Source organism: Neoarius graeffei, chromosome 7 (assembly GCF_027579695.1).
Source record: "Neoarius graeffei isolate fNeoGra1 chromosome 7, fNeoGra1.pri, whole genome shotgun sequence".
Lineage (NCBI taxonomy): Eukaryota > Metazoa > Chordata > Actinopteri > Siluriformes > Ariidae > Neoarius > Neoarius graeffei.
In genome coordinates, this window is record NC_083575.1 from 7,185,294 (window position 1) to 7,329,472 (window position 144,179).

General features: G+C 42.8%; 1 protein-coding gene and 1 pseudogene across 1 annotated transcript; both read right to left on the minus strand.

Annotated features, from left to right (window-relative positions):
- Positions 1 to 34,669: 34,669 nt before the first annotated feature.
- LOC132889082 (interferon alpha-inducible protein 27-like protein 2A) lies at positions 34,670 to 86,136 on the minus strand (annotated as a pseudogene).
- An 18,758-nt stretch (positions 86,137 to 104,894) lies between these two features.
- On the minus strand, positions 104,895 to 108,514 carry marcksl1a (MARCKS-like 1a). The gene is made up of 2 exons (XM_060925246.1): positions 108,245 to 108,514; positions 104,895 to 106,235 (listed from the first exon to the last, which is right to left on the minus strand). Exons 1-2 carry the CDS (start codon positions 108,311 to 108,313, stop codon positions 105,663 to 105,665), a joined length of 642 nt encoding a protein of 213 aa, XP_060781229.1. The 5' UTR covers positions 108,314 to 108,514; the 3' UTR covers positions 104,895 to 105,662.
- Positions 108,515 to 144,179: the final 35,665 nt, after the last annotated feature.

Consider the following 144,179-nt stretch of genomic DNA (forward strand, 5'->3'; position numbering starts at 1 on the left):
TGCAGCGTGCATTGCCAGATGGTAGTAGGTACCATTTTTATGATGGTCTTTGGTATGACCCGACCGTGAATGAACATTCCATCAGAACAGTGATGTAATTAAAATGTGACCTGCTCTCACACACACACATAGATACAGATATCAAAATGATGTCACTTACTCACACCCTCCCATAGACACACACACACACCCCTCTCTGAGGTCACATACAAACACACACACACACACACACACTCGACAGACACAATAGCCGTTTAGAGAGATTTGTTATAAATTTGTTATAAAAGGTGTTTGTAATCTTTCATCTTTGGCGAGAATACTGATTAAACAGCAGTGAAACTGATCTCTGGTTCTCTGTGTTTTTGCGGTGTTCCGTCCCAGAATTCTGCAGGTGGTATGAGGGCGGGGGTCCCGAGAAGTAAGTTGACCGTTTCCGACTGGGTGAACCCCAACAGTGTTTTTTGTACCACACACTGTTGTGTGTGAAAACCCCAGGAGATCAGCAGGTTCTGAAATACTCAAACCAGTCCATCTGGTTCAAACCAACACCCATGCCACAGTGAAAGAAAATCACACTCCACTGTGACATCACAGTTTTTCCTGTTCTGATGTTTGAACATTGTGAACGTTAACTAAAGCTCTTGATTTGCATCTGCATGATTTGATTCACCTGGACCCTGCTGATGTGTGGAGGACCCAACTCATCAACTGGTGTGACATCAACAATCTACACATCAATGTCAATAAAACAAAGGAAATAACTGTGGACTTCAAGAAAAATCACGTCACACACACCCCTCACCATCAATGGCAGTGCTGTGGAATGAGTGAAAAGCACCAAGTTCCTGGGGGTGCACATCACAGATGACCTGACATGGACAACTAACACCACCTCCCTTGTCAAGAAAGCACAGCAACGCTTCCACTTCCTACACAGGATGAGGAGAGCCGACCTCCCCCCTTCTGCACTCACCACCTTCTACAGGGGTGCCATTGAGAGCATCCTCACCAGCAGTCTCTCAGTCTGGTACAGCAGCTGCCCTGTTGCTGACCAGAAGGCCCTACAGAGGTTGGTGAGGACAGCAGAGAAGATCACTAGATCAGCCCAACCATTCATCCAGGACCTATACTCATCCCACTGCCGCAAAAGAGCCATCAATATCATCAAAGACCCCACCCACCCCGCACACGAACTGTTTACCCTCCTACCATCTGGCAAGCGCTACAGCAGCATGCGTTGCAGGACTACCAGACTCAGCAACAGCTTTTTTCCCACAGGCCATCAGACTGCTCAACTCACTCATGAAAACTCCAAGAACATACCCCCCCCCCCCCCCCCCCCACACACACACACACAAAAGATCAGCAAACTGTCAAAACAGTAAACTCAATGTCTATACAATGCTCTTTATATGCACATATGCCTATATTCTTTTTTGCACAAGAACATACAGTACAAGTTTACAATACTTATTTATCTCCATGCTGCTATTCTGCACTTTACCATACTGCACCTTGTATTATTGTACCCTTGTACTAATGCACCCCAGTAACATACTTCAAACTTGACTACATTTCTGGACTACATTTCTGGGACTACAATTCTGGACTACATTACCTCAAACTTGACTACATTTCTGGATCACTGTGAATATTCTGGGGACTGTATGCCCACTGTCTGTCTATATGTTGTGTTAATTTGCTTATCTGTTGATGTCTGTGTGCACTTTTATGTTTAGTTGTGTGTCAATTTTTTAATACTGCACATTTGGAGTTTGGGGAAACGCAATTTCAATCCTCTGTGTAATTCTGTAACATGGTCTGATTGACAAAGTTCACTTTGACTTTGATGCATTGTGCTGCTGTCGAGGGATCGGCTGATTAGAGAACTGCATCAAACAGAACAGCAGGTGGATGGGGGGTGTTCCTAATAAAGTGGCCAGTGAGAGAATTTGTATGAAGAACTGATAGGGAAACACTAAACTGTAGGATTCTGCAAGGGTTCTCTCAGAAACCTCACCAAAGGACCCTGAAATGAACCAAAACATAGACTTCGCCCGTCTCCTTCATGGACTCAGCTGTCTGTTTTTCTTTTTTTTTTTTTAATTAAAACAAAGAAACGGCGGCACGGTGGTGTAGTGGTTAGCGCTGTCGCCTCACAGCAAGAAGGTCCGGGTTCGAGCCCCGTGGCCGGCGAGGGCCTTTCTGTGCAGAGTTTGCATGTTCTCCCCGTGTTTGCGTGGGTTATCTCTGGATGCTCCGGTTTCCCCCACAGTCCAAAGACATGCAGGTTAGGTTAACTGGTGACTCTAAATTGACCGTAGGTGTGAATGTGAGTGTGAATGGTTGTCTGTGTCTATGTGTCAGCCCTGTGATGACCTGGCGACTTGTTCAGGGTGTAACCCGCCTTTCGCCCGTAGTCAGCTGGGATGGGCTCCAGCTTGCCTGTGACCCTGTAGAACAGGATAAAGCGGCTAGAGATAATGAGATGATGAGAAGACAAAGAAACCGGATGGAACACATATTAGTCATGAGGCATGCGCTGAATTCCATTACTGTTTAAACACACCATCGTCATCCTTGTGTGCACTGACTGTCACATGACATGTGTATGCAGGGCTTAATTTGAGCCAGAACATGATGGAACAAGATCCGGAACCTCTGTCGTCGGATCCGGCAGCTATTTTCATTTCATTCGGTGTTCTGGCAGCTATTTAAATGGATCAGATCACCTCCGTGACCATCACAAAGGGAAAAAAAATCAAACAATAAATTAAATAAAAAAGTAAATAAAAATTTGTTTAGTGTTCAGTTTTGATTTTGATATCTGTTGTTGATTTCTCTCCTATGACATCCACAAAATCTATGCGAAAGGGGAGGGGGGGCATGGGGTGTATACTTCCGCTCAATAGAACACCGGGTTTTTTGTAGCCGTTAGCTTGCGCTGTGGAAAAAATGGCAAAAAAACAAGAAAGCTTACTAAAATTTTTCAAAGTCCCAGGACAGCCGGATCCTAAACGTTACCCTGCCCTCTACAGACATTTTACACAGGCAGCGCAGGATCCCACCCGTGATGGAGCAACCCGAGAGAGCTACAATGGGCTGGCAAAGCGCCGGTGCATCTTGAACCTGCCGACCACCTGCGAAGAATCCCAGTTACATAACAAATCCTTGACTATGTGAAGGGTGTAGGCGGATCGCTGCCCTGAAAAAAAAAAAGTTACATGTCAACTCGTTATTACTTAAGAAAAGAATTAACCGTGTTACTTGAAAAAGAAAAAGAAAAAATGGTTCACGTCACTTTTTAAAAACCCGTCATTACTTACCCATTACTTGAATCGATTGCACTTATGGCTGCTACTTGAATCCTTAAAATGAATTCTCCAACTTGTTTTGTAAACCCTTTATTTCTTAACTATTACTTGAACTGATTGCACTTATGTTTGCTGGCACTGCTTTTAAACTTGAAATATGCTTGAAATCCTAGGCTATGCTTTTAAATACCCTACTTAAATCCTTAAAATGAGTCATTTAACTCATGTCTTGTGTGATCTGATCTCCAATGGTGAAATAAACCGGTTGTGATATGAGTACAGTCTGTTATTTTAGAAGGTAAATTTAATATATAATTTAATATATAGCCTAAAAAAAATATTTTATAACATAATATCACGACATATTACTGTCTGTAACCGTTTGTCACTAAAGTGTTTTCTAAGATCATAATGTCTGATGATAATTTTTTTTTTTTTGCTAAGCGGGGCCACTGCCGGGTCGGTCGACACGTGGTAGGTCTATTGTTCAAATGCGTTCTACGGTCTATGGGGCTGCGTTGTGGGTGCAAGTGCCAGGACCGTTTTATTTATTTACTTTCTTTATAATCTCAGTCAGATACACAAGCAAGATTAAGTCTTTACTCTGCTGTGTTTTATTATGGCCATCAATATTGTAACCTGTGTTTGATTGGTTAATTGTTGATCCAGTTGTTGCCTTAACGCAGGGGTCTGCAATGGCTCGGGAGCCAGATGTGGCTCTTTTGGTGACTGCAGCTGGCTCGCAGATTAATCAGCTCACATTGAGATCAAGAAGTACACCTCCATTTAATGAAAAAGTCAGTTAGCTGTCCGCAAAGCAAAGCCTTTTGACAAAGAACATGGCGAAAAGGGAAAAAGGTGACTGGTAGGCTACCGTACATTTCAACAGGAATGGACAGAGGAATTCGCCTTTGTGGGGTGAGAGGGTTCTGCTTTGTGTCCAATAGGCCTATACAATGACAAGATTGCATCGATGAAACAATGAAATAAAGCGGCACTTCGAAACACGCCAAGCTACATTTGCGTCAAAATATTCAGCGGGGGACAGGAGGAAGACGGCATGTCAAGAGCCTCTTCATTATGAAAAAGAATATATTACACTCAAATTGTTGGTCATACGTAAAAATGCATTTTAGTTGTATTCAGCGTCACTTTTTATATATGGCTGTCACGAAAATGTATTTGAAAATATTTGGCGTTCCGGGACCTCCCCACTTCACAAATTAAGCACTGTGTGTATGGCAAGGTAAAGCAAGAAATCATGAGGAGTTAATTATTTTTAACAGACAGACACTCACACTCGCCTCAAAAACTATATTTGGAACAAGTCAAGCTTCTTTGAATTCTGCATCATGTTTTAAGAAAGAAAGAAAAAGAAAGCACAACTTTATTCATCACGCACTTGTGAAATTTCCCCTCTGCATTTAACCCATCTGAAGCAGTGAACACACACACGCACACACACGTGAGCAATGAGCGCACACACATACCCAGAGCAGTGGGCAGCCATGCTAACAGCACCCAGGGAGCAGTTGGGAGTCAGGTGCCTCGCTCAAGGGCACCTCAGCCCAAGGTTGCCCCATGTTAACCTAACTGCATGTCTTTGGACTGTGGGGGAAACCGGAGCACCCGGAGGAAACCCACGCAGACACGGGGAGAACATGCAAACTCCACACAGAAAGGCCCTCACCGGCTGCTGGGTTCAAACCCAGAACCTTCTTGCTGTGAGGCAACTGTGTTAACCACTTCTGAAAGAGTTAATCTATGATTTCATATTTCTAATTTTAACTGCCATAAAATTCATTTCTGTTAGTCAAGTATGTTGTCATCATTGTTAAAAAAAACCCCAAATCCATCAGTAACTGAAGAACCTTGGCCTTGTGTATTTCCTGGAGAGAGTGAAATTCAAACACCTTCATTTGCTCTTCTTTGTTTGTGTTTTTGTTGCATGGATTCTTTTCGAGGTTAGTATCGCTCCTGACATACAGTCATGCTGACAGAAATGGGGTGGGGATCTTGATGACAGGCATGATCAACCTTTTGAAATCCATCACCTAACTTTTGAAAACATGCAATAAAAAAAACCTGATTGGTGAGGAACTGATTTTGTGTCATTTGTTATTGGAGATACCGTAAATCCTCTAATATAGGCCGGGGCCTTTATTTCACTCAAGTGCATCTTGGTCCCGGCCATTATTGGAAGGAGGCCAGAATTAGAGGCAGGCCTCTATTTCTATTTGAGCAAAACAGACTACCAGTGGAATGAATAAAAAGATGCTGGTGACTGAAAACTGAAGTCTCACGTTCGAGTCAAGTTGATGCTTGGTTGCCTGGTTACCACCAGACCTACCGGTAATCACAATCAGGGGCGCCTGCAGGGTTGAACTGTAAGGTACGCACTAGCGGTGTAATCCCCCCCCCCCCCCCCCCCCCAAAAAAAAAAAAAAAAAAACGCTTGCGTGCTGCAGTTTCTATGAAGAGTCGATCTATAGGCTTATACACAAAACAACGATAGAACTTTAACTTGAAATTGAACAATAGCCTTCCATGAACACAGGCTGATATTTGAACAACATATGTGAACTACACACGACAATAAACAATAAACTCTTTATAGCCTCGATTAGAATCTAGTGAACTTGCTCAGCACTACCGCACGCACGACTCTGACACACACTGTAGCACAACGTGGGGTACATAGACTCGCTGAAAAACTCCTCGGGTATTTTTCTGAGTTTACCGAAAATCAGAGTAGAAGGAGCCACCCACCCTCTGTCTGGTTTGAAGCGGTTCTGTAGGACATTGAGCTTTACAGAGTCCGGTGCACATTTTAAGGCATCTGGTTGAAGTTTACCTATGTCTGATAAATCTGATGTCAGTGATAGCGGGCTGACTCATGGCTCATTAGTAAAGCTATCTGATGGCTCATTTGTCAGCAAGGTGGAGCAACCATCTACTTCTGATCATAAGGGACATGGGGAGATGTAGGTGTTCTTATATGAAATTCACTGGATGTATGGCTAGTTTCAAACTCAGAGGTAGATGAAGGCAATTCCCTCAAAGGAACTGAGCTAGCATCCAGCTGCAGCGTACTGCTGCTAGGTTGCGGAGGAGTGGAAGCTGCCGGTGCCGTGTTACTAGCTGATACTGGAGAGGACTGGCAAGCAGATGACACCCCTGGATCACTGCTTTTGGACTTTTTCGTAAAAGTCTGAAACAAGCTCGTTTGTTTCAGGGTTCGTTTACTCATTTTTGACTCGCTTCTCAATAAATTCTCGCACAAGCTCTGACTACTGACGATTGTCTGTCTCTGTTTCTCAAAACTGGAGAGAATCTCAGTGGTGCAAGAAAAGTATATCTGCATTGACCAATGAGCTTTCTTGGTCACGCACACCCCGCCCACTCCTGAAGCACACAAATGCGCCGGCACACACACGTCTCTCTCTCTCTCTTTCTCAAATTATGTTGCATTGCCAAAGCATTCAGGTAACAATTATAATTAAAAAAATATATCTCTCTCCCCAAGGTACGCCTAGTGCGTACGGCCATACGCCTGGCGGCGCCACTGATCACAATTGTCTTTCAGATCGGAACGATTGTGTAAGGCCACTATGATCTCAGAAACATCGTTGGTTATAGCCCCGGCCTGTATTAGAGTCCGGCCATTATTTACCTCCTCCGACAGCGAGACCGGCCAATATTAGAGTCCCGGCCAGTAATGGAATACAGGCCAGTATTAGAGGATTTACTGTATTTGTGGCAGCGGGGGTGTGGTCAAGCGCCGGTCTGTGACAGGAGGGCGGAGTCAGGGAAGGTCAGTGGCAGAATCACTACACCTGAGAGCAATTAACCTGTGTTTGTGTGTTTTCCCAGTGACCGCGCCCTATATAAGGAGGGAGAGCAGACAGCAGAGGAGCTCAACCCTGAACGAGACACCCGTCATGTGTGTGTGTCTGTTTGAGTAAATTGTTAGACTGAAAAGTGTGACAATAAACGCTAAGTTGGACCTGATCTCTGTCCTGCCGTCCTCTGTGCTCCACCCACCAGTATTGAACTACTACAATATTTAAATAATATTTGCTGGTGTTGAGTGGTATATCAGATATATTCCATTTAGCTAGCATGATATTGAACGAATTGAAGACAAGTAGCTGTAGGTGCAATTGGTAATTAAGTGATCAATCTCATTAAATCATTAAATCAGTCTCATTAAACAATACCTTTAATTTTGATGCTTAATAATAAATTATCAAACAGCTAAATTATGGTATATTCCAAATTATTATGATCACTTACCATATTACACAACTCATATGCACCTTGGAATTCTTTGAGGTTGGGTGACTTCAAGGAGTATAGAAGCAACACAGACACAGTTTAACAGAATAATTGAATTTATTATAAAGATAAAAATGAATAATGTCAGTTGAAATATATACAAATATGATGTATACTTGATGAGCGTGTGCATATATGTGTGTGTGTGTGTGTGTGTGTGTGTGTGTGTGTGTGTGCGTGCGTGTGTCCACGTGGTGTAGGCCCTGTTGCCTAAGCAAAAGGTTAGCCTAGCTTGCTAACGAGACAAAAGAATGCTAGCTAAGGTGTGTTTGTGATTGGAGGAGGGCCGCCACGTGTTCCCTTGAGACAATACAATTAGCCCTGGATGCTAATGAGACAAAAGAATTAGCCGTAGGCTAATTTTCTAGCTTTATAACATCACCAAATTCACTGAAATCTTGATGAGGTCAAAATATGTGTAAGAATGAAATTAAAGTGTTAGAAAGGAAATAGAAGAAGCATGCAAAACCTATCTATTAAACACAACTGAGAGAACATAGAGCGATTATGGAACACAAAATCAGTGTGCACACTTAAACAGTTCCTGAGTTTAAATTCACACTTCTTCATAAAGCTAATTCCTAAGACTAGTTTTATGCCCAAAATTTGCCAGTCTTACTTCAGTATCTCGCCTCTACGCGAGATTATGAGAAGATGTTCCGAGACTTTTGGAGTTTCACCTTTGTGAAGGCTTCCGTGAAGCGCAGAGAATTTCTTGGTCCGACGCGTGGTCGCTCGTGATGAAAAGAAAGTCTCTGATCAGACAATGTGCACAGCTTTTTAATTAGAAGGATCCGGTCGCTTCTAAACTTTAAATGAACTGTTCCGGGCTGCAGTTCGTAACGTTACTATAATAGACAAACAAAACCGGCTGTAAATCAACCGAGAGAGAGATAGCATGATTTAAGTAGTTCTACCGTGGCCAAGGGTAAACAAAAACCGTGTTGAATAATTTTTTCTCGGGAGAAAAGACATCTTTATCTTGGGTGCTCGGCGGAGCGGGCGGTCCTCGTTGTGTCCGTGTTGAATTCACGGCCCCGAAAGAGGAAGAAGGAAGTGTTTCTCAGTTACTTATGCCTTCATGGAGGATGTGACGTTGGTGATCCCGCCCAGGCGTGATGTAGGTCAACGCGGAAGTTGGCTGATGGGAAATGTAGTTTCTTAAAGGGACTGTGTTGTACCTACAATCCCCCTTTTGGTCTCAGGGGTATGATGGAGTCGTAGCACTGAGAGCACAGTACCGTACAGTCCACGTGTCCATAGTCCTTGAGGTAGCCTTGCTCTGTACAGTCCATGGTGTCCTGTGAAAACTGTGTAAACTCATGAGTTCCAGTAAGACAGTTGGAGGCAGAGGCATTTGGGCGTATAATCAGGCTATAGGCATTTTGGGCATATAATCATGCTATCTAACTAGGTCACAACCACATCTATAAAGAAACATTAAACATGAAACATGTATATTTCATTCCCTACGCATAAAAAAAACAAGAAAAGAGAAGAAATGAAGGAAGAAAAGAAGTATTAGTGTTTGGGTTCGTAAACCTAATCTTCTGGAAATCTTCTGTGTTGGGTTGGTGAATGTGACTGGAAATGTCAGTGTATGCTTATGGGTGAGCGAGGCGTACAAGCTAAGTGGACAGGATGGGCCTAACTATTGTCCCCCCCTTTTGGAGTGAGGACTGTTCAGCAGGTTTGATTCGATTACTATGGACCCCATCGATATGAGAGCATTTGATTAGGCCTGGATGTCCTAATGCGATACGCGACGGGGGACAGTTTTCCACGATCGAAAGGTCCTGACCCGTGTGTTAGGAACTTTTTTTTTTTTAAAAACTCCTACCAGCTTGGTAAAGTTAAAATATAGGACTTTGTCGCCTATTTGATATTCGTGATGGGAGGCTTTTCGGTCATAGTAGGCCTTTTGCCTTTTTACGCTCGCTTCTATTTATCTGTTGAGGGGTCTGACCTCTGTAACAGTTCTTTAATCTCAGCCAACTGGGCTTTTAAAGAATCCAGCTCTGAGTGGAACTTACCAGGTTGGTCTGAGTCACTGTGTCGGTCATCTCTACCCCTACGTTTAAAGCTACGGTCGGAATGCTCCTGCCGTCTCTGGCCAGAGCGGGGATGACGGTCTTGCTGCCAGCCGCCTTGTTCCCTACGACCCTTTTCACATGATGGGCGGTTGCCATAGTCACTGTGGCCTTGCCCTCTGTCCCTCCTGGCCTTACCTTGCCGATTTTTCCACTCACCCTTGTGATGGCTCGGCAAGGGGCGGTTCGGACCGGGATTTCTCCAGGGGGGTCCCCCTTTTGGAGCTTCGCCCCCTTCTAAGGCTAGCGGGGGCCCGTCTGCACTCTTGAGACTAAGGACTCTGGGTTCATTATCATTTCCATTCATGGGTTTGACAATGGTCTCCCAGGTCATTTGGGCTAGCTGCCTAATTTCCCTCATCGAGTGGAAACCCTGTGGACACGTCAGTGTGACTTGAGTCCACACGCATGGATGGAGGTTGTGTAAGAAGAGGGATTTGAAGCCTCTATCTTCTTCCAAGCCTGTTGTGCTACCACCCTGGAAATAGGCAGTACGTAGCCATCTATAATATTCACGAGGCGCCTCAGACCGTTATTGTTTAATTTGTAACACACACAATGTCACGGAGGTTTTGTCCGTGTACGGCGCATATTCTTCCCTCATGTAGTTGCGAAGTCTCGAAAAACTATCGCGAACGTTTGGGGGTAGAGTCTCTAAAAAGGCACGAACGCTGCTACTTGGAGGTCTTCCAGATCAGTTTGAGTTTCTCTCGCTTTGTGGCTTTCGGTAGGTCCATCAGGCATTGGTCAATTTCTCGTAAATAGTCATTTACATTTGTTCTTTTATTCTCAGGATAGAATCGCTCGACATCTTGGGCAAGTAGGTCAATTTGCCGTAAGCGAAGAGTTTGGTGCATGTCCTTGTGCGGCCTTCTTGGCTTTCCTGAGTACTCACTATCTAAGCTACTCTGGTGTTGCTCCCGTTTCACACTAGATTCATAGCCTGATTCATCCGAAGATGGATCAGAGATACTGTAGCACACTGACCTGGGTGTGCTATGGTCCTGGGCTCGGGATGAGCACAGTATGGCTCCACCCTGGCTAAACGATGAAGTCGTGTAGCGAGCTGATGGAGTTTGGCGGGGTGTCTGGTCCTTGACCAGCTAATCCACGGTGTCCGGTTCGGACGCCTCTTCCCGCTCTGAGCTTCGGCGCATTGTTGGGGATTTTTCACGCCCCTCGCGCCCTTCTTGAGGGGTCTGCTCCTCGGCAGCCCTCTTGGCAGCCGTTTCGGCTTTCTCTAGCCTTTCGGCGCAATCAAGGGAGATTTTCAAGAGCTCACGCTCCCTATGTAACTCATTGTTATCGGCTGCCAGCTCAGCGTTGCTGGTGGTCAGCCTTTCAACCTCTCCGCGGAGGCGTCTGATTTCTGAATCAGTATCTCGGAAGTATGACAGGAATAGGTTACCTAGTGCCTCTTGGACACTAAAAATTGTTCTTTTTGGATCTCTCATATGTTTATTTGAGTTATCTATGTTATTCTGGCATTCACTCTTACTCGTGTTCCTAATGTTTGCCTTTTCGGAGGCAGAGCAGTGAATGAGGTCTGCAATGACCTCAAGGAGAGACACATCTTGAGCGTTGTCTTCAATCTCTGAGACACGAGGGGATGCCATTTTGCTTAGGTTGGATATTGGATAATTAATTAATCAATGAGTTAATTTATTAATTAATTATCATTAATTAATATTAACTACGTAATTAATTAAGTTTGTTTTGGAAATGCAATCTCTTATCCTAAGTTATGAATAGGTTATTAGTATTTGTGATATGGTTATCATGCTACTGTTAACTGTCTAACACACCTGGGGATATACCTTAGCAGTTGTTTAATCAAACTGATAATTTATCTGTTGTTGCAACAATATTCAAGAAGTCAACACCAATCGCCTCACACGGGGCACCAATTTAATTGTAGGTGCAATTGGTAATTAAGTGATCAATCTCATTAAATCATTAAATCAGTCTCATTAAACAATACCTTTAATTTTGATGCTTAATAATAAATTATCAAACAGCTAAATTATGGTATATTCCAAATTATTATGATCACTTACCATATTACACAACTCATATGCACCTTGGAATTCTTTGAGGTTGGATGACTTCAAGGAGTATGAAAGCAACACAGACACAGTTTAACAGAATAATTGAATTTATTATAAAGATAAAAATGAATAATGTCAGTTGAAATATATACAAATATGATGTATACTTGATGAGCGTGTGCATATATGTGTGTGTGTGTGTGTGTGTGTGTGTGTGTGCGTGCGTGTGTCCACGTGGTGTAGGCCCTGTTGCCTAAGCAAAAGGTTAGCCTAGCTTGCTAACGAGACAAAAGAATGCTAGCTAAGGTGTGTTTGTGATTGGAGGAGGGCCGCCACGTGTTCCCTTGAGACAATACAATTAGCCCTGGATGCTAATGAGACAAAAGAATTAGCCGTAGGCTAATTTTCTAGCTTTATAACATCACCAAATTCACTGAAATCTTGATGAGGTCAAAATATGTGTAAGAATGAAATTAAAGTGTTAGAAAGGAAATAGAAGAAGCATGCAAAACCTATCTATTAAACACAACTGAGAGAACATAGAGCGATTATGGAACACAAAATCAGTGTGCACACTTAAACAGTTCCTGAGTTTAAATTCACACTTCTTCATAAAGCTAATTCCTAAGACTAGTTTTATGCCCAAAATTTGCCAGTCTTACTTCAGTATCTCGCCTCTACGCGAGATTATGAGAAGATGTTCCGAGACTTTTGGAGTTTCACCTTTGTGAAGGCTTCCGTGAAGCGCAGAGAATTTCTTGGTCCGACGCGTGGTCGCTCGTGATGAAAAGAAAGTCTCTGATCAGACAATGTGCACAGCTTTTTAATTAGAAGGATCCGGTCGCTTCTAAACTTTAAATGAACTGTTCCGGGCTGCAGTTCGTAACGTTACTATAATAGACAAACAAAACCGGCTGTAAATCAACCGAGAGAGAGATAGCATGATTTAAGTAGTTCTACCGTGGCCAAGGGTAAACAAAAACCGTGTTGAATAATTTTTTCTCGGGAGAAAAGACATCTTTATCTTGGGTGCTCGGCGGAGCGGGCGGTCCTCGTTGTGTCCGTGTTGAATTCACGGCCCCGAAAGAGGAAGAAGGAAGTGTTTCTCAGTTACTTATGCCTTCATGGAGGATGTGACATTGGTGATCCCGCCCAGGCGTGACGTAGCTCAACGCGGAAGTTGGCTGATGGGAAATGTAGTTTCTTAAAGGGACTGTGTTGTACCTACATAGCTGAATGGAATATATCTGATATACCATGAAAAAAAGGCAACCAATATTATTATTATACATACACGCTCTCTTTATTCTCGAAGGCTGACACTAGCTTACCCGCGACTCGGTGCTGTTAGCGCGGCAGTGCAGTTAGCTCCTAGCTGGTGTAGTGTTAGTGCAAGCCAATTCTAGTGCAGTCAAGCCTATTATTATTATTATTATTATTATTACTACTACTACTACTACTACTACTATTATTATTATTATTATTATTATTATTATCATCCATCCATCCATCCATCCATCCAGCCATCCATTCCGGGTCCAGGTCACGGGGGTAGCAGCCTAAGCAGAGCAGCCCAGACTTCCCTCTCCCCAGCCACCTCCACCAGCTCTTCTGGGGGAATATCGAGGCATTCCCAGGCCAGCCGAGAGATGTAATCTCTCCAGTGTGTCCTGGGTCTGCCCCAGGGTCTCCTCCCGGTGGGGCATGCCCAGAGAACCTCCCCTGGGAGGTGTCCAAGGGGCATCCTAACAAGGTGCCCGAACCACCTCAACTGACTCCTTTCGATGTGGAGGAGCAGCAGTTCTACTCTGAGTCTCTCCTGAATGACCAAGCTTCTCACTCTGTCTCTAAGGGAGAGCCCAGCCACCCTGCTGAGAAAACTCATTTCAACTGCTTGTATCCGCAATCTCATTCTTTTGGTCACTACGCACAGCTCGTGACCATAGGTGAGGGTGGGAACGTAGATGGACCAGTAAATTGAGAGCTTTGCCTTTTGGCTCAGCTCTCTCTTGTAGGTAATACAGCCCGTCTCTTTAAGAAACTACATTTCCCATCACCAACTTCCGCGTTGACCTGTGTCACGCCGGGGCGGGATCACCAACATCACATCCTCCAGGAAGGCATAAGTGACTCGGAAATCCACCATACTTTCTCTTTCCGTCTGGACCAGCTGCCTGGACACAAGGAGGATCGCTCGCTCCACCGAGCACCAGATATAGACGTCTTTCCTTCTCTTTCTTGCAAGATCCACGATTTAACGCGATTTCTTTGTTTACCTTTGGCCATGGTAGACTCTAAGATCGCGCGATTTTTAAACTCAGCTTGAGTTACAACCGGTTTTATTCATTATAAGTACGTACGACTGCAGCCCAAGCAGTAAATTTAAAATCAGAAGCGACCGGATCCTTCTAATTAATTCTCTGTGCACATTGTCTGATCAGAGACTTTCTTTTCATCACGAGCGACCACGGGAAGCGACTCACGTGCTCCACCACGGTGAAACTAAAAAAGTCTCGGAACATCTCTTCATAATCTTGCTAGAGGCAAGATACTGAGTAAGACTGGCAAAATTTGGGCATAAAACTAGTCTTAGGAATTAGCTTTATTGAAGTAGTGTGAATTTAAACTCAGGAACGGTTTAATTGTTTACACTGTAGACACGCAGCGTGTTGAATTGATGATTGTTCTATTTTGTTTTATTCTCTCAATTGTTTAACAGATAGGCTGTGCATGCTTCTCTATATCTCACTAACATCCTCAATTTCCTTATTACACATTTTGACCTCATAAAGATTTCAGTGGATTTAGTAGTGCTATGAGCTAGTGGGTTAGCTACCAGCTAACCTTTTGTCTTAACTCCACGAGGTAGGATCCTTGGGCCTTAGCTAAACACATGGCTAATTCTTTTGTCCCATTAGCATCCAGGGCTAAGGGTATTGTCTCAAGGGAACACGTGGTGGCCCTCCTCCACAGGCCTCACAAACACCTTAGCTAAACACATGGCTAATTCCTTTGTCTCATTAGCAAGCTAGGCTAACCCTTTTTCTTAGGCCAAGGCCTACACCACATGGACATACACACACACGTGGAGTTAGCTACCAGAGCTAATTCTTTTGTTTCCACTTAGAAACACGTGGTCACGACCACACACACCTCAGATAAGAGCAATTCCAGCGTTATGGACGTGACACTTGAACTCAAAATGGCAACAAATGACCCAGTGCATGTTTTATTGTCTCCCAGTATTTAAACAGGTGTTGCATATTTTAAGGCTGTACCATACTGGAGAAGTGATAGAACAAGAACAATTCCCATAGTACATCTAGGGCATGCCAGAAAATGCCAATAAAAGATGCGTTATGGATGTGACAGAAAAAGTATCACTTTTCTTGGGTGACTGTACATTTTTATCAAACTCTGTGAAATTGTAAACCTAATGTCGAAATGGAGATATCCATTTGATAGAGGGGTCCAAGGTGAATATTAAAAAATCTTTGTTTAAAATATTTTGTATTTCATGCAGAGTTTTGGAAGGAAAAGTCAGCGTTATGGATGTGACGAAATTCCGTTATGGATGTGACGCGTCTGAAATAGACATGGCATATGTTTAGAAAATCAGCAATTTAACCACCATAACCCTTTGAAAAACTCTCTAAATATCAGCTAAAACTATCAAAGTTCTTAAATAATATTTAGGATGGCTATTGTTTTGCTGTTTTGTGGATTTTAGCATACATTTCTGTGGCTTGTGGCAATAATATAGAATTGTACATGATCAAAGTTGATTTTAGCTTGGGTTTTACATTATAAGAAAGAAAGACTGATAGTGATATATTAGGTTGGTTACAAATTGGTTCAACTTATTCACATCTGTAAAATACAGGCCTAGGTGATATCTCTGGGAGTGGTTTTGATGTATTACATGCTGCTTTATTTTTGCATGGTGAGGTTGACATTTACATGGAATTGCCCATAACACACACACACACACACACACACACACACACACACACACACACACACACACACACACACCTCAGATAAGATTCCAGTCACTCTCTCTCACACACACACACACCATTGGTGCTTGTTTATATGTATATATCTGCTGATATTATTCATTTTTTTATCTTTGTTATAATAAATTCAATTATTATTGAAACTGTGTGTTTCATTTGTTGTTCCAATACTTTTGAAGTAATCCAATCTCAAAAGAATTCAAAGGTGCATATGAGTTATTTAATATGGTAAGTGATCATAATAATTTAGAACATACCATAATTTAGCTGTTTGGTAATTTATTATTAAGCACCAAAATTAATGGTATCATTTAATGAGACTGATTTAATGACCTAATGAGACTGATCCAATGAGACTAAATTTAATATTCAATGAGACTGATTCAATTTAAATGATTCAATGAGACTGATTTAATTATTAACCTTCAGATTTAATGAGATTGATCACTCAATTACCAGTTGCACCTACATGTTAAATTGGTGCCCCATATGAGGCGATTGGTGTTGACTTCTTGAATATTGTTGCAACAACAGATAAATTACCAGTTTGATTAAGCACCTGCTAAGGTATATCCCCAGGTGTGTTAAACGGTTAACAGTAGCGTGATAACCATATCACAAAATACTAATAACCTATTCTTTACTTAGGATAAGAGAGCATTTTCAAACAAACTTTATCAACTGATTAATTAATTACATAGTTAATATTAATTAATAAAAATTAATTAATAAATTAACTCATTGATTAATTAATTATCCAATATCCAACCTAAACGAAATGGCATCCCCTTGTGTCTCAAAAATTGAAGACAACACTCAAGACGTGTCTTTCCTCGAGGTCATCGCAGACCTCATTCACTGTTCTGCCTCCGAAAAGGCAAACATTAGGAACACGAGTAAGAGTGAATGCCAAAACAACATAGTTAACTCGAACAAACATATGAGAGATCCAAAAGAAACAACTATTAGTGTCCAAGTGGCACTAGGCAAGCTATTCCTGTCATACTTCCAAGATACTGATTCAGAAATCAGATGCCTCCGCGGAGAGGTTGAAAGGCTGACCACCAGCAACGTTGAGCTGGCAGCCGATAATAATGAGTTACATAGGGAGTGTGAGCTCTTGAAAAACTCCCTTGATTGCGCCAAAAGGCTGGAGAAAGCCGAAATGGTTGCCAAGAGGGCTGCCGAGGAGCAGACCCCCCAAGAAGGGCGCGAGGGGCGTGAAAGACCCCTAACAATGCGCCAAAGCTCAGAGCGGAAGGAGGCATCTGAACCGGACACCGTAGATTACCTGGTCGAGGACCAGACACAGTAAGGCTCCACCCTGGCTAAACGACGAAGTTGTGTAGCGAGTTGATGGAGTTTGGCGGGGTGCCAAACTCCATCAACTCGCTACACGACTTCGTCGTTTAGCCAGGGTGGAGTCGTACTGTGCTCATCCCGAGCCCAGGACCATAGCACACCCAGGTCAGTGTGCTACAGTATCCCTGATCCATCTTCGGATGAATCAGGCTATGAATCTAGTGCGAAACGGGAGCAACACCAGAGTAGCTTAGATAGTGAGTACTCAGGAGAGCCAAGAAGGCCGCACAAGCGCATGCACCAAACTCTTCGCTTACGGCAAATTGACCTACTTGCCAATGATGTTGAGCGATTCTATCCTGAGAATAAAAGAACCAACGTAAATGATTATTTGCGAGAAACTGACCGATGCCTGATGGACCTACCGAACACCACAAAGCGAGAGAAACTCAAACTGATCTGGAAGACCTCCAGTAGCAGCGTTCGTGCCCTTTTAGAGACACTACCCCCAAACATTCGCGATAGTTACTCGAAACTTTGCAATTACATGAGGGAAGAATATGCGCCGTACACAGATGAAACCTCCGTGACATTGTGTGCTATACGAATCAAACAAAAATGGTCTGAGGCGCCTTGTGAATATTATAGATGGCTACGTACTGCCTATTTCCAAGGTAGTAGTGCACCAGGCTTGGAAGAAGATAGAGGCTTCAAATCCCTCTTCTTACATAACCTCCACCCAAGTGTGTGGACTCAAGTCACACTAGTGTGTCAACAGGGTTTCCACTCAATGAGGAAAATTAGGCAACTAGCCCAAATGACCTGGGAGACCATTGTCAAACCCATGAACGGAACCGATAATGAACCCAGAGTCCTTAGTCTCCAAGGTGAGGACAAGCCCCCGCTAACCTTAGAAGGAGGCGAAGCTCCAAAAGGGGGACCCCCCTGGAGAAATCCCGGTCCGAACCGCCCCTTGCCGAGCCATCACCAGCGTGAGCGGAGAAATCGGCAAGGTAAGGCCAGGAGGGACTGAAGGCAAGTCCACAGTGACTATGGCAACCGCCCATCACATGAAAAGGGTCGTAGGGAACAAGGCGGTTGGCAGCAAGACCATCATCCCCACTGTGGCCAGAGACGGCAGGAGCGCTCCAACCGTAGATCTAAACATAGGGGTAGAGATGACCGACACATTGACTCAGACCAACCTGGTGAGTTCCACTCAGAGCTGGACTCTTTGAAAGCCCAGTTGGCTGAGATTAAAGAACTGTTACAAAAGAGGTCAGACCCCTCAACAAAATAAATCAAAACGAGCATAAAAGAACAAAAGGCCTACTACGACCGAAAAGCCTCCCATCACAAATATCAAATAGGCGACAAAGTCCTATATTTTAACTTTACCAAACCGGTAGGAGTTTTTTCTTTAAAAAAAAAAGAAAAAAAGTTCCTACCACACTGGTCGGGACCTTTCGATCGTGGGAAACTGTCCCCCGTTGCGTATCGCATTGGGACATCCAGGCCCAATCAAACACTCTCATATCGATTTCCATAACAATCAAATCAAGCCTTCTGAACAGTCCTCACTCCAAAAGGGGGGGACGATAGCTAGGCCCATCCTGTCCACCTAGCTTGTACACCTCACTCACCCATAAGCGTACACCAACATTCTCAGTCACATTTTCACATCAAATACATAACACTACTACACGCCAAGCTGGATAAGATGGTCTGCGTCCCTGACAGCTTTAGCCGCAGTAGTGCACGCTTTCTGGCCAGACCACCCGCTGCTAATACCTTTCCAGAAGATTAGGTTTACCAACCCAAACACTAATACTTCTTTTCTTCCTTCATTTCTTCTCTTTTCTTGTTTTTTTATGCGTAGGAAATGAAATGTACATGTTTCATGTTTAATGTTTAACTTTTTTTTATATAGATGTGCCTTTGACCTAGTTAGCTAGAGTGATTTATATGCCCAAAATGCCCATAGCCTGAGTATATGCCCAGAATGCCTCTGCCTCCAACTGTCTTACTGGAACTCATGAGTTTACACAGTTTTCATAGGACACCATGGACTGTACAGAGCCAGGCTACCTCAAGGACTATGGACACGTGGACTGTACGGTACTGTGCTCTCAGTGCTACGACTCCATCATACCCCTGAGACCAAAAGGGGGATTGTAGGTACAACACAGTCCGTCTCTTTAAGAAACTACATTTCCCATCACCAACTTCCGCGTTGACCTGCGTCACCCCGGGGCGGGATCACCAACGTCACATCCTCCAGGAAGGCATAAGTGACTTGGAAATCCACCATACTTTCTTTTTTTTTTTAAAGATATTTTTTTGGGCTTTTTTTCACCTTTATTGGATAGCACAGCGTAGAGACAGGACAGGAAATGAGCGGGAGAGAGAGACGGGGAGGGATCGGGAAATGACCCCGGGTTGGAACCGAACCCGGATCCCCGGAACCATGGCACGACGCCCCCCACCATACTTTCTCTTTCCGTCTGGACCAGCTGCCTGGACACAAGGAGGATCGCTCGCTCCGCCGAGCACCAGATATAGACGTCTTTCTTTCTCTTTCTTGCAAGATCCACGATTTAACGCGATTTCTTTGTTTACGTTTGGCCACAGTAGACTCTAAGATCGCGCGATTTTTAAACTCAGCTTGAGTTACAACCGGTTTTATTCATTATAAGTACATACGACTGCAGCCCAAGCAGTAAATTTAAAATCAGAAGCGACCGGATCCTTCTAATTAATTCTCTGTGCACATTGTCTGATCAGAGACTTTCTTTTCATCACGAGCGACCGCGGGAAGGACACACACCTCAGATAACACACACACACACACACACCTCAGATAAGATTCCAATCACTCTCTCACACACACACACACACACACACACACACACACCCCGTTGGTGCTTGTTTATATGTATATATCTGCTGATATTATTCATTTTTTATCTTTGTCATAATAAATTCAATTATTATTGAAACTGTGTTTTTATTTGTTGTTCCAATACTTTTGCAGTCATCCAATCTCAAAAGAATTCAAAGGTGCATATGAGTTATGTAATACGGTAAGTGATCATGGCCGTAACTACCGTTGAGGACACCGAGGTCATGTCCTCGGTATTTTTTTCAGAAATTTCAAATTGGACTACGCTGAATTCGAGCAGTGATCAATGTAAAATGCAGCGTCCGCATCCACATGTCATCTGTATTTCCCCCCAGTAAAATTCACATTGTCTAATGTCATCCGAAATCTCTCAGCCTCTATCTCTATCGTTGCCGTGTCTAACGCAGCGTCACGCGACGTAGCCTATACTAGTGTCGGCCGGGGAAGTTGGGTTTTGGATAAAACAGGCAGGGTGTAGTCTACGCTCTATCACATGCCTACCTACCCTAACGTAGGCTAATAGTCACATAGCATTATAGAGCTTTACCCGAGTGCAAAATGAAAACGTTGCAACAAACTAAATTAAGGTTTGGACAGCCAACAGAAGAGCAGGGAAAGAGAAGGAGGGAAGGTGAGAAAATATTGTCAGTGCAGTGGCAGACCGTTCAGCGGTGTCGTGCCAACTTTCCAAGGGGAAACGTTTCATTGTCATTGCCTATTACATTTTGGTTAGCATTTCGAGAAACATTCAAAACTACGTTGTCACAGGCAGCCCTGTGCAGGGCTGAGTAAACGGGCTTGTTCAAGTAACTCTCTCTTTCTCTCATAACTCTCTCCAAGTGATCATAATAATTTGGAACATACCATAATTTAGCTGTTTGGTATTTTATTATTAAGTACCAAAATTAATGGTATCATTTAATGAGACTGATTTAATGACCTAATGAGACTGATTTAATGACCTAATGAGACTGATCCAATGAGACTAAATTTAATATTCAATGAGACTGATTCAATTTAAATGATTCAATGAGACTGATTTAATTATTAACCTTCAGATTTAATGAGATTGATCATTCAATTACCAATTGCACCTACACTCTTTACCACAATAGACCGGTTTAGTGTCCACATCACTGCTGATGCTGCCCCGATCCGTCTGTCCAACTCCCGCTCCTCCCTACTCTCACTCGTGAACAAGACCCCGAGATACTTAAACTCCTCCACTTGAGGTAGCAACTCCCCCCTGACCTGAAGTAGGCACTTCACCCATTTCTGGCTGAGTGCCATGGCCACAGATTTCGAGGTGCTGATCATTATTCCAGCCACTTCACACTCGGTTGCAAACCGTCCCAGCGCATGCTGTAGGTCACAGATTGATGAAGCCAACAGGACCACATCATCTGCAAAAAGCAGAGACACGATCCTGATGCCACCAAACCAGACACCCTCTGCCCCTTGGCTGTGCCTAGAAATTCTGTCCATAAAATTATGAACAGAACCGGTGACAAAGGGCAGCCCTGGCGGAGTCCCACATGCACCAGTAATGAGTCCGACTTACTGCCGGCAATGCAAATCAAACTCCTACTCTGGTCATACAGGGCTCAAATAGCCTACAGTAGTGGGCCCTGAACCCCATACTCCCGAAGCACCCCCCACAGGGCACCATGAGGGACATGATTGTAAGCCTTCTCTAGGTCCACAAAACACATGTAGACTGGTTGGGCAAACTCCCATGCACCCTCCAGTACCCTTGCAAAGGTAAAGAGCTGGTCCAGTGTTCCATGGCCAGGATGAAAATTGTACTGTTCCTCTTGAATCCGAGGTTCAACTATCAACTGGACTCTCCTCTCCAGCACCCCAGCATAGACTTTCCCGGGGAGGCTGAGAAGTGTGATCTCCTTATAGTTGGAACACACTCTCTGGTCCTCCTTTTTAAAAAGGGGTACCACTACCCCAGTCTGCCAATCCAGAGGCACTATTCCTGACCTCCACGCAATGTTGAAGAGGCATGTCAGCCAAGACAGCCCAACAACATCAAGCGCCTTTAGGAACTCAGGAGGAATCTCATCCACCCCTGGAGCCCAGCCACCGAGGAGCTTTATAACCACCTCGGCAACCTCACCCCCTGTGATGGATGAGTGCTCCCAAGCACCCTCAGATTCTGTGTCCTCCTCAGACAACATGAAGGTGGGATTGAGGAGATCCTCGAAGTATTCCTTCCACCACCGGACGATGTCCCCAGTTGAAGTCAACAGCACTCCATCCCCACTGTAAACAGTAGGGACAGAGCACTGCTTCCCCTTCCTGAGCTGCCAGACGATTTGCCAGAATCTCTTCGAGGCTGATCGAAAGTCACTTTCCATGGCCTCACTGAACTCCTCCCACACTCAAGTTTTTGCTTCAGCAACCGCCAGAGCCGCATTCCACTTGGCCCATCAGTATCTGTCAGCTGCCTCTGGAGACCCACAGGCTAACCAAGCCTGATAGGACTCCTTCTTCAGCTTGATGGCTCCCCTCACCACAGGTGTCCACCACCGGGTTCGGGGATTACCGCCACGACAGGCACCAACAACCTTGCCATGCAGCTCTGCATGGCTGCCTCAGCAATGGAGATACGGAACATGGTCCATTCAGACTCAATGTCCCCATCCTCTCCTGGTATGCAGTTGAAGCTCTGCCAGAGGTGGCAGTTGAAGATTCGACGGACAGGAGCCTCTGCCAAATGTTCCCAGCCTACCATCACTACACGTTTGGGCCTACCAGGTCTGTCCGGCCTCCTCCCCCACCATCTGATCCAGCTCATCACCAGGTAGTGAGCAGTTGACAGCTCTGCTCCTCTTCACTCGAGTGTCCAAGACATATGGTTGTAGATCAGATGAAACAACTACAAAGTCAATCATCAGTCTATGGCCTATGGTGTTATGGGCACCCTTATGCTCAAACATGGTGTTTGTTATGGCCAAACCATGCATGGCACAGAAGTCCAGCAACAGAACACCACTCGGGTTCAGATTGGGCAGGCCGTTCCTCCCAATCACACCCCTCCAGGTCTCATCGTCATTGCCCATGTGAGCGTTGAAGTCCCCCAGTAAAATGATGGAGTCCCATCGTGGTGTACTGTCTAGTACCCCACTCAAGGACTCCAAGAAGGCCAGGTACTCTGAACCACCATTTGGCGCATAAGCGCAAATGACAGTCAGAGACTGTTCTTTGACCCGAAGGCGCAGGGAAACAACCCTCTCGTTTACTGGGGAGATCTCTGATGTTAGTGCGCTGAACTAGGAGGCTATCAATAGCCCCACCCCTGCCTGGCGCTGCTCACCCTTGGCAACTCCAGCATGGAAGAGAGTCCAACCCCACTCCAGGAAATTGGTTCCAGAGCCCAGGCTATGTGTTGAGGTGAACCCAATGATATCTAGTCGGTACCTCTCAAACTCACGCACAAGCTCAGGCTCCTTCTCCACCAGAGGGGTGACATTCCATATCCCAAAAGCCAGTTTTGTCAGCCGGGGATCAGTACGCCAGGGCCTCTGCCTTTGGCTGCCACCCGATCCACAGTGCACCAGACCCTTATGGCACCTCCTGCGGGTGGTGGGTCCACAAGAGAGTGGGTCCGTGTTGCTCATTTGGGCTGGGCCCGGCCCCAATTAATTATTATTATTAAACTGTCCCACTCACTCGCTAGTGCAGAAGTTTTACATCTCCAATGTGTCTCTTTTCCAGTTTTTCGATGTCCGTTGTGTTTTTCTCTTGTAAATGTATATGAAGAATATCTAATGAAGTTTTGATAGCCTTTCGGGTGTTCAGCACGTCTTCGGTTTCAATTTATTTATTTTGTGCTTAATTATAGCATAGTGAATCCTAGCAGTAGTGCTGGATTAGCCTTGTGTTCTCTCTTTCCCAGCTGACAAAGAAATGATTGTGCGAATGTGCAGCAGAAAGATGGCTCTTCACATGAGCTCTGACATGTGACATCGTGTTTTCTTCACAACGTGCAATATTGTAACAATGTTGCATGCTCATTCTCCATTGGGGAGAGTGGCGTAATACATGGAGGATAAGTGATATGATAATATTGCATGCCATCAATAAACCTACTCGAAGGGAATAGAACACTGTGGCAGCGGGGGCGTGGCCGAGTGTCAGTCTGTGAATGGAGGGCGGAGTCAGGGAAGGTGAGTGGTCATGTCACTACACCTGCTGTCAATTAACGTGCGTTTGTGTGTCTCCTCCAGTGACCACACCCTATAAAAGGAGAGTGAGAAGGGGAGGTCGGCGCCGAGGGCTTGCTAGTAGCCTGTGTGTGTGTATGTGAGAGAGAGTCTGAGTTGTGTGCTGAAAAGCAGCAATAAAGGAAATAATTAAGTCGCAAGCAACTGCCTGCCATGCTGCTGTGCTCCACCCACATCAGGGTCTTTCCACAGTGGTGCTAAAACCTGGGAGAGTGCAGAAGGGAACAGCCCTATGGAGTCCTTGCTGTTCAAGGACCTGATCCATGCCCTCGCCACAGCCCAGCAGAACCAGCACCAAGCGCTGGTCACCCTCCGGAAGGAGCAAGAACAATGGTTCGAAGCCTTGGTGCTGGCCTAACAGGAAGACCATCAGGCGTTCCAGCACCTGCTCGCGTCGGCGGGGCCCACGACCACCACCGGAGCGGACCCTCCCCACCTCACCCTAACCAAGATGGGTCCGCACGTCGATCCGGAAGCCTTCCTCGTGCTCTTTGAGCAAGCAGTGGAAGCATGGGGTTGGCTGGTCAACCAGTGTGTGGCGCACCTCCTCCCCCTGCTGACGGGCGAGGCGCAACTGGCCACGCTGCAGATCCCCGCCGACAGCCGGCTCGTGTACGCGGACCCCTGACGAGCCATCCTCTAGCATGTCGGCCGCTCCCCGGAGCAACAATGGCAGTGCTTCCACTCGTTGAGTTTGGAGGAGGTCGGCCGACCATTCGCGTTCGAGCAACAATTCCGGGACACCTGCTGGCAGTGGCTGAGGGCAGACGACCGCGACGCCGAGGGAGTGATCAACCTGGTGACACTGGAGCAATTTGTCGCGTGATTTCCAGAAGGAACCACAGAGTGGGTCCGGCGTCGCTGGACCAAGCTATCGAGCTGGCAGAGGACCACATGGGAGCAGTTCCGACGGCAGGAAGGCATCTCTCCTCTTCTCCTCTCTCTTTGCTCTCTCTCTCTCTGCTTCCTGTCCTCGCCCCATTTCCCCACCGCGGAGGTGGGGACCAGCTCCCCCCCCAGCCGGCCTGGCGCTCCCGTGGTGTCCTCCCATTTTCCCCTTCCTTGTCTGTGTCTCCTCCTCCCCCAGGTGAGTGATGCCCATAACACCAGTGCAGAGGGAGAGCCTGGGCCGGTGTGCTGGCGCTGCAGGGAGCCAGGACATCTCCAACATCAGTGCTCCACAATGGAGGGGGGCATGGTGGTCCGGGTCCCCAACGCTCCAGAAACCGCCCTCGATCGGGCCAAAGCGTATCGTATACCGGTAAGTGTCTAAGGGGATACGTACCAGGCTTTGGTGGATTCCGGCTGTAACCAGACCTCAATCCACCAAAGCCTGGTGCAAGGTGAGACATTGGAGAGAGCATGAGTGGTGAAGGTGTTGTGTGTGCATGGGGATGTTCACGACTACCCTTTGGTGTCCATCCACATTCTATTTCGAGGGGAAAAGCATTGTGTAAGGGCAGCAGTTAACCCTCATCTCACCCACTCGCTGATTTTGGGGACTGATTGACCAGGTTTTAAGGAGTTAATGACGCACATAGTGAGGAGTGGGTCCTGCAGTAATCCGTCTGGGGAAAGTCCCGGAGTAGCATTGGCGGGAGAAGTTGTCACAGAGCCGTCTACGTCAGCACCGCGTCAGAGCGGTATGCGGAGTGAGGAGCGCCCCGCCCCTCCTCCCTCTCTGGGGGATTCCCTTGGGGATTTCCCGTTAGAGCAGTCGTGAGATGGGACTCTGCAGCATGCATTTGACCAAGTGAGAGTAATCGATGGTCAAATTCTCCAGCCAAATGCGACGCCGGCCTTCCCCTACTTTACTCTCTCTCTCTCTCTCTCATTATCTCTAGCCGCTTTATCCTTCTACAGGGTCGCAGGCAAGCTGGAGCCTATCCCAGCTGACTATGGGCGAAAGGCGGGGTACACCCTGGACAAGTCGCCAGGTCATCACAGGGCTGACACATAGACACAGACAACCATTCACACTCACATTCACACCTACGGTCAATTTAGAGCCACCAGTTAACCTAACCTGCATGTCTTTGGACTGTGGGGGAAACCGGAGCACCCGGAGGAAACCCACGCGGACACGGGGAGAACATGCAAACTCCGCACAGAAAGGCCCTCGCCGGCCCCGGGGCTCGAACCCAGGACCTTCTTGCTGTGAGGCGACAGCGCTAACCACTACACCACCGTGCCGCCCCCCCTACTTTACTATTATTAAGAATAGGTTATACCGAGTGATGCAGGACACTCAAACTGGTGAAAAGATAACGCAGTTATTAATTCCAAAGAGCCGCCGGGAATTCATATTACAGGCAGCTCACTTTAATCCCATGGCCGGACACTTAGGGTAGGATAAAACACTAGCCCGAATAATGGCCCGGTTCTATTGGCCAGGGATTCGCGGGGATGTCCATCGGTGGTGTGCAGCGTGCTGCGAATGCCAATTAGTAAATTCCATGGCCACTCCAAAAGCGCCTTTGCGCCCTCTCCCTTTCATCAAGATCCCTTTTGAAAGAATTGGGATGGATCTCGTCAGGCCATTCAATCGGTTAGCATGGGGATATCGCTTTATTTTAGTTCTGGTGGACTATGCAACGCGATACCCATAAGCAGTGCCTCTTCGCAATATCTCAGCATGCAGTATTGTGGAAGCGTTCTTCCGCTTTATCTCCCAGGTCGGGATTCCGAAAAAAATCCTGACAGACCAAGGCACTACATTCATGTCACGCACACTGCGCAAGCTGTATGGGTTACCAGGGATTAAGCCTATCCGGACCAGTGTCTATCACCCACAAATGGATGGCTTAGTAGAACGGTTTAATTGAACTCTCAAAAATATAATTCGGAAGTTCATAAGAGAAGATGCACATAATTGGGATAAGTGGCTCGAGCCCCTGTTATTTGCAGTATGAGAGGTCCCGCAAGCCTCCACAGGGTTTTCACCGTTTGAATTATTATATGGGCTTAAGCCGCGTGGCATTTTGGATGTGCTACGTGAAAATTGGGAGGAGGGACCTAGTAAGAACGAAATTCAATATGTTCTCGACCTGCGTGCCAAACTCCACACACTCACGCACTTAACCCAGGAGAATTTGCGGCAGGTGCAAGAATGTCAAGTCCGACTGTATGACAGGGGCACGTGCCTTAGAGAGTTCATACCGGGAGACAAAGTACTCGTATTACTGCCCACGTCGAGCTCCAAATTGGTCGCCAAGTGGCAAGGGCCCTTTGAGGTCACACGGCGAGTCGGGGACATCAGCTATGAGGTGAGGCGAATGGACAGGGGTGGGGCATTGCAAATTTACCACCTCAATCTATTAAAACATTGGAATGAGGAGGTCCCCATGGTGTTGGTGTCAGTAATTCTGGAGAAGGCGGAGCTGGAGCCAGAGGCTCAAAAAAGAAAATTGACATCGCCGACCGCTCTGGTCCCCTGTGGAGACCACCTCTCCCCAACCTAGTTCATGGAGGTAGCCCAGTTGCAGAAATAATTTTCCGATGTGTTTTCACCCCTGCCCAGCCGCACCCACCTTATAGAACACCACATTGAGATGCCCCCGGGGTGGTAGTGCACAGCCGCCCTTACCCCCTGCCTGAACACAAAAAAAAGGTGGTCCGGGATGAACTTGAAGCCATGCTTGAAATGGGCATAATCGAGGAGTCCCACAGTGACTGGAGCAGCCCAGTGGTCCTGGTCCCCAAGACCAATGGGTTGGTCCGGTTCTGTGTGGACTATAGGAAAGTCAATGCGGTGTCTAAATTTGACACGTACCCAATGCCTCGCATTGACAAGTTGCTTGATCAATTAGGCACTGCTCGTTTTTATTTGACACTGGATTTAACGAAGGGATATTGGCAGATCCCCTTGACTCCTCTGTCCTGAGAGAAAACGGCTTTTTCCACACCGTTTGGCTTACACCAGTTCGTCACACTTCCTTTTGGGCTGTTTGGGGCACCTGCTACATTCCGCGGCTTATGGACAGGGTCCTCCACCCCCACACCACCTATGCAGCCGCCTATCTTGATGATATTATCATCTACAGCAATGACTGGCTGCGGCACCTCGAACACCTTAGGGCCGTCCTAAAGTCACTGAGGTGGGCGGGTCTCACAGCTAACCCAAAGAAATGTGTGATTGGGCGGGTGGAAGTATGGTATCTGGGTTTCCACTTAGGCCATGGGCAGGTGCGTCCCCAAATTAATAAGACGGCAGCGAGTGCGGCCTGCCCGAGGCCCAAGACCAAAAAGGGGGTGAGACAGTTCCTAGGGCTGACTGGCTACTATCGTAGGTTCATACCTAATTATTTGGACATCACCAGCCCGCTGACGGATCTCACTAAAAAGGGAGCACCAGATCCGGTCCAGTGGACAGAGCAATTCCAACAGGTTCTTATCTCTAAGGCTGCACTGTGTGGGGGCCACTGTTACACTCCCCTGACTTTTCTCTCCCCTTTATTTTACAGACAGACGCGTTGGACAGAGGGCTGGGGGCCATTCTGTCCCAGAAGGTGGAAGGGGTGGAGCGTCCCGTGCTGTACATTAGCCGGAAGCTGTCGATGTGGGAAGGCAGGTACAGCACGATAGAGAAAGAGTGCCTAGCTATCAAGTGGGCAGTCCTTGCCCTCTGGTACTACCTGCTGGGACACTCTTTCACCCTCTGTTTGGACCACGCGCCCCTCCAGTGGCTTCACCGCATGAAGGATGCCAATGTGCGGATCACCCATTGGTATCTTGCACTCCAGCCATTTAAATTCAAGGTGGTCCACAGGCCGGGGGCACAGATGGTGGTGGCGGACTTCCTGTCCCATCAGGGGGGGGAAGGCCGCGTCAGGCCGAACGGCTCCCCAGCCTGAGTTGGGCGGTGGGGGTATGTGGCAGCGGGGGCGTAGCCGAGCGTCAGTCTGTGAATGGAGGGTGGAGTCAGGGAAGGTGAGTGGTCGTGTCACTACACCTGTTGTCAATTAACGTGTGTTTGCGTGTCTCCTCCAGTGACCGCACCCTATAAAAAGAGAGTAAGAAGGGGAGGTCGGCGCTGAGGGCTTGATAGTAGCCTGTGTGTGTATGTAAGAGAGAGTCTGAGTTGTGTGCTGAAAAGCAGCTATAAAGGAAATAATTAAGTTGCAAACAACCGCCTCCCATGCTTCTGTGCTCCACCCACATCAGGGCCTTTCCACAAACACGTTTTTATTCCATGGAAAAAGCAGCGCATATGCATAATATTACTTCATATTCAATTCAGTTCAAACTTTAGTATTGACACAGCTTCATAGAGGCATCCATTGAAGGAAAGTAAGATTTAAAACAACAATAATAAAATAAGAACAGAAAGTACAGTAAGACATTCAACAATGATCAGATATTTCCATCCAGGCAAGAAAACCAGTGGCTCCACATTTTTGATCAATGAAAGCCAAATTCATGCCTTTTGCAGATGTAGATAATGTACACTTACACCAATCAGCTGGAACATTCAACCCACTGACAGATGAAATGAGCAAGAGTGATTGGCTTATTACAATGGCACCTGTCAAGGGGGTGGGATATCTTAGAAAGCAAATGAGTCAGTTTTTGGGGCGGTATGGTGGTGTAATGGTTAGCACTGTCGCCTCAGAGCAAGAAGGTCTGGGTTCGAGCCCAGCAAGGGCCTTTCTGTGTGGAGTTTGCATGTTCTCGCCGTGTCTGTGTGGGTTTCCTCCGGGTGCTCCGGTTTCCCCCACAGTCCAAAGACATGTAGGTTAGGCTAATTGGTGGCTCTAAATTGACCGTAGGTGTGAGTGTGAATGGTTGTGTGTCTCTATGTGTCAGCCCCACGATGACCTGGTGACTTGTCCAGGGTGTACCCTGCCTCTCGCCCATAGTCAACTGGGATAGGCTCCAGCTTGCCTGTGACCCTGTAGAACAGGATAAGCGGCTACAGATGATGGATGGAGTCAGTTTTTGATGTTGATGTGTTGGAAGCAGGAAAAATGGGCAAGTGTAAAGAGAAAATCTGATAAGGGTCAAATTGTAATGGCAAGACGACTGCAAGTCTTGTGTGGTGTTCCTTGTATTAGTTAGTACCTTCAGTCACTGACTCAACACATACTAAATTTCCTCGCCAACATGTTTTCTGGAGTTTATATAATTTGCGATACAGTCTATAAATATCCTTATTGTCGAAAAGATCACTGGTTATGGAACATAACCATGTGGATATCTAATCTCATGACACATCTGAAGGGCAGTGCCAGAGTGGAAGAGATCAGGAAATGCCGATTTTGTGTCTTCCTTAGTTCTAACAATCATAATATGACTCTTTTGTGCATTATATTTGATGAAGAACAGCATGATATGGACAAAAACCGCACCAAATCATCTACATGCATTAGGTGGTTGATAATAAATAATAACCACACACTCCTGTGTCATATCCATTTCAATGCACTGACAAAACACATTGCACATAAATATTGAATCAAAAAGGAGATAAGGTTCCCCCCTTACGAACTCCATTACTGACATAAAAAAGGTCAGATCCAGAATTTCCCCATTTTACTCACATTGATGCTTTCCCCAGAAAACCAGGTTTCTCACAAGGAATTCAGGAATCCATCTTGAAGAAAACTTTTAAATACTTTTTCATGATTAATACAGTCCTGAGCAGTTTCAGTGGAGACACTTGCCATGTCAGTGGAGATGTACGTCATTAAAGACACTGGGTACATCACTGGAGATCCTCGCGATGTCATTTGAGACATGTGGTTTGTCATTGGGGCATGGGTTACATCATGGGTGTCACACTTGATGGACACATTGTAGATACCCAGTGTGCTGCCAGATCTGGGATGACAGGGACTTTTGGTTTAAAATAAGAAAAAGGGACTTTTAGTTTAGAACAGGAAGTAGATGCTTAAGGTTCTTATCTCTAGTGGCAGGCACAGAAAAGTGCTGAATGCCTAAGTTGCAAAAGTACTGGTCATCTCCTCCAGGGTCCGGTTTCACTAAAGTAGTTTAGACTGGAATATGGGTTAAGATTGGTCTTAAGTTTCTTTATAGACCAGTCTAATGCAAGTAAGACAGTTTCACAAAAGTTAAGACTAATTTTTTAAGTCTAATTTTAGGCTTAAAAAGTAAGACACCCTCCCCCCAGTCTAATATGGGTCTAAGGGCTATAAAATTTAATTAAAAAAAAAAAGTCAAGCCATAAGTGCCATCAATGTCAATAACTACAAGAAAGCTTGAAATGTTAAGGCAGTGAAGTACATTGCAAGTATGTAATACACAAATTTAGGCTATTATAATCTAACTATAAAGTATTCAATAAAGAACAAACAGTGTAATGCCAGCTTATTCATTTTATTACTTATAAATATATATAAATAATATAAATATCAATTCATTTATGCATATAATTACATCACCACTCATCACTTATCTCTCTCTCTCTCTCTCTCTCTCTCTCATATACACTCACACACACACACACACACACACACACACACACTACTACATCACTCCTCCATCTGCGCGAGTCTCTTCAATTTAAGTTGCAGTCTTTCCTTTTGGTAGGCTCTTCGTGTAGTGTCACATCCGCGCAGGTACTGGGTGATGACAACTCCGAGGGTGAAGGAGCCTCAGCTTCAACGTTGCTAAGGGAGTTGCTGCTGGGTCTGGCGAAGCCGGTTACTCCGCTCTCCTTTCCTCCTTTCACTCCCCAGAATAAGGGCAACTCGTCGCCATAAATGTTGATGACCATTTCGGTGGTTACTTTTAGTTTCTTCAAACCCCCTCCTCCAGTGGGGGTGTTTTTATGCACGGCAGCAACATCTCTTCTCGCAGATGGATTAACGCTATTCACAGACGACGTTATTTTTTCCCACACTTCATGTTTTTTCTTATTGCTACATTCTTCGCTGAATTTGCCTAATAAAACGTCGTTGTAGGAATTAAATTCCTCTAATATAGCCAGATTTTCCGGGTGACTAAACGGCACTGAACGACCACTGTCCGCCATTTTTTTTGTTTTGAAAAGAGTCTTAAAATACCCACAATCCTTTGCAGCATAGTACGACTTAAGATAGTCGGAGTCTTACCTGCTTTGTGCAACAGTATTTGTTAGACGTCTATGCTAAGCCCGACTATACCCGCTGTCTAAGTTAAAGTCATAGTCTAACTTAGTGAAACCGGCTGCAGGGAAGCTACTGGTGGGCAAACAGTTTTCTGTTAGAATTTGTTATTAGTTAGCATTTTTGGTGTTAGGAATCCTGTGATGGTATAATGTTAAGCTAAGCTAATGTGGTTAATTTTCTTTACTAGCCTGCTAGTGCAAGTATTATGGAATTGGCAGTTAGCCTTAGCATGTACAATGTCATACATTATCTATGTTTTGCATTGTTGAAATGTAGCTTATGTTTAAAAAGAGTTAAGTGCTGTTGTGAAGAGAACTGAAAGTAACTGTATTTTCTTTTCTATTCCCTTTGCACCGTAAAGGTTTTCAACCTAACTGGTTAACTAACTAATTGACAAACTACCCGACCAACTGATGTAATCTTCAAATCACCTGAAATAAAACAAAAAAGGAAAGTTAAAGGAGTTGCCAAGTCTGAGTTGATCCAGCCAATCCTGAAGTTGGCCAAGGCCCTTTTCAAGTTTGGGCAGGCTTTTAAGCAAAGACCCCTGATAACTTGACACCCAGTATGTAATTAGAGAGACACTACACCACTGGAGAGACTCATTGTGTCAGTAACAGATGCATGTGAGTAGAGATACGCTTGCTATGTCCCAGGAAACTCTTGGTATGTCATTGAAACGTGCAGACACACATATTTGCACTGAAGTTTTATCACAAAGATCATTCAAATGGTGAATCACCTACTACCCCTGGCAAAAAATATGGAATCACTACTCTTGGAGTATGTTCATTCAGCTGTTTTACTTTGTAGCAAAAAAACAAAGTCACAATTAGTACTTTGTTGCACCTCCTCTTGAATTCTTTGAGGCGTGGACTTCACTAATGAAAAACAGTATTCTTTATCACTCAGGTTCCAACTTTCTCACCTAGCAGTTGACAGATCAGATTTGCAGGATGTATCCGCGCCATGGACATTTTTTTCCCCCTTTCCAGTTTCCACCATAAATTTTCAACTGGATTGAGTTTTCTGGCCGTGTCATTGAGTTGATCTGCCTTTCCTGAAGAAAAGTTTTAATGCTTTTTGCTCTGTGGCAAGATGCATTATTATCCTGAAAAATGACTTCACCACCAAAAATATTTTCAATTGATGGAATGAGAAAAGTGTCCAAAATTTCCATGTACATTTGTGCATTTACTGTAGAGGTAATTAATGACTGCCATCTCCACAAGTCCTTTACCTGACATCCAACCCCGTATCATTAATGACTGTGGAAATTTGCTTGTTTTCTTCAGCCAGTCATCTTTATGTTTCATTGGAACTACACCAAACAAAAGTTCCAGCAACATCTACTCTGCCAATGCAGATTCGTGATTCATCACTGAATATCACTTTCATCCAATCATCCACAGTCCATGACGCCATCTCTTTAGCCCACTGGAACTTTGTTTTCTTCTGTTTAGGTGTTAATGATGGTTTACGTTTGGCTTTTATGTATGTAAGTCCCATTTCCTTCAACCGATTTCTTACAGTTCAAGCACAAACATTGACTCCTATTTCTGCCCATTTGTTTTTCATTTCTTTTGTTGTGCATTTTCTATTTTCAAGGCATATTGCTTTGAGTTTACTGTCCTGACGCTTTGTCTTCCTTGGTCTACCTGTACTTTTCCCTTTTACAACCCTCCCATTGTTTGTGCTTGTGCCAAATTTTAGACACAGCTGACTGGGAACAACCAACATCTTTTGCCACACTCCATGTTGAATTGCCTTCTTGAAGGAGTTTTATTATAATCATTCCATTGGTTCAACTGACGGCTCTCTTGTTACGGCCATGTTTCCTGTCAATCAGCCACATGCAAACAGCTCGTTAAGGTCTACAGGCACTCTTAACTTCAGACTAATTTGCATATTTAGGCGTGTGTGGGTATTTGTTTTAGAAATGCAAGTTATAGGGTGACTCCATAATTTTTCTTCATCATTGAGCGATTCCATAATTTTTTCCTCTACTTGAGCTTAAAAAAATTGGCATTAATTACAGTGTTGTTTAATTTTGAGGTATATTTTACAAAGCCAGAATGTTCAGCTGTTAAATAAAATAATTACATCATATCATCTGTGACTTGTTTTTTTGGTCAAAAGTAAAACAGCTGAATGAACATCCTCCAAGAGTAGTGATTCTATATTTTTTTGCCAGGGTTTGTACATTTCTAATAAATTCAAAACAACTTTAAAATGCACAAAAGTCAGCTCAGCCCTTCTCTCATTTGCTTATTGAGGAATCTTGACAAATTCAGAGACACAAAAGCACAAATGTTTGATTCACAGGAAGTATTTATTTTAGTACACATTCACAGAGGAAATTTCATCAACACTTCTGGAGTTCCATGTAAGGAGGACAATTTGAAGGGTTGCAATCATCATCATCATCATCTGATTAATTTTCAGTCTCAGGACCTGGTGATTTAGTGCTCTTGGCTACATTCGGTGGTTAAGGGAGCTGTGGAGGTTGATCCTTGCGTCCTTTTCGAGAAAACCACCCCAGCACACCTCCTACCAAACCGCCTGTAACTGTCACGCCTCCTGTGGTGGCAGCTGAAAAGCCAGCGGCTCCTTGGGAGCAGAGTTTAGAAATCAGAAATTACAAACTCTATTCATTCATCTTCATGGAATATATATATATATATATATATATATATATATATATATATATATATATATATACACACACACACGAAAAATATATATATTTTATATATATATTTATGTGTGTGTGTATATATATATATATATATATATATATATATATATATATATATATACACACACACACATACATATACACACGTGTATATATATATATGTGTGTGTGTGTGTATATATATATATATATATATATACACACACACATACACACAATATATATATATTAGGGGTGGCACGGTTCACAAAAGTCGCGGTTCGGTACGTATTGCGTTTTTTTTTTTTTTAAATCTTAAGTACTCTGTATTTGGGCATATAGCCTACTATTTACCTTAAGTAAACATAGTTTAGGATACAGCATTTAAGAGAGGTTAAAATTATAGTTACAATGAAATAATCATGCACAAACTGAGTTTCGTTATGGATTTTGCCTTCGTGGGGTCCAAAGGCAGAGTCTGTTTGAATGCCGCAGTGATCTGAGTTTGCGTTTTGGCAGGCTCTCTCCTCACCTCCTCTGATACACTCGTGTGATGTCTCTTTAGATGTGCAGACATATTTGAAGTATTCCCACGAGTGTACGGCATTCGTACTTTACAAAGCTTGCATATTGTGACGTTTTTGTCAATTGATTTTTTGCCGGCGTCATCGCATGTAATGGGAAAACCAAACTGTTCCCACACACCTGATTTGAATGCCGCGGGGGCATCCTCTATGTACGACGACCTGCCTTCTCCACTCCCACTTGCCATTTTTGCACTTGCCATCCACACTCCGCTGTCATTTCAATTCTTTCGCGCAGGGGTGATAGCGTTCCGGCGCCGCGCCGGATTTCCGGCGTACCGCGGCGCCGGAAAAAAAAAAAAAATCTAGTTCGCCCATTATCCTGTGTCATTCTGAGATGCGCAGATAGACAGTAAAGGGAATTCCGAATTCCCTTTACTGTCTATCTGCGCATCTCAGAATGACACAGGATAATGGGCGAACTAGATTTTTTTTTTTTCCGGCGCCGCGGTACGCCGGAAATCCGGCGCGGCGCCGGAACGCTATCACCCCTGTTCGCGCGAAAGAGAACCACGTGGTTTCATACGGGCATTCGGCTTTTTTTTTTTTGGCGAACGTCTTAAATAGGGGTACCGCGGTTTATACGCGTATTGCACCGCAACAGGCGTATCGTACGGTTCAGTTTTTTTCCCATAACCATGCCAAGCCTAATATATATATATATATATATATATATACACACACACACACACACACACACACACACACACACGTGTGTGTGTGTGTGTGTGTGTGTGTGTATACACGTGTATATATATATATATATATATATATATATACACACACACACACACATATATACATGTATGTACACACATACATATATATTCCTTGATATTTTGGGAATAAAACATTTTGTATTGAAACTGTGAACCAAAACTTGGTTTATTGTTTCTTCAGCACGAAGGCGGCCTGTCTTTATGTTTGTCACAGGTAATGAATGGAAATTCAGCTTTTTATTCAGTGAAAGTCAGGAAATTTGGGATTTGAGTTCAAACTCCCTGACATAAGAATGACCAGTATGCAAAAACCAAAAATTATCACCCATGTGTATGTGTAAAAACAAAAACACACACACGTATGTGTGTGTGTGTATATATATATATATATATATATATATACACACACACACACACACACACACACACACACACACACCCACCAAGTGTATGTGTGTATATATATAGTGTATGTATTATATATATATATATATATATATATATATATATATATATATATATATATAAGGGCTGTCAAACGATTAAAAAATTTAATCGCGATTAATCTCAGAATTTCATATAGTTAATCGCGATTAATCACATTTTTTAAAATCTATGTAAATGAATAAGGCTTTTAAAGTGAAATGTTACGATTAAAATGGTGAACACATTTTATGCTAAAAGTACTTGTTAAAAACTGCTGGTACAAGAGAAAATGGTAAGTGAGTTTTTTCACTTACATACAGTGGGGCAAAAAAGTATTTAGTCAGTCACCAATTGTGCAAGTTCTCCCACTTAAAAAGATGAGAGAGGTCTGTCATTTTCATCATAGGTACACTTCAACTATGAGAGACAAAATGAGAAAAAAAAAAAATCCAGAAAATCACATTGTCTGATTTTTAAAGAATTTATTTGCAAATTATGGTGGAAAATAAGTATTTGGTCAATAACAAAAGTTCATCTCAATACTTTGTTATAAACCTTTTGTTGGCAATGACAGAGGTCAAACATTTTCTGTAAGTCTTCACAAGGTTTTCACACACTGTTGCTGGTATTTTGGCCCATTCCTCCATGCAGATCTCCTCTAGAGCAGTGATGTTTTGGGGCTGTCGCTGGGCAACACGGACTTTCAACTCCCTCCAAAGATTTTCTATGGGGTTGAGATCTGGAGACTGGCTAGGCCACTCCAGGACCTTGAAATGCTTCTTACGAAGCCACTCCTTCGTTGCCCGGGCGGTGTGTTTGGGATCATTGTCATGCTGAAAAACTCAGCCACATTTCGTCTTCAATGCCCTTGCTGATGGAAGGAGGTTTTCACTCAAAATCTCACGATACATGACCCCATTCATTCTTTCCTTTACACGGATCAGTCGTCCTGGTCCCTTTGCAGAAAAACAGCCCCAAAGCATGATGTTTCCACCCACATGCTTCACAGTAGGTATGGTGATCTTTGGATGCAACTCAGCATTCTTTCTCCTCCAAACACGACAAGTTGAGTTTTTACCAAAAAGTTCTATTTTGGTTTCATCTGACCATATGACATTCTCCCAATCCTCTTCTGGATCATCCAAATGCTCTCTAGCAAACTTCAGATGGGCCTGGACATGTACTGGCTTAAGCAGGAGGACACGTCTGGCACTGCAGGATTTGAGTCCCTGGCGGCGTAGTGTGTTACTGATGGTAGCCTTTGTTACTTTGGTCCCAGCTCTCTGCAGGTCATTCACTAGGTCCCCCCGTGTGGTTCTGGGATTTTTGTTCACCGTTCTTGTGATCATTTTGACCCCACAGGGTGAGATCTTGCGTGGAGCCCCAGATCGAGGGAGATTATCAGTGGTCTTGTATGTCTTCCATTTTCTAATAATTGCTCCCACAGTTGATTTCTTCACACCAAGCTGCTTACCTATTGCAGATTCAGTCTTCCCAGCCTGGTGCAGGTCTACAGTTTTGTTTCTGGTGTCCTTTGACAGCTCTTTGGTCTTGGCCATAGTGGAGTTTGGAGTGTGACTGTTTGAGGTTGTGGACAGGTGTCTTTTATACTGATAACGAGTTCAAACAGGTACCATTAATACAGGTAACGAGTGGAGGACAGAGGAGCCTCTTAAAGAAGTTGTTACAGGTCTGTGAGAGCCAGAAATCTTGCTTGTTTGTAGGTGACCAAATACTTATTTTACCGAGGAATTTACCAATTAATTCATTAAAAATCCTACAATGTGATTTCCTGGATTCTTTCCCCCCATTCTGTCTCTCATAGTTGAAGTGTACCTATGATGAAAATGACAGGCCTCTCTCATCTTTTTAAGTGGGAGAACTTGCACAATTGGTGGCTGACTAAATACTTTTTTGTCCCACTGTACTAGGCAGTACTGAACATACAAAACACAAAATTGGATTTTTCAAATATAAAACATGTAGTGACATACTACTGTGTCTCAGTTCAGACATGTGTGACAAAAGAAAATAAAAATGAAATAAAACTTCAATTGTGCTGGAGTTGTATTCAGTCACAGCCTATAGGACTTCACAGTGCTGTGCAAACAAAAATAAACTGCAGCTGGACTTCAATAAAGACATTTAGTGTCGTATCACAGTGCTACAGTAGGGTGACCAGACGTCCCGGTTTTACCGGGACAGTCCCGATTTGGGGTTGTGTGTCCCGAGTCCCGACAAAAGTCTGCCGGGACACGGATATGTCCCGGTTTTCGCCACTCACGATGTTTGCGACTGAGCAGCGTGGGAATCATTAGCGGAGAAATGTCTGCATTTACTATTTTGATGAATTGACAGGAATCGCAAACTTTCCTGGTTACTGCCCCCTGGCCCTGTGGCATGGGTGTTTATTTAGCCACATTATTCCATACAACAGAACGTGTTGCCATGCAACAATAAAATAAACATTAACTGGCGCGAATGTTCTTTGTCTAGCAGCTAGCAGCAGTAATGCCGCAGCAATTATGCCGTAAAGAAAACGTACCTTTTCCAGAGATTTACAGGGCACCTACCCCTTCCTCCGAGAGGTGCAGAACAATGCGCACGAAGCCTACTGCACACACTGTAAGTGCTTTGTTCTTGTACTGAGTTGGGTAGCCTATGTTGCAAATGCTGTGTGCTTCTGTGGGGGCTTTCCTCGGGCTGTCGCCCCTCTCCTCCTTTACTGCTGTTTTGTTTGAGTGTATATTTATGGAAGCCACGAGAGGCCCTTCATATAATCTTTTTTTATTCACCTTGTTATCCCGAGATAACGACATAATTAATTCAGGCTCTCGAGAAAACAACACAACTAATTTGAGATCTCGAGAAAACAAAACTGTTATTTCGAGATCTCGAGAAAACAAAACAATTATTTCATGATCTCAGCTGGATCACTGTATCTCCGTCAGTAGAGACGAAGCCGGGCCAGTCTTCTGCGGAGGTGCCGCGGACTAATTTTGAAATCATCCCTTATTAAAAGACTTAATCCGATCTCTCCCTGTGTCAACCCCTGATCAAAATATTGCCTTATTAGGTGATTGATTATTCCAGACATTCTAATGACCAAAGTTGCGTCTATATAGAATGAGAAATAGCCCCAAAGTCAGCATATCACAAGTCTCTTGGCGCACCTGAATGAACCATTTCTCAGCTGTTTACTCGAGATCATGGAATAATTGTCTTGTTTTCTTGAGATCTCGGAATAACAGTTTTGTTTTCTCAAGGTCTTGAATTAGTTGTGTTGTTTTCTCGAGATCCTGAATTAATTATGTCGTTATCTCGGAATAATGGTTTTGTTTTCTCGAGATCTCAAATTAGTTGTGTTGTTTTCTCGAGATCCTGAATTAATTATGTCGTTATCTCGGGATAACAAGGTGAATAAAAAAAGGATTATATGAAGGGCATCTCTCGGCTTCCGTAGGTATATATTCTCAAATCACTTGTCTCTTTTTTGTTTCTGTTTAACATACCATTCTGACAGTTTGGCCATATTGCTGTGTTGAACAGCTTGTTGCACCTTCTATTAAAGTGTTCACTTTTGTACACATCTTCTTGCTTTATTCATTCAGTTGTGGGGAATGGTTAGTAAGGTTGATTCTGACCGAGGCTATGCTGAGGTCACATATCTACTTTTTAAGTTCATGCTATAGTGCATACAATTTTAGAGATATAGCCTACATGTGCATATGCGTTCTTCTTGGTGTTCTCACAAACAGGTGAAATAAATCAGTTTAAATTTGGCCTATGGACATAGCCTGGCCTATTCTCAGCCATTACAAAATCTGCTGTCTGACCATAATTTAACTGATCTGTATACCACTATGCTACTAGATAACAAAATGCCTGTTTGTTTTATTTCATGTGAGATGTTGATAAATGTGAGCTTCAACAAAATGGTAAGAGCACCTCTCCGAGTGTCATGTTTACGTTAAAAAAAAAAAAAAGGTGTGCGTGCACGAGCATGGTCGCGCGCAAAAGTGTCCCGGTTTCAGACTAGGGAAATCTGGTCACCCTATACTACAGCATACCGAAATCTCACTTTACAAAAATATTTTAGAACTGCAAAGTGCATACCAAAACCAACTCAGTCACACTCTTCTTTTGAAATAAAACTTTTGAAATGAAACTTCCCGTTTAACAGACCTTTCTCCATCACTCACACTTACTGTTATTGAAGCAGCGCGCGACAAGCCTCAACAGGAACTACGGGTGACTCGCAGGGCCAAATTAGAATTTGCGTTAATGGCACTATTTTTTTTAATCGTGATAAATTGAGATCGCGTTAATGAGTTATTATCGCGTTAACTTCGACAGCCCTAACACATGGGTGATAATTTTTGGTTTTTGCATACTGGTCATTCTTATGTCAGGGAGTTTGAACTCAAATCCCAAATTTCCTGACTTTCACTGAATAAAAAGCTGAATTTCCATTACCTGTGACAAACAGAAAGACAGGCCGCCTTCGTGCTGAAGAAACAATAAACCAAGTTTTAGTTTACAGTTTCAATACAAAATGTTTTTATTCCCAAAACATCACGGAATAATGTCGTTTAAAAAAACAAAAAACAAACAAAAAACCCCCCTGCATGGAGTACATGATAAATGGCAAATCAAAATTAAACAAAATCCCCTTATATTCCATGACTCTGCCCCCCAAAAAATTATCAGTCACCTAACTTTCCACATCTGGAAGCAAATTTTTCAATCACATAAAACAATATTCCAGAAATTCCATGACCCATGGGAACCCGGTTACGCACAAATTTAGCACTTGTTTGATGGACACTTTGATAAATTAATCCCTTGATTGACCAAATAGAACTGAATTGTCAATTTGGAGAAGACAAAATACTCTGTAAATTTTAAGTACAAATGTTTTTAGGAATCATGGATTCAGGTTCTAATTTAATGCCAGACTGATTGGTTGATCAGTTGATTCTGTCACCTGACTGTTTCTGTTTGGTTGGACTGACTGGTTGATGCATTTATTGATTGTTGGCTTATTGTTGGGTGAAGATTGACTTCCTTGATGATTTGGACTCAGTCTTCCACTGATGATTGACTGACTGGTTGAGGAATGTACTGATTTATTGTTGGTAGATTACATGAACCAATTAGTCAACTGCTTTGTTGATTGATCGATCGATTGACAGATTGGTTGGTTGCTTGGACTAATTGGGCTACTGGTTAGTTGCTTGCTTGCTTGAATTGATGGATCAGCTGGTGAGGTATTTCAGTGATTAATTTTGTTATTAACTGCTTATATGAGTGGTTTGCTGAAACCAGCAGATCGAATGACATATTGGCTCACCTACTGACTGAAGAATAGGCACCAAGGTGCCTGCTGCTACTCCTCCTCCATTAGCTACAGCAGCGGATGACATCATACCTGCAGCTATGGACCCAGCTTTGATGCCAACAGCCGTGAAGCCCACCGCTGTGAGAGCAGCAGGAGCAAACAAGACTGTAGCTGCTACAGAAAAAACACAAACCCAGAACAAACACCAAGATTCATTATTTTGTCTCCTCTGTAGTTCTGTTGCAGCTCGCTGATGTTTTTTCCTGATTGATCAATAAACACCATTGAAAAAAATTGGATTTATTATTTTTTCCCCATAACTCTTTCAAAGACACAAAACACAAACATTAGGTCCTCAGTATGTATTTACTTTAAGACACTTACACTAGGGCTGGGTGATTTTCATGATAAATTCAAATGAATGTTTTAATGCAATTTTCAACATGTTCGACCTGAGATTATAAATAAATCTCTCTCTCTCTCTCTCTCTCAATTTAAACATTTGAGTTTGTGTCTTTCTGATGCTGTCGCTCTGTAAACAGGGAAGGAACTTGGATTTGAGAAGAATACCCCAAGTGGACTTCTCAATGGACACCATTACTCTTCCGCGAAGAAGGGTTCACCAAGTTGTTCAAAAAAAAATTGTAACAGCACTATCGCTAATAGTGCAAACAATTTTTTTTTTACATATCCTTTCTTTAAACAATCTTTTTAAAGAACCATTGCTTGCACCATTTGCCCTGGAAGCTGAGAACAGCTGCTTGTGCAATAATGTTTTCAAGAAAATTATTGCGTTCTCAAGATGACAAAGCCTGTTTTTTGTGATAAGTTAATTGATTATCATTAATTAATTTATGTATTTTATCTAATATTTATTCATTTTGGTTGATATAGCCAGGTCATTTCTTTATTTTTTAATTCATTTATGGTCCGGAGCAGTGACGGGCTGTGTGTACAAAGGGCAGGGACTTAAATCAACCTGAGCTCATGACTCATGCTTACTGGGAATAACTGCAGTCCACAGTCGCAGTCAGAAATGGGGTGAAGCGGATTACCCACTCTTCTCAAGAACGGGGCCAGCACACACTGTTCTGACCACTGTGGCCCTACCTGCGTGCAGCTCCGGACATGTCAGGGCATCGCATGTGATTTCACATTCAATCAGTCTGTCAGTTATAAATGAATGAAAAAATAAATGTATTAAAATGTATTCATTTAAGTCTATAAAATAAATATAAATAAAATTAAGAATTTTAAAAATCAGAATTTTTAAAATAACACTTTTGCCTGACGATTTATTTTATTTTGAAAAACGAACAAAAAAAAAACCCACTCCATTGCCTTTTTACCAACATTTCAGATGAAAAATGAAATGAGACTTAGACGTATATAACTGCTGAAGTGGTCTGTGGTGGAAAAACCTTCTTGCTCACCACACTGCAGACACAAAAAAAGAAACCCGTTTCATGGTGTGAGAAGACACCTAGATGGATGAATTGTGAGAAAGTGTGAAGATTTTGTGATGAGTTAAGACTCCAAAATATTTCCATTCAGAGAACTAGATTGGGAAATTGTACAGCATTTGGCAGAGCTGATAGATGGAACTGTCAAAAGTCAAAGTCCTTCCTGTGCCAGGACCTGGTCTTCCCAGGCAGTCTCCCGTCCCAGTCAGTCGCACTGGGTGGCGCCGATCTCCGTTGCTATAGCCCTCGGCCTCTCGCCTATACAGCTAGGGTTACAGTCGGGGGCATGTCCTCTGGTAACCGCAAGACTTTGACTCCCCGCTTGCCTCGCCATATGGCAGTAGGTACTGTTTTTATGATGTAGTCTTTGGGATGACCTGACTGTGAGCAGAACTCATACGTGGAACTGTAATCATTATTTATATCTCGATGAGAACAACTGTCATATCTTATCCGACAAAACTGAATGAGGCAACTTGCTATAAAATAAAATTTAAGATTAAACTTTTATTTAAAAGTCTTAATTTTGTTTTTTTTAAAATCAAAAATAATTTTATCAAACTGTCTCACGTTATCTGCCACTAACGTTGAAGACAGGAAGTCTCTTTGTGATACACAATGGGTTTTCATTAAAATAGTGATTATTCTGATGACCAGTGAGAATGTACTGTATATAAGGCTGCATATTATACTGTATAGAAGGCAAGATTTTGAGGGGAAAAGAGAGAGAGAAAAAGAGAGAGAACGAGAACACAGTATGGGAATAAACCCTGAATGAGATCACAAGGCACCATACACATCCCCATTTCAACATCTGGAGGAAACTGGAGAATGTTTACGAATCTAAATCATTCCCGATACTGACCTGCTCCAGCAGCAACTCCTGCTGTGGCTCCAATTGCAAATTTGACCTCCTCTGGAAAATCACAGGAAAATTAACATTATAACATGATGTCATATTACAGGTATAGCCACAATATCAGGAAGTTCTCTCATTAGCTAGTGCCATGTTTATGATTTATATCACAAAGAATCGGGATAATCAGGTTCATATCCCATGCAGTTTAGATGGAAAATCTGTTTAATGTCTCTTTGTACAATTCATCCACCCTGAAGAGGCACTGCAGGTCCAGAAGAATTTATTTACAGAAAGGGTGAAATGAGAATTCAGGAGAGGGGACAGAGGCCATCACCGGCAACCGGGGTCCTGAGATGCCAAGGTCCGGTTCTCCAAATTATCCCCCCCACACTCTTTTTCCTTTCTTACTCACTTTCTCTTTCTCTCACTCACTTTTCACTTTCTTTCTTTCTTTCTTTCTTTCTTTCTTTCTTTCTTTCTTTCTTTCTTTCTCACTCACTTTTTCCTCTTATTTCTCATTCATTTTTTCTCTCTGCATTCTCTTCCTCACTCACTTTTCTCTCCCTCACTTCTCTTTTTTCTTTCTCTCTATTTCTCATTCACTTTTCTCTGCATTCTCTCTTCCTTATTTACTTTTCCCTCCCTCATTCTCTCTTCCTTCTGCTGTTAGGCTTTGGGACTATCTTGGCCTCTAGAGGCCGCTATTATATCTTTGCCATGTCATGTTTGTTTTGACAGCTAGGGGGTTTGTGTTTTTGTTTTGACAGCCATGTGCTTCTTTGTTTTTCATGTGCCTTGTGCCCCACCTAGTCTTAATTGCCAATTATGACCTGGTCATGTGTTCAATTACTTTGGGTATTTATACTACCCCATTTTGTCTTTCTAGTCACTGAGTCTTTGTGTTGTTTTATGATGAGTCACTTTTGTACTGCACGCCTTAGCCCTTTGTCTTTGGTAGTTTGCTCTTTTGGGACATTTTGACTAGTTTTTGTTACTTGGAACTTTGCCTTTTTGTATCTTCTGAGCGTCTGGCTTTTTGCTTTCTCTTCCTTGGTTTTGGATTTTTGAACTCTTGGGACTTTGGGATGTCTTTTTTTTCTTTCTTATATCTCCTGTTTGTTTGGATTTACCTTGGTGGATCTTGTTTTTTCACAAGCTGTGGATTTTTCTGGACTTCTGAGCTTGGGCAATAAACTTTTTTTTTTTTTTTTTTTTTTATTGAACTGTAGCTTTGATCTCACTCCTCTGCACTTGAGTCATTCCTCCGCTTAGCCTAGTGGGTGTTTGCTGGGTTTCTACACCAGTGACCCGGGTTCAATTCCCAGCTCAACCTAACATCTGCATTCACTTTTTTCATCCTCTTTCTTTCTTCATCAAATGAAGAATTGTTTAACTCCATGCAATGTCCCTCTGTGACGTTACCGCAGGGCATAATCAAAAACTTCACAGGAAATAAAAATGCAGCACTACCACCAAATCAGCACAGGAATAACTGAACACAATCCAATTTTGTTGATAAACATGCTGAATGCTCTTCAGTATGGATTTTTTTTCTTTCAGATCATTAATACCTCAAATTAATTTAAATTCAGAAAATTAATGCATTTTATTCTGAAAACAGAAATAACATGGAAATACATTGTTTAGAGATGAAAGTGGAGCAAAGAAAAAACCCCTGAACTTTAGAAAGTCAAACTAAAACACATTTGGGGGGCGGGCAACGTTCCCCGAAAATATTTTAACAAAACACGCGAAACCCTGCATTCTAGTGCATTTTAGTACTTATTTTCACTAAAACAAGTTATAACTTTTAAGCCTTTTTCTTTCATGTACATTAATGATTGTCAAAAATACCAAATTTAATTCCCCTAGTTAATGAGTAATTTTCAGGAGTGCATTTAGAAAACGCGGTGATTTTCCTGCTACACAGTTCATTACTTTGAAAAAAAAAAAAAATCAGGCAGCTGAAGGTAAACTCAGCAAAATCCCAAAACAGTACTGTTAAAAAGTAAAGGTCTGTTAGAGTTTCTAAAGCTTTCAGGTTTCAATGTTGGGGCCATTGAGCCTCGTTTATCAATCTTTTAGTAGAGTTGTGCATTTGCATAAGCTAAAGTGAACTAAAAATTTCCAATTCATATTTATGCGAGTTGAAGCCAATTGTTTACATTAGGTCATATTGTCTGTAAATTTAAACACACCAATGAATACCAAATTTCTCATATAAATCAGGGGCGTAGGGTGTGTGTGTGTCACACACTGACTGGCAGCCTGAGTACATTATGTAACAAAAAATAATTCCCATTGCTAGTTTTAGGCAGCTTAGAAACCGACTCTTCCATTATTGCTGTTTCTTCCACGTTTTCTTGATGTTGTGTTCTAGAAACGGCACTAAAACTTAGCTTCGAAACCACAAAATGCAACTTTGATGGAAAAACAATAAATTGCTTACCTCTCTTCACGTCGAAAGAAGGAGGAAAGTTTTGCTTGTTTTGACATGGCGAATTAATAACACGAGAAAATGCTCGTAATTCGCAACTAAAAAGACTGCAGCTATACTGGCAGATTGACCATGCTTTCTAGTGTGATTGTGTTGCGCTTGCACAGAACGGTGTCAGTCCTGCGCGCCTTAGCTTGTGCACCTGAAGGCGCGCCTTGGGCACGCGTGCCTAACGAGTTCCGGCACGCGCGCCGTTAACAAAGAACACCTGTCTTTAATCAATGAACTATGTTTGGGCTATTTAAGGACTGTGCCCATGCAAGGATGATGCGAAGTATTACGTGAAAAATCCGAAAAAAAATTTCTCCATTCGGAAAACCGGAGATTTTCAAGAGTTTTGTCAAATATCCGGATTTCCGGGTAAATCCGGAAGACTTTCATCCCTGATTGTTAGAGGAGCTGTGTGGCCAAAATTTAACACAAAACAAAACATCCATCCAATCCTCTTAGTGGAGCAGATAACTGAATAATCGTTCAAATTGTCATACAAGAATCAAATTTGGCATGCATATTACTTGTAGGCTGGTGATTTAAGAAAAAACGTTAGCCACGTGAAAATTCAAAATGGCGGCCATCGGCGTCATATTTTTACTTTTGGGGATAACTGTTTGACTCAGTTGTCCAATTTTGTTGATCTTAACATAATTTCATACATTTCTGACCCCTGAGAATCAGATTCTGGCAACAGAAAGCATCTATGAATATTCTAAATCTACAAATTACCACTAAGACATGTTTTTTCAAACTGTTTTTATTGCAATAGTGACTTACGGAACAGGTGAATAAACGATCATTTGCCTTGGTCATGAAGACAGTGAGTGTTTCATTAATTCATAGTAGTCCAATTTATGATTCCTTATTCAGAGCAGGTGCAGCTGCACAAAGCTGTGCAACTCAAGCTGAACTTACAACACTTGCACCTTCTATGTGACTGTGTCTTGCACTGACACCTCCCGAGTTGCTGGCAACTCTGAGCAACTGGGGAAAGTACAGACCAGATAATGTTCCAGTTATCTCCTTCTTGCTTCCAGCCCCATTCAGCAGGACTCTCCACATTGGGCTGGCATACCAGGGCCTGGCTCCATATGCAACCTGCAGGATATGCTGTGCGCTTGATGTGCTGAACAAGGGCCACACGAGTTGGAGGGATGGCTTCATAGGACCTCTACTTCCTGGCAAAAAGTTCAAGCCGTGCATCATCAACTGCTTCAGCTGAACTAGAGCGGTCAAACATCACGACAAACTTCACCAGCAGCTTTGTGTCATGATCTTCAACAGCTGTAGGGTAGCAGCTCAACTTGCAGAATACTTCAGAAGTTTCCAGGCACACATCCCATGTCTGCCAGGCTGACTTCTTCCCATTTCCTCTGAATGATGACATGATATCGCAACCCATGAAAGAGTGAAGAAGCAGCATTCCACAGATCTTTTCTGGGGCAAGAGTCAGGATGAGCTCATGTACTGGGATCCACTTCAGGTTGCGTCCCTGGCCAAAAGCCAGCCACATTTCCTGAAGCCCGAGTTCTTGCAGTTGTGAGAATGTACTGACAGCGATCATGAGAACATCCATGTCATTGGCACTGATCATGACTTTTCATGCCCTCCTTTACAGCATAACTGACATGTAGGGAGATTCTAGTGTCAGCTTCCTCATGACTGCAAGGAGTAATCCCACTCAGGCTAGTCTCGGGATGGTTGCTGAGGGCATCTGGGCCTTTAGTGATGACAACTTGGTTTTCAGTGTGGAGCTACACTACGTTCTCAGCCAGGTATTGAAACAGCTTTGTTTTGTTGGCAGAATGACAAAGGAAGCTGCGCCAGTTCCGTGGCAACTTTCCAGTCCCTGTGACCCGGCATTTGGCTCAATGTCCTCATTTCGATCGAGATTCTGATTTGAAACTCGATGATAGATAAACATTGAATACAATGTCTGTTCTCTGATACTTCATGGGACAAGCATCAACTCTGGGGATGAATTCCAGTACAGCATACTCTGCAAATGTCTTTGAAGTTCTTGGTGGCAGTGTATTGACCAGTGCTGAACTGTTAATTATGATAGCATCAGTCACAGGTTCTGCATGGCGGCACGGTGATGTAGTGGTTAGCGCTGTCGCCTCACAGCAAGAAGGTCCGGGTTCGAGCCCTGTGGTCAGCGAGGGCCTTTCTGTGCGGAGTTTGCATGTTCTCCCCGTGTCTGCATGGGTTTCCTCCGGGTGCTCCGGTTTCCCCCACAGTCCAAAGACATGCAGGTTAGGTTAACTGGTGACTCTAAATTGACCGTAGGTGTGAATGTGAGTGTGAATGGTTGTCTGTGTCTATGTGTCAGCCCTGTGATGACCTGGCGACTTGTCCAGGGTGTACCCCACCTTTCGCCCGTAGTCAGCTGGGATAGGCTCCAGCTTGCCTGCGACCCTGTAGAACAGGATAAAGCGGCTAGAGATAATGAGATGAAATGAGACAGGTTCTGCATCAGGCAGTGTGACCTTGTCTTCAAGAATGGCAGCTAGCTGTGATTTCTAGCAGACATGTAGCCTCCCGCTGTTGTGGAGGGCTGCTGGAAATGACTGATTCTTGTGGCAGAAAAACTCATGTAGATCACATTCCTTGCTCTGACAGGAGATGAATAACTTGGAGAAGAGCTGGCAGTCTTCTTTCAACATTTTCTCTTTAGTGAAAGTTTGGAGCTTTTCTTGTTGAAAGAAGTTCATCTTGGTCTTCTTGATAGATGCATAGAATGAGCCAGTATCTTCATTCTCTAGTGCCACTAAAAATGCCTCAAAGCATAGATGGAGTCAGACATACTCAGCTACATGCAGAGTCACTCCACATGCTACCCCCACCTAGTTTAGCCTGCGAGCCAATGCAGTTTACTGAGGTGTGGCCACTGCTGTACACAAGCAACTTCTTGGAGCCATAGGTGAGAGTTGGGTAAGTAGTGAGGACTAGTGCCAGGAGTCCATCCAGAGGATGTGACTGACTTCTGAAACAAATGCTACTTCTATTACTATACCCTTACACCCCACACATATTACATCACTACATTGCTCTATATTAATGCATATTTTCAAATAAAATGTGCAGAACATGGTATTAGGGTGCAGGTTATCATGTTAAAACATACGATTTTGGATTCTAGATACAAAAGTTGCATATATTTTGACACCAAAATCAAGCAAATCGCTCAACAAGGTCATGCTATGTAAGAACATGTGGGCTTGCCTATCGGAAGTGGCGGCCATTAGGGATGCGTACTGGTACGCCAGACCGGTTCTGGACTTGTAAAAACGTTTCGGTTCAGGTCCAAAAAAACCGAAACCCCAGTGATTCGGTACTGGACTTGTAAAAAAAAATGTAGCACTCACATATATCCTTTTCATTCTAGACCATCTTAAACCTTCCATAGATCGCGAAATTTGCGCTGGAAAAAGACGAAAACATTCTCATGCATCGCTGTGTATGGCGGCCATTGCTGAATTCCCAAAGTCTCACAAGTTGTTGCAACTGCTCGCGAGATTTGGATGACGTCAAGGGAAGCTAGCGATGTGATTGGCTAAACACTGCGTGGCTGCCAGTGGGCGCCATATTGGATAGTTAGAGGTCTTTTGTGTTTTCTCGGCAGCAGACGGGGTCATGTTTGTTTGACCTCCCTGGTTTACACAATGCCACGGCGTACTAGCAGCAGGGTATGGGACCATGTAACAAAACTCCCACAGAACCAGGCAAAGTGTAAACTTTGTGAGAGCGTTATCCACACTGCTGGAGGTACTTCTAACATTGCAAGACATTTGCGATGACATCGCCAGATCGAAACGACACCGCATCCGGCCTCAGCAACTTTGACAGCTATGTTCGGTAGCGTTGGTGAGCGAAACAACAACGATCAGGGTGAGTTTTATGAACTTTTATCGTAAGCTTAACCATACGTTTGTAGGATTTTCATAATGTTTTATAGCCTGTTTTTTTTCTGCAATTTTGTTTGTAACTTGTCAAACCGTGCATCATCTTAGCAGACTCATTAGCATATATTAACTGTTATAATAGGACCGGACTAGGACCGGTATGACGTTTATAACTTTATTTAGCAAATTTTTTTATGCAAAATAATATACCAATGAATTATATTCCCTTGACAAAGCCAGTGTCAGTACTCAGTTATAATGTTTTTTTTTTTAATTTCTGCTACAAACACACTCTCAAACACACATAGGATCATATAGTAGGATAGTATATAAGGATAGTGTCTAAGGATACAATCATCATATACTTTTTGTCTTGTGTTGCTGGTGATTCTTGAAAAAATTAAATACTGCAAATTTTACGCACAGCTTTCTAGTAATGAAATGAATGGTAATGAAATTTCTGCCATTTTTACATTGATATGACAATGCTTTGATTTGACCGAACCAGTATTTTACGGTACCTAATACTACCTCTGAAAAATATGTTCACTCTAGCCCGCTGCCCTCCTGTGCTGAAATAAAGCAAACGTGTCAGTGCTTTTAGACTTTGATTGTAATTAATTTCATAATTTTGCCTTCAGTCCAGGGCCTCCAGGCCCAGCTGAATGTAGGACAACCTTCAAGGGCTTCACCTGCATCCACAGACTCCACACCAGTTGCCTCCACTTCTAAAGGTGCCAGTGCCAACACTGCCACTGGGGTATGGAAACCTGACTTACCTTCCCTGGGATCTTTTTCAACTTCAAGTTCCCCTTCCACACCTGTCGCGAGTGCATCTTGGCCAAGCAGGCTAAGATTTCAACAGACAAGCAGCACGCAATAACAGCAAGATTATGCCATTACATTGTCAAATCCTTGCGTCCATTTTCCACAGTTGATGATCCCTATTTCCGGGCGCTTCTAAGGGAGCTCAACCACGCCTACCAAGTTCCAGGCCGTGACAAAGTGTCGGAAAGGCTCATTCCGCAAATGTATGAGGTAGCCCTCCTCAAGCTAAAGGATGAGCTGAAGGACGTGGAGTACGCAGCCCTGACTGGAGACGGATGGACGTCACGAGTGGCCGACCATTATTTGACCCTAACAGTGCACTATTTGAAAGACTGGACAATGCAAGTGAGAGTTCTGCAAACGCTGAAGGCCCAAGTCTAACAAACAGGAGAGAGCATTGCGGCAGAAATCAAAGAGTGTCTTACGAAATTCAGCCTGGTGGGCAAGGTTGATGTAATGACAACTGCCAACGCTAAAGCGATGGTGAATGCTACCACCACTGCAGGGATAAAACTGTCACTTAACTGCTTCGCCCATACTTTTTTTGTTTCCGTTTCCCGTTGAGAGTACGTCGTGCGCGTTCTGGCTGCCGCTTCTCACCAGAGCTCTTATTTTATTTCTTTTTCTATTTTTTTTCCTGTGTGTTTGTGTAGTTTGGTGTTTGTTTGAGTGTTTTGTCCGCCGGTTGTGGTGTAGCTCCGGACCCAGTTTGGGGCGTCGGTTCCCTCCAGGCCTTGGTTCGCTGTGGGTGATGCCTGTGCTCCCAGCTATGGACTGCAGTGAGCCTGTTGCTCAATTTACATCGTGGTTGTCCAGTGCTCTGTGCTTTAACGCTTGGCGTGATGTTCCGAGCGATGTTGCTCGGTGGTGTCGCGGCGGCTGTGCAGGCGGTTTGGGACACACCAGCGCTCTGCGTGGCGGAGCTTCTCTGCTCGCTGTGTGGATCCACGGCGTGGTGTTCGAGCAATGTTGCTGACGGCGTCACGGCGGCGGTGCTGGAGATGTGGGACTTGTTTTTATGCGCCTTTTGGTGGGACTGTGGCTGCTACACCACGGGAATTACATCCTGACCCCTACTTGGTGGACTTTTTACTTTTTATTTTTTATTATATTTATTTATTTATTTATTTTTTCTTTCCTTGTCTATAATTGTAAAGCGTCCTTGGGTTTTTTGAAAGGCGCTATATAAATTTAACTTATTATTATTATTATTATTATTATACATGGGCGGCACGGTGGTGTAGTGGTTAGGGCTGTCGCCTCACAGCAAGAAGGTCCTGGGTTCGAGCCCCGGGGCCGGCGAGGGCCTTTCTGTGTGGAGTTTGCATGTTCTCCCCGTGTCCGCGTGGGTTTCCTCCGGGTGCTCCGGTTTCCCCCACAGTCCAAAGACATGCAGGTTAGGTTAACTGGTGACTCTAAATTGACCGTAGGTGTGAATGTGAGTGTGAATGGTTGTCTATGTCTATGTGTCAGCCCTGTGATGAACTGGCGACTTGTCCAGGGTGTACCCCGCCTTTCGCCCGTAGTCAGTTGGGATGGGCTCCAGCTTGCCTGCGACCCTGTAGAAGGATGGAGTGGCTAGAGATAATGAGATGAGATTATTATACATTGAACCTGTCAACTCAGAAGGCGATGAATGTGCCAACTGTGCGTAGCATGCTGGCCATCATCAGACCACCAATCACCTACTTTCGCAATTCATATCTCGCCAAAGTAGTTCTGAAGGAGAAGCAGGAAGCCCTTGGGAAACCCAACCACAACCTCATCCTCGACTGTAAGACACGCTGGAATAGCAGTTACCTGACGGTTGAAAGGTTTGTAGAACAGTATCCAGCAGTAGTAGCTGCTTAAAAAAATCAAGAAGAAAGACAGCTTCAAGAAGCTGCAGAAGTGTACCGACAATGACATAGAGAAGATGGAGCATTTCCTCAGGGTGATGAAGCTCCCGTATATTATCACAGTCGCGATGTCGTCTGAGAAAAGACCAACCTCTGGACAGGTGCTGCCTATGCTCCACAAACTGGAACAGCACTTGGCTGACAAAGACGAGGATGACAAGTTTACAAAAGACATTAAGTCATCCATCAGGGAAGATCTCTCAGCCAGATACAGAGAAGATGAAAGGAGAGAGTTCCTCAAAGAGGCAACTGCCCTCGACCCCAGGTTCAAGGGCTCCATGGTTGGCCCAGTGGACATGTGGGATCGGCTCACAAACAGCATCGAAGTGAGCCAATCTCACATGTCTACTGTGGTGAAGACGGAACCCGAGGAAGCCGTGCCAGTGCCACTACAGGAGCCCCAGGAGGAAAGTGATGATACATCTCCTGCAAAGAAGCCAAAGCTAAGTGCAATGGAGGAAATCTTTGAGGATAATGATGATGATGTTGTGACGCATGTTGAGCCACCGGTGCCACTTTGGCTGAGAATTCAGCAGGAGATACTGAAGTTCAGGGCCTTGCCGAAGTTGAAGTCTTCAGATGATGTGCTTGCATTCTGGCAGGGAAAGGTTGATGAACTACCACTCCTCTGTAGGCATGCCAAAAAAATACCTTATCGTGCCAGGCACAAGTGTGCCAAGTGAGCGGGTCTTCAGTATGGCTGGGGACATTGTATCAGCTGAAAGAGCTCGTCTTGACCCAGACTCTGTCAACATGCTCTTGTTCCTCAACAAAAACACATGAATGTGTGTTAACTGTTAAGCTATAGTTTAGCAGCTAGCTAGTGATCTGTAACTTCTGTTAAACAAGCTTGAGCCCTGCAGGCATAAGCTGGAGCCTGTTGTTGATAACTTGTTGCTGTTGTGATAACTTGTTGGCTGTTGCTGTTGTTCCTAAGTGAACAAAAGCAAGTTTAACTAAGCCTTATTAGTTTAGAATAGTACCTGTACTAGTAGTATACTACATGTACCTCATTGTCATGACTCATGATGCCAAGCACAAGTCGCACAACTGCGCCACAAGTCAAGTGAATGTATAGAGTATAGACTACAGTCACTACTAGACAGTAACTAGCTACTAGCTAGTAGCTAATGTTCTGTAACTTCTGTTGAACAAGCTTGCTTGTCCTGAGCCCTGCAGTCCTATATGCTGGAGCCTGTTGTTGATAACTTGTTGCTGTTGTTGATAACTTCCTAGTAAAGAAAAAGTTAAAAAAAGACAGTTAGTTTAACTTAGTTAGCCTTAGTTTAGAACAGTTACCTGTACTACCTCATTGTGTCATGCTAGGCATGAGCAGCACAACTGCGCCAAAAGTCAAGTGAATCGGTGTAAAGACTACACTACCTTACAGTTACTTACAGGGATCACTTGCACTGTTGTGTCAGAACTTACCAGTGAATAAACCAGACAAGTTTGAGTTTATTTCAATCTGCAGTTATGCCTTGTCTTTGATAGTAGTCCTTGTTAAAGAGTCTTCAACTTAATTTAGCCAAGTTGCTCGCATTATGCTGTTAGAACATTATTCAAATATGCCATGGGTTCAGGTCCGGACTTATTAGGTCCGGACCTGAACCTAAACCTCTGGATTCGAATCCGGACCTGAACCTGAATGTGGGTTTAGGTATGCATCCCTAGCGGCCATCTTGAAAAATGACCGCCATTTTCAAATTTCGTGTGGCTAACTTCTTTTTTATGAAAACGCATCCTATGGTAGATATACAGGCCAATTTTGGTGCTTGTATGACAAAATGAATGATTCTTCTGATATTTGCAGTTAGTTATCTGCCCCACTACTCTGCCTGACTGAAATAATAAGTTCAATTTATATAGTGCCTTTCACAAACCCAAGGATGCTTTACACAGGAGTTACACAAAAAACAAACAAACAAGAAAAATAAAAGTAGTGTGAAGTAAAGAGGAAAGTTTTCAGGTTAGCTCTGAAGGAAGAGAGAGTGGAACAGTCACGAAGCGATTGTGGTAGTGAGTTCCAAAGTTTAGGAACAGCAACACTGAATGATCTGCCACCCATAGATGCCAGTTTAAAATGAGGGACAGTCAAAAGTCCAGAGACAGAAGATCTGAGGGAGCAGGAGAGACAGTACAAATGAATCAGCTCACAGAAATAGAAAGGGGCGAAACCATGAAGAGTTTTATAAGTTAGTAGCAGGATTTTGTATTTAATCCGACAGATAACTGGCAGCCAGTGCAGTTGCTGTAGAACAGGACTGATGTGAGCAGTGCACTTGGTGAATGTGAGGACTCTAGCTGCTGAGTTTTGGATGTACTGCAGGCGATTGAGCAATGTGGCAGGGAGACCATGAGAGAGAGAATTGCAGTAGTCAAGATGAGAAAAGATAAATGCATTGACCAACATTTTGGCATCAGTTTCAAAGAGAAGAGGACAGAGACGTGCAACATTGTGGAGGTGAAAGAATGCATTCTTAAGGCCCGGTCCCACTGCACTTACGGATGCAAAGAGGATGTAAAACGTAAAAAAATCTTTGCCATCCGTTGGAAAACGCTATGCATCCGTTGTGTACTCATTGCATACGTGCTTCATACGCTCTATCCATCGAGCATCCGTCCACTGTGATTTCATCCGCGCAAAAAGTTTTGAGCTGCACAAAACTTTTAGAACGGATGAACTTTCCGCCGTGTACGATGTAAATCCGCGACATATACGAGCAACAAACGTTCTATGTCCGTTATCATCCGTTAAACGTCTGCTGTATCCTCTCTGCATCCTCTGGGCATCCTCGCAACTCACATCCGCTGCAGCTGAAAACGGAAAGAGGGAGGAAAGATAAGGTACATGAAACGTCTATTCATCATTAGTAGCACGGAAATAGAAAGGATGTAAGCGTATGCATCTCGTATATAAAGTATTCAAAACGGACAAAGCGTTTATATCTGGGATGTATCTCGTATATTTAGGATGTCTGGAGTATGTCTAGAGTATGTAGAAGGACACCTAGCGGACAATCGGTCTGCATCCGATATACATCCGCGCAACATGCCCTTTGTTTCCGTTAGGCGTACGTGATGCAGCCCCTTAATCCGCTATGCATCCGCTCTTTCTGCTATGCGTCCGCTTCTCAGTTATCACCGGTAACCCCTTCGGAGCTGTCATCCACTTCCATCCGCTTCCATCCGCTAGGCTTCCTATGAACATGCGTTTAACATCCCCGCTGTATACTACCCACATCCATTCTTTTCCCGCAAATTTTCGCCAATTTTGTCCATTTCTGGAGCGGATGAAAACGGATAGAGCCACCCCCGAAATTTTGCTCGTCCGCTGTGTCCTTTTTGCATACGTTTTGTGTCCATCGGCCAGTGGGACCGAGCCTTTAGTAATGAGTTTAAAATGGGGTTCAAATGTAAAGGTGGAGTCAAAGAGAACTCCAAGGTTTTTCATAACTTGGGAAGGACTTGTAGACAAGCCATCAACATCAGTAGTGAAATTGGAGAAATCAAAACCTGTGTTTTGGTACCTACTGATGGAACTTCCATTTTACTAGCATAAAGTTTAAGGCAGTTCTTATGCAGCCATTGCTTGAGGTCAGTGATGCAAGTCCTTAGCAGCTGAACAGAGGCTATGGAAGGGGTGATAGTGATGTAGATTTGAATGTCATCAGCATAGCAATGAAAGTTAAGGTCATGGTTGTGAATAATCTGGCCTATAGGAGAAACATAATATAAAAAGAAGGGGACCAAGGATGGAACCCTGAGGCACACCTTGAGCTATGGTAACAGTGGATGATTTATGAACACCAATAGAGATGAACTGTTGCCTGTTTGCTAGATATGACTGAAACCAGGCTAGAGCTAAGCCAGTAATACCAAAAGAAGATAGTCTAGGAAATGAGAGTGTATCAGGCCTGTGTGCTGAGCACTCTCCTCTATGGAAGCAAAGCATGGACCCTCTACTCCCGCCAAGAACGCAGACTGAACGCCTTCCACATGCGCTGTCTCAGAAGACTTCTGGGCATCACCTGGCAGGACCGTGTCACCAACACCGATGTACTGGCCAAGGCAGGGATGCCCAGCATGTTTGCCATGCTGACCCAGAGACGACTGCACTGGCTAGACCACGCTAGCCGCATGGATGACGGCCACATCCCAAAGGACGTGCTGTATGTTGAGCTGGCCACAGGCTCCAGACCCACAGGATGACCCGCACCATCTACAAGGATGTGTGCAAGCGCGACCTGAGGGCAGGCGGCTTCAACCCCGTAGACCTGGAGACGGCAGCCTCAGACCGCGCCAGCTGGCGGTCCACCACCAAGGCAGTCGTTGGGGAAGCTGAGGAAAAGAGAGAGACCCGGTGGGGGGAGAGGAGGCTCCAACAACAGCGGAGATTGCAGACGGCATCAACAGACACCCAACCAAGCAACTTCACCTGCAGCAACTGTAGCAGACTGTGCGACTCACGCATCGGCCTATACAGTCATACTAGGCGCTGCAACTCGACAACTGATGGATGACCCCTGGCACAGATCACCATGATCTTTCGAGATTGAAGGAGCCAACAACAATAGAGATGAACTGTTGCCTGTTTGCTAGATATGACTGAAACCAGGCTAGAGCTAAGCCAGTAATACCAAAAGAAGATAGTCTGGAAATGAGTAGCTCATGATGTACAGTGTCAAAGGCAGCTGTGAGGTCCAAGAGGAGAAGGATATTGAGATGACCAGCAGGTCATTAACAACTCCTAAGAGAGTAGATTCAGTGCCATGCAGATTGTGAAAGCCTGACTGAAAGGGTTCATGGAGATCATTATGAGCAAGGAAAGTATGAAGCTGAGAGGCAACAACTCTCTCCATTACTTTAGCTAGGAAAGGGAGATTAGAGATGGGTCTGTAATTGGACAGTGAAAGAGGATTGAGACCAGTTTTCTTTAGTATTGGTGTAACTGAAGCAATTTTGAGGGAGGTGGGAACAGTGCCTAAAGCAAAACACTGATTAATCATATGAACAATATAAGGGGAGATAGCAGATACACAGGATTTAAGAAGTGCAGTGGGTGCAGGGTCCAGCAGACATGAGGAGGAGGAGAACTTAGTAAGGATTTCTGATACTTTAGAAGAATCAACAAGAGAGAAAGCAGAGAGACAGCAGTCAGCTTTATGAGAAAAAGCTACTTGCGTGACAGAAGAATGAATTTCAGAATGGAAGTGTTGGTAAATACTGTCAATTTTATCCTTGAAGAAATCCAAAAAAGCCCGACACTGAGCAGGGGAGCTGGGAGTGGTTGAGGAAGGGGGCTGAAGTAGTTTCTTTTTTGTATTAAACAGAGTTTTGGGTCTATGGTTGCCACTCTTAATGATGCTGGCATAGTAGGAGGATCGGGCAGCGTTAAGAGCATTCTTGTACTTTGCAATGTGCTCAGAGAAGAGTGAAAGATGAATAGTAAGGGCAGTTTTCTTATAAAGGCACTCTAGCCACCTTCCTTTGGCCTTCATGGCCCTAAGCTCAGAGGTGAACCAAGGAGAGGCACAATTCATGGAGACCTGTCTAGTTTTAAGGGGCACGAAAGTGTTAAGTGTGTTAGATATAGTATTATTGTAAATAGAAACCATATCATCAGGGGAGGAAACCTTAGCAAATTTACAAAAAGAAGGAGAGACAGAGGAAGAATGCATATCAATAGAAGAAATATTACGGAAAGAGACAGTAGAACGCAGAGGAAGTTTAGGAGAGGGCACACTGAGACAACACTCAATCAACTTGTGGTCAGTACAACCCCGATTCCAAAAAAGTTGGGACAAAGTACAAATTATAAATAAAAACGGAATACAATAATTTACAAATCTCAAAAACTGATATTGTATTCACAATAGAACATAGACAACATATCAAATGTTGAAAGTGAGACATTTTGAAATTTCATGAGAAATATTGGCTCATTTGAAATTTCATGACAGCAACACATCTCAAAAAAGATGGGACAGGGGCAATAAGAGGCTGGAAAAGTTAAAGGTACAAAAAAGGAACAGCTGGAAGACCAAATTGCAACTCATTAGGTCAATTGGCAATAGGTCATTAACATGACTGGGTATAAAAAGAGCATTTTGGAGTGGCAGCGGCTCTCAGAAGTAAAGATGGGAAGAGGATCACCAATCCCCCTAATTCTGCGCCGACAAATAGTGGAGCAATATCAGAAAGGAGTTTGACAGTGTAAAATTGCAAAGAGTTTGAACATATCATCATCTACAGTGCATAATATCATCAAAAGATTCAGAGAATCTGGAAGAATCTCTGTGCGTAAGAGTCAAGGCCGGAAAACCATACCGGGTGCCCGTGATCTTCGGGCCCTTAGCCGGCACTGCATCACATACAGGCATGCTTCTGTATTGGAAATCACAAAATGGGCTCAGGAATATTTCCAGAGAACATTATCTGTGAACACAATTCACCGTGCCATCCGCCATTGCCAGCTAAAACTCTATAGTTCAAAGAAGAAGCCGTATCTAAACATGATGCTGAAGCGCAGACGTCTTCTCTGGGCCAAGGCTCATTTAAAATGGACTGTGGCAAAGTGGAAAACTGTTCTGTGGTCAGACGAATAAAAATTTTGAAGTTCTTTATGGAAATCAGGGACGCCGTGTCATTCGGACTAAAGAGGAGAAGGACGACCCAAGTTCTTATCAGCACTCAGTTCAGAAACCTGCATCTCTGATGGTATGGGGTTGCATTAGTGCGTGTGGCATGGGCAGCTTACACATCTGGAAAGACACCATCAATGCTGAAAGGTATATCCAGGTTCTAGAGCAACATATGCTCACATCCAGACGACGTCTCTTTCAGGGAAGACCTTGCATTTTCCAACATGACAATGCCAAACCACATACTGCATCAATTACAGCATCATGGCTGCGTAGAAGAAGGGTCCGGGTACTGAACTGGCCAGCCTGCAGTCCAGATCTTTAACCCATAGAAAACATTTGGCGCATCATAAAACGGAAGATACGACAAAAAAGACCTAAGACAGTTGAGCAACTAGAATCCTACATTAGACAAGAATGGGTTAACATTCCTATCCCTAAACTTGAGCAACTTGTCTCCTCAGTCCCCAGACGTTTACAGACTGTTGTAAAGAGAAAAGGGGATGTTTCACAGTGGTAAACATGGCCTTGTCCCAACTTTTTTGAGATGTGTTGTTGTCATGAAATTTAAAATCACCTAATTTTTCTCTTTAAATGATACATTTTCTCAGTTTAAACATTTGATATGTCATCTAGTATGTTCTATTCTGAATAAAATATGGAATTTTGAAACTTCCACATCATTGCATTCCATTTTTATTTACAATTTGTACTTTGTCCCAACTTTTTTGGAATCGGGGTTGTAAAAACCTACATAAGAACCCAATATAGATACAATTTTTTATACCAGTAGAGCAAAGCAAGTCAAGTATATGATCATGATTATGTGTGGGAAAGTCAACATGTTGAGTTAAACCAAAACATTCAAAGACAGACAAGAGCTCATCAGTAAGGGAGCAACTAGCATCAACATAAATATTAAAGTCACCCAGAAGAATGATAGCAGTCCAGACAGATGAGGCTACAGTTAACAGTTCATTCAGAAAAAGAGATGGTGATGATTTGGAAGGTCGATAAATTAAGAGCAGCAACATCGGTGTGGGAGTGGAGATTTTCAGAGCCAGATATTCAAAGGATGCAACATCATGAAAAACAAACAAACAGTCTCCAAGTTTTAAACCACATCGGAAAACTGCAGCTAGACCTCCACCTTTCCCTGTGAGACATGGCTTTGATGTGTGTAACCAGCTGGTGAAGACATATTTAAATGTAGCTAGTCCTCAGCCTCTTGTCATGTTTCCGCCAGCAGAAGTATGTCCAGGGTCTTTTGGAAATTAGGTCATTAATGAGTGATGCTTTGTTGCTGATGAAGGGGGAGTTCAGAAGGCCAATCTTCGCAGGAGACACAGGTGACAATCCAGAGACAGCAGAACATTGCAGTTTCTCAAGTGAGCAAAGAGCACCGTGATTAATTCCATGAGCATTCTTGTTGACCTTGGCAATCCAATTATGTGTCCATATGATGGGTATGGAAGACTCCGAAGCATAGTAAGCAGTAGGACAGCACGGAGACCGGTGAACGTATTAAGGGCGGCGCGCGATTCTGTTAGAATGGCACAGATGAAATACCGCGGAATCCAAGCAGTGCCTTGTGCTAAGGCTTTTTAATTCCTCCGGTGAATAGGTGTAAAACATGGGTAAAAGCCTGGGCCACAAAACCAATACCCAGACCCCACAGTCACGATCCAAAAACAGATGGATAGACGCAGTCCAATGATAAACATACTGACACACACACACACATACAGGGAGCAAAATGGCCGCGAGCAGCAAAAAGCCGGCTTCTCTACGCTCTCAAACAAATAAAGAGGATGATTCTAACAAATATGATGACATCCTACATGCGATTGAGAGTATGGAAAGTAGAGTTTCCAGCAATATCAAAAGTTTAGAGGAAACGATTGCGGATAAAGTGACGGCTGCTGTTCGAGAGAAAATGGAGATAATCCGGCAAGAGTTTAAGGAAGACATTGTGGAACTCTATAGTCGTATTACTAACCTGGAGGCGATTGTGAAGGACTACCCTCTCTTGGACCCTCAGTTGAGCTCAGAGGTTGGTGATTTTAATGCACGTTTGAAAGTTTTGGAAGACACCGCGGTTGCGGCACCAGGTCCGAGTGCACCTAGAGTAAGGAGTGATTTAGCGCTTAATGTGGTGATTAGAAATCTCCCACACAGAGTGAATGAAGTCACGTGGAACTCCGTGAACTGCCTTATTAAAGACGGACTTAAAATCAAAGACGTTGAGTGTGTTTCTGCTGAAAGGAAACAATCACGTAATGACAAACCGGGGATCATAATCGCTAAATTTAGCTGTCACGAACACAAGAAATCTGTAATGAGCAAAAAAGCAACATTACAGAAACACCCGGAGTACAAGAAGGTGTATATTAATCATGACATCGCCCATGAACAGCGAGTTATTGAGTCTAGTTTCCATGCGATTTTAAAGGAAATCGGAACAGACAAACTCGCTGTTCGAGGCGGACATGTTGTTCCTACTACCCAGCCAATACGCAGCAATACTGCGGTGGGGGAAGTAGCTCGGAGCTAGGTCTTATGCGGGTTTTGGAACGTACAAAGCTGGAATACTGATATCTCATCTCATTATCTCTAGCCACTTTATCCTGTTCTACAGGGTCGCAGGCAAGCTGGAGCCTATCCCAGCTGACTATGGGCGAAAGGCGGGGTACACCCTGGACAAGTCGCCAGGTCATCACAGGGCTGACACATAGACACAGACAACCATTCACACTCACATTCACACCTACGCTCAATTTAGAGTCACCAGTTAACCTAACCTGCATGTCTTTGGACTGTGGGGGAAACCGGAGCACCCGGAGGAAACCCACGCGGACACGGGGAGAACATGCAAACTCCACACAGAAAGGCCCTCGCCGACCACGGGGCTCGAACCCGGACCTTCTTGCTGTGAGGCGACAGCGCTAACCACTACACCACCATGCCGCCGGAATACTGATATATCATCAGAAAATAATAAAACACGTTCACAGTGTATAAAGCATCTGGGCGTTGATATAATGGGAGTGGCAGAAACTCATCTGACTGGTGTTCAGGTTGCATCTGTTGCTGGATACAGGTGGTTTGGGCAAAATAGAACCAGACTGCATCATTGGGCTCGCTCTGGATCAGGGGGAGTGGGACTCTTTATTAGCGACAGAATGTGTATGGATTACAACTGTGAAATTCTTGATGACTCTGTGGAAGGTATATTGTGGTTGAAACTGTCTGCTAAGTCCCACCTCTGTGTAAACCACGTGTTTTCTGTTGCTGTTTGCTATTTACCCCCAGCCAACTCCACCAGGCAGGTGGATGCAGCAGATTTCTATGAGAGTCTTCTATGAGAGTATTTAGATTTCAGAAACTTGGTCCCTTTTGCATTATGGGTGATTTTAACAGCCGTTGTCCAAATGTACAGGATTACATTGAGGGGGTGGATGCAAAAGAAGAAAGAAATATAGTGGATGTTTTATCTAACTCATATGAGGAACTACTTGTTCAGTTTCTTATCAGTGCAAATTGTTGTATTCTAAATGGGAGAAATTACCTTAATAATGATTTCACATGTGTGTCATCTAAGGGGCTGTCTGTGGTTGACTATATATTAGTGCCTTATGAAATTTTGCACTGGTTTAGTGATTTTAGTGTAATTAGGAGTAAGGATCTCTTCACACAGGCAGGCTGTGTCTCCACTATTGATACATCCAGAGTTATCCCTGACCACTCTTGCCTAACATGTTCTATGGCCTTTCCTGCTGGACTGACGTCTCCTTTCCTGTTTACCAACCAAAGGAATGAAGATTTGGTCTCGTTCACTGTTTTTAATTTATCCAGCATTCCTGATCATTTTCTATCAAGTGTCACATGTCAAACAGCATTGAGGGACTGTGTAGCACAGTTAGGGGCCTCTGCAGCCAGTCAGCTTGCTGTGTATACTCAGTTCTGTGACATTGTAAAAAAGGAGATGCGAGAACAGATACCCCACAGAGATGTCATTTTTCAACATGGCTACTTTGGTAAAAAGAGGAGGAGTAGAAAGGTCTGGTGGACAGAGCAACACTCCTCTTTATGGAAGGCTTTATGCTCAGCAGAGAAGGAATGGACATCTTGCCCCCCTGGTCCAGTAAAGGTGCAGGCTAAAGCTGTAATGAAGGATATACAGAAGCAGTTTGACCGTTCAGTTCAAGCTGCTAAAAGACGGTATTAGACGGTACAGCAGGAAAATATTTTAGAACTAGTGAGTAACAACCCTAGGGCCTTCTGGCAGCAGGTTAATCAGCTTGGTGTTGGCAGTGAACGTCACCGTGAGATTCCCTGGGAGGTTTTGAGGCCTGATGGGTCTGTACAGTCCGATAGATATGCTGTTTTAGAGTTCTGGAGAGGTGAGTTTGCTAGCCTGTTTCGATCTAATGACCACAGTGACCCCTGTACCACAGTTAGAGTTACTGTATATGCACATAATAACCAGGATTCCTTCCTGAACCAGCAGATTACACAGCATGAGGTTAGAGGGGTTTTGCAAGCAGTTAAGACAGGTAAAGCTTATGGATATGACGGAGTGCCAGTTGATGTATTAAAAAATGGTAACACGTTGTATATTTTATATAAGTTTTTTAATTATTGTTTTTTAAATGGTGTGGTGCCAGAGCTCTGGAAATATGGTATTATTAACCCCGTCCCCAAAGCTGGGGCAAAAGATAACAGAATACCTCTCAATTACCGGGGAATTACTTTAACATCTTTATATAAAGTGTTTTGTTCTGTGCTGTATAATCGTATTGTAGAATGGGCAGAGGCTAATGATATTATAGCAGATGAGCAAAATGGGTTTAGAAAGAAACGGAGCTGCCTTGATCATATTGTTACCTTAACTATAATTACAGACACAAGGAAAAAGTTAAGGAAAGCTACTTTTTGTTCTTTTGTTGATTTTTCTAAAGCTTTTGATCATATAGACCAGGCATCACCAAATGGCGAACCTCGGTCCGGATCCGGACCCAGTGATGGTTCTGTCCGGACCCATGACCAATGGTAAATTCACGAGATTAAGTAATTTTCATGGAGCATTATTTTGGACGGTCGTGGCTATTGACAGCGGGCGCTGCTACTACAGTTAATACGACAATAGCTTCACTCAGTTGAGCCAATAAAATCGTTAGTTTGTCCAGCGCACCACAACAGAGCAACAAGCAGAGAGGAAGAGAGTTAAGTTAAGCCTCGGTCACAACTGGCCGTACGTGCTCCTACGGCCGGTCTACGTGCAAAAAACGCAAGAAACGCACAGAGGGCACGCGTGAAACACACAGAGGGCGCGCATGTGACGTGCTGATTTTCGAGCCGTAGACTGGCCGCAGACTGGCCGCAGAGGTTCTTTGTCATGTCAAACAAACTCTACGGGCGCTTACTTTTTTTCAGGTTGCAAGACAAACTTACGGCCAACATGCATCTTTCTCCACGAACAAAAAAAAAGCAACGATTTGGGAAACGCCAAAAATCGCACGGCCAAAAAATCGTACGTCCGGTTGTGACCTAGGCTTTAAGAGACAACCGACTGAGACAACATGGCTTGCTCCCAAAAGCAGCAGAAAGTAGACAAGGAAAATCGTTGTTTTAAAGATGAATGGATGGAGAAATACATGTTCATTCTTCCGGCGAGCAGTTCAAAACCAGTGTGCCTCATATGCTCTGAAAGTGTGGCATTAATTAAAAGCAGCAACGTGAAGTGCCACTACGAAACAAAGCACAGCTCTTTTGAGCAAAGTTATCCCCTGAAGTCCGAGCAGAGGGCACGCAAAATAACCCAACTGCAAGCACAGTATGACAGGTCTACCCGACTCATCACACATACATTTACAGCCCAGCAACGTGCAAACGAATGTTCCTTAAAAGTAGCGTGGATTTTGGGGCAACATAAAAAAACATTTAGTGATGGGACAGTTGTGAAGGAGTGCTTAAACGCCGTTGCTGAGACATTGATCTGCAAGGAAAAGCTGCATTAAGAGAGCATTTTGAGACAACTGACCCTGCTACTTTCTGGTTACAGACTGTTTCTGAGAGTGTGTTCCCTGGTCTAACCAAAGGAACACTGCACACCTTGACTATGTTTGGATCGACTTACAGCTGTGAGTCAGCTTTTTCCACTATGAACATTGTCAAAACCAAGTACCGTTCTAGGCTCAACAATGAACACCTACATATCTGCATGAGAATGGCACTAACTCCATTCCAACCAAGATTTAAATTACTGGCAGGTCAGCCACCCACATGCCCATTTTTCTCATTAAGAAAAGTAAAAGAAGAAGAACTAATTAAAAGAGAAAAATTCAAAGAAAAATGTTCTGTTTGCATTTCCCCCCCAAAAAGCCACTTGTTTTCTGAAAATGTGGACTTTTTTTTCTTGAAAAGTAGGCCCTCATTTTTTTAGACTGGGACCTCCTTATTTTAAGAACAAAGAAGAGAAAATGTGAAGTCAGTGCTCTGTTTGCACTTTTTAATTCATGTTTTCTGAGTTGACTTTTTTACTTGAAGTGTAGGCCTTCAATTCTTCAGGTTGGGACCGCTTTAATTTAAGAGAAAAAGGAGTTATTCCACTCTGTTTGCAATTTTTTATTTATTTTATTCTTAGGTTTCTGTTTTCTTTAATCTGAAATAAAGGCCTTGAATTTATTTTCCTGGGACTACTTTTATTTATGGTAAAAGAGATAGTTGTGCACTCAGTTCATTTCCTGCATTGGAAATTAACAATAAATATTGTTGAAACCATATGAAAATGTGGACACAGGGGAAGGCTATAAGACACAAGCTGGACTTCGGTTCGGACCTTCTACTTGGACAAAATTTAATAACTGGACCTCAGTGACTTTTAATTGAATATCCCTGATATAGACTGAAATATGCTCTGGAATAAGCTGTCTGCATTAGGCTTACATGGCAATGTTTTGAATTGTCTTATTGCCTTGTATGAGAATGTCAAATGCTGTGTTCGGGTTAATGGATGTTTCACAGATTGGTTCCCAATCGATATTGGAGTTAAACAAGGGTGCATTTTATCTCCTATTCTGTTTGCTATGTATATAAATGATCTGTCTTTAGCTATTAAGGCCCTGGGTAAAAGTGTTTCTATTGATGATGAAAAAATATCCATATTGTTATATGCAGATGACATCGTTTTGATTTCTGAAACTGAGGAGGGGCTTCAGGAGATGCTCAATGTCACTCATAGCTGGTGTCAGGCCTGGAAATTGAACGTGAATCCTGAAAAAACTAAGGTGGTGCATTTTAGAAATCCATCAATACCCCTGTCTGAGTTTAGTTTCTCCTGTGGCTTGTTTTCTTTGGAAACAGTTAAAGGACCCATGGCATGGTGGTTTGTTGATGCTTTAAACGGGCTCGTGGAGGTTTCCGGATGTTATATCCGCAGCCTTTCTCGAAATGAACCCTCGGCACGTAGATATAGCCTCCTGGGAGAAACCCCCATTTCAGCGCTTTTCCCAGTGCATCGTTTTGCTAATGAGAAGTATGGAGGCGGGGAAGGGTAGAGGGTGGGGGTGGGTCTTATCATTAATATTCATAACATGTAAACGTGTTACCTCTGATTGGCTAACAGCACTGTGACGCTACCTCCAGTGGGTCAGAACAAGCGGATGTGGGTGTCTTACTATGGCAAGAGAGAAGGAACAAACCGCGAAGGGAAAAATACCGCGCGCTGACGTCATTAAGGTGCGACGCGAGGAAATAAAATAAATTCAACAAATGTTTGGGTTTTTACTGAACAAACAAACAAATAAAATGAACGAGTGACTTAAAAAAAGAATGTGGGTGTCTTTGTAAAAACTGTTTTGATTGGCTATTATAACAGAGCATGCTGCATGCTTTTTGGTTTTGTAGCGCAGAGTACCTGGCTAACTGCAGGAAGCGGTTAGCTGCACAGCTAATGTAGCCATTGCAAGGCTAACGTGGCACCGATTTTAAAACACGGCAAAACGACTTAACAGTTATACACTTACTTGTTCGGTGTTTGTGGCTGATGCGGCAGGGATGCTTGGTACGGACCCAGGCTTCAGTGACAGTTGATGTGCAAAACCTGCCCTGTACTGTCCCAAGTTGTGGAAACATTCATCAGGAAAATGCTTCCGACAAACGTACACCGTCTTAGGTAGACTCGACGGCGTATTATTGGAGTAAATAAAATTAAGCCACTGCGTCTTCAGACGCTCTCCCGTCGGCAGTAAAAACAGACTCCTTTCTGTGTTGTCACATCCATGTACAGCGCAACTTCCATGTTTGGTGGCAACTTTTGAGCTGGGCGGGCAATCCATACAGTGGGTGGGAATCCAGAGGGGGGGCGTGGGGATCATCTCCCTTGCTGACGTAGGCAAGGGAAGAGTTTATCAACGCGCCGTTTTGACGCGCCATTCTCAAATGTTGGGCATAGTTTGGTTTACACATTATGAAATTTCTAGCCACTGGGGTGACTTAAGAAGGTCAGAGGAACTCATTTTAACGTTAAAAAACCTCAGAAAGTGAAAATTTCATGCCATGGGACCTTTAAAGAGTACAAATACCTGGGTTTGATGTTAACAGAATTTCTAGATTATAATGAAACTGTTGAGCATTTAGCATTGCATGCGAATAGAGCTTTAGGTTCAATTATAGCTAAATGTAAATCTATGGGTGGTTTTCCCTTTAAATGCTATACAGAATTGTTTGAATCTTTGGTTCTGCCTATTTTGACATATGCTGCTGGTGTCTGGGGTTACAAAAGTTATTCTTGTGTTAATGCTGTGTTTAACCAGGCATGCAGATTTTATTTAGGTGTGGGTAAATACACTCCAAATGCTGCTATACAAGGTGATATGGGTTGGAAAACGCCATGGCAGCATCAGTGGTCCTGTATTTTTAAAAACTGGCAGAGGCTCTGTGGTATGCCTGACAGCCGATTAAGTAAACGTGTTTTTCAGTGGGCGGTTCATTTGACAAATGTTAAAAATTATGCGCACATGATTAAAACATTTTTTTTAGCTCCATGAATTTATCTCACCTTGCTCGTACAGATATGGTTTATTCTAGTAATGACCTTAAGTGTTTTGATATGGCAGTGCCAAAGGCAGACGAGGAATCATGGTTACAGTTAATAAATAAACCAGAGGGTCACAAACTTCGTACTTACCGTCTTTTTAAGGATACATTTGAGACAGAGCCCTATGTACAAAATATATTATCAAGACCGCGTCGAAGTGCCTTTGCTAAGTTCAGATGTGGAGTTGCTCCTTTAGCAATAGAAACTGGTAGATATACAAACACCCCAGTGGACAGACGTTATTGTACAGTATGTAATAATGGCTCCATTGAATCAGAAGCCCATGTTCTTTTACACTGTGACATCTATGTGGACATTCGTGATGAATTATTTCATAAATTATCTAAGTATATTGTTAATTTTAATGATTTTGATGATACAAATAAATTGTGTGTAATTTTATCTGGTAAATATTGCATCAACGAATGTGCCAAAGCCTGCTACCTTATTCTAAATAGAAGACTATTTTTTTACGAGTTCTAATTTATAAAACAATTGTTTGTGCTTTGTCTCCTTGGTACCATATTGTACGTTTTTATATAAATATTTTTAATGACTTTTTTAGTTGGTGTCTCACAACTCTTTGAGTGGTCCCTAACACTTTTTATTTTTGTCAAAGGGATAGGGGTAATTTGACTGAATTTTGTATTTGTATACCTCTGAATTGTATTTTTGTGTGTTGTGGAGTGACACCGAAATAAAGTCTATCTATCTATCTATCTATCTATCTATCTATCTATCTATCTATCTATCTATCTATCTATCTATCTATCTAGTTCATTGAAACAAATCCATTGAGCATATCAGGATTACCACACTGCAAAGCCACCTTAGCCTAACACCGATCATAAATGTTATCTAAAACACCAACGGTACCACACCCAGAGTACAGTGCAGGGAAGCAATTTGACTAACCAGCACACAAAACAAGACAACAGCATAGTAAGTGGTGCAAACTCACTCACCACTGCTGAAGTCAAGCAGGTGGAAAGAAAAAAGTGGGCTCGCAGGCAGGTTAGCTGCAGGTGTTGCAAAAAGCCGATGTCAAAAACCTAGCAAGAAGAGTCCAAAATTAACCAAAAGATAAACAAGATGAAATTGCAACACGTTGGCAAAAATCGGAAGCACAGTTAGAGAAAACAAACTAAAAAAAACAAAAAAAAAAGCCGGAGAGAAGAGGCAGCAAACTCGCGCACTACATACTCTCAACCGAAAACGGAAATTAACTCTATTCATACTGAACAACATCTGGTTTAAAAAGGGAAAAAAAGAGGTGTCTCCCATAATCCGGTACGGAAAGTATGAACCGGAACGGGACGGTACATTACAATAATGTTACGTTTTCTAAATATTCAGGGGTTTCATACTTAACATCTTGTACTCACACGTATCGTTGTCATATATTCTTTGATTATCCGGTATTATTATATCCCGTCACATTGTATTAACATTATATTCATGATATTTTCAATCGAAATTGATCGGAAAGCCTGGAACTCCAATTACGGAATATACCTCGGCGTGACGTCACAAAGAAATCCTGTGTGGTGGAACGAGCGCCATCCTGTTGGGATGGGTTCTCACTGGATAGTTGTCTCCACTTTTAACTGTCATGATGGAAATGTTGATGTGTTAGACAGTGGAGGAGGCAACTATCTCAGGTTAACATGTTTAAGAAGTGTGGCTCGGTTTGCAAGACCAGTGTCATCAATGTCACTAGTTTGGAAATTTGTAGCTGTTCAATCCCAACCTGATACTAATTCCTGTGGGTCATAAAACAGAAGCATAGATTAAAAAAAAGATAAGAGCTTGAAATGCATACAATATCAGCTGAGGAAACGAAAAGGTAGAGGTGGGGGAAGAGGCAAGAAATCCGCCTACAGGGATGAGGTGGAGTTCATCACACTTCTCACAGAGGGTGGTGGTTGCATTAACTTTGCATAATTTGCAACAGCCACGCTTTTCACACTTCACAGGCCAGTGTGCAACCTGGTCAGTGTGAACATCAACCGGAATGCCAACACGCACTCTCTTGGGCAGTGGTGGAGATGGGGCATCAAGTGTTGGGCGACCCCTTTGTGCCTGCAAAAGAATCAGGCTAGTGGCAACCTCTGCCTGGAAGTTCCTTTGTTTCAATGGCTTTTGGACACCAAGCAGTTTACAGTCATGGCACCATGCATTGACGAGGCCTAACATGATGGTTTGCCAGAAGAGGTAGCGATACCACCTCCGTGACCTCATGTGGTAGCCTACTTGTACCTTGCAACACATGCATCAAGGAGGTCTATCCCCCTCATGAATGTGTTGTACTCCTTCACAATGTGTGGACTGTTGACCTCCACAAATGCTTTGTCTGATTTGTTCCAGCATCGAGCTTTGTCCTGAGGCTCAGTTGCACAGTAGGATGAGATCCGGGTAACAGATTTGTTGTTGTACCACTTCACAATGACCATACTTTCCCCTTTCTCCACCCTGGCATCAACAGATCCTCTGCCTCTCTTGGCAAGACTTTTGTCATCCTCAAGCATTTAACCAGCCAAGCGATTGCTACGGAGTGTTCCTACAAAGTAGATCTGTCGCTCAAGAAGCTTGAGAATCAGTGGTGCTGAGGAAAAAAAATTGTCTGCAAAGACTTTGTAGTTTTGGTTTGATGGGAGAGTTTCACACAGCTTGACCACAACATCACCTCCCATACCCAGTCAGTGATTCATTTTGCTCCTAATGACTATGAGTCAAACTGACTCACCACATATTAAATCAGTGAGTCAAAAATTTCCAAAGCGAGTCAAAATTACAATACACACTTTGAAAACAAAAAACACAATAGTTATCACTGTTCACACTTAAATCATTTAATTCCAACATGTGAACAATTGTGTGAGCTATTCATCTAAGCAAACAATAACAATAAAAATTTTCAGAATAAAAAAAAGAAAAAAGTATGGAATTAAACAGAATAGTTATTATGGCTGTTTTGACTAGAATTCAAATAAAACTAGTGTTGCACCGATACCATTTTTTTGGCCCCGATACCGATACCTATACCTGGCTGTGCAGTACCGGCTGATACCGATACCATACCGATACCACTCCGTTTGAAATGTGTGTGTATATATATATATATATATATATATATATATATATATATATATACTGTATATATATATATATATATATATATATATATATGAAGAGCTGCATACTTGGATGTAAAATCATTGCTATCATGGCTTTGTCAGGCTGCTGCTTACCTTTGTGAAACAGGAAAAAGACTAATACAAAGTGAATCCAGTAGAAACTCTTTGTGTTCGTTCACATGTTTCGTCTTCAAATGTTTTATCAGGTTCGAGGTATTGAAACTGGCCGATTTAACTCCACCTCTCGAAACTTTCAGGCCGCAAATCTTGCATGTAGCCATTGTACTCGCCGGAGTTTCTATGCTGAAATATATCCAGACCGCCGACATTTTCTTCTCGTGGTTTGTTTTTCCTCCGCATGAAAAAGCTGCCCCTGTATTGGCTAAGAGCGGCTATTGGCCCGCTCTCATTGGTCTGGAGCAGGTCAATAGCAATAGCTGCTTGGCGTGCTTGGCAGGCATGCACAGTGATCACGTGTGATCACACAACACAGAGTGTAGTGAGTGTCGGGAGAGAGAAGGCTGCGTTCAAGTGTCATACTAGCATCGGTAAATGGTATCGGCGCCCTATTTCTTGCTACTCGCCAATACCGATACCACCATTTTAGTGCCAGATCGGGGCCCCGCCCGATACTGGTATCGGTATCGGTGCAACACTAAATAAAACATAAAAAAAACTGTCAATATCTTTGGCACTTGACTTTTGTGACATCAGACAAGATTAACTTTTTCACAATTAATAATGACATTTATCATGTTTATGGTTTAGCTACTGTAACATTTCTTCACTGAGAAATTCTTCTTTGCTTGTTTTTTTTTCAAGTGATCCAGACTCATCTCAATCATGTCTGACTTAGTAAGGATGCTTGTTTTTATGTTCATCAAGTGATGTTGCTTTTCAATGGTTAGTCTGTTTCTGCCTTTAGTGAGAATCTGGTTCTGCGCTGAGACGCCCCTTTCACAGCCAGCAGTATGCACTGCAGAGGTTAAGGCAAGCTGTGCTAGCTTGATCATGTTGGGGAACTCAGGGTGGTAGAGCTGGACACATTCCCACAGCTGCCACATCCTGTCTCTTGGGTAGTTCTCAGCCTTGACTACTTGTTTTAATTCACCCCACTCCTTCCTGGCAGCTTCACCATCAATCACAGGCGCTATTCATATGTTTGGTAAGTAGAAACAAATTTAGATCGATCTTTTATTACCGCAAAGAAATGCTTTGGCAAACATAAATTTTATCGATTAGTACGAGAGAGCTATTTTCACTTGCTTCAAATTGAGGCTGGAAAGGATTTGCATATGCCGAAGCTTTCCAGCCAATGAAATTGCCGACACGTTGCTGACGGAATTAAACGAAGCTAAATATAGGCCCGCCAAGTAAAAAAGACTATAGTAGTCGATAAATGAAGCATTATAACAACAGTTCAGTCATGTTGAACGAGAAAAATATAGCGTCGTTAGGACCTTGCCACTCGGAACAACCTCGAGCTACATCCCTTCGCTCTATATCCTGAATGAAGAGAAGTAACTCGAGGATGTTCCGAGTGCGACCTTGCGTCAAAAATACGCACCACAAGCAAAACATCTGCGTCATTTATTTTAAAATTGCGTAAAATACGCATGACGCAGGGCAAAATGAATCACTGCCCAGTACAGTTTTTTTCCCCAGTGCCACCTTCATAAACCACAAAATCACAGAGGATTCCTGAGGAAGAGCAGCGGGCCCAAATTTTCAGTCCCCATGGGTGGGGTAGACCCTTCATATACTGCCTTATTGGGCTGCGTTCTGAACACTGTAGCGTTTAGCCATACTACAAAAAAATTAAATAGAATTACATTGAATTAGGAGCCCCGTAAAATCGTGTTTGTTTTACTTAGATATTCAAAAATTGTTTTGTAACATATATTATTAATAATTTTATAAATTTGACATTGTTATATTTAGAGATGAAAGTGGAGCAAAGAAAAAAACCCTGAACTTTTAAAAGTCAAATTAAAATGTTTTTTTTGGGGCGTGGGGGCAACGTCCCCCGAAAATATTTTAATAACATAACACGCAAAACCCTGCATTCTAGTGCATTTTAGTACTTACGTAGATGGGGATGCCTCCGCCTGGTAGACTACACGCCTTATTAAGTTGTGATATGGGGATGGACATTTGACCTCACAGTAATCTTTTTTTATGTAAGATTTATTTATAGAAATCTGAGTAGTTTTTGGTTATACAGACACCCGAGTCCTTAAAATGTTCAAGAGATGTTTTGAAAGGTAGGCCAGACACTGGATATGCCATGGCTGCAGCATTGATCGGCATTAATTCACTTTTATGGAAATTTAGTTTGTAGCCTGAAATTTGACCAAACTCCTTCAGTAAATTTAAGACAAGGGGGAAAGCTCTGTCTAAGTCAGAGACAAAGAGTAAGAGGTCATCCGCATACAGGGATACTTTATGTTCAACAACACCCCTTGAAATACCTGGTATCTGACTAGATCTTAGGGCCACCGCCAATGGTTCAATGGCAATGGCGAAAAGGAGTGGAGAGAGTGGACAGCCTGACGGGTCCCACGCTTGAGGGGGAAGCAGTCAGAGTAATCATTGTTTGTGCGAACACAGGCATGAGGGGATGTATATAAAAGCCTAATCCATGATATGAAGGTATGACCAAAACCAAAACATTTTAACACAGAGAACAGGTAGGACCATTCTACACGGTCAAATGCCTTCTCTGCATCCACAGAAATAACCACCTCAGGGGAGTCAGAGGGTGTTGGTGCATAAACAATATCAAATAAACGTCTAACATTATGAAAAGAATGTCTGTCTCTAACAAACCCTGTTTGGTCAGTACCTACAGTAGTTGATACAACAGTCTCCAGACTAGGGATGGCGAAAACTAAAAAAAATCCTGACCGACCACTGAGCCTCATTAGCTGGTTAAAGTTGGTTAACCTATGAGTTTAAACAGGGATGCAAACGGCGCGGCTTTTTCACGGCTCGTGCAGATTAGGGCTGGGTATCACCAGATACCTCACGATACGATACTATGGCGATATTTTGCCCACGATAACGATAATATCACGGTACAGCGATTCTGCGATAATCGATATATTGCAAGAAATTTCAACCACATCACGATATCTGTGTCACTGAAGAAAATCAGAATTTATTGACCACTGTAAAATTACATTTCACATACATAACTACACACTCTTGCCAGACATATATTTGTCTCTATTCCACTGCTGGCAAAACCAAGAGTTGCTTCACTACAACATACAGAAAATTCCCATTTCTGTGCTAGTATTATCAACTTTTCTGTAAGCATGGACACATCAGTGCTGCTTAACAAGCAGAATCAAATTGTTTTATGAAAACTTAAAACTTGCACTGCAGACTGCACATACATTTCAGTGCTAACACTCACTACGTTTACATGCACATAGAGAGAATCGAATTTCTGCCGTTGCTCGACTGAAATCGAAGTTCAAAATGCCATGTATACACCTTAATTCGGCTGAAATTGAACCAAACTTGATTTCTCGGAATCGAGCTACACGACCTAGTTTATGCGATTTCTGCCGAGCTATTTTGCGCATGTATACCCTATCGAGCTAGTTGTCGAGCTACTTCCGGAAGTGACGAGTGACGAGACCACAAGCGGGAAACACAACAGCCTCGGTCGGCATGACAACGAATCATGACAACGGCATGAATCTTTTCTTTTTGTGGCATTGTCTGCACTGTTAAAATTTAGCTCACTTACTGTATCACGAAATACATCTGTACAGCTGTTGCATAGCTGTGAATTATGTACATAAACAAGTCATTGTATTTGTGTGTGTGTATACATGTCCAACATCTGAAGAATGTCAATAAAAACAAAACAACTGAACTTTTTGTGTGTTTATTAAGACATAAGTTAAATTGTAAGCAAAAAAAAAATTTTTTTTTGTAAGCAAAAAATGGACTTTAGAAAAATATTATTGTGCAAAATAAGTTGTCTTACAAAACAGTGGTCTGCGCCGGACAGTTTGTAGCCATACAGTCTGTTAGAGCAAGCCTAACAGCTTGAACACGGAACTGCTAGTGTTGCCAGATTGGGGGTTTTAAGTGTATTTTAGCGGATTTGAACATGTTTTGGGCTGGGATACGTCAGCAGTATCTGGCAACACTATAGCTCTTCTTCATGACAACAACCGGAAGTGTACCAACACGATGGGGCATGTAGCGCCACGTGTGGCTCGGGTGCACAATGCACCTTGCACAATAGCCCGATTTCACTTGTGCATGTAGGATTGGATTTCTCTGGCACCCCTGCTGGGACCCTTTGCTCGATTACCAACAGCAGCTCGATTTGGACGTGCATGTAAACGTAGTCACTAATATCAATTTGTTCTTTGTAAACTTGAGAACATATACCTGAGAACATTTAATTTGTGCTTATTTTGCAGGAACAACACACTGTCTGGAACACATTGAAAAGTGCAGTGGGCATCTTAGTCTCCCTGAGCACAATTATGAAACAAAGTGCAGCGTGGGTCAGTGTCCACACACTGAAACTGAACTGAAACCTCAGTGAATCACGTTTCTTCTGAACTTAGAGTAAATACTCAAAATAAAATGCAGTGTCTCACACACACCAAAAGTGAAAATGCAAGATAAAGTGCAGCTTCTTGCCTTTGGCCTTAAATGACAAAATTAAGTTCACAGTTACAGTAAGTCACACATCACTGAAGTAGATGGGAGGACTTTGGCGCTGTCCAGTGTAGTTTGCTTCGGGTCGGGTTTTGGCGGCTCCGGCTGAGCTTATATGTCGGGGTGGTGTTGGGATTCAACCCAGTCTGAAACGGTCAATCGGTCAACTTATTTCTCGGGACCCCCGCCCTCGTACCACCTGCAGAATTCTGGGACGGAACACCGCAAAAAAACAGAGAACCAGAGATCGGTTTAACTACTGTTTATTCACAGTATTCTCGCCAAAGATGAAAGATCACAAACACCTTTTATAACAAATCATAATCTCTCCAAACGGCTATTGTGTGTGTGTGTTTGTATGTGACCTCAGAGAGGGGTGTGTGTGTGTGTCTATGGGAGGGTGTGAGTGAGTGATATCATTTTGATATCTGTGTCTATGTGCATGTGTGTGTGTGTGTGTGAGCAGGTCACATCTTAATTACATCACTGTTCTGATGGAGTGTTCAGATATATGTGTGTGTGGTTGACTTGCGAGCAAGTGAGCAGCTTGATCTTGGGGCAGGTCAAATAATCATAACAAGGTCATTGCTTACGCACATACGGAATCTTTCAACAAAGATATGTTATAAGTAAATAAGAACAAACCTAAAAGACAGTCATACGAAAAATAAGAATATGTCTGGAAATGCTACTTCACCAGAGAAAGGTCAAACAGGATTCAGGATTAAACTCATGAAGTCTTAACATTAGAATCATAAGGTCTTAACAACCCTAAATTATATTCTGTAATTATAAAACTAACCTAAAACTATAAAACTAACTTAAATCATTGAATACATCTTAGATCTAACAATTAAATTTAAATCACTGCCATAGTATATGCAATAATCCAAAAATATAAAGTCTTAACTCTTTGTTCAGCAATAAGGCTACCATTACATCCAACATTAAAGTGTGTGTGGGTCGATCTGACATCAAAACAGACCTTGGCGTCGTTCAGACACATCTCTGATCAAAAATACACATTTCATAAACAAAATGTTCCCAAACAATGTCCAGCCGAGACAGAAGGTCATTTTTAACTGAACCTTAAGTTTAACTGAACCTTAAGTTAATCCTTAATTTTGTCACCATTTTAATAAATTACTGCCTTCTTGGTCAAGAATAATACTTATATAAACCTAACAGGTGGTGTCGTGCTAAGTAAGTTCGCAAGTTTGTTGTGTTACCTGAATATCTAATTGGAGCGAAACAGGTTTTGCAGAGTGCGTACTCTTTGTCCGGCTCACTGTTTTTTTCTCCTTTCCTTTGGAATCCAAAGTGCCTCCAAACATCTGCCTTAAAGTTCGGCGGCATCTCTAGGTTTACGTTAACAGCCATGCTTGCTTGTTTTTTTTCCTCACTGCAACCGCCGGGGAAAAAAGAGAAGACGAAGAGTGCCTTGCAGTGAGGGAGCGGCACAGCGACACCTCGCGGAGCGGAGGTGCGGAAGTCGTACTGGATTTACAACCCGTCTGAAACATGATTTATTATTTGAAAAAATATCGATATTCAAATTTTGAGTATCGATATTGAATCGGAAGACAAAGTATCGCGATATATCGCCGTATCGATATTTTTGCACACCCCTAGTGCAGATCCGATTTTTTTTTTGGGGGGGGGGGGGGGGGGGCATTGGAGTGTCTGAATAATTTCATCAGAGTAAATTCTGTATTAAAATTACTACATAAGCAAATGCCGTTACAGTCCATGAAAAAGCCGTGAAAAAGTCGGCATCTGCGCCTTTAGACTACGTTCAGACTGCACCCTGAAACGACCCATATCCGATGTTTTTGCCCATATGCGACTTGTATCCGATTTGTTATTGACAATCTGAACGACACAGATCCGATTTTTTTCACATGCGACCCAGGCCGCTTGGATATGTGGTCCTAATTCCGATGCATATCCGTTATTTTCACATGCGACTGCAGTCTGACCGGACAGGTCACGTTCATGCGACCTACACGTCATCAACAAGAGACAAACGTCACTATTCTGCGTTGGCTAATCCCGCCTTTTTGGTGGAAAACAACAACATTTGTACAGTTTTCAGAATTTAAATAGACTTTTATAGAATTGATCAAGCTAATGGTGGATTTGGTAGGGACCTGGATGTTGATCTGTTAGCCTGATTAAATAAAACAGTTTCTATAACTGATTTATAACTTAAACCATCCTGTATTACAAGATTATAAGATTGTTCTGGAAATTTCCAGTAATTTGACACCTTCGGTCTCATTAGTCTGCTGCCCACATTAATCAGATTATTGTGTGAGTTCCGCCGCCGCCACAAAAACCACATCGCCAGGTCTCGCCTCATCTCCATGCTTTACTTGCAAACTTGAAGAGTGGACTTTTTTTTTGTTTACGTATTACATAGATGTGCTTATTACGTGTCAATTTGCGCATGCGGGACACTTTTGGGTTGTTTTCCGTTCATATTGGAGATGGCATACAAGTCTCATATAATTGGTAATGTGAACGGCCTAACAAAAAAATCGGATTTCACAACAAATCGGATATGGGTCGTTTCAGGTTGCAGTCTGAACGTAGTGTTAGTTTGTGTGGAGAGATATGATCTGCAATAACATGCATTGTTGGCTACAGACCGAAACATACTTTCAGAATGCACTGGCCAAGGCAGGACTAAACTCCATGTGCCTTCTAATAAAAAAAAAAACAGAATAGTAATTTGTAAGCTAAAAAGCCTGTGTCTACACTTTTTTTCTTTCGCCGAGTGGCAGCTGTGTTCAACTGGGGCGGGACATGACTGAATGGGTGTTTCTGATTTGTCAGCTGTCTTTAACTGGGGCGGGAGGGTGGGACATGACTGAATGGGTGTTTCTGATTTGTCAGCTGTCGTCCTTACACCGCATGGCATGGCCCAAGCGTTTACAACACAGAATTCCAGGTTGTCCGCTCCAAAATCGGCAGCTTCAAAACGAATGATTTTTTTTTTTTCACCGACAACCAAAAAAAATTAACCGGTTGACGTTGATTCGGTCAACCACCAGTCAAACGGTCATCGGTTAACATCCCTACTCCAGACGCCTTGCCAATATTTTGGCCAAGAGTTTAACATCCGCACACAGCAGAGAGATAGGGTGGTAGTTACCACAAAAAAGTGGGTCTTTGTCCTTTTTTAAAAGGAGAGAAATGGTGGCCTGTCTTAACGTGGGGGGAAGATTGCCATTCTGCACAGACTCATTGAACATGTTAAGTAAAATTGGAGCTAATTGATCGGAGAAAGTCTTATAAAATTCGTCCAGGAGACCGTCAGGGCCTGGGCATTTACCACTCTGCATCAGCATTAAAGCACTTCTGAGTTCACCAATTGAAAAGGGTTCATCCAGTCTAGATGATGTTGCACTGTCAATGGAGGGAATCTCTAAAGAGTTAAAAAAAATTGTCATACTGTTTCTCATCAGCCACACATTCAGATGTGTATAATTTGGCATAAAAGTCTCTGAAATGGTTGTTAATTACCTGTGGGTCAAAAGTTGCCCCATCAATAGTACTGATTTGAGTAATATGTTGTGATGACGATGCTTGTCAGATTTGGTGCGCAAGCAGTTTACTAGGTTTATCTCCAAACTCATAACATTTATGATGTAATTTATGAGTGACGTCCATGATGTAAACAATTGGCTTCAACTCGCATAAATATGAACTGGAAATGTTTAGTTCACTTTAGCTTATGCAAACGCACAACTCTACTAAAAGATTGATAAACGAGGCTCAATGTCCCCAACATTGAAACCTGAAAGCTTTAGAAACTCTAACAGACCTTTACTTTTTAACAGTACTGTTTTGGGATTTTGCTGAGTTTACCTTCAACTGTCTTATTTTTTATGCCTCCGCTACCGTAAGGTGCAGGAGGCATTATGTTTTCGGGTTGTCCGTCTGTCCGTCCGTGCTCGCGTGCGTCTGTCCCGTAACCTTGTGAACGCGATATCTCAAAGGCTGATGAAAGGAATTTCACCAAACTTTCACCATTTGTGCATTTGGGGACAAACATGAACTGATTAGATTTTGAGATCAAAAGGTCTAAGGTCAAGGTCACTGTGAGGTCAAATGTCTGTCCGAAAACCTTGTGAACACAATATCTCCAAGGCTAATACAAGTAATTTCACCAGGTCAAGATGACTGTGAGGTCAAATGTCCATCCCCAAATCACAACTTAATAAGGCGTGTAGTCTACCAGGCGGAGGCATCCCCATCAACGCCGTTGGCGTCGAGTTCTATCTAGTTCTTATTGTGACAAATATGTCACATCATATTTTCCATGACTATGTTAAGGTTAAATGCCCGATGTGACATCAGTGTTACCATAATGTTGTCGTAACTTGTTTTATATCAATTTCTTCAGGAAATGTTGTCAGAACATCTCATCTCATTATCTCTAGCTGCTTTATCCTGTTCTACAGGGTCGCAGGCAACATGTTAAATGTAATATTTGACATCTTTATTTAAGTATCAGAATTGTTAAATCGGTTGAAACATACATTTAGTCACCAAAAATAAGATGTTTGACATTAGATGATTTGGTCAGGTGTGGTTACCCTGCACATGGCCATCTTGAAAATGGTGTCATGGGTATTCAAATTCATGTGACTGCACCAGGAAGTTACGAACATGTCACTTTGGGGCCTAATGAGGTAAAGTCAAGGATGAAGCTGTGTGAGAAAGTTTGCAGGACATTTAAAGTCGTGGTGACACCAGCGTCACAGTGGGTTCATTAGTTTACTGTTGTCTCTGTGAGTTTGACTGTTTTTATGCCTCCGCCACCTTAAGGTGCAGGAGGCATTATGTTTTCGGGTTGTCCGTCCCGAAACCTTGTGAACACGATATCTCAAAGGCTCATGACAGGAATTTCACCAAACTTTCACCATTTGTGCGCTTTGGGACAAACATGAACTGATTAGATTTTGAGGTTAAAAGGTCTAAGGTCAAGATTACTCTGAGGTCAAATGTCCATCCCCAAATCACAACTTAATAAGGCGTGTAGTCTACCAGTTGGAGGCATCCCCATCGAGTTCTATCTAGTTATAATTTTTATATAGTTTAAGTTTTTGTCATGGTCCTACCTGTGGGCTTCTCTCTTCAGGTAACATCTCCACTCAGCATTACCAGCCACGCCCGCACTCACTTCCTCTTATTATCTTTCAGTGACTGTCATTGGCTGTTGCCGATCACCTGCTCTCCCCCTGTGTGTATTTAAGCTGCAGTTCTCCCTAGCTCCTGTGTCAGATCATCTGCAACTCTCAGCCTGATAACCTGCTCTGTGTTCCTACTACTCTGACTCCTGAAGATTTCCTACTCTGTCTGCTCTCCAGCCCCGGTAACCTGATCTGCCTTCTGTTCTGTCGACTCTGCCTCTTGCCTGCCCCTCCTGTACCTTCGGCTGATCTCCAGCTCGCCCAGCCCTGCTGCTCGCCTGCCTCTCCATCTGCCTGGTGCGAGCTACCCTGCCTGTAACCCAGTGTTGTACATGAACGCGTTCAAAAGAACGCGTTCACTGAACACGCTCGTTTTTCCATGAACTTTGAACTGAACGCAACAACTTTGTAATGAAAGAACTTGAACGTGAATTCGTTCAAATTATGCGACATGAACGACAAACATGAAGATGAACGAAACATGAAACCTGATGAATCGAGTGGCACGTCTACTTGCAAGATATTTTACGTTCTACTACTTCACTGTCAGTCTGATGTTGTTGTCACTCACTGCCCTGAGGTGCCGCGTGTGTGCAATGCATCATGGATAACGTAGTGTGAAGCCGGAGCTAGTGGATGGCTCTATGATTTGGCTCCATACTACGTTACCCATGATGCAGCAGAGCAGAGTAGGCGTAACCCAGCGTTCCCTAGCTACAGGCAGCAGACAGCGCGCACACCACAGCCGGCGCACACTCACAGCAACATGGCCAGTGAAAGTTCAAGTAGCGGCACGGAGAACACAGATGAGTACAATGCCAAATAATTTTAGAAATTTGATTGTTGTGTGCATACACAGATGTGTACTGAAGAATGAGGCGATCTGAAGTTTTCCTGTTTTGTATTTTGAGAAATAAAAAGCCCTTGAGCATGCATCCCTCTGTCTGATCAATATGGTTGATATGGTCAATGCTGTTGATATGGATCTTAAAATAGCACTCCTTCAGTGTATATACATATTGGCAGTCATCTTTTTAGAAACACACACATTTATGAGGAAGTCTAGTTGTCGTTTATTAGAAGTTACTGTTAGTTGAAACTGAAAGCATTTGTTTGAAGTCACGTGTAACGTTTTGGTAGCAGTGGTTGAGTCAGTGAAGAAATCAAAATATTTTGTCCTTTTTTCCATATATAGTATGTACAATAACTTCCATTTTGTGTGATAGAATATAATATCTATAATATGTGAGCAGTTTTGAGCTAGAATGTAGCATATGATTTTAGTCTTTATTTTCATATCCCACCTAAAAGTAAAATGAACTGAACTTTGAACTAGTTCAGAATTAAAACTGTGAACTATGAACGTGGGGCGGCACGGTGGTGTAGTGGTTAGCGCTGTCGCCTCACAGCAAGAAGGTCCGGGCTCGAGCCCCGTGGCCGGCGAGGGCCTTTCTGTGCGGAGTTTGCATGTTCTCCCCGTGTCCGCGTGGGTTTCCTCCGGGTGCTCCGGTTTCCCCCACAGTCCAAAGACATGCAGGTTAGGTTAACTGGTGACTCTAAATTGACCGTAGGTGTGAATGTGAGTGTGAATGGTTGTCTGTGTCTATGTGTCAGCCCTGTGATGACCTGGCGACTTGTCCAGGGTGTACTCCGCCTTTCGCCTGTAGTCAGCTGGGATAGGCTCCAGCTTGCCTGCGACCCTGTAGAACAGGATAAAGCGGCTACAGGAGATGAGATGAGACTATGAACGTGAACAGTTCACTTTTAACATGTTTGAACTGAACTTGAACTAGTTCAAAAAAAGTGTGAACTTGCACAACACTGCTGTAACCCTAGCGCTGTCAGCCCTACAGCCACACCTCTCTGACTACGCCTGGTCCCGTCTCATCTCTGAAGCTAAGCAGGGTTGGGCCCGGTCAGTACTTGGATGGGAGACCTCAGACGTCACCACCAGCCATCCCTGCCTCTCAGTTCTCCTGCCACTGGACTTCACCCACACACATTCTTCCAACTCCTCTTAACCCTATTATTAATAAACTGTGGTTTTGAGTGCATTTGATCTCCTCTCCTGTCTGTTCCTTGACAGTTTTAGCTTAATTTAAATCCTTTTATTAGTTTGTTTGTTTTACACTGATGAGGATTGCACTCCAGTTTCATTGTACATGTTACAATGACAAAGATATTCTATAAAGGCGGGATGACTAATGTAAGCACCGATTAATAAAATGGTGGACATGACGGAAGTCTCTTTGATTACTGCAATGGCCTTTTCACAGGCTTGCCAAAAAAGACCATCAAACGACTTCAGCTGGTTCAAAATGCAGCAGCGAGGGTTCTCACACGAACAAAAAGAACAGAGCACATTACTCCAATTCTAAGGTCCCTTCACTGGCTTCCAGTAAGCTACAGAATTGACTTTAAAATATTGCTGCTGGTGTATAAATCTCTAAACGGTACAGGGCCCAATTACCTCTCTGATATGTTGCAGCGGCCTAACCCAATCAGATCTACCAGATCGCAGCAGAAAAATTTACTGGTAAAACCTGTTGTTAAAACAAAGTGTGGTGAAGCAGCTTTTAGCTACTATGCAGTACAGCTATGGAACCAACTGCCAGAGGACATCAAAAATGCTCCTGCTGTTGGCAGCTTCAAATCTAGGTTAAAGACCAAGCTGTTTTCAGATGCTTTCTGTTAAATAATTAATCTCATCTCATTATCTCTAGCCGCTTTATCCTTCTACAGGGTCGCAGGCAAGCTGGAGCCTATCCCAGCTGACTATGGGGGAAAGGCAGGGTACACCCTGGACAAGTCGCCAGGTCATCACAGGGCTGACACATAGACACAGACAATCATTCACACCTACGGTCAATTTAGAGTCACCAGTTAACCTAACCTGCATGTCTTTGTACTGTGGGGGAAACCGGAGCACCCGGAGGAAACCCACGCGGACACGGGGAGAACATGCAAACTCCACACAGAAACCCAGGACCTTCTTGCTGTGAGGCGACAGCGCTAACCACTACACCACCATGCCACCCTAAATAATTAATATTTTTACATTTTTTATAATCTTTACTTTGCATGTTTTAAATTTACTTTAATTTTATTCTATTTTATTCCGCTGGTTTCTTTCTCTTTTTCTCCTTTTTTTCTTTTTGGCATTTTATTATTTTATTTCTACTATTGTTTAATTCTTATCATTTTCTTTTAATTCTTTTAATTAATTGTTTTAGATTAAAAATAAAATTATTTTATGTAATTTTATTTCTCTATTGTTTACTGTTTTTGTTTTTGCTTCTGTAAAGCACATTGAACTGCCATTGTGTATGAAATGTGCTATAGAAATAAACTTGCCTTGCCTTGCCTTGTGAAACTGGAACAAAAAAAGGTAAGATTATACATCATGTAAATAAATGTCACAAAAATGGTATTGTGGAACAGAACAGCGCATAAAAACCCGGTTGTCAAATACGTACAAGAAAATACGTGACGGTTCTGTTCCGTACCGTTCTGTTCCGTACCGTTCTGTTCCGTACTGGGTTATGGCAGATGCGAAAAAAAGAGGCTTGTACGAGTTTCCTGGTCTATAAAAGAGTCTGAATCTCTTCAAGAAAAAAGTATTGACTTACTTTTCATGCTGAAATCTAGAGAAACAACACAGCCGTCAAGTGCAAAGTTGTGAACTGTGTGTGGGGGTTCTTTTCTTTCTCTCTCCTTCTACCAGGGATAAAATCCCTCCTCCTGCACCGTGACTATCTCAGACAGCACAACACACATGAGCAGCTCGCTGATTGGACAATTCAGAAGTCCTTCACCATCGCTCACTGGCCAAGACACGCTGTACAGACGAGTGAAGCGGCCAAGCTGCCATATTACCACACCCATCAAGTATGTGTTAAAGCGTCGTTTTAACGCTCCGTTTCTATTCGTCATCCCCAAGCTGAAGAGCAAACAACAGGCCTCATCTGATTTGCTGTGAAGAAAGGACAGGCGTCGAGTATAATTATGAACGCAGGTTGTAGAACGAGAACGGCTTGATTCCAGCTGTTGGAATTGAGCGGTGGAAGTATCTGAAAATCAGAACCAATTTTAGGAAATAAGTTGTTCTTTTTGTAGGACAAATTTGACATTTTTTCTCACCATATTTATCGCTAACTTCTTTCCACTCAGTAGAAATTCCAAAGATAATGAAATTCTCGCTAAATATAACTCTCGCCTTGGCCAAACTGCTTCCATTCGTTACAAAAGTCTCTTCTAAATTCCTCACCAAATTTGTCACTAATGTGCTCCCAATCAGGACAAATAGTAAACTCCTCATTGAATTCACAGCTAAACTGCTCTCAGTCAGGACAACTTTGAGATTTCTAGCTAAATTAGCAAATGATTTGCGATTGGGCGGCACGGTGGTGTAGTGGTTAGCGCTGTCGCCTCACAGCAAGAAGGTCCGGGTTCGAGCCCCGGGGCTGGCAAGGGCCTTTCTGTGTGGAGTTTGCATGTTCTCCCCGTGTCCGTGTGGGTTTTCTCCGGGTGCTCCGGTTTCCCCCACAGTCCAAAGACATGCAGGTTAGGTTAACTGGTGACTCTAAAGTGAGTGTGAATGGTTGTCTGTGTCTATGTGTCAGCCCTGTGATGACCTGGCGACTTGTCCAGGGTGTACCCCGCCTTTCGCCCATAGTCAGCTGGGATAGGCTCCAGCTTGCCTGCGACCCTGTAGAAGGATAAAGCGGCTAGAGATAATGAGATGAGATTTGCGATAGCCAAATTTATTTTGATTAATCACGAACCCCGTCTCACTCAGTACAGATCTTTACTGTACATGTTCGAAATCCTCAGCTAAATCTTGTCAAAAACTTCTGCTTGTAGATTGAAAATTCTCACAAATGTCAAATTTCTAGTTAATTCTGCTTACATTTGTCGCTAATTTTCTCATTCTTACATACAGTTCCATATTTCCGCAAAGTCCTGAGCTAAATTTCTCTCCATTCATACGTTACATGCGATTGTTCATTACAGGTATCTACAATTGTAAATTTTCAGCTCCGTTAAGCAAATTCATGGCTCAATTTCACCTAAAAGTTTGACGTCTTATCTATTTTAGTTAAATTAGTCTTAGTTTTATGTTGTGAAAAAATATCATACTGTAATATTTTTATGATTCCTTTATTGCAGAGGTGGACAAAGTACCCAACTTCATTACTTAAGTCAAAATACAGATCCCACTGGTCAAATGTTACTCCGATACAAGTGAAAGTTGTACAGTCAAATTTTTTACTTAAGTTAAAGTACTGAAGTACTTGCTTTTAAAAATACTTACAGTAAGTATTAAAAGTACATTTTCTGTCAATGCATCGTTGTATTATTGCCACAACACTTACAAAACCTAACGCCGTTACCAAAGACAGAAATGTGAATTCACAAAATGAAAACATGTTGTGCCATCATGGTGGTTTAATGTTAAACTAGCTAGTCAGTGACGCTCCACCTGACATGCTAGCAAACTCTTTTCAAACTCAAAATCATATTGGGTAGCAAACGCTACTAGAAAAGAACATACATGTCAAATTATACAGTTTCCCCACATTTTGTACGGGAAAATGCATTTTTTTGGCTAATACTGCGTACACTGATTTTCATACAGGAAAATTACATTTTATATCAGAGATTTTTTCCATTACTCCAAGAGTTTTCTTAGCATCCACCATTTATTTTTTCAACATGCATGTCCAATGAAACGGAACTATTTTCGATTTATGTGGTTTTATAGCTGGACATGGTTTTCTCAGTCATTTAAGTACATCGGTTCGAACTGCCCAGACTTCTGTGATGGCTGCAGAAGTTATGTTCCGCCAATTTCTTGTGGAACACAACATCCCCCTGACTGTGGCAGACCATTTTTCGCAGCTAGCGAAAAAAAAAAATCCCAATTCAAAGACTGCACAGGTAAGCATTTAAAAAAAAAAAAGTTTTTACTGTTTGCATGTAGGAAAGATTCCACCATGATAATTTAGGGAGGCGATACTGGGAGTCACCTTTTATACAACGACAACTGTAGTTATCTCATCTCATTATCTCTAGCCGCTTTATCCTTCTACAGGGTCACAGGCAAGCTGGAGCCTATCTCAGTTGACTACGGGCGAAAGGTGGGGTACACCCTGGACAAGTCACCAGGTCATCACAGGGTTGGCAACTGTAGTTACCCGGCGATTTCTGGTTTCGCTTCCCTAAACATTTAAATTGCTGATAGACATTATATGTAGACACAGATGACTAACACTCATTACTACCATTAGTCATCAGTAAACTGGAAAAGTATTGAATGAAGAGTAATGGTGGTAACGACCGTTGGTAACCTGTCTCTAAAATGTGTAGTAGGGGATGGAAGCAATTTAACACCATCTACATGTTTGCCGTGCTCTGATTTTCTTTTATTGACCAGGAAAATAGATGTATATTGGGGAAAGGTCTTCTATGTAAAAACTGCTCTGGGTGTTGCCAGGTTTCCAATTATCCAGTCAAACGTCATCTCCGGAGTTGGAATCCCCAAAGAGATTCTGACTGATCAAGGCACTATGTTTATGTCACGCACACTGCGCGAACTGTATGGGTTACTTGGTATTAAGCTGATCCGCACCAGCGTTTATCACCCACAAATGGACGGCTTAGTCGAACGGTTTAATCACACCCTCAAAACCATAATTAAAAAATTTGTAAGCGAGGACGCACGTAACTGGGATAAATGGCTCGAGCCCCTGCTATTCGCAGTGCGAGAGGTCCCACAAGCCTCCATAGGGTTCTCCCCATTCGAATTATTATATGGGTGTAAGCCGCGTGGCATCCTAGATGTACTGTGGGAAAATTGGGAGGAGGGACCTTCAATGAGCAAAAATAAAATTCAATATGTTATCGACCTGCGCGCAAAACTCCACACACTCCTCACCCAGGAGAATTTGCGGCAGGCCCAAGAATGGCAAATCTGCCTGTACGACGGGGCATGCACCTTAGGGAGTTCGCACCGGGAGATAAAGTGCTCGTGCTGTTGCCCACGTCAAGCTCCAAATTGATTGCCAAGTGGCAAGGACCCTTTGAGGTCACACGGCGAGTCGGTGACGTTGACTATGAGGTGAGGCGAACGGACAGGGGCGGGGCATTACAGATTTACTACCTCAATCTGTTAAAACTTTGGAACGAGGAGGTCCCCGTGGCGTTGGTGTTGTTGGTTCCAGAAAAGGCAGAGCTGGGGCCGGAGGTTCAAAGGGGAACATTGGCATCATTTACCACTCTGGTCCCCTGTGGAGACCACCTTTCCTCGACCCAACTCACGGAGGTTGCCCAGTTGCAAGCTGAATTTTCGGACATGTTCTCACCCCTGCCCGGCCGCACCCGCCTCATAGAACACCACATTGAGACGCCCCCGGGGGTGGTAGTGCGCAGCTGCCCTTACAGGCTGCCCGAACACAAGAAAAAGGTGGTTCAGGAAGAACTCGAGGCCATGCTCGACATGGGCATCGTCGAGGAGTCCCACAGTGACTGGAGCAGCCCGGTGGTCTTGGTTCCCAAGGCCGACGGGTCGGTCCGGTTCTGTGTGGACTATAGAAAAGTCAACGCGGTGTCTAAATTTGATGCGTACCCAATGCCTCATATTGACGAGTTGCTTGATTGACTAGGGACGGCTCGTTTTTATTCAACACTAGATTTGACAGAGGGATATTGGCAGATCCCCTTGACTCCATTATCCCAAGAGAAAACGGCCTTTTCCACACCGTTTGGCTTACACCAGTTTGTCACACTTCCTTTTGGGCTGTTTGGAGCGCCCGCTATGTTCCAGCGGCTTATGGATAGGGTCCTCCGCCCCCACGCCACCTATGCAGCCGCATACCTAGACGATATTATAATCTATAGTAATGACTGGCCGTGGCATTTACAACACCTAAGGGCCGTCCTTAGGTCGCTGAGGCGAGCGGGTCTCACAGCCAACCTGATGTGTGCGATTGGGCGGGTTGAAGTACGGTATCTGGGCTTCCACTTGGGCAATGGGCAGGTGCGTCCCCAAATTAATAAGACAGCAGCAATTCCGGCCTACCCAAGGCCCAAGACCAAAAAGGGGGTGAGACAGTTCCTGGGGCTGGCTGGCTATTATCATAGGTTTATACCTAATTATTCAGACGTCACCAGCCTGCTGACTGATCTCACTAAAAAGGGGGCACCAGATCCGGTCCAGTGGACGGAGCAATGCCAGTGGGCTTTCACTGAGGTAAAGGCTGCACTGTGTGGAGGGCCACTGTTATACTCCCCTGACTTCACTCTCCCCTTTGTTTTGCAGACAGACGTGTCGGACAGGGGGCTGGAGGCTGTTCTGTCCCAGGAGGTGGAGGGGGAGGATCGTCCAGTGCTGTATAGTACATCAGCAGGAAGCTGTCGGTGCGTGAGGGCCGCTACAGCACCATAGAGAAGGAGTACCTTGCCATCAAGTGGGTGGTCCTCGCCCTCCGCTACTACCTACTGGGACGCCCTTTCACCCTCTGTTCAGACCACGCGCCCTTCCAGTGACTCCACCGCATGAAGGATGCCAATGCGCGGATCACCCGTTGGTATCTGGCACTCCAGCCGTGTAAGTTCAAGGTGATCCACAGGCCGGGGGCGCAGATGGTTGTGGCGGATTTCCTCTCCCGTCGGGGGTGGGGGGGAGTTGGCTGTGGGCCGGATGGCTCCCCGGCCTGAGTCGGGGGCAGCGGGGGCGTGGTCAAGCATCAGTCCATGAATGGAGGGCGGAGTCAGGGAAGGTAAGTGGCAGAATCACTACACCTGATGTTAGTTAACCTGTGTTTGTGTGTCTTCCCTAGTGACCGCGCCCTATAAGGAAAGAGAGCAGAGGAAGGGAGCTCTCTCCCCAACCAGACGACTTGTGTGTGCGCGTGCGTGTGTGGCTGGGAGAGTATAAATAGACACTAAAAAGTGCAAATAAAGTTTTTTGGAACTCACTTCTGGCCTGCCGTACTTCTGTGCTCCACCCACCCACTCTAATTCCTACACCGTGATGTGGTTCATTTTTGGCAAACAAAGCAAACATTTTAAAATGAAACAAATCTTTTTTTCCTTTCAGAAAACTGAAACATGGGTTTATGGGCCATGGGGCCTGCATTCTCCAGAAGAACCGCCTCCTTCCATTCAGTCATCAACTGATCGTTTTCAAATAACGCTGCTGAGAAATCAATGAACTTGATTTTATCCAGTCTATGTACATGACGTGACCTTAGTGATTACTGACCGGCTCTCAGTGTCACCTGCAATAAAACCAGTCATGTTTTAGAAAAAAAAGAAAAACATCCACTTTCAAAGCTGCTTCATTGTAACTAGTAACGAGGACCTTGATAGAAATGTAGTGGAGTGAAAAGTACAATATTTGCCTTTCAAATGTAGTGAAGTTAAAGTCATAAGTTTCCAAAAAAAATAATGCTCAAGTAAAGTACAGATACTCAAAAAGCGTACTTCAGTACTCAAGTAAATGTACTTTGTTACTGTCCACCTCTGCTTATAGCACTCCCCTTCACTGTTATTGTTTTTTTTTTCCTTTTCCAGTTCAGTCTCTGATCATTTTTTTGAACCGCTCTTTTACTACGATAATTATTTTTACGGAGATTATTTCAGTTTTTCTCTCACACGGTGTATCTTTCTCTTTGTTGTTGAAACAGGATTATTTTCTCCTGTTCTTTGCTATTTTCACTTCATTCTCACCATCACATCACATAATTCCAGTAGCGGAGCTCGAGTTTTATACATGGGGTGGCAAAGGGGTGGCCAAGACTAATTCAGGGTGTCCAAGGGCCATGACAGAAAATTAGTGTATAACCCTAACTTAGCATCGAAGGAACATGAATGAATTCTATGATTGCTGATTAGAGGTAGAAGTGATAATTGACTTAAGCTGGAGTTCATCAGTGTAGGAGATAGTGTGGTCCACTAGATATAAGCTACTTCACTAGAATTCTCTAACGTACCATGAACAGGCCTGGTAACTGTCTCGACCTCGGAACTGCAGCTTAATTTCTTTCTCGCGCACAAACTGTGCTTTCCTCACATAATGGAAAGACTTGAGTCACTCATGAAGATATAATCTGGGTCTAAAGCTCAAGCACAACAGAGATAAGATAGCATTTGTGTGACACGGTTTTTTAATAAAAGTAAATCTAAAAAAAAAACCCACACACATTGAAAAGTGACATTATTGCATGAACATTTGAGAAGAGTGCAGTATAACTAGGTTTTAATCATGAACAGAGGGACTGCCAAAGTGCCATAACGTTCTCGAATAACTCAAGATAGCATAATTCTGTGGTACAAAGTGAGTGTGAATAAAAGGACAGCGCATTATGAGAATTCACTGTCATTTGATTCACATTCACTTCGTACACAAGGCCGGAGCCAAGCTTTTTCAAATAGCGAGGTCAAAAATGGCCGACCCGACCCCCAACATCCTGTTCAGGAACAGACTCCATAATTTTGACAAATTTCTCAGTCTTTGTTTGAGCTGCGAAGAAAAAGTCATCATCCACCCACAGAAAGTACCTTGTGGTGACCTGTGAGACAGGAAGGTTCCTGGCAGCAAACCAACCCTCCAGGTGAAAACCAGAAAAAACCTACTGCGTCAGTGAACTCTCAGTACTGAACACAGCATGCACCGTTACGATCATCAAATCAAATCAAGTTTATTTGTATAGCACTTTTAACAATAAACATTGTCGCAAAGCAGCTTTACAGAATTTGAACGACTTAAAACATGAGCTAATTTTATCCCTAATCTATCCCCAATGAGCAAGCCTGTGGCGACGGTGGCAAGGAAAAACTCCCTCAGACGACATGAGGAAGAAACCTCGAGAGGAACCAGACTCAAAAGGGAACCCATCCTCATTTGGGCAACAACAGACAGCCTGACTATAATATTAACAGTTTTAACAGGTATAACCCTCAACTGTCCTCATGGGGCCGTCCTTCACAGGAGCGGTGCGATAAAACTCCGACCAGACACAGGGCACCAGGATGGATCAAGCAGGTCCGAGGGGCAGAAGAGGCCAGCATCTCAATCCCAGGATCAACATGTAACTCAGAGGGACAGGATGGGGGGGGGGAGAGAGAAAGAAAACACGTTGTTAGGTATGCCCTAAAAATGTCAAGTATTAAATCTGTGTGGTAGGCTCGCAGAGACGAGAGTCTTTACATCAGGCATAACACACAACAATGGCATGTTAATATGGTAAAATATATCATGACCTGCTCTGGCCGGATGCTTGATTGGGTGATGGGAGCACACTCCTCAGCAATGATGAGATGCAGATGGGACCCTTTGGGCTGGCCAAGACAATTCAGTTACATTTCACCGGGTCTGGGACATGCGACAGAATGTCTGACGGCCGATTCCCTGCAGGCTATGATAGCCAGTCGAGGTCCCCACCCTCTCCACCAAAAGATTTCCTGTTGACTCCATGTAACTCAGAGGGACAGATTTGGGGTGGGGGGGAGGGAAAGAAAACACAGGTGGTTAGGTATGCCCAATATCACCTGAATAAGTAGGAACAGTATACATATTGCATCGAGTACAAGCAGGGACTCCAGCAACTAACTATGACAGCATAACTAAAAGGAGAGAGCCAGAAGGTAACACAGGCATGAGGGAGTCCCGGGACATAAAGCAGCCAGCCACTACACCGTCAACAAACTCGAGTGAGCAAGCGAGTGGGGACTGACACCATCCATACATCCCAGTTTACCAAAACACTCTATGTCTGAGGACCCTCCAGATCTACTCCTTTACCTCATAAACACCATTAACAAAAGGCTTGACTAAACAGATATGTTTTCAGCCTAGACTTAAATGCTGAGACTGTGTCTAATTCCCGAACATTACTTGGAAGGCTGTTCCATAACAGTGGGGCTTTGTAAGAAAAGGCTCTGCCCCCTGATGTAGCCTTCACTATACGAGGTACCAGCAGATAGCCTGCACCTTTTGATCTAAGTAGACGTGGCAGGTCATAGAGGAGCAGAAGTTCACTCAGGTACTGTGGTGCGAGACCATTTAGTGCTTTAAAAGTCAATAGTAGTATTTTATAATCAATACGAAATTTGATTGGGAGCCAATGCAGTGTGGATAAGACAGGCGTGATGTGGTCATATTTTCTAGTTCTAGTAAGGACTCTTGCTGCTGCATTTTGAACTAACTGGAGCTTGTTTATGCACTTATTGGAACATCCAGACAGTAAGGCATTACAATAATCCAACCTGGAGGTAACGAAAGCATGGACTAGTTTTTCTGCATCATGCAATGACATTAAATTTCTTATCTTTGCAATATTTCTGAGATGAAAGAAAGCTATCTGGGTGATGTTATCAATGTGAGTTTCGAATGAAAGACTGGGGTCAATAATCACTCCGAGGTCTTTTACTGCTGCACGTGAAGAAACAGAAAGGCCATCCAGAGTTACTGTGTAATCAGAAAACTTACTTCTAGCTGTATGTGGTCCTAGCACAAGTACTTCAGTCTTGTCAGAGTTAAGCAGAAGGAAATTAATGAGCATCCAGTGTCTAATGTCCTTAACACATTCCTCAATTCTATTAAGCTGGTGTCTCTCATCAGGTTTTGCAGAGACATACAACTGTGTGTCATCAGCATAACAGTGGAAACTAATACAATGTTTACGAATAATATCGCCCAGAGGTAACATATATAGAGAAAAAAGCAGTGGACCCAAGACAGAACCTTGTGGAACACCAAACTTTACCTCGGTACGTCTAGAAATATCACCATTTATATCAACATACTGATAACAATCAGTTAGATAAGACCTGAGCCAGGAGAGGGCCGTTCCCTTAACTCCCACAACATTTTCTAGTCTATCCAGAAGAATGGAATGATCAATGGTATCAAATGCTGCACTGAGGTCAAGCAACACAAGTAGCGAGATACAGCCCTGATCAGATGCCAACAGTAGGTCATCTGATCATCACTGGACAAATCAGTTTGGTTAACAATACAGTTATTTTCAGTCAAATTAATAAAATGTGAGCCGTGTGTGTGTGTATTCTATCTCAAAAGCCTTTTTCCAAATTGGCTTTGGGGATCTTTATACTGGTCCCTTGTCCATCTCTTTTGGAGAATGCTCTGCTTCTCCTCATCAGAGTGGTGACTCTTGCATTTATAATTCTCAGGGTCACAGACAACAAAGCGTGTACCAGGACCTTCCGACTGCATCACTTCTTGACTCACATTCACTTGCGAAGGCCCTTCCCTTGTTATCGTTCTCTCTCTCCTGCCTCCTCTGTTGAACTTTTAAAATGACAACTGTCTAAATAACTGATCCACAATTGGTATTATTGACAATAGGTTATGTTAAGGTAATGCTTGCTGATGAAAAGGATAATCTATCCATCACAACATTAATTATCTATCCAACAAAATGCTACTGGAATTGTCAATGTACTGTAGGTTTGCTGCATCTCCATTGAATTTCAGCATAAAATTGTCGGTGTAGGTTCGCATCTCGGTGTAGCCAGGCTTGTACGACTCAAGTCCAGGACTCAGACTCAAGTCTGACTCATGCCCTAATTTTAAGGACTTGTGACTCAACTCGGACTCATGCATTAACTGCATTCGGACTCGTAAATTGGAGACGAGGACTTGGATTTTTTTCTTATTTTTTGTATAATTTGACATTTATATCTACATTAATTTTTTATACTAATTTCATGCAAGAGTGTCACACCTGTGCACCTTACCAGATATGGACTTCCGGTATCAAAATCCCCCCAAGAATCCATTTTAATCGGCCATTTGCAGGAATTGGTCACATATCAATTTTCCCCATAGCAACAAGCCCGTGGTGGGCAAGCTAACTTGACATTGCTTGACAACCATAAGAGTTTGACTGGCGATGCGAAGCAATCCATTTCTATAATAGCAGTTTTTACCTTTTCTACTGTCTTTTTTGACCCGAATTTTCGTGTGTACTTGGAAAAAGTTTGTGGTTTTAACTTCTGTCGTAAGTTAAAGCGAATCATTGGTCGTAAAAGAGAGTATTTTGGACTCAAGTTGGTTGCCGCCGAAAGAAATTCACATGCGAAATGGCAGCTATATCTGTATTTATATATCTGTATTTATTTTCAAGAATCTTCACCCATTAAGCAAATGATAAAGGTAGAAAAGGAGAAATTATAAGTTATAAACATACCTGACAAATCCGCCATTTCACATGTGAATTTCTTTCGGTGGTGTAATGTATGTGACTCAAGGAAGAGATAGCTGGTAGCAGACTGAACATCGTTTACTGGTGCAGCTTCATTATATACAGCACAGCCTTGTAATGTCACAGCACCACCTATTGGTAACTACATTATTACAACCAATACACGACATCTCCCTTTCTTTAGATTTCATCTCATCTCATTATCTCTAGCCGCTTTATCCTGTTCTACAGGGTCGCAGGCAAGCTGGAGCCTATCCCAGCTGACTACGGGCGAAAGGCGGGGTACACCCTGGACAAGTCGCCAGGTCATCACAGGGTTGACACATAGACACAGACAACCATTCACACTCACACTCACACCTACAGTCAATTTAGAGTCACCAGTTAACCTAACCTGCATGTCTTTGGACTGTGGGGGAAACCGGAGCACCCGGAGGAAACCCACGCGGACACGGGGAGAATATGCAAACTCCGCACAGAAAGGCCCTTGTCGGCCACAGGGCTCGAACCCGGACCTTCTTGCTGTGAGGCGACAGCGCTAACCACTACACCACCGTGCTGCCCTTTTTAAATTATTATCTCATCTCATCTCATTATCTCTAGCCGCTTTATCCTTCTACAGGGTCGCAGGCAAGCTGGAGCCTATCCCAGCTGACTACGGGCGAAAGGCGGGGTACACCCTGGACAAGTCGCCAGGTCATCACAGGGCTGACACATAGACACAGACAACCATTCACACTCACACTCACACCTACAGTCAATTTAGAGTCACCAGTTAACCTAACCTGCATGTCTTTGGACTGTGGGGGAAACCGGAGCACCCGGAGGAAACCCACGCGGACACGGGGAGAATATGCAAACTCCGCACAGAAAGGCCCTTGTCGGCCACAGGGCTCGAACCCGGACCTTCTTGCTGTGAGGCGACAGCGCTAACCACTACACCACCGTGCTGCCCTTTTTAAATTATTATTATTATTATTATTATTATGTGTAACTCAAATCTTCTCGCTAAACAAAGTAAAACTTAACAAAACACAATTACGTCACTTCCCTAAGCAGCCTCTGTTATCACTCCCGGTACCTAAAAGGAACTCTTATAGGTCTACCAAAACGTGAAGTTTTTACACTGTTGTCAGTGCTCACAGTCTCTTTTCTCACCAATGACTTTGGTGTTCGTGGTGGTGACCTTGCAGACAAGTGACTTTCTTGGTAGTCCTTCTGTTCTGGCTCAGTCCCCGCAGGCTGCTGTCCGTGGCAGGCTGCTGTCAGTGGCAGTGACTCATGAACACTTTCAGCAGTCTCATGTTGTTCTTGTTGTGGCGCATTCAAGGTTTCCTTGGTTTTCATAATGTGTCTCCTGTTCCTTCTGTAGATCTGCTTATTGTCAGTCTGTACCAAGTACGACCTTGGCTGATCATGTTTCTTCAGAATGACAGCAGGTTGCCATTGGTTCTGCTGTCTGACTCGTACCCTTTCTTCTTCTCTCATTTCAGGGAGTTTCCTAGTTCCAGGGTCAAAATAGCGTTTCTGCATACTTTGTTCATCAATCTGCTCCGCACATGTTTATATACTCCTGGCTTTAACAGGTACTTTGACACAGGTATTTTTGTCTTCAGCCTCCTTCCCATAAGCAGCTGTGCAGGGGAGTATCCTACTCCATCCAGTGGTGTGTTTCTGTACTCCAACAGAGCAATATATGGGTCTCTGAGACTATCTGTGCTTTTTTCAGCAGATTCTTCACTGTTTGAATGGCTCTCTCAGCTGGGCCATTTGACTGTGGAAACTCCGGACTCGATGTAGTGTGTTTAAACTCCCAGCTGGTCGCAAACTCTTGCATTTCTGCACTTACCAGCTGTGTCCCATTGTCCGAATAAAGTACATCAGGTACACCATGTCTGGCAAAAATAGACTTTAGAGCCGTAATGATGTGCTTGCTTGTAGTACCGTTCAACTTGGAAATCTCTGGGTATTTAGAGTAGTAGTCGACACACATAATATAGTCTGCATTATTGAAATGAAAGAGATCTATTCCAATTTTTGACCACGCTCTCTCAGGAACTGGATGAGATATCAAGGGCTCTCTGGGATTGTTGTTTTTGTGTTTGTTGCACACTGCACATTTCTGCACAACTTCCTCAATTTGTTTTGCCATGCCTGGCCAAAACAGGATATCTCTTGCTCTTGCTTTACTCTTTACAATTCCCATATGTGCTTCGTGAATTTTGTCTAGTATCTCTTCTCTCATCTTTGTCGGAACAACCAGTTTTGAGTTTTTTAACAGTAGTCCATCTGAATATGTCAGCTCCTCTCTGAAAGTCCAGTACTTTTGGATTGTCTTGGGAACTTGACTGTGTGACTCAGGCCATCCATCCTGTACTGCTTGTCTGACCAGTCTCAGTTCCTCATCCTGTTCTGTTGCATCTTTGGATTGCTGACACCTTTCTTCTGAAACAGGTAACTGTTGGACTACATAGCTCACATCCAACTCGTCCTCCTGCCTGCCATTTGTGTGATCTTTCAGGCTGGCTCTGCTCAATGCATCTATAATGTGCATTTCCTTACCAGGCTTGTATGTCACCTGCAGGCTGTATTTCTGCAGTCTCATTCACATGTTCTGCAGCCTTGCTGGAGCTTTGTGGAGTGGCTTTTTGAAAATTGTCTCCAACGGTCTGTGATCTGACTCTACTTGAACATACCTTCCATACAGATATTGGTGAAATTTTTCACATCCATACACAATTGCAAGCAGCTCCTTTTCTATTTGTGCATACCTTTGTTCACACTCTGTTAGTGATCTTGAGCCGTACGCCACAGATTGTTGTTCTTGCAGGATCACAGCTCTCAAACCACCTGAACTGGCGTCGACTGACAGTGTGACAGGCTTTTCCACATCATAATATTTTAGCACTGGAGTGTTACTCACAAGCTCTTTCAGTTGTGTGAAGCTCCTTTGTTGTTCACACTCCCAATGCCAGGAGGTTTTAGCCTGGCAAGCCAGACTAAATGTGAATATTTAGTCTGGCCTCGATCCGTAGACATTTCTGAAGTGGGTAGGAGGAACAAACCGCTGTCTTTCAAACTGTCTCTGTGCGTATAGGCCAACGCTCTGACCAATCAGCGCAACAGTGACTGTGACGTAGTCAGAGCGACAGAAAGCAGTGGGGGAGGCCTTGAAATAAATAATTTTTCAAAATGCGTATTAATTAATAAACAGGTTCTAGATATTAAGAAGTTTGGAGATAATGACCACAAGTTTGGAGTCTGTACCACATACACATTTTTTTCCAAGTGTTTTTCAAGGGTTTGCTTAAACTGTTTTTGAGAGTTTTTATTTAGTGGTGTTTGGCGAAATAATTTCCCTTAAATTTAAAATAACGGGAAAATAAGAAACAATCAAAAAGTAATGTTTCAAAGCTGTTTATTAATTCTTCGTACTGCACAAACTAGCCCCATCCTTTTGGCTACGAACGGACCCAGCTGGTAGATCAGACTTAACCATAGCCGGTCGGCAAAACAGCGAAAACGTCCTTCTTGAAAAGGAATGAGCGGAGAGCCTCTTCCTGCTCATGTTTTAATGAAAACTCCAAGTCTAATTCTTCTAAAACTGATTCCAAAGCGGAGTCAAACGCGCGCTGTTCACTAGCCCGTAGCCATCTTTCCTGTTGTGCTTTCTCCAGCGTCGCGCAGCTTTGTCGTCACTCCTGCAAAAGCCTGCCCAAAGAATCCAAACAAAAACCTTGCATTGTGATTGGCGGGCACGATTTGATGCCCGGGGTGTTTTTGTTTATATGGTGCGAGGCTAGACCCATTCGCTAGGCAAAAAATATTTTTGGCCGCTAGGCGGGTGGGTCTAGTTTACTAGGCTAAGGAGGTTTCACCTTCTAGCAGTTTTCTGAGTAGTGCGGATACTTCTGAGAGATTTGGGATGAACTTGGCCAAATACTGCACCATACCCATGAATATCTGTAGTGTTGGTTTGTCTGTTGGCTCTAGCATTTCTTGTATGGCTCACACTTTGTCCATGTCAGCTTTCAGTCCATCTTTGCTCAGTACATGCCCTATGTAGCTGAGTTCACTCAGTCCAATTTTGCATTTGTCTCTGTTTAGTTTCAAGTTTATGTTCCTCAGTCAATCAAACAGCTTCCTCAGCCTCTTGTCATGTGACTCTCTGTCTTCACCCCACACAAGAATGTCATCCATCACACTGATGACCCCATCCAGTCCTTCTAGATGCTGTGACAGGCACCTCTGAAACACCTCAGGGGCTGAAGATATTCCAAAGGGAAGTCTCTTAAACTTGTACCTGCCTGAGGGTGAGTTAAAGGTGCATAGTCTGGAGCTCTCTTCATCTAACTGGATTTGCCAGTAGCCTTGGTTTGCATCCACAATTGAGAAGACTTTTGCTTTCGGCATCTCAGCAACAACCTCCTCCACTGTTTTCAGAGGATAGTGTTCTCTTTTTATTGCTTTAAGTCCTGTGGATCCAAGCATATCCTTATCTTGTTTGGTTTCACAACTGTTACCATGCTGCTGACCCATTCTGTGGGCTCTGTTTGTTTTTCTATGACATCAAGGTTTTCCATCTTTTTAGCTCCTTTTCAATGCCTTTTTTCAGGGCCACTGGGACCTTTCTGGGAGGATGAATCACTGGTGTAACATCTGGGTTTACCTGAATATGGTGAACTCCCGGAACACGGCCCAGTCCTGTGAATAAATCCTCATATTCACTCAATATGTCTGTCTGTGTTTTTTCTCCCACTCCATACATCCTCTTCACCACTCCAAGCGCAACACTAGACTCTTTTCCAAGTACTGCTCTAGCATCATGCTTTATTACTTTAAAGTCCACATCAAGCTCTTTGTCCTTGTATTGGCATTTAATGGTCTTCTGCCCTAGTGGCTTTTCTTTTTGCCCAAAACCCCCCACTAATTTATAGCAAGATTTATCCAGTTTCTTTTCACTCAGTTTCAGTGCATCCAATTCTCTCTTGGATATGACATTACAGTCAGCACCTGTATCTATCTGTACAGTGAGTGTCTGGTTGTTTATATTCAGCGTCACAGTCCAGTCATCTTTGCTGGAACATCTACTTTGTCTAGCTTGTTCACATGGCTTATTTCTGTTTGTTTCAGCTCAATTGTCCCTATGAACATGTCATCGTCACTTGCTGTGTCACGCCCAATACCTCGGATTTCTGCCTGTCCACGGCTCGTGCACATTTTTGCATAGTGATTCTTTCGGTGACATGAGTTGGGTTTGGCCACATGCAGGGCACTTCCTTGGCTCATGTTTATACCCGCATTTTCTACAGCCTACTTGTGGTTTTTCCATGTGTTTTTTGCTTGTGTAATTTCTGAACCGGCACTTCAGTTTCTTCATGTAGCTTTTTTAGCTGGCTTTGGCTCACCTCACTAGCATGCCAAATGTCTACTGCTCTCTGTATCGTCAGCTCTGGCTCTCTTAGCAATCTGCCTCGGATCTGATCATTTGTGATTCCACATATAACTCTGTCTCTTATTAATGACTCGGTTAACTCTCCAAACTCACAGTCTTTCGCTTTGTTTTTTACATCAGTGACGTATGCATCAATGGACTCTGTATTTCCTTGCACCCTCATAAAAAACAAATGCCTCTGGTATGTCAGGTTTTTTCAAGGTTCACAGTAGTTTTTAAACAGATCTTTCAATACATCCAGATCATCAACATCGTCGTCAAACTGAAATGTATTGAATACTCTGATGGCGTCGTCTCCGGCAACATGGAGAAAAGTAGCGCATTTTACTTTCTCCGACTTCTCTGCTCTTCCACTAGCAGTGAGATATATATCGAACTTTTGACTCCAGACTCTCCAGTTTTCAGCTAGATTACCTTCTAAGCTCAATGTCCCTGGAGGTTTTTGCAGCTCCATGTTTTCTTTTTCAATTCTGGGTTAATTTAGTTCTGACACCATGTAATGTATGTGACTCAAGGAAGAGACAGCTGGTAGCAGACTGAACAACGTTTACTGGTGCAGCTTCATTATATACAGCACAGCCTTGTAATGTCACAGCGCTACCTACTGGTAACTACAGTGTTACAACCAATACACGACAGGCAGAGACCAACTTGAGTCCAAAAACCACTCTTTTATGGCCAGTGATCCGCTTTAACTTACAACAGAAGTTAAAACCACAAACTTTTTCCAAGTACACACGAAAATTCAGGTCAAAAAAGACTGTAGAAAAGGTAAAAACTTCTACTATAAAAATGGATTGCTTCGCGTTGCCAGTCAAACTCTTATGTTTGTCAAGAAATGTCAAGTTAGCTTGCCCACCATGGGCTTGTTGCTATGGGGAAAATTGACACATGACCAATTCCTGCAAATGGCCTATTCCAGCTTGTAATATGACAAAACAGGACAAACGCCAAGGGGGATGAATACTTTTGCAAAACACTATCTATCTGGAATAAAATCCTGCAGCCACACTGACCCTTTGTAGATAAGCTCAAGGAGATCCCTCACTATAAACCGTCATTCAATCACTTTACATTTTCCTGGATCAGAAACTGTTCCAAAGCACTGACCCTGGAGACTCCTTCCATAAACGTTAAACAAACATCTCCTTTCAATCCGCCTGATAACATTGCTGCACTTCTGTCAGAGGTACCGATATGGAAAATTAATCAACACCTTCCAACCAATGAGACTGAAGAACCCAAGAGTGCTGTGGTGGAATGGGAATCGAATGTGTTACCTGGTCATGAAACAGCAGAAATGAAAATGAAGGTTCTGGTGGCACACCGATCATCATGCTGCGATGTGAGGACTTGTTGAGCTTGGTAGAAGGTTCTAGACTTCCCTGGATCATTAATTTGGGATTCCTTACCTCGAGGATTGATTAAACTCCCAGAATACACGTGATGTTCTAACTGCTTTCAGTTTCTACAGGATTATTACATCATGGATCAAAACATAATTGAAGGTAATTGTGTTGGAAGTCAAAATTGGTGGATAGGAATATTTTTTTCGAGGATAGTTTTATTGACAGGCCGCTTTCATCATATTTTCCTACACACCAGAGCGATCAACCTTGCAGATAAATACAAGCAAAAACCCTCCCCCCCCAAAAAAAAAACCACACCACAATCCTGTTCTCATTTTTCTAGCGTGAGACTAGGGTTAACGAACAATCTCCATTGTTCTTACAAATTTTTTTTTTTTAAATTTACATCAGACTATGGTTCCCCAACCCCCCCGATTGACGCTGAACTCGGATCACCACCACATTTTCAGGACTTCCTTACCTTCTCCTGATTTTTACGTCCAGCTTTGATTGCTCCGGCTGGAAATTGTCCAACGTTGTCAGTCAGGCAGGATATTGGATTACATCATCAAGTTATGATGTCATCTCTCCTGGTCAATTCTCACCTTATATCATAAAGACTCATCGTCCAGGACTGTCAGTCACACTGAACATCTTGTAAACACAACTCATTTGTTTTTACTCTTTCAAACCTGGTTGTTTCTTCTCATCTCGTAGATGGTGTCTAGATCAATTTGGAAATCGATCTACTGTTACAAAAAGGTCCAGGATGTAAGTCACAAGAAGAGAATTCAGGAAAAAATTTAATAAAATAAACCCACGTTGCATTTCAGTGAAATATGGACATGTTATTGTCCACCATGTTGGCTCAACACTGCAGTTCAGATGTAAAAGTATTGGCACCACTGGTGTCACATCCAAACAATCAATATACTGAAATCGTTCTGTAGTAGGAGGTCAACACTGGATTTGACGGACATGAGTTTGTCAACATGGTTCAGAGCTCATACCTCCACGATTTGCTCTCAAAGGAAATAATTGGTCATGGGATCTGAATAAATAAAACCTTTAAGGATTCTCACAGAGCCAGTGGAAGAAGCTGAACACTAATTTACACACAAAGGACATCGAACATGTGCAATTTTTTTTTTAAATAAAATAAAACCCATCCTAAAAATGATCAGACCAGTGATCTTAATTTGCAGTCGTAGACACACATCTTTTGAGGAATTTTACTCGAGTTCCTGCTGGATAATAGTCCTTCATTAAACCGGAACCTGTTGATACTTAACGTCCACATTCAGCTGAATATGGAAGTTTGTGCACTGATTATTCATTAAAAAAAACCAACAACTTAGTTTTAGATTGATAGAAATTAAGTCACCCATCAATTATTTCTTTTTTTTTATAAATAAAAAACACCTTTGTATGATGAAAGTAATGACGTTACTTGTTTAGATCTTGTGAGAGATCCGCTCCAGGAAAAGCCAAGACTAAAGATCAATAAATAAAAAGAAGGAAATCTAAAAATGCAAAAATTTAATGAGATTTGACATTTATTTGCCCTTGATCTTACAACAAAACAATTAAACGTTTAAATGTTAGCAAAAAAAAAGAAAAAAGAAAATTTATATACAGATGAACAAAAAGAAGCTGAGAAAAAGCAGTGGTTTTGTACACCCCAACACCGAACTCCCAAGAGAGACGACACACTTTCAGAAGCTCATCAGATACCAGCCTAAACCTAAACCGCTCCTCCAAAGTCTCTGCACTAAATACTCGTACGTGTTTTCAGGGGTTAAAAAACATCAACAAGAACAACAACGGAGGAGGAATGTGGATCTTCTAAACAAAACACACACACAGACACACAAACACTATTTTAAGAGGCTTCACATTGTCCTTTAACCGTCAGTGACGATTCGTCATTTTGCTCGCCTGCCACCGGCATCCAAGACAGGAGAAACGTGGGCTATGAGACTGTTACGTATGATACACTTCTAGACTGGAAAGTACTCCGATGCGTTTTAATGAGAATCCGTTTCTCCTCCGCAGTCCCCATGTGTACGTCCACAGCAGAGAAGGAGCGAATGAACAAGAGAAACTGATGCTTTATTTATTTTTTTGTCAGCTCGTCTTTGCGTCGTGACACTGCTGGAACCTTAACGAAACTTCAGTGACGTGGCTCAAGTCTCATATATATATTTTATATATTTCAATCTTAAAAAAAATGAAAGAAAAAAAAGGGGGGGAAGTAAAAAAAAAGAAAAGGAACGAGGGGAAAAAATCAGTTCGGTCACAGTAAGTTACTCCGAGGCTGGTGTGGGCTCAGCGGGCGTGGCCTCAGGTGTGGCCTCGGTCTCAGCAGGAGTGGAAGCAGGAGCTTCCTCAGATTTGGTGCTCTCCTCTGTAGGTGTGGCTTCCTCCACAGGTTTAGGCTCCTCCTCTGCTTTAGGCTCCTCCTCTGCAGCCTCTGGAGCAGGTGCTGCCTCGACTTCTGCCTCAGCAGCCGCCTCGTTGGTCTCGGCAGCTGGCTCCTCCTCCTCTTTGGTTTCCTTGGGGGCTTGACCGTTTTCTTCTGGTGCCGCCACTGCTGCCTCCGCTGGTTCCTCAGTGTTCTTCTTGTTCTTCTTCAGTGAGAAGCCTTTAAATTTGAATGAGTTCTTCAAGGAGAACTTCTTCTTCTTCTTGGTCTCCTTGGGGGCCTCACTGCCGTCCGCTGCCTTGTCGCTGGTTCCTTCACCATCTGCAGCCTCAATGGTGTCGCCGGTCTCCGCAGCGTCCTTGACAGCCTCTGTAGTTCCATTGCCGTCGGCCACCGCCGCCTCTCCCTCAGGTGTGGCCGAGACGTCACCGTTGGTTTTCACATGGCCATTCTCCTGGGAATGAAATTAGAGGCGAAACGTTAGATACAACCCAAAATATCTGACATCATTTCAAGCCGTCAAGTAATTCAATTCAACTCAACTTTATTTCACATGCAATATAGAATATGAGAAGAAAATTTACTGAAAAAAAGCTTAATACAACTCTATATAATCGAGAAAGAATTTGCAAACAATAGCTGCTACAATTATTGACGTAAGGGGTGTGTGTGTTGAAATAGTATCAACTTTCATGTCAGCAGCCACCCATACCATATTACAATGTTTTGTTTTTTCTCGAACAAGACGACTATACAAATGCGGCAAATACATGATGAGCATTTACACACAACCCGATGCATACTTGCACCAACACAAAACACTGAGCCAATAACTTCACACAGAAATTTTAGGGTATTAAAAATAAATATATACGTACATAAGGCTTACGTATACGTAAGACTTCGGCTTGGATCAGACAATTTAACATGATCATAAACTATTAAATAATAAATAAAATAATGGCACAGACATAAGTGCAGCATCAAAGTTGCACAAGATCAGATAATGGGGTTGATCTCCCATCCAAGCACATTGTCAGAGTAGTACGGCCGTAAGCGACAACAGGATTGGTATGTAAAATTCTCTGCTGTCGAAATGGTGAAGTGCGAACACAAACCTGTTAAGCCACTGACAACTTCACAAAACATCCTTCTCTGAGACACAAAACACAAACGCTGTGTATAATCCTGTGTATTTACAGCCCTGACCTGCAGTGGCGCTGTTTCACTTAAAAAAAAAAAAAAAAAAAAAAAAAATGCGGTTTAAGTGCAGTACTTAGGTCTAACACTAGGCGCCGCTATTGCTCCACAAAACAGCAGCCACATGTACGAACGTGACCAAACAACAGGGGCGCGTCCTAAACGGCTCATTAATGGCAGCACGTCGGACGGAGAATCCATTGTTTTCGACAGCACAGAAAGAGAGAGAGAGAGAGAGAGACGTTCGAGCTTCAGACCTCTGGAGGAGATGCGCTTTGTTTCATCGCGTCAGCCTTCATTCCTATGACATAATTGTCTGATCCCCCCTCCCCCCCAAGTGTATGCAAATTTTTATTTTAATATGTCGCCAATATGCTCATGGCTCGTGTTTAACCAACATTAGTGTTTGTTTATTTGTGGTCGCTTGTGTTAAGATGAACCCTCTAACCCCAAAATGGCTCCCCACACTGCTCGGGGTATCAGATGATGGCGCCCTGCACTACACACAGCACCCAACGTTTGGGCTTGAACCCAAACCATCAACCCCCCCCAGCAGAGAGAAAGCGAGCAGACGCCTCGAGCTCCATCACTAAACTCGGATGAAAATTCATGCAAAACGCGACCATGAACTCATCCAGAGGTGATGAAGGAAAGGGCAGGAGATGCTGTTCTATGCTGCTTCATTTTTCTCAGTCCTGTGCGTGCTTTTGTTCGCAGCTCAGCAGCAGGGCGCAAAAACAAAAAGCCCCTCATTTGCATCCTTTGCGCTCTTTTGTTCTGAAAAATCACCCCACAGCGTCAGATCAGTCCTGATTCAGTCCGCACTAATGACTAACCTGTTCATAACGCTTCATTTCAGATATCAATCAGGATTTTTTTTTTTTTTTAAAAAGGGAGATGAACCAATCCGATTATTTCTTCACCAACAAAAGATCTCCAGGCTGTTTAGTGTATGGTGGCATTTCATCCTGCTCGGTGTTCCAGCAGCACAGCGTGGATACACGGGATTTAACCCAAGTTTGGGATCAAACAAAACCAAAACAAAGCAGAATTCCCACACTGGCCGTGAAAAGGTTAAACGCAATTTACGCGCAATTAACGGAAGATGAATTCGAACCCGCAACCAAAGATCAGCCAGAGCGCGCGCGCACACACACACACACACACAATGCTGATGGAGGACAAAACCCTCAAATCGAAGACAAATGAAGATTAGTCAGTAGTGAAGGTGAGAGATGGGATGGACACGGACGCATCTTTTACCTGGCCGTTGGTTTTAGCGGCTGCGCTCTCAGCCTCGGCAGCTCCACCCTTAGACAACTGAGCTCCCATCTTCACTCCACAACCAACCCAAAAAGACGAAGAAGAAAAAAAGAAATCAACTTCTTGCTCAAAAGTTTAAAACAAAAAAAAAAAGGTGAGAGCTGAAGTACACCAGTCCGCTGTTGGGTTTGTTCCCTTTAAATGAAGTGTGAACAGCGCGACGCTTCACATCCACCGCAGCTCCACCAGGCGATCTGAAGCTGCCCGAGCGCTCACACATGTATTTGTGAAGCTCAAATCAAATATGGCGCGAGGCCCCGCCCACCAGGGCGTGGGGCACAGCCAAGGGGCGTGTCGCCACCTCTGAAATCTCGTGGGCGACACGCCAGTTGTTGTCGGTGACTTGGGCTCGGTGTTGACTGGTGATTCCAGTTCTCTGAAGAGGTTCTTAGGAAACCCTGTGTTTTTTTAAAGGTTCTTGAGGAGGAATAAACTGAAGGATGCTGAAGGGTTTTTATTTCGCTTAGCAGTATTCTTCTAACCATTCAGCGTTTTATCATACTAAAAGGGTTTGACTTGGAATGATGAAACCCTGTGTTCTTTGAAAGGTTCTTGAAGAGAAACAAATGCTGCTTTTCCACTACCAACGCGGCTGAGTTGGGCTGAGCCGTGCCGTGCTGAGTTGGGCTGAGTCGAGCTGAGTGGGGCTGTTGGAGTTGCATTTCGACTACAACCGCGCTGAACCGTGCTGGCTGGAAGTGGGTGGACACATTGGGTGGAGTTAGCGAAAGTGGGTGGACGTCACATGATGTCGTTAGGCGGCGCAAACAGTGACATCAGTGACCTTTTAAGCGGTAGTCTCACGACCCGGATAGTAAACAATAAACATGGAGGACATAGAGTTGTTAGTGTTGCTGGTCTTGGTGCTGTGGCTTGTTGTCACCGACAACGCCAACAGATACTGACAAGAGCGTATAGATGAGGCGAGGCGCATAAGGCTTCAGAAATTCTCGTAATTCGTAATTCTTCTTCTTCCGGGTTTACAGATCCCAGCGTGCTCGCGGGGCGTGTGTGGGCATGTAAGGACACTCCTCCTCACCAATCAGTGCACAGGGGAGTGTCTGCTCACGCCCCTAGCCCCACTCGGCTCGGTTTGGCTCGCTTCAGCCCCACTCCAAAACCGTGCAAGTTTTGGGTGCTGAGCAGGGCTGAAGCGAGCTGAGTCGTGCTGCTCTGAGGTAGTCGAAACGCGAGCCATGTCGGGCTGAAGTGAGCTGAAGCGAGCTGAAGTGAGCTGAAAAAGGGTAGTGAAAAAGGGCCAAAACTGAAGAACTTGAGTTTTTTTTCTGATGATGGTAACCCATTGAATTCCACGAGTGAGCCAAATTTTTGAGCCAAAATATCAAATACAAATTCAGGGTTCTTGCTCCCGAAAGAGGTTCGACTTGGAATAATGAAATCCTGGTTCTTTAAGAAGAACAAGAGGAAGAACACTGAAAAAAGATTCTAACAGTATTATTATTGTTATTATTGTTGTTATGAGTATTATTGGCATTTAAAAACAACAACAACTGAAATCGATGACAAATTAGATGGGTCAAGCTTCTCGCATCCACTAGAGGGGTTTCCACTCAAAGGTTCCTCTGTTTGAAGTTCTACACAGACTGCTTCTTCAAGAGCGACAATCTGGGACAAACCAATTCCGATTATTGTCTTCAAACAAACCCTAAAAGTGAGACTCCAAATTAGATGGTTCAGGGTTCAAACATAATCAGGGTTCTCCTGTGAGTGAGGAAATCCTCTGTTCCTTTCAAAGTTCTTCAAGAGGAACAACCTCAAGAACACAGACAGTAATTATTTTCCCGTTTGGTGTCTCTGGTCTTAACTGATTTTAAATCTACTCGATACATTTCTTTTATCACAAGATACACGAAACATTTTGAATGGTTAAGGGTTCTGGCTTCTGAAAGAGGTTCTACTTGGAATGAGGAACCTTGTGTTTCTTGAAAGGATCTTTAAGAGAACAAACTGAAGAACACTTCAGGGAATTTATTGGCATGAAACTCTTGGCATTAAAAAAAAAGAGACTCCAAACTGGATGGTTCAGGGTTCTAGCATCCTCAAGGGATCAACTTTGAAGATGGAAACCCTCTGTTTAAAGTTCTTTATCAAACATTTCTTCAAGAGGGACAAACTAAAGAATGCTGAAAATTTTGGAAAGACATCCAGTATTAACTCATTTAATTCCACCAATTATAATTACTAGCATTTTTAAACTAATAATAATAATAAGAGAGAAAAACCACCACCTGAATATTAGACTCAAATTGGACCCATAAGGGTTCTCGTATGCTAAAAGGGATCTACTTTGAATGCAGAAACGTAATGTTCCTTAAAAGGTTCTGAAAGACAGAGAAACACAAGTTTTGAATGGTATCGATGAATTCATTTCTCTCGATTACAGTTACCGTACGTCCTTTTTTCCCCCTGAAACATGGACGATAAATCGGATTGTTCAAGGTTCTGTCCTGAAGAGGTTCTGCTTTGAATGGAGAAACCCTCTGTTCCTTTAAAGGCTCTTCACAGTGGGACAATCTGGTGCAATTAAATCATCGGCATTAAAAAAAAAAAAAAAAAATTAGACTCCAAAATAGATGACGAAGGTTCTTGGATTGAAAAAGGTTCTTCTTTGAATGAAGAAAAGTTCTCATTCGAGAATGAACCCATTTCATACCACATGTCACAGTCCTGAGCCTTGCGTTGACAAAGAAGATCAGCAATAAATGAACAAGTTATACAGGTGATACAAGTTACGCCGAGTTGTTTTTGTGTTGAATTCAGACAGTATTTTATGAAGACGGTCCCATGTTTTAGGTTCACAGGATTAGTTCTGGGATGATATAGGTGCTTGAAATTTGAAATGAAACTCTGCCACTGGATAAATCAGTCAACTGGTTAAAAAAAAGGAATGTAATGGTTTAACTTCTGAGCGCATCTGTGTTTAGTCCAGTTAAAGCTGTTACTATAGATGCGTGCATCGATGCTGAACTATTGATCTATTTCAAGCTTCCTTTTAGACCTCAGAAGAACGCAATCAGCCTTCTAAAGTATTGTTCCCGTTTTGAGTATGATGTCAAAATTAAACAAACCAGTGTTGTAGCTGAGTCACTAAACCTCGAGTCCAAGTCCAGTCTCGAATCCCTCGTGTTTGAGTCTGAGAACAAGACACCATTTGATGGTGGCTGTTGTTGCCTTTATCTGAAAGCGTCTCTGCTGCTATGTTGGACTAACGTTACTGCTCGACTGCTCCATTTTAGTTAATAGGCTACAGATAAAAAGCTTGTTCATCGCTCAGCAAGCCCCGCCTACTATCAACAGGGCTAATAACATGAGAGAGGGTTAACACTAGCTAGTTCATCAGTCAGCAAGCCCCGCCCACTATCAACAGAGCAATGAACACAGCGTGTCACTTCCTTCTCTGGGTGGAGTCTTACCAAATGACGATTGAAGTTCGAGGTTGTCCCCGTCGTCTCCTCGATAGTTCTTCTACATATGGAACACATAGCAGTGCATTTTTTCCCACTGCATGAGAAGTTTGTATAAGCAAAGAGGACAATCCTAGGGGCGTTCTCTCCAGGCATTTTAGCACCATTAATGTTAGTTCCTGAATATGATATATGAACAGGTGAATGTGCATTCCCTTGCACGAAATTAGTATAAATATTAATGTCTGACTGCACGAGTCCAAGTCCGAGTCATTGTTCATCAATTTTACTCCAGGCTCGGTTATCATAACCTGTTTTATCACCTGTCTCCATGGAGTGAATGCAAATGCAGTATTTAGTGATTTCTACCAAGTGCAGTGAGGCAACAGTGCAAGATATGAGGCCTCATGTTCAGGCAAACATGAAAGGTGAGAGGTCAAAAGTCAGAAAGCTGCATGCTTCTGTGACAACGGAATGAGAGTGGAAACTTTCAGTATCGGTTTCAAGAAAGACAATGCTGATTGAGATGCCTATAAATAGAAAGAAAATACGACTAAAAGCTAAAGTTGTGAAGTGGTATATTTTATTTGACGTTGTGCCATCTGCAGAACTCGGGCTTGAGGACATCGTTCAAACTTTTTACGAGTAGGAATTACAAGTTGAGGAGGCGTTTTGTTTGGCTTTTCCAATTTGGAGTTTGGAAATTCCGAGTTCCAAGCTTCAATTGAACGCTGAGATATTGTCAAGACATGTCAGTGTGAGGGCTTAATCATTGTAAACAGTTGTTCAGAAGTCAGTGAGTCACTGAATGCACTTTTCTATGATTGTATTCCACTTATACAACCTCTAGAAGAAGTCTATAATAAGTCGGCCCAAGCCAGATGTCAAGCAAGAAACAATGTTTCCATTGTAGGACTTGAGCCAACTGGCACAAAGGTTTTTACGAAAGACAGATTTTAAATAAGAAAGGAATGCAGCACTGCTTCCTGGCCTGATTTTATCAATTGTCATGTATTTAAAATGAAATGCACTGGAAAATCTATGACCTGTTGAGACAAGCTGCAGGTCTGCAGGTCCATTGCAGATTACTGTGATATACATGAAGCATAACCTTCACCTCGAGCTCAATGCCTGTGCCTTCCCGAGAATATCATACTGTTGTATACATATATGCTCCTGGACAAATTATTAAGAATAACTCAATAAACTTCCATAGCTATGCAGATGACACTCAGCTTTACTTAGCTATGTCACCTAATGACTATGCCCCTCTTGAGTCTCTTCATAGATGCATTGACCAAATTAACAAATGGATGTCTCACAATTTTCTTCAGCTGAACGCAGATAAAACTGAAGTAATTATATTTGGCAAAAAGGACGAAAGGCTTAGGATTGCCACTGTTCTTGAAACTAAGGGGCTTAAAGCAAAGGATACTGTCAAAAACCTTGGTGTCCTTATTGACAGTGAACTTAACTTCAACAGTCATACTGTATGAAAGTGGTAAAAAAGTCTGCATTCTATCACCTAAAAAACATTTCTAAACTCAGGGGTCTCATGTCAAAGCATGATCTAGAAAAACTTATTCATGCTTTCATCTCCAGTAGGGTTGATTACTGCAATAGCCTTTTCACAGGTCTTCCAAAAAAGACCATTAAAGAGCTTCAACTAATCCAAAATGCAGCAGCAAGGGTTCTTACAAGAACAAAAAGGGTCATCCATATCACTCCAATCCTAAGGTCTCTGCACTGGCTCCCAGTGAGCTATAGAATTGACTTTAAAGCATTACTTCTTCTATTTAAAACATTAAATGGGATGGGACCCAGCTACCTACTGGATATGTTTCAATTATATGCACCAACTAGGTCTCTAAAATCACAGGAGAAAAACTTGCTAGTAATACCAGCTGTCAAAACGAAGTGTGGTGAAGCAGCCTTTAGTTGCTATGCTGCTAAGCTTTGGAACCAACCTCCAGATGATATCAAAAATGCTCCTACTGTTGTTAGTTTTAAATCCAGGCTCAAGACAAAGCTGTTTTCAGATGCTTTCACTTGATTAATTTTTACCTAAAGTGTAATTAATTTCCTTTAACATAATTTCTTTTAATTTTGATTTTAATGATTTTACTTTAATTCTTTATTTTAATTTCTTTTTAATTTTGGATTTTAATGATTTCACTTTTACTTTAACTCTTTGTTACTGTTCTTATGCTTTTATTTTTTGTGAAGCACATTGAATTGCCTGTGTGTATGAAATGCGCTATACAAATAAACTTGCCTTGCCTTGCCTTGTTGTTTCTGTGGAATCGAATCAGTTATGCAGTGTGTGTATAGCAGAGTTGATAAAAGTACCGAAATTCTTTCTTCAAGTCAAAGTTCAGCTGCTCAGCGAAATAAATTCTCTCAGTAGAAATACAAATTCTTCATTCAATTCAACAAAAGTAGGAACCCAAACAGAGAAAAATAAATGTCCAAGACAAAAGAAAAAGGAACCAAGGAATGCAGGAAAGCATTCGCTTTTAGGCTAACCAACTAGCTTTGTTTATAATCTCTCAAATGTTACGTCGCCTGATTACAACTTTGAAAAATGTTAATCACTAGCTGTCCCAAAACAAGTTGGCTGAATGAATACAAAGTGTAAATCACAACAAATTGGATGAATTTGTCAAGCGACAGGTGTTAATGCATCCACAAGGGCAGGGTTGAAGTTACATTTGATCAACCAATTGAATTGCAAACCACTGCAGTCAAAAACCTCATGCTGGCTAGCTTTCAGACAAACTTGGCTAATGGTTGAAATTATACAACAATATACTGTACCTCAAGCTAGAGAACTTGTATCCTGGATTTAATGAAACAGCAATGTAATTCAGGCATTTTTTTTTGTTCATAGTTTACACATGATCACTTTATTAGATTATTATTACCGCACTACCATCTCAAGAAAAAAATTCGAGGCAGAAGAGCCAACATCTTAGCTTTGACTAAAAGTCCAGCTTCGTAATCAGAGGTGGACAAAGTACCCAACTTCATTACTTAAGTCAAAATACAGATCCCACTGGTCAAATGTTACTCCAATACAAGTGGAAGTTGTACAGTCAAATTTTTACTTAGGTTAAAGTACTGAAGTACTTGCTTTTAAAAATACTTAAGTATGAAAAGTACATTTTCTGTCAACGCATCGTTGTATTCTTGCCACAACGCTTACAAAACCTAATGCCGTTACCAAAGACAGAAATGTGAATTCACAAAATGAACGCATGCTGTGCATCATGGTGGTTTAACTTTAAGCTAGCTAGTCAGTGAAACTCCACCTGACATGCTAGCAAACTCCTTTCAAATTCAAACTCATATTGGGTAGCTAACGCTACTCGAAAAGAAAGATTTCTACATTCTGTTTATTTGGCAAGATTATGCTAAAACATATTTCTGAAAGGACTTCAGATAAGTTAACATTATTCATGTTAGCGTTACTCCGTTTTTACATGCCAACTAACAGTGTCCAAGTTAACTAGCTATATGTAAACATTAGCCGTGGACAAGGCTATGGCAACTTGGCGGGCAAATCCATAGAAAGTCATTTGTCTAATCAGACTGCATAGCTATTGCCACATTATCGCTAGCTCTAAAAGCACAGACAACTTCGTTGCAAGCTTTCTCTTGGAACAAGATGCTTCTGCAGGTTGGATGGCAAGTTTTTGTAGGCTGTGATTTGGTTCATTTTCAGCAAACAAAGCAAACGTTTAAAACGAAATGAATCTTTAATCCTTCCAGAAAACTGAAACATGGGTTCTAGGTAAAGCCATGGGTGCAGTCATTCTCCAGAAGAACTGCCTCCTTCCATTCTGTCATCAACTGATCGTGTTCAAATAATGCTGCTGAGAAATCATTGAACTTGATTTTATACAATCTATGGACGTGACATGACCTTAGTGATTACTGACAGGCTGTCTCAGTGTCACCTGTGAAAAAAACAATCACTTTTAGAAAAGAAAAGAAAAAAATCCACTTTCAAAGCCAATTCATAGTAACGAGGACCTTGACAGAAATGTAGTGGAGTGAAAAGTACGATATTTGCCTTTCAAATGTAGTGAAGTTAAAGTCACAAGTTTCAAAAAAAAAAAAATACTCAAGTAAAGTACAGCACTCAAGTAAATGTACTTCATTACTGTCCACCTCTGTTCGTAATCATGTATCCATTAAAGCACTGAAATAAAATTTCTTCAAAAACTCGGAAATATTTTCCAACAATTGTCATTTGCGATATGGCATTTTAGTTTTATAATAAACACTTGCAGCTACTGTAAAAACCAAGCCAGAGTAACACTGGCGTCCCTGATTGCGCGAAACACAGAGAGAATTCAGATTCCACACTCAATTCAATCCAACTCTGTTGTTATTTTACAGATAAAGGCTTTTTTGCTGATCTTGAGGACGCCTACAACATTCGCCAAGTGCGCAGTGCAAACGATGAATGCCTCACATTCATAATTGATCCCGAACCCCCCGCCCCTTTCCAGCTGTGAATGAAACACAGCCCCTCTCCAGTGGTAGCTGTGGTATGTGAGGAATGTTTGAGCCACTCTGAGTTCTCCGTTTCCGTTCGGTCATCCCCAAGCTGAAGAGCAAGCAGCAGGTCTCATCTGATTTGCTGTGAAGAAAGGACAGGCGTCGAGTATGAATGCAGGTTGTAGAACGAGAACGGCTTGATTCCAGCTATTGGAATTGAGCGGTGGAAGTATCTGACAATCAGAACCAATTTTAAGAAATAAGTTGTTCTTTTTGTAGGACAAATTTGACATTTTTCTAGCTGTATTTATTGCTAACTTCTTTCCACTCAGCAGAAATTCCAAAGATAATAAAATTCTCGCTAAATATCACTCTTGCCTTAGCCAAACTGCTTCCGTTCGTTACAAAAGTCTCTTCTAAATTCGTCGCCAAATTTGTCACTAATGTGCTCCCAATCAGAACAAATAGTAAACTCCTTACTGAATTCACAGCTAAACTGCTCTCAGTCAGGACAACTTTGAAATTTAGAGCTAAATTAGCAAGTGATTTTCGATTGTTCATTTCAAATTCCTGCAAATATGAACTTCCTAGCCAAATTTATTTCGATTAATCACGAACCCCGTCTCACTCAGTACAGATCTTTACATGTTCGAAATCCTCAGCTAAATCTTATCAAAAACTTCTGCTTGTAGATTGAAAATTCTCACAAATGTCAAATTTCTAGCTAAATCTGCTTACATTTGTCGCTAATTTTCTCATTCTTACATACAGTTCCATATTTCCGCAAAGTCCTGAGCTAAATTTCTCTCCATTCATATGTTACATGCGATTGTTCATTACAGGTATCTACAATTGTAAATTTTCAGCTCCATTAAGCAAATTCATGGCTCAAATTCACCTAAAAGTTTGACATCTTATCTATTTTAGTTAAATTAGTCTTAGTTTTATGTTTTACCCATTTTCAAAAAATGTCATACTGTAATATTTTTATGATTCCTTTATTGCAGAGGTGGACAAAGTACCCAACTTCATTACTTAAGTCAAAATACAGATCCCACTGGTCAAATGTTACTCCGATACAAGTGAAAATTGTACAGTCAAATTTTTTACTTAAGTTAAAGTACTGAAGTACTTGCTTTTAAAAATACTTACAGTAAGTATTAAAAGTACATTTTCTGTCAACGTATCGTTGTATTATTGCCACAACACTTACAAAACCTAATGCCGTTACCAAAGACAGAAATGTGAATTCACAAAATGAAAACATGTTGTGCCATCATGGTGGTTTAATGTTAAACTAGCTAGTCAGTGATGCTCCACCTGACATGCTAGCAAACTCTTTTCAAACTCAAAATCATATTGGGTAGCTAATGCTACAAAAAAAGAAAGATTTCTACATTCTGTTTATTTGGCAAGATTATGCTTTATAAAACTTATTTCTGAAAGCACTTCAGATAAGTTAACATTATTCATGTTAGCATAACTCTTTTTACATGCTAACTAACAGTGTCCAAGTTAACTAGCTATGTGTAAACGTTAGCCGTGGACAAGGTTATGGCAACTTGGCAGGCAAATCCATAGAAAGTCATTTGACTAACCAGAATGCATAGTTATTGCAATGTTATCGCTAGCTTTAAAAGCACAGACAACTTCGTTGCAAACTTTCTCTTGGAATAAAACGTTTACATACCTCAATATGCTTCCGCAGGTTGGATGGCGAGTTTTTGTAGGCCGTAATGTGGTTTGTTTTTGGCAAACAAAGCAAACGTTTAAAACAAAACGAATCTTTAATCCTTTCAGAAAACTGAAACATGGGTTCAGGGGCCATGGGGGTGTGCATTCTCCAGAAGAACCGCCTCCTTCCATTCAGCCATCAACTGATCGTGTAAATATAATGCTGTGGAGAAATCATTGAACTTGATTTTATCCAGTCTATGTACATGATGTGGGCGGCACGGTGGTGTAGTGGTTAGCGCTGTCACTTCACAGCAAGAAGGTCCGGGTTCGATTCCCGTGGCCGGCGAGGGCCTTTCTGTGCAGAGTTTGCATGTTCTCCCCGTGTCCGCGTGGGTTTCCTCCCGGTGCTTCGGTTTCCCCCACAGTCCAAAGACATGCAGGTTAGGTTAACTGGTGACTCTAAATTGACCGTAGGTGTGAATGTGAGTGTGAATGGTTGTCTGTGTCTATGTGTCAGCCCTGTGATGACCTGGCGACTTGTCCAGGGTGTACCCCGCCTTTCGCCCGTAGTCAGCTGGGATAGGCTCCAGCTTGCCTGCGACCCTGTAGAACAGGATAAAGCGGCTAGAGATAATGAGATGAGAATGAGATGTACATGACGTGACCCTAGTGATTACTGACAGGCTCTCAGTGTCACCTGCAAAAAAACCAGTCATGTTTTAGAAAAAAATGAAAAAAAACCCCCATCCACTTTCAAAGCCGCTTCATAGTAACAAGTAACGAGGACCTTGATAGAAATGTAGTGGAGTGAAAAGTACAATATTTGCCTTTCAAATGTAGTGAAGTTAAAGTCATAAGTTTCCAAAAAAAATAATGCTCAAGTAAAGTACAGGTACTCAAAAAGTGGACTTAAGTACAGGACTCAAGTAAATGTACTTCATTACTGTCCACCTCTGTTTTATTGTGGACAAATTCCATGTGCACTTAAAAACAACAACAACAACAACAACAACAAAACAAACATGACTGAATTTCACCCTCTCGGTCACTAAATGGTTCCTCTCCATCTTCATGTCTCCATTGTCTTTCAAACCACACACATTGTACCAGGAATACTACTACTACTACTACTACTACTACTACTACTACTAATAATAATAATAATAATAATGGTGCATTTGCCGCTTGTTTTCATTGAAGTTGAACACAGATACATAATTAAACATTCATATGACATGTCAATGTGTGTATGTGATATACACAGATTTGCCAGAACGTTAAAACCACTTACAGGTGAAGGGAATAACTTTGATTATCTAATTACAGTAGCACCTGTCAAGGGGTGGGATATATTAGGTAGTAAGAGAACAGTCAGTTCTCGAAGTTGATGTGTTGGAAGCAGGAAAAATGGGCAAGTGTAAGGATCTGAGCAGAATTGACAAGGGCAAAATTGTGATAGTGAGATGACTGGATCTGAGCATCTCCAAAATGGCACATCTTGTGGGGTGTTCCTGGTATGAAGTGGTAGGTTAGTACCTACCAAAAGTGGTCTAAGGAAGGACAGCTGGTGAACCAGCGACAGGGTCATGGGTGTCAAAGCTCATTGATGCATGTGGGGAGTGAAAGCTAGCTTGTCTGGTCTGATCCCACAGAAGAGCTTCTGTAGCACAAATTGCTGAAAAAGTTCATGACAGAAAGGAGTCAGAACACATGGTGCATCACAGCTTGCTGTGTCTGGGGCTGTGTAGCTGCAGACCAGTCAGAGTGCCCATGCTGAACCTTGTCCATCGGTGAAAGCTCCTCCAATATGGAGCAATGGAAGAAGGTGACCTTCTTCTTCTCCACTGCCGGTGGAGGCAGTGTGAAGCTCTGGGCAATGTCCTGCTGGGAAACCTTGGGTCCTGGCATTCATGTAGATGTTACTTTGACACGCACCGCCAACCTGAACATTGTTGCAGACCGAGTTGACCCCTTCATGTTAACGGTATTCCTTCAAGACAGCGGCCTGAGACATTGCAAAAAAAAAAAAAAATGTTCAGGAATGCTTTGAGGAACATGACAAAGATTCATCAGTGTTGACTCAGCCTCCAAACTCTCCAGATCTCAATCTGATCAAGCATCTGTGGAATGTGCTGGACAAACAAGTCTGATCCATTGAGGCCCCATGTCTCAACTTCAAGATCTGCTGCTGATGTCATGGTACCAGATACCAGAGCAGACCTTCAGGGGGCCTGTGGAGTCTGGAGCTCGACGGGTCAGAGCTGATTTGATGGTACAAGGGGGACCGACGTTATATTATGTGGTTTTAACATGATGGCTGATATGAGCTTCAGTCATTTTCATGTATCACAAGGATGAAATACATTCAGGCTTCTGCTGGAGCGAATTGCACCTGGGATCTCAGTGTGTGTGTGTGTAAGAGAACTTGTGAGCTGAATGAAGTGTATGAGTCTGCCTCGCAGTGTGGAGCTGCAGTGTTAGTGGGTCAGTGTGCCAGCAGCAGCTCTTCATCAGCACAGTCACGTACTACATCAGTGTTCTCTTTCTCTCTCTCTCTTTTTCGTGCTGTTTGTCTCACACTTACACAAACTCTCTCAGACAGAAAGGGAAAGTGGAGTCTCACTTCTGCAGTGGCAGTGCAGTCAACAGAGTGGAATTGTGTGTGTGTGTGTGAGATACCCTTATGTCTGCTTCTCCAGCATTTGTGCATGTGTGTAGATCTCTCTCTCTCTCTCTCTCTACCATAGTTTGTCCTTGAAGCTGGGGAGAGCACTGTCCTTGTATGATGAAGAGAAAGAATGAGGAATACACACACACACACACACACACACACACACACAAAGAGAGAGAGAGAGAGGCCTTCCATCATTTCTTTTCATGATTCTGTTGCCGTTGTGTGTTATTCTCCCATCTGCACATCTTGCATCGTGGTGTGTGTGTGTGTGTGTGTGTCTCCATGTGTGTGACCCAGTTTCACCCCTCCTGTTTTTCCTCCCACCCGACATACCCCCCCCGCTGGTTTACAATAACAAGAGAGTATGGAGAAAAAGAAAAGGCTCAGAAGCTCTCAGCAGTGCTGTGACTCTTTAACACAGATAAATACGCGAGCCGGTATTCTTACTGTACGGAGCGACAGAGTAATTTGAGGACACATCAAACATTTTTTGGATTTATTTTTTAATAAACAGCAAGGTCAAAAGGACAGCTTGTGTTCTGGCGACATGACAGGAATCATAAGCAGCCGAGCATGACAATCTCTGTTTCTGTTTGAATATCGTTCAGGTAACGTGATGATCTGAATGGTAAATACACAAAACTGGGATGTCAAGGCAACAAATATTTGTTATTCCACTAAATCGAGTCGTACATGAGCTGATAGCTGATGAGGCGCGTAGCACTGAGTTTAATCCACGTACGACGAGATTGAGTGGAATAACTGTTTTATTCTATCCACATTCACTGGATTATGAGAAACGGAGCATTTTTATTTTTTGCAAATAAAAGCTTTTCATACAAAACGTCTGACAAAATAATTTCCGTTTAGAATGTAAACAAACCGGCGAAATGACAGTCACAATTTGTGACATGCTATAATAATAATAATAATTCTTGAAAATAAAAAAAATATACCCTCTTACCATCAAATACTTTTATTCCATATTTTGTTGCTTTTTTATTTTTTGAAGTTTTGTTTTTGAGTAGAGTTTTTATTTCATCCTCGGTTGGTTCAGCAACAAGCGCCACCATTTTGTTTTTCTCTACTCATGGTATATGAGCTGATAGCCTAGTAGTAGAGTAGCCAATCAGAGTGCCCGATTGCTCATATCAAGTGAATGTGGATAGAATAATTACAGATATTTCTTCAGAAAATCTCAAAAAATCAGATTAGGTTTCTATTTTATGTCAGGTTTATGGAAGGAGTCTCCAGTGTCAGTCAGTGCTTTTGGAAAGTCACTATGCATCAAGTTAATAAAGTTGTTGCTTTATGTTTTCTGGACTTTTTTTGTGTGAACAGAGAACAAAAAAAGGTTCCAGAACATGAAACATAACTATAAATTGATAAAAAAAAATTAAAATATGCAGTATTGTTATTGTTGATGATGAGTAAAGACTGAAACATTTTGCTGTAGTGTAAGAGGAAGAGAACACTTCAGGCTGAGGTCCCAGCAATTCCAGTCCAATGGTTGATTATTTTAATGTAACCCCACCCCCCCTTTTTAGTGAAATTCTGATGCATTTTTATCCTTTTTTTGTTAACTGGTAGGAAAATTATAATATACGGTCTTCAAACTATATATGCATATACAGTTCAATGATAATCCAAAACATGAGTGGAGCAAACAAACGCAGCTTGCTGTGAACATCCAGCCGTGAAAGCTGGCAGATAATCAATGACTTGACATCTGAACAAAGGACATTAGGGACCAGGGGATGGAGCGGCGGTGCAACTGAAGAAGAGGAGGAGATGAGGAGATGGAGTCAAAGCTGGAAATGGAATGAGATGAAAAGAACAGATTGATCAGGTGCCGATTGGAGAATGCTAATCAAAAGTCAATCTGGATAGTGCAAAATCCAGACCATCGAAGCACACGGCTCTCGAAATGGGGTCTGTGAAACATTTGGTGGAAGAAATGGTGGAAAACCCACTCCTCTCAAAGTTGACCAAAAACATTGACCGATTTTGAAACATTAGCCTGTTTGATTTGTCATTTGAATTGAGTTGAAAAGAATTCAAAACCAAAATCAACCAAATGCTGAAGAATTTTAACCAAAATGTATCCTATGTCTGTTTTTTTAATAATTTCCAGAAATGGCTAAATCCTTTTAAAAAAATCAGATGATACCAAACATTAACAAATCATGAAAGATGTTCATCACAAAAAAAAACCCTCTGTTGCATTAATTCTGTGATTTACATTCACATTCTCGCTAACTCATCTCATCTCATCTCATTATCTCTAGCCGCTTTATCCTTCTACAGGGTCGCAGGCAAGCTGGAGCCTATCCCAGCTGACTACGGGCGAAAGGCGGGGTACACCCTGGACAAGTCGCCAGGTCATCACAGGGCTGACACATAGACACAGACAACCATTCACACTCACATTCACACCTACGCTCAATTTAGAGTCACCAGTTAACCTAACCTGCATGTCTTTGGACTGTGGGGGAAACCGGAGCACCCGGAGGAAACCCACGCGGACATGGGGAGAACATGCAAACTCCGCACAGAAAGGCCCTCGCCGGCCCCGGGGCTCGAACCCAGGACCTTCTTGCTGTGAGGCGACAGCGCTAACCACTACACCACCGTGCCGCCCATTCTCGCTAACTAATTTACTTTTTTTTAAAAAAATAGATACATTGTGCTTTCCAGGATAACATGAACTGCTCTTTTCCTCCTCATTTGCTAGCTAAGCTGAGTCGGCTTTCTGTAGAGCTAAAAATATGAATCCCCTTCTGAAAGTATTTAACAATTCAACTCATGGGTATCAAACAGAAAATATTCCTCTGTGGTGTGTATAAAATGGACTCTGGATACAAGTTGGCTTCTAGCCTGAGAAGGACTCAAACTGAGGTAAAATAGTGAGCCAGCTAGCGAGGAATACAACTTGATTAAATCAACTGCGTCTAACTTTAGTTAGCTCGCTGACTGTATATCCAGTATCGAGCAAATTTATTTCACAGCCTTATAGTTTCCTGAATGGTCCACTTGCATTTGTAACAATATATTCTGTTATGAGGAAAAGTTTTTCCTCAGGTTTTGAGGTAAATAGTCACATTTACAACCGACATAATCAATAGCTAAGAGCTTTAAGTTGCCAAGGAACTGGAGTCACAAGGAACAACTCATGGGTATCAAACAGAAAATGTTCCTACACTACCGTTCAAAAGTTTGGGGTCACCCAGACAATTTTGTGTTTTCCATGAAAAGTCACACTTTTATTTACCACCATAAGTTGTAAAATGAATAGAAAATATAGTCAAGACATTTTTCTGGCCATTTTGAGCATTTAATCGACCCCACAAATGTGATGCTCCAGAAACTCAATCTGCTCAAAGGAAGGTCAGTTTTATAGCTTCTCTAAAGAGCTCAACTGTTTTCAGCTGTGCTAACATGATTGTACAAGGGTTTTCTAATCATCCATTAGCCTTCTGAGGCAATGAGCAAACACATTGTACCATTAGAACACTGGAGTGAGAGTTGCTGGAAATGGGCCTCTATACACCTATGGAGATATTGCACCAAAAACCAGACATTTAGGCTACATCCACACGACAACGGCAATGAGATTTTATTAAAAAAAATATCGCGTCCACATGGGCAACGGATCAGTAAAATATCAGGTACATATGGCAACGCAACGCTTGCTGAAAACGATGCAATACACATGCCACATCTCTACGTGCGCTGTAAGATGGTCCCATCGGAGACACCAGAACAATAGAAGAAGTAGGACGCATGCGCATAAACCCCTTCTTCTACCCGGCGTGAAGCACTCACAGGAACAAACACACAACAACAACAAGAAGATGGCTGCGACTACGCGAGGAAATCGTGCCTTCTGTGTGTACAAATGAGTTTTATTAGTGTGCATAGTTTTATATAACTTAATTTTCTTATTGTGTGTGAACATTTTGAAAAGCATTTTTATATAATTTATATAACTTTTTATATTGTGTGTGAACATTTTGAAAAGCAGTCTTATCCAATAAAAAAAAGAAATTCAAGAAATGGTTCAGTCACTTGTTTATTTAAAAGAAAAGCTGTATACAAAAGTGAATGCAATGCAGTGGTTCATACAAAACAGCGAGAGTGCTGCTTGTTCTAGTCATGTGGTTGTGACGTCATCGTAAACAAATCCGTTCTACTCATCCAGACGACTTCGCAACGGTGCCGTTGCCAGATTTTTCCACTCTGGAACCCGTTCTCAAAAAATATCATTTTGGGGCACCCAAAACGCCGGTGCCGTGTGGACACCAGGCCGAAACGATAAACAATTTTATTAGATTCACCTGAATCCGTTGCCGTGTGGACAGCCTCTGAGTAGAATTTAGTTAGAATAGTCATTTACCACATTAGCAATGTATAGAGTGTATTTCTGATTAGTTTAAAGTGATCTTCATTGAAAAGAACAGTGCTTTTCTTTCAAAAATAAGGAAATTTCAAAGTGACCCCAAACTTTTGAACGGTAGTGTATGTGGTGTGTATATTTTGTAGAAAGTGGACTCTAGGTGCAAGTTGCCTTCTTGTATGAGAACGGCTCAAACTGAGGTAAAGTAGCGAACCAGTTAGGTAGCAAGTGAGGAACTGGAGTAGCAAGGAACAACTAAGGGGTATCCAACACAACATATTTTTATTTATATTGATATTTTGTATAAAATGGATTCCAGATATGAGTTGCCTTCTCACACGAGAAGAACTCAAACTGAGGTAAAGTAGTAGGCTAGTCAGGTAGTTAGCGAGGAACTGGAGTAGCAAGAAACAACTCCAGGGTATCCAACACAAAATATTTTTATTTGTACTGATATTTTGAACAAAGTGGACTCCGGATATGACTTGACTTCTTGCATGAGAAGGACTCAAACTGAGGTAAAATAGCGAGCCAGCTAGCAGGGAATACAGCTTGATTGAATCAACTGCATCTAACTTTAGTTAGTTCGCTGACTGTATATCCAGTATCTAGCAAATTTATTTCACAGCTTTATAGTTTCCTGAATGGTCTACTTGCATTTGTAACAATATTTTCTATTATTAGGAAAAGTTTTTCCTCAGGTTTCGAGGTAAATAGTCACGTTTACAACTGACACATCAGCAGCTAGGGCGGCACGGTGGTGTAGTGGTTAGCGCTGTCACCTCACAGCAAGAAGGTCCGGGTTCGAGCCTCATGGCCGGCGAGGGCCTTTCTGTGCAGAGTTTGCATGTTGTCCACGTGGGTTTCCTCCGGGTGCTCCGGTTTCCCCCACAGTCCAAAGACATGCAGGTTAGGTTAACTGGTGACTCTAAATTGACCGTAGGTGTGAATGTGAGTGTGAATGGTTGTCTGTGTCTATGTGTCAGCCCTGTGATGACCTGGTGACTTGTCCAGGGTGTACCCCGCCTTTCGCCCGTAGTCAACTGGGATAGGCTCCAGCTTGCCTGCGACCCTGTAGAACAGGATAAAGCGGCTAGAGATAATGAGATGAGATGAGACATCAGCAGCTAATAGCTGTAAGTTGCCAAGGAACTGGAGTAGTGAGGAAAACAACTTGAGTAAATTTTGCTCGGCTTATAACATTTGACTCATGCACCACAAACCCGCTGCCTTCTCGAATATAACCACAGCCCTCCGTCATTGATCCGTCTGTCAGAGAGAGAGAGAGAGAGAGAAATGACCAGAGCAGAAGGCATGGCACGCCTGAGACAGGGGTTTAGACTGAGGTAAAAGTGGAGCGACAGAAGGAGTCAAGTGGAGCGGATGTGTGTTGCGGAGAAGACGAGTAACCGAAGAGGATAATGTGTATGACCCTATGACCTTTAAGTGCGTGAAAGAAAATCTGAGGCTGACACACATGAATCACAATAGCACCACAATTCCTGGACGTCACCAGATTCAAGATTTATGGATTCCACGTACGAGATTGAAATGTGTGTGTGTGTGTGTGTATGAGGAAAAAATTTTATTCCTTGAAAGATTTAGTCCATAAATGCATTTGCATATTAATGAATCTTTACGATGATATGCACTGTATGGTACCTTTTATACATTAATTTCTCCAATGATTCTCAGTTCTGATTGGTCAGAAGGTGTTGATTCATTTCCGCTCATTCCGAACGTGATCGTTTCCGAAGCACAACTGACATGTCAATGGAAATTGTTGGTGTGGTGAAATTGTAGCGTGCGTGTAAGGGGATGTTTATGTGACATGTTTGGAAGGAGTCTCCAGTGTCAGTGCTCAAGCTTCTTGGTAACATGACAATCTGCATTTTGTTTTTTCTTGAGAAACACAACAGACAGAACAAGGTTACGTTTATCGCTGCTATAATATTCGAAAAAGTGTTCGAATTGGCAAGTTGCTGTGATAAAAGAGGAAAAACATACTTCAGGATGGTGCGTGATCAGAAAACAGTCAACATCTGGCTGCTTACAGGATCTCCACCCCATCACTCCACCATGCCGTTGATGATTTTCACGGAACAGCACAACCCCAAGTGTTCTGTGTGCTCTGTCAAACTTACATTTCTACTTTTGGTGTTGAATCAAATATAAATAAGGGATATATACATATATATGTACACACACACACTGAGGTCTTGGTATATTAGGTTCATACACCAGATACTCTCCAGAAGTATTGGCACCCTCTCTGGAAATGAGCTCAATTGAATACAGCATACGAGTGAAATTCTGAACTTAACCACACTGTCTGTGGTCACTGTATAGTTTTATTTTAAGACAATATATATATATTTTTAAAGTAGCGCAATTTTTTCTGGACAAAAAAACCCCTCAAAAAACCCCCACCTTGGTTTCAAAATTATTGGCACCCTCTATAAAATAAGCACCGATAAATGCAACGTACACTGAACTTAAACATACACTGATACTGTCGAGTACATTTCAGTTTTGTCTGTAGAAACCTTTATTTCAAAAATATTGGTGCCACTGGCAATTTACATATGGTGAGAATAACAGCATCGAACCTGATCTTTGGGATGTCGTGATGCGAAAGTTTCAATTCAGCGCAAAGTACAATGAGCAAACAGGACAAAAATGTCATACACACAGAACATGTGTTGAATGTTTTGATGATCCTTGAAATAAAATACCAAGATTGAATTCGCTGTGTGTGTGTGTGTGTGTGTGAGAGAGAGAGAGAGAGAGAGACGGGTGTGTTTTCTCTGTTGTAACATCCCTGATTCAACATGGACAAGATACTGTACTTTCATGATACTATCTGTGAACGTGGAGGGGCATTGACACACACACACACACACACACACACACACACACACACACACACACACACACATTTTATCTGAGTCCCCTTTTCTATATCTCTTTCCATATCTGTGCTATAAATCTTTCAGCATGCTCCCTTATTACCCGAACACTGTCCAACTGCGTACGTACACACACACACACACACACACAAACACACACACACACACACACACACAGGCAGGGTGATAGAGAGGTATGAGACACAGTCGTGCACTGATAGCGATAAGGCCAGAGAGGCTACAAACTGGATTTCTTCCTGTTCCACCAGCAAGATCCTGCTTCCTCTCTCGCATGCAAAGCACACACACACACACACACACACACACACACACACACACACACACACACACACACACAGACTCTCTCTGTTTCAGTGCGTGCGCATGTTCACTTCTCTTTCTTGCTCTCTGCGATGTAAATGGATTTTTCATGTCGTTAAGAATCACCAGTGATGGAGGTGTGTGTGTGTGTGTGTGTGTGTGTGTGTGTCTGTGTGTGTGTGTGTTGGTATGACTGAGAGAAAGCTGCAGATTGTTTTTGATAAACTGGCCCCCTGACTCCTTCAGTGCAGACTGTGTGTGTGTGCGTGCGCTGTGAAACCCGGGCTCAGCCGAATAGAAAATCTAATAAAGATCTAAATATAGCCACATGCAGATTAATAAAACATCGACAACATGGCTTCACTCTATCCTTTCACTCTCTCTGTTATACATATGTGTGTGTGTGTGTGTGTGTGTAAAATTCTCCTCATCCCTTGCTCTGCTGTTATCAAGATACCATCACTGTTGTCATGGTGTTGACATGGCAACCACCAAGTTGATCATAAACTCTACTACACGACATCTTCAGCCAAGAGAGACAAACAAGAGCGATGAAGAGACAGACAGAAAGACAGACAGGTCGCTTGAGAAACACAGAGACGGTGGTACTAATAGATGCAGACAGACCGGTGAAGACTGAGAGACAGACACTGAGATGGAGAGAGACAGAGAAACAGAAAGACAAAAAAAGATGTCCAGAGATGGAGAGAGAGGCGGTGGAACAAAGGGAGAAATTGACAGCGAGACAGATGGAGAGGGACATGGAGGGATGGAGAGACAGACAGAGAGACAAACAAAGGCAGAAAGACAGATAGAGAGATGGAGGAACGGACAGGCTGAGACAAACAGACAGAAAGATGCACAGAGAAACAAATACAGACAGAGAAGACAGACAGAGAGACAGAGAGAGGTGGAGGGACAGACAGGTCAAGACAGAGACAAACAAAGGGATGTGCAGAGAAACAAGTAGAGACAGAGAAGACAGAGGGACAGACAGGTCAATGGAGAGAGACAGAGAGACATACAACAATAGAAAGACAGATCAAGACAAACAGACAGAGAGATGCACAGAGAAACAAATAGAGATGGAGAAGACAGACAGACAGGTCGAGACAAACAGACAGAGAGGTGCACATAGAAACAGAGACAGAGAAGACAGACAGACAGAGAGATGGAGGGATAGACAGGTTGAGACAGAAGCAAACAATAAGATGTGCAGAGAAACAAATAGAGAAAGAGAAGACAGACAGACAGATGGAGAGACAGAGAGAGAGGCATACAAAGATAGAAATACAGATAGAGAGATGGAGGGACAGACAGGTTGGGACAAACAGACAAAGATGAACAGAGAAACAAATACAGACAGAGAAGACAGACAGAGAGGTGGAGGGACAGACAGGTTGAGACAAACAGACAGAGAGGTGCACAGAGAAACAAATAGAGACAGAGAAGACAAACAGACAGACAGAGAGGTGGAGGGGCAGACAGGTCGAGACAGAAGCAAACAGAGAGATATACAGAGAAAGAAACAGTGAAAGAGAAGACAGACAGACAGACAGACAGAGATGGCAGGACAGACAGGTCGAGACAAACAGACAGAGAGATGCACAGAGAAACAAATAGAGACAGAGAAGACAGACAGACAGAGAGATGGAGGGATAGACAGGTTGAGACAGAAGCAAACAATAAGATGTGCAGAGAAACAAATAGAGAAAGAGAAGACAGACAGACATGGAGAGACAGAGAGAGAGGCATACAAAGATAGAAATACAGATAGAGAGATGGAGGGACAGACAGGTTGGGACAAACAGACAAAGATGAACAGAGAAACAAATACAGACAGAGAAGACAGACAGAGAGGTGGAGGGACAGACAGGTTGAGACAAACAGACAGAGAGGTGCACAGAGAAACAAATAGAGACAGAGAAGACAAACAGACAGACAGAGAGGTGGAGGGGCAGACAGGTCGAGACAGAAGCAAACAGAGAGATATACAGAGAAAGAAACAGTGAAAGAGAAGACAGACAGACAGACAGACAGACAGAGATGGCAGGACAGACAGGTCGAGACAAACAGACAGAGAGATGCACAGAGAAACAAATAGAGACAGAGAAGACAGACAGACAGAGAGATGGAGGGATAGACAGGTTGAGACAGAAGCAAACAATAAGATGTGCAGAGAAACAAATAGAGAAAGAGAAGACAGACAGACATGGAGAGACAGAGAGAGAGGCATACAAAGATAGAAATACAGATAGAGAGATGGAGGGACAGACAGGTTGGGACAAACAGACAAAGATGAACAGAGAAACAAATAGAGACAGACAGACAGACAGACAGACAGACAGACAGAGATCGCTTGCTCACATCACGACCCTCTCTCTCTCTCTCTCTCTCTCTCTCGGCTTTGTGCAGATGTTCAGTGGTTTGTGACTCGATGCGACTCTGTGATCTATAAACATGGACACGAGCAGAAAGTGAAAACAGGAAGTCATTTGTTTCATGGATACTCCACAACATGAAGTGTAAACACTGGCACATTGCTGTAATATAAGAGGAATAAAACACTTCAGGATGGAAAATCAACAACAACAATCGCCATGGTAACAGTCACCTCCACATGATCAGGTTTTTATTCCTTATTTAACCAATCAGTGGTCCACATTCTTTCTAGCTCCACCCACCTGTTCCTGTTTGGTGCTCTCTCTCTCCTTTACTGTCTCTTACTCTCTTTTCTTTTCCCAGTTCTCTCCTATGACTTCTTCTTTCTCTGTCTCTTTTCCTCTTTGTCTCCTGACATCTTTCCTTTCTGTCCATCTATATCTTCTTCTCTGTCTCTCTGCTTGATGGTGGACTGTAACATGGCTGCTACGTGTGTGTGTGTGTGTGTGTGTGCACCTGTGTGTCCTCCTCCTGTAAATACCCTTAAGTATTTTAAACTCCATCCTTTCCCCATCCTGTCTTTCGTATCCCCTCCCCGCTGCGCGATTCTTCTCTCCCTTCCTTCCTCAGGGGGTTGAAACAGAACGAGTCTCTTTGCTTAAACAAAAGATCGGAAACAAAGCGGTGGATTCGGACACTCGCCGACTCGCACGACGACAAGCATCAAGTGCAGTGGCTATAAACGAACGCTCTTACAATCATACTTTTTTTTTGAGCTGTGTGTTACCTCATGATAAGGCGAAGAACGATGCAGACTTGAGAACATAAACATTTGACAGCCAAATGCTCGCCATCCAAATGAAGAACTATGCGCTATTTCTGTTTCCCAAATGCTAATAATCTTCTTATTTGCATCGAAGTTCAGTGAAAAAAGACGACACACTTAAGAAAAGCTCACTCTGGCTTTCACAGCAAGATGAATAACATGAAAAACATAACATTCGAGCTAATAGGCTAATTAGCGGTTTGTCCTGGAGAGCACTCGGATCAATCTTGTCATCATCGCAGGACAATAGGTTCGAGAAAATTTAGCTCATGCTACGTACTGCTAACTTGCTTTGTTGTTATCAAGATACCATCACTGTTGTCATGGTGTTGACATGGCAACCACCAAGTTGATCATAAACTCTACAGCACAACATCTTCAGCCAAGAGAGACAGACAAGAGCGATGGAGAGACAGACAGAAAGACAGACAGGTCGCTTGAGAAACACGAAGATGGTGGGACTAATAGATGCAGACAGACCGGTGAAGACTGAGAGACAGACACTGAGATGGAAAGAGAGACAGAGAAACAGAAAGACAAAAAAAGACATCCAGAGATGGAGAGAGAGGCGGCAGAACAAAGGGAGAAATCGACAGCGAGACAGATAGAGAGGGAGACAGACAGAGAGACATACAAAGACAGAAAGACAGATAGAGAGATGGAGGGACAGACAGGTTGAGACAAACAAACAGAAAGATGCACAGAGAAACAAATACAGACAGACAGACAGACAACGATAGAAAGATAGATAGAGAGAGGGAGAGACAGACAGGTCGAGACAAACAGACAGAGAGATGCACAGAGAAACAAATAGAGACAGGGAGACAGACAGAGAAGACAGAGAGACATACAATGATAGAAGGACAGATAGAGAGTAGGGACAGACAGGTCGAGACAAACAAACAGAAAGATGCACAGAGAAACAAATAGACAGACAGACAGAGAGAGAGGTGGAGGGACAGACAGGTCAAGACAGAGACAAACAAAGAGATGTGCAGAGAAACAAAATAGAGACAGAGAAGACAGAGAGACAGACAGAGAGACATACAATGATAGAAAGACAGATAGAGAGATGGAGAGACAGACAGGTTGAGACAAACAGACAGAGAGATGCACAGAGAAACAAATACAGACAGACAGACAGACAGACAGACAGACAGACAGGTGGAGGGACAGACAGGTTTTGTCGGTGGTGTATGCTAGCAGTGCGTTATGGATAGATAGTCCCTTCAAAACAGTCACCGGATTTATTAGACTTGCTTCAAACTCGACCTGAATTAGCTGTTAGCACCAACACACATCTGTATACATCTGGACTGGACGCCTCGGACACAACAGAAATAGCACAAAAAATTCAAATGCTAAAGACAAACACATGATGTTTCTCCCAAAAAAAAAGGGTCTGGTCAAAGATCAATAGCTCATCCCACATGTTCATTAAAAGATCGACAGGCTAACGATTAGCTGTGACCTCAGCCATTAGTGTCGCAGTTCAGTCTCTAATGAGATTAAACTCCTGCACTATTACACGACAGATTAGAGTGCACAGGAAAGTGGATCATTTTAACAGGTTTATCTTTGACTTCTGAACCTAAAAATCTGAAACAACAGCTGGGAGATGATTTTAATTCCCAATCCATCATCCTGGAAATGCTGCTGTGCCAGATTCGTGTCTGCTGCTGTCGCTGATCTGCAGTCGAGCACAAATTTCACAAACAGGAACAGTTTTACACGGTATACTGGTTTTGTTCTAGAAGTTCGAGATGCAGAGGATGATGATGATGGCTCATGTGCGCAAGTTGATTTGTTCGCCGCAGGAAATGAAACATGACAACAAAGCCAACATTATCAGTGTGGAAGAATGGCATGGGTGCCAATACTTTTGTCATCAACGTTCATGAAAAAAACAACAACAACAGACGTTATGTCTGGACGGAGTCAGAGATGTGGACACAACTGTAGAGAGATGCTCAGAGGAAACGGTGTGTGTGTGTGTGTGTCCCCGATTGGAACCATCTGGTGGTGTTTGTGTTTATGTCTTACACCCTATGAGCAGGACCCACGTCTGCACCGAGGCACCCTGAGGCTGCACAGATCATCTGCCCACCATCTATCCACTGCTTCCCACAGTGCACACACACACACACACACACACACACACACACACACACACACACACACACACACACACACACACACACACCAGGCATGTCAGACACACATCAGGTTTCAAACCCATTTCAGTCTCTCTCTCTCTTCTCCCTTTCTCAGTCTCACTATCTCTCTTTTCCCTCCTGTCTGTCTCTCCTACACTCTCTCTGACTCTCAATATCTCTCTTTTCCTCCTGTCTGTCTCTCCTACACTCTCTGCCTCTCACTATTTCTCTTTTCCTCCTGTCTGTCTCTCCTACACTCTCTCTGACTCTCAATATCTCTCTTTTCATCCTGTCTGTCTCTCCTACACTCTCTGCCTCTCACTATTTCTCTTTTCCCTCCTGTCTGTCTCTCCTACACTCTCTCTATTTCTCTATTCACTCCTGTCTGTCTCTCCTTCACTCTCTCTACCTCTCACTATCTCTCTTTTCCTCCTGTCTGTCTCTCACTATCTCTCTTTTTCCTCCTGTCTGTCTCTCCTACACTCTATCTCTCTTTTCCTCCTGTCTGTCTCTCACTATCTCTCTTTTCCTCCTGTCTGTCTCTCACTATCTCTCTTTTCCTCCTGTCTGTCTCTCACTATCTCTTGTTTTCCTCCTGTCTGTCTCTCCTACACTCTATCTCTCTTTTCCTCCTGTCTGTCTCTTACTATCTCTCTTTTCCTCCTGTCTGTCTCTCACTATCTCTCTTTTCCTCCTGTCTGTCTCTCACTATCTCTCTTTTTCCTCCTATCTGTCTCTCCTACACTCTATCTCTCTTTTCCTCCTGTCTGTCTCTCACTATCTCTCTTTTTCCTCCTGTCTGTCTCGCCTACACTCTATCTCTCTTTTTCCTCCTGTCTCTTTCCTACACTCTCTCTGCCTCTCATTATCTCTTTCTCCTCCTGTCTGTCTCTCCTTCACTCTCTCTATCTCTCTTTTCCTCCTGTCTGTCTCTCCTACACTCTGTCTGCTTCTCACTATCTCTCTTTCCCTCCTGTCTGTCTCTCCTACACTCTCTTTGTATCTCACTATCTCTCTTCCCCTCCTGTCTGTCTCGCCCACACTCTCTCTGCCTCTCACTATCTCTCTTTTTCCTCCTGTCTGTCTTTTGCTCACTCTCACTGTGTCCCTCTCTTTTCTTCATGCATGTCTTTCTCTATCTCACTCATTCTTTTCTCCTGATTGTCTCTCTTCCTTTGCCTCACTCTGTCTCAGATGCTTTCTTTTCTCTCTCTCTCTCTCTCTCTCTCTCTCTCTCTCTCTCAGCTGAAAGCACATAAAGAATTTTAGATAATGTGTTAAAGACAGGCCATCACTTATCTTCACTTATCTGCTGGAATGTTATTTACACCGCTGTTATATGAGTCTGAAAAGAATGTAATCCATACTGCAGCCAGGACTCTCTTTCTCCCTCTCTGTGTGTGTGTGTGTGCGTGTGTGTGTGTGTGTGTGTGTGTGTGTGTGTGTAGTTTAAGAGATGTTTTGGACAGATGCAGATGTTTGTAAATGTAACCACAAGGAGGAATTTGAAAAATGAAATCAGTCACAAGTGTTTCAACACACACACACACACACATGGACGTACACACACAGTCATGTTTATCATACACTCAAACACACACTCATTTCATACACGCACAGTGTTTTATGTCGCAGTGCAGAGGGTGCACCTCTCAAAATCGCTAATGTCTGTCTATGCATGCAGGGTGCCAATAATTATGGAATTGATGATACATTCCTGAGGACATGTATGTAAGCAAGAGAATGGCCACACATCTTGACTTATCTTCCCTTTCTTTTTGTTTGCTGAATGTATTAATCATTTTTCTTTGAATAAATGTCAGTGGCGAAATTATTGGCACCCCTTCAAGATGCAAAACAGGGTGCCAATAATTATGGAATTGACTTTTCATGACTGAGGATATGTATGTCAGGAAGAGAATGGCCATAAATGTTGACTTATCATTTCTTTCTTTCTGCTAAATATATGAATCATTTTTCTTTGAATAACTGTCAGTGGCAAAATTATTGGCACCCCTTCGGGATGCTCTATGGAGTGCAGATAATTATGGAATTGACTGCACATGTTGAGTATATACGAATATAATCAAGAGACTGGGGATAATCATGTACTTAAATTTCCTTTCCCTTTTTGGTTAAGCAATTTTTTTTGTTGAATAAACATCAATGGCAAAATTATTGGCACCTTTTCAATATGCGATTATAGGGTGCCAGTAATTATGGATCAACACAAAAAACAGATAGAAGAGCAACTTATGATGCTTAAATCAGTTGAGATTGTAAATCTCTTTTTCCTGTTACTGTTGATATCTTTCCCTACATCCCTACATCAATCACACTCTGACCCCCATCTCTCACTCTTTCTGGCCTTAAAATCAGAAGTTTCACTATAATCGAGATTTGGCACTCATCCATCTCATCCCTTTCTCTTTTTCCTGACCTGCCCTCCCCCCCGGGGTCAGCGCCCCTCTTTCCCGACCCTACTGAGCATGTGTGAACAGCAACAACTCATCCTGCAGGAAACAGGAAGTGCCCTCACACACCCTCTTCATGCCTGATATGGTAAGAAAGGGTTTTTGTATGTGTGTGTGTGTGTGTGTGTGTGTGGTGGATGAGTCTGTGTGTGAGTCACGGATATGAAAGCACATACCATCGTTTTTCAGGCTGAATCCACTCATTCATCTGATATGGGGTTGTTGGGAATTGATTGTTGTGGTTCATGTGTTTCTTACACACACACACACACACACACACACACACACACACACACACACACACACACACACACACACACTGTCAGGGTGTGAGTGCAGAGGCCTCAGTCATGTAGTGTCGTCTTGCCACACGACAGGGATGTGGGAGCCAGCTGTAATCTCAGGCTTTAATCACACCGCGCGCATATGTGTGTGTGTCTGGTGTCCAGATTCCAGACACTTAACCCACCCCCAAGAGAGATCAGAAGGGACAGCTTGAACAGCTTCAGGCCCGCTACCCCAAGGGAACACACACACACACACACACACACACACACACACACACACACACACACACACACACACACCAAACTCATTTAGTTGGGATTTCCTCTGAAAGCAATGAAGCAATGATTTGGTTGTTCAGTTTTTCCATCTGGAGCAACTCCTGAAAGTTTTCTGTCAAACCTTACACAAGAGCCATTGTCTTTCTTCAACACTTTAATAAGACAAGTCCCCCTGGGTTTGACCATACCGGTATGTGTCGTCCCATCCAGGGTGTACCGTATTCCCACCTCATACTCAGTGTTCCTGGATAGACCCCGGATCCACCTCCACCCTGACCAGGATAAAGTGCTTACTGACGATTAATAAATGAATCATTTCCCCATCACAGATATCTGTTGATGCTGGAAATTACTGTACTGTATTTTATCATTCGCACCACTTCCCATTATTGTGGGATTCCCCCCGGTTTCCAACCATCTGCTTGCTGTTAAATTCCAATCAGAACATTAAAAGTAACAATTAGAACCTTAAAGCATATACGCAGAGCCATGGCCTCACTTTTGTTTATAAACGAAATCATAAATAAATCAGTCTTAGTTGAGCAAGTCGGTAATGGTATTTCTTACTTCCACCATAAATTTTTATTTATATGACTTTGGTCTATAGCTGTCAAAGGCCTCGGACTTAAAACCGGTTACCGCTGTGACGTCACGCACTCAGGGCTGGCTGGCTCAGCGGGGCAGCTCGAATGCCAACTTTGCGGTTGATTTTAACTCTCAAAAATATATTTTTTTATTCCCATTTATGCAGCATACAAGAGTTAAAGATGGAGATACTATCCACTCAGAAATGTATTTAAAAATAAAGGCTCTGCGTATCTCCTTTAAACAATGTTCAGTACGTCTCACTACATCACTTTTTGCCATTAAGAGGCTTCACATGGAGAACTGGTTTGAAGCGGTTTATTGATGGTGATTTTTTAAAAATTCTCTGTGGCGCCATTAAAGATATAAATGGCCCATGTTACAAATTTTAAAATCAAATATTATAATTCATACAACTTCCAGCTTTCTAAAACAATTCCAAATCCAAATTTTGGGAGGTGGACACTATACTACTACGACTACTACTTCTCCAACAACGAGTACTACTACTACTACTACAATGACTACTACTTCTCTGACAACTACTACTACTACAACAACGACTACTACAGTGACTACTACTTCTCCAAGAACTACTACTACTACTACTACTACTACAATGACTACTACAATGGCTACTACTTCTCCCACAACTACTACTACTACTACAACGACTACTACAATGACTACTACTTATCCGAGAACTACTACTACTACTACTACTACAACAATGACTACTACAATGACTACTACTTCTCTGAGAACTACTACTACTACTACAACAACGACTACTACAATGACTACTACTTCTCCGACAACTACTACTACTACTACAACAACGACTACTACAATGACTACTACTTCTCCGACAACTACTACTACTACTACTACAACTACAATGACTACTACTTCTCCGACAACAACTACTACTACTACTACTACTACTACTACAACAATGACTACTACTTCTCCAACAACTACTACTACTACTACTACTACTACTACAACGATTACTACAATGACTACTACTTCTCTGACAACTACTACTACTACTACTACTACAACAACTACTACAACTACTACTTCTCTGACAACTACTACTACTACTATTACAATGACTACTATTACTACTTCTCTGACAACTACTACTACGACTACGACTACAATGACTATGACTACTTCTACTACTTCTACTAATACTACTACCACAATGACTATGACTACTATGACTACTTCTACTCCGACGACTAAGACTACTATGATGACTATTATGACTACTACTACTGCTACGACGATGACGACTACAACTACTATAACTATAACTACTACTACTATTACTACGACTATTACATTGACAACTACTACTATGATGACTATGACGACGACTACTACTACAATGACTACGATGACGACTACTATGATGACATAAGAGTGTGTTACGATACTTAAAAGTGATTCTTATTTTCCCCAAATGGCTGCCACCATGACATTACTGCCTTACTGTTTTATTTGTTTTATAAACTGGCCTCCTTAGAAAGGGTTCTTTTGGATAGTTACACTTTTAAAAGGTTCCATGAGGATCTGTTAAGAAACCATTGATTGAGTGTGTGGTTTTGATTGATGGCTCTTTAACAGTTTTACAGATCGAACTGTGGAATTTTTGGTGAGAAAGACATCCGTTAATCATGAGCTACATGAGTGTCATGGCTGTTGTGCAACACAAGAGAAGAACAGAATATTCCTGATCAATTACATTGAGAAATTGCATATATTTCAGATCTTTAAGAAACCTTGAGGAAGGGGGGAAGAGAAGGAACAACTCGACAAGTACATCTGTCACAGCTATGAACTCTGTAAAACACACACAACACAACACAACGCGCACATACTGTACATAGACAGTTGGGATTCCTATCTTATCTTCCGGCTCTTCTGGAATGTGAGGAGCAAGCCCGAGCAGTAAGAAGGTCAAAAATCGACAGAGAAACATTCATTTCGAGGATTTCTTGGCATTTCAACATGAATGGTTAATTTGGAAAATCTAATAAAGCTGTCTATATGGCTTTTGTTAGTTCTGTGTGTGCGTGTTTCTCATTCCTGCCATACCTGAGTGTGTGAATGGGCCACTGATAACAGATAACATGTGGCTGAGTTTAAAAGGTTGTGAAGTGTGTTTGTGTGTGGAGGTGGGAGTGGGGGGATTGTTACAGGCTTAATGACAGATTTGGAGTGGAAGTTGTGTGTTTGCTGTGTGTCCTCTTGTGACTAAGCCAGATGAGCTGAGGACCCTTCCAGGTCCTTGCTCAAATAACAGTGGTGTGCTTCCTCTAGCAGTAATACATATTCATGCCATGGAGCTACCACCGCTGTGTTTCACAGAGTCAGTGGAAAGTCACATGAGCAGTTATTTCGGTGGTGTAGTGGTTAGTACGGTCGCCTCACAGCAAGAAGGTTCCGGGTTTGAACCCAGCGGCCGGCGAGGGCCTTTCTGTGTGGAGTTTGCATGATCTCCCTGTGTCTGCATGGGTTTCCTCTGGGTGCTCCGGTTTCCCCCACAGTCCAAAGACATGCAGTTAGGTTGATGTGGGGCGGCCTTGAGCTGAGGTGCCCTCAAGTGAGGTACCTGACCCCTGACTGCTCCCTGGGCGCTGTGTGTGGCTGCCCACTGCTCTGGGTGTGTGTGCGTGTGTTCACTGCTTCAGATGGGTTAAATGCAGAGGATGAATTTCACTGTGCTTGAAGTGTGCATGTGACAAATAAAGGTTTCTTCTTCTTCATTTCCTTGACTCCATCACATAGTTCCAGGTGACTCAGTGTCTATTTTAGCAAGCAAGTGTCTTCACTACCTTGAGGTTCATAAGTGGTTTGTATGTTGTGGTTCAACCCACTGAGGCCAGAGATGTTCCATCAAAAGTGAAAGTATTCTTCATTAATGCTAAGCGAGCAGACCTTGGCCTTCGTTGAAGCCTGTTAGTGGTTTGTATTTTGTAGCTAAACCCAGTGGCATCATGCTGGTCTTCTGTTTATCTGAGCAGTAGTTTGGATTTGGATGTTTGGATGGCAGATTGTTGCTATGGTGAAGTTCAGTGGTCACTTTTAGCATTTTAGGAACGGATCAAACACTTCAACCATATGTAACGGTTTCCCAGTTCAAACGCCACACCCACAAACATCTCGAGACCTTTTTCTTCCTCTGATCATTGTTGATTAACAGTCAGAGGTAAAGATGTAACTTTTCCCATGCTTTGTGGTTTCTTCGGAAAAAACTAGGCTGGTGAGGGAATGACTGTGTATCTCTGTGATACTGTATAACTTGTTCTGAGGAGTTCCAAGGTTCCACAACATTATATGTAACTATAAACAGATAAAAACTATCACCAGGATGATTTCTTCAATTAAAAATAAGTTAGCTTCAGCAAATCTCTGTGGTGGTACAACCCCGATTCCAAAAAAGTTGGGACAAAGTACAAATTGTAAATAAAAACGGAATGCAATAATTTACAAATCTCAAAAACTGATATTGTATTCACAATAGAACATAGACAACATATCAAATGTCGAAAGTGAGACATTTTGAAATTTCATGCCAAATATTGGCTCATTTGAAATTTCATGACAGCAACACATCTCAAATAAGTTGGGACAGGGGCAATAAGAGGCTGGAAAAGTTAAAGGTACAAAAAAGGAACAGCTGGAGGACCAAATTGCAACTCATTAGGTCAATTGGCAATAGGTCATTAACATGACTGGGTATAAAAAGAGCATCTTGGAGTGGCAGCGGCTCTCAGAAGTAAAGATGGGAAGAGGATCACCAATCCCCCTAATTTTGCACTGACAAATAGTGGAGCAATATCAGAAAGGAGTTCGACAGTGTAAAATTGCAAAGAGTTTGAACATATCATCATCTACAGTGCATAATATCATCAAAAGATTCAAAGAATCTGAAAGAATCTCTGTGCATAAGGGTCAAGGCCGGAAAACCATACTGGGTGCCCGTGATCTTCGGGCCCTTAGACGGCACTGCATCACATACAGGCATGCTTCTGTATTGGAAATCACAAAATGGGCTCAGGAATATTTCCAGAGAACATTATCTGTGAACACAATTCACCGTGCCATCCGCCGTTGCCAGCTAAAACTCTATAGTTCAAAGAAGAAGCTGTATCTAAACATGATCCAGAAGCGCAGACATCTTCTCTGGGCCAAGGCTCATTTAAAATGGACTGTGGCAAAGTGGAAAACTGTTCTGTGGTCAGACGAATCAAAATTTGAAGTTCTTTATGGAAATCAGGGACGCCGTGTCATTCGGACTAAAGAGGAGGACGACCCAAGTTCTTATCAGCGCTCAGTTCAGAAGCCTGCATCTCTGATGGTATGGGGTTGCATTAGTGTGTGTGGCATGGGCAGCTTACACATCTGGAAAGACATCATCAATGCTGAAAGGTATATCCAGGTTCTAGAGCAACATATGCTCCCATCCAGACAACGTCTCTTTCAGGGAAGACCTTGCATTTTCCAACATGACAATGCCAAACCACATACTGCATCAATTACAGCATCATGGCTGCGTAGAAGAAGGGTCCGGGTACTGAACTGGCCAGCCTGCAGTCCAGATCTTTCACCCATAGAAAACATTTGGCGCATCATCAAAACGGAAGATATGACAAAAAAAGACCTAAGACAGTTGAGCAACTAGAATCCTACATTAGACAAGAATGGGTTAACATTCCTATCCCTAAACTTGAGCAACTTGTCTCCTCAGTCCCCAGACGTTTACAGACTGTTGTAAAGAGAAAAGGGGATGTCTCACAGTGGGAAACATGGCCTTGTCCCAACTTTTTTGAGATGTGTTGTTGTCATGAAATTTAAAATCACCTAATTTTTCTCTTTAAATGATACATTTTCTCAGTTTAAACATTTGATATGTCATCTATGTTCTATTCTGAATAAAATATGGAATTTTGAAACTTCCACATCATTGCATTCCGTTTTTATTTACAATTTGTACTTTGTCCCAACTTTTTTGGAATCGGGGTTGTAAAAGAAGAGTAAAACACTACAGTCATAAGAAAATCATTATAATCTTTGAGGCGGTTAACATGCTCAGTTCCACCCCACCACCCTGTCAGTGATTATTTTACTCTCAGAGCACAACACGGCATGTTTTCTTCCAGAAAAAGAAATGCTAACACTTCATTCTAAATTGCTCTGTGAGGACCTCAAGGACATTTTTATGACTTGTGTAAAATCGAGTCATTGGAACTTCTCGAGAGTGTTTCACACTAACATGACTCTGTCGCTTATTCTGCTCTGAGCAAACAGTGTCACTTCCTCTAGCAGGAAATGACACATTGCATATACCCCAGAACCCAGAAGTGTCACCCACTCGTTCTTTCTGTATTCGTGCCTAAATGATTCATCGCGATCAATGTAAATATGTTTCTTGTATTCGTTTAGACAAGCAGTGTAGACTAATAATACATAATAACATGCATGAACATGCACTCAGTCATGTGCGCACACACACACACGCACACACACACGTAAACGGGAAACATGATGTCGCTTGACAGATGACACATTTTCCATTAGAATCACATGGGAAGTGAAACACACACACACACACAATATCGTCATGATAAACCTGTCGCTACAGGCTGACACAAGTGCTGAGCAGTGTGGCCCAGGATTCACTTACTACATGTGAACATACCAGGAAACAGTTGGTATGAAAAAGGAAGTGTGTGAGCAGGCGTTTATGTCATCACACTCACCACCTTTAATTCAAGGGTATTTCAGTGACCCTGGGTGACTCGGATGGCTTTTATACTGTCTGCACAGTCGACCATGTTTAGCTGATGAGTGATAATCGATATGATAGTGTTTCGTCTGTTTGAATAGAACCCCTGGTGTGTTCTCCACCTTGGTTCTTGTGGTTCTTTCGGTAGGCGAGAACACAGCGATCGCACTCGGGATCCAAGAGTATCTGAGCAAAGCAATTCCTTGATTTGTGTCCGAGTTAACTCAATTGCACGAAGAAAGTGATTCGACTCTGAGTCGACTTGATTTCAGGACGTGAATCAGATACGTCATGTGTCCCCTCCTTCCTGTGCCAGGATCTGGTCTTCCCTCATACTAACCAGGCCCTTGAGACACATCAGGTGGTGTAGATCTCCATTTCTACAGCCCTTGGCCTCTCACCTATTATACATAATTAGGGTTACTGGTCTTCTGGTAACTGTGAGAGTTTGACTCCTGACTCACATCTGTATTGTCATGTGCCTTTTTATGATGGTCTTTGGTCTGACCCAACTGCGAGCAGAACTCATGATCTCCCAGTCAAGAGGCAGACATGTTAACCATGAGGCCAACTCACAGTCAGAGTGTGTGTGTGTGTAGTTGATATTACACAGTTGCGCAAAGATATGAAGTTTATCTTCAAGTGGTGAACGTATATATCACGAGTGGGCGAAGAGAACAAGTGAAAATATTTTCAACACGAGAAGATAAACTACATATCTTCAGGCCACTGTGTAATGTTCTTTATATTAGATGGACACATCCACAAAAAAAATACACAAGTTAACCAAAAGAATTTTAATTTTGAACCGGTTCGCCATTCTGACAATGTGCATCTAGTCAGCAGGAAAAAACTGGGAGGAGTGACATCATCGGAGTGAAATATCAGGAATTATTATACATACGGAATACTTTTTCCATGGAATAAAAATGTGTTCTATTCCCTTCTAGTGGGTTTATTGATGGCATGCAATATTGTTATCATATCACTTATCCTCCATGTATTACGCTGCTCTCCCCAATGGATGAATGAATGAATGAATGAGCGTACAATATTGTTATAATATTGCACATTGTCAAGACAACACAACGTCACATGTTGGAACTGATGTGAAGATCCAACGACAAAACCTTTCTGCTGTGCATGCGCACAATCATTTCTTTGTCGGCCAGGAAAGA

Bases quoted from the DNA above. Each gene is read 5' to 3' on its own strand.
- marcksl1a (XM_060925246.1), bottom strand. From the start codon at position 108,313: ATGGGAGCTCAGTTGTCTAAGGGTGGAGCTGCCGAGGCTGAGAGCGCA. The intron at 106,236-108,244 runs GTAAAAGATGCG...TTTCATTCCCAG, and splicing joins CCGCTAAAACCAACGGCCAG to GAGAATGGCCATGTGAAAAC.